The sequence below is a fragment of the Thermobia domestica genome, chromosome 7, assembly GCF_964235325.1.
Source record: "Thermobia domestica chromosome 7, izTheDome1.hap1.1, whole genome shotgun sequence".
In the NCBI taxonomy this organism is placed as follows: domain Eukaryota; kingdom Metazoa; phylum Arthropoda; class Insecta; order Zygentoma; family Lepismatidae; genus Thermobia; species Thermobia domestica.
The window spans coordinates 120,424,709-120,568,887 of record NC_137460.1 but is presented as its reverse complement, the minus strand read 5'-3'; the positions used below and the strand labels follow the sequence as shown (position 1 = coordinate 120,568,887).

Sequence of the window (144,179 nt, the reverse complement as noted above, 5' to 3'; positions counted from 1 at the left end):
AATTACACTTCGACCGCCTTTCTCACTAAGATACCTCCAAATGCCTATTTTACAGACCCCTGGCTGAACTTGTAAGCCGGTTGGGAGAAAGGTAGGAATTGATAATGAACTCTGATTACACAAAGAATCAAACGTAAGTTGATGAACTCTTTATGTTTAAAAAACAAAAGATTTTTCTTGAAAACGATCAATATCAAATGGAAGGTAAATGATTGGTTTGGATTTTGAATCGAAGTTTTAAAGTGAGAACGGGTCACTGTGAAATTGCCTCCTAACATTGTTTCATAAAAAGGTCATTATGTTTTCCGAAAAAAATGATCTTTCTTCAAAACAATTAATAACAAATGAAAAATAAACGATTATTTCCGGATTTGAATCAAAATATGAAAGTGGGTTGCAACGTGAAGTTGGCCCCATCACTGTTTGTAAATATCTTTTAATGCTTTTCGAAATGAACGACCTTTCCTTCAAAAGAATAAATACGAAATGAAAATAAATAACTAGTTTTAGTTTTGAATCAAAATATGAAAGGTGGGGGGGGGGGGTAGGAATGTGAAGTTGAGTTCACAACCTTATCTTGTGAACTTATATGTTTTTCGTAAGAAATTACTCCTTTCCGTTTCAAACAATCAACAAATAACGATTCGCTTGTGTTTGAAATAGAAATCTGGCAAGAGGAAACCAATTTCACACATAAAATTGGATATGCTCTGCAAACCTTGTATTCAATTCAAAAACTTTATCATTACATTCTGAACCGAGTGTAGTAATCTATTATTAGTTCAGGGTCTATAGAGACTTAGGATGGAAATCAATTCTGTTTTTAGAACATTAGATTTACATTAAGAAATTATTTCTCGCTATAAATTACAATTTTTCATGGGGTTCAAACCGGAAGAGATAATGCTACATATTATAGTTTCAATTTAAAGTTAAAGGTAGTGGCATGAGGTGCTGTTTGGGATTGGAGAACAGGTCTTGAATTGCAATACATATTTTGGCATTGTCAAAACATTAGAAACGTCATGTTTATGCCATTTTCTCGAGGTTGTCCTATTTCTTCTCTCACCATCATTTCACGAAACCTTTCGTAATCTTCTATCTCGTTGAGCCTATAGGACATAATCGTAGGATTGAAGGTAAGTTTTTCATTTCATTTTTACGGATGGTAGACCCGTACTTCGGCAGACAGATATCCAATAACATCTGTGTATAATTTTTTCACCTTGTTATTTTGTCACGCACTGTAACAGTGTTCAAAGCTGCTGCGCCTGTTATTTTGTGAAGTAATACTGCCACAAAATGAGAACTGAAATAAATTATGCAGCATTTCGTTTAACATTTCCTCTTTTACAGAGATGCTTAGCTTTTTTAAAGTTCTATTGAAAATGTTAGCAATTGTAGTTGCTTTCAACAAATGATTTGCATCTTTCTAATCACACTTTAAAATCAAATTCAGCTGTTCAATTTAGTTGCTTTTATATGTACGTTGACTCGCTACCCTCTTAATGTCATTTATGTTTCAATTCCTGTTTTCCTAAATAAACTTCTGGCACTAATCAGACCATCTCTTCTATTCGTTTTTACATTTCTATTATTTTTAACTATCTCATACTGATGTTGATAATCTACCTGACGGTCAATCCTTGTGTAATCGAATGTCTCAACCCAGTAAGTCAATAGGGATGGTTTTGGGGCTATTCCAGACACCTAATAATTAAGTACATAAAAATGATAATTGAATTTTGAGACATACCAAACGCCTTTTCAGTAACAAAATAAACATTACTAATATGACAATTAAATCTATTATCACTTGGTGAACGCTACCGTATATTACTGTTTTATTGAATTATAATGTATACTTAGAAATGCCAAATGTAAGGTTTAATTTTCATTTTAAATTCTGTAAGGTAGTGGCTGGGACTGTCATTTGTAATAGCTATACATTATCATAAAATTCAATTAAAGACAACGAAAAAAAATCACTTCATCTATCATGTACTTGCATTCCTGTACAAGACGAAATTTCCGAATTCGTGAACCTGGGACATCTACCACTCACCTGTTTCGTTGCCATATCATTTTCACAGGTTTAGTTAGCAGGATGGAAACATAAGCTTTCCCAATTTTTATTTTTAAAAAATGTGACACACTATCACATATAACATTATACAAAAGGATCAATGAATACCTCTATTTCTTAGCTAATTAAAATTACGTAAACTAGCTCAACTGTATTATATCCTAAATTCCACTATGCCTAATACACTGGCAGGAACGGATCAAACGCTGTCTTCGTTGTTATATTTGTGTGTGCTCAGTTTCATTTCGTGAAGCATTCTTCTAACCACCAACAGCAATTGAATATTAATCGGAACAGTGTTACATCCTTGCAGAGTAACAACATGTCGCTTGGTTATAGTAAGACAGTTAAAGTTTTTTTTTATAATTCCTTTTAGAAAACGCTAGTTTTAGAATAGTTTAAGAGTTAATTAGAGAGACACAAAAGAGATGAAGCGGCTTTATTTGGCTGTTTCATGGAGAGATCGCAGTTGGGTAAGGATATAAATGAATTCCTTTCTTTAAACCCTAATCAGTATCAAAAATCTTTTTTCCTCTACATCTTGTTTTTGTTTCGTGTGTTTCAATGCTGAAATCGAAAGTTGTAGATTATTTAGGTGAAATTATTATTTAGATTCTCTAAATTCACATGAGAAACCAGCTAGCTATTTCTTGCTGTCTTTTACAATATTGATTGTATTGAGTTTAATACAGAAACCGTAAGCGATAGCTTCTTAGCCCTCAAGTTTTAGTCAACTTATAGAGATTGAGATGGAACTACTTTTGGGGCGTTGATTTCTCTCTCGCTTTTTATACATGTGCATGAGGAATAGGTGTGGAAATCGAAAGTGATTTAATGTGCCAGTTCCTAGTTGAATCGTTTATTTCAGAAACCCGTTAAATGCATTTTTTGAAACTTTAGAGAGAGAGAGAGAGAGAGAGAGGGAGGAAAAAAAAACATTCAATTTCTGATAATAACAAATTTGAAGGTTCCACAAAATTTGAAGTATTAGTTAATTTGCTCGCGAATTGCATGTTACCTGTAATTAGATCACAATACTTATTCAGTAATTTATATATTATATATAAATCAGTTAACGGTTTTTTGCAATAACACTAGTTGTGTCGGAACAAAACGTTAAGTTTTGGAAGCGAAATAACAACATTTTCTGTTGTATTCTGTTTTAAAAAAGAAAAATACAACGTTATTAACAATACATACAGTATGTATTTGAGTATCAAATGAAAAGTCGGAACATGATTAGAATAGAAATACCCTTAGTAGCAACGGTAATTAAGTTATCAGTGTCCTACAAAAGACAACAGGATTCCCGTCTAAACTATGTATGTCTGTCTGGCTCCTGGAACTACTCATCTTCATATTCCCTGTCTGCGTTACACATGGCTTCTGTAGTTGGCCAATGAAGGAGGTCGTTGTAGAAATCTTCATAACCTGTAGTGTAGTCACTTAGCTTAACAAGGTCGTCAATTTTTTCTTATTGATATCTGTAGGTACCTTTTCTGAAGGGTAAATTTTTACTGTTGGCAGGTCAGGAACATCCTTGTACTTTTCTTAAAGATGAGCGTGGAGGACATGAACCTATCAATGAACTGCTTAACAGCCACCTTTCCTTTTATTTGTTAGCCATATTGAATTCAAACTGTTTGTACGATCACACTTTGAATGGGACGTTTTTGTTCTTGGGCACAGCACTTCTTAACGTTTCATCAGAGTTCACATTTTTCTTGTAAAACTGAGGTCACCAATTCTTAAAGTTGAAGAATTAGTGGATGGAGAAATGTGCAATTCTACTAGCATTAAGAATCACCTGTGCGTATTGGTCTTCCGTGTATACTTTGTCTACTTTTCGCAAAAAGCGTTTTATTGATCTAATATCTCGATCACAAGGTACAAATGAATGTCCTCTTTCTGGAAAATAGTGTGTGATAGCTTCAGAGACTCCGCTATTACAAAGGTTTATTAAAATTTGGTGGTGGTTCTAATTTGGCTAGATGGGCTGTTACCTTTATAGTTCTTGTATTTTTGCCTCTTGAATCTTGCTTTTCGTATAACATTTCGTTGGTATTTGTCTTTATTGGTGACACTACGTTTTCTTTTTGCTGGAGGTTCATCGTCAGAACTATTACTAGACATTGCAACCAAAGAACAGGAAAAAAATCTGTGCAACGGATATTATATAGCACTACTCTAACCAGTATACAACACTTCTTAATGATGAATGTTGTAAAATGACAACAAACGAAGTACACTGAAACAAAAACGCAACGAATGTAGCTAGCAGTTCAGTGTTGCCAAGAGAGGTGAACATTAGATTTACTGCAGAAACACGTTATGTGGTATAACTTGACGGGTTTCTGCACTAAACGCCATGGTCAGTTTTAATAATAACCCATTTGAGTCATGGCAGGTGACTGGTTTCTGCATGAAAGTGTGTGTTTAGAATATGAGTAACTTATTCTGTACAAAAGTCATTTTGTGAAAAAAATGTCGGTTGACGGGTTTCTGAAATATATAATTCAATTGTTTTACACATTTTTCTCTTTGGAAGATAGCAAGTGAATAGATTAGCTGGATTCGAGTCTTGTTAAAATTCATCATACTAACTTATTTTCAAATTTCTTACACCATATTGGACTATACCCTACATATATCGTTATATATTTTTGCACTCTTTTGGCCATATCTGTGTCACTCAGATTCACTAGAGATTGATAACAATATCTTTAGTATGTTGGCACACAATTACAACATCATAAGGGAAGTGCAAAAATACCATCCTTAGAAGTTCATATCGTTTATTGAAATGTCCAAAAAATAATATCTGCTGTAAGGTCTACCTTCCAACGGCGCCGACTTTCCAAAATTTATGTGGGTTCATATCAATGGAGGGACGTGTTAACTTATATCAGGGATATAGAAGCAAAACCTGCTGAATCCATATTTCAATTTTGTCAGGAGACGACACAAAAGTGACTCCCTTGTGTTTCATAATTGTTGAACAATTTTGTTTTGTTTAGTGGTCATTACATATTAGATATACATATTACATATTAAAATTTCGCTGCTTGCAGCATTCGTAAGTGTTTGGGCAGTAAGAGTTCAAGTCTTCATGGAGCTGAATGGTGAATACTGTATGCCCATCGAGTGGCCTGTGACATCCCACGCTGCTCTTTATGCATGCAACTTGTAACTGTCGCAGGTGTACAAGCGCAGCGTGATGACAAGCTGGATTAACATAGATTAATAGCGACCAGATAAACACCTGGTAGACTTGAATTATAAACTCATGGTTCAAGTGAGAGCTTATCAAGATGGAAAACAAAGCTGTATAAAGCGGGCAGATGATTTGAAAATTTAATTTAGAATAACAATAGAAGTAAATGTTGATTACTTGCTTAAGAGTAATTTATATCAATTACCAACATGCATGATTAGTTGTCTTACTCGTATTCTTATAGATTAATTGTTTTCAAAAAATATTCAAATAGTTTGGAGAAACTATGACTGTGCCTTTCCAAAGCACTTCATGCCGGAACACTTCATGCCTTTTTATGCTTTTCCAAAATGTAAGACACTTCATGTAGTTATTCGCGGGGTTAGGGATGTATAGCCTATGAATAGGCCTATATGTTCCCTATCTAAGAACATGCCAAATAAAAAATTAGAAGTAGTTACCTATCAGCTGTTTGTAGTAGTGTTTTGTTATAGAAACAATATCGTTTGTTGTTATGACTACAGCTGCTTCCACTCCTACGTCTACTACTGCTGCTGCTATTGCTCCCATTTAAAATGTATGATTCTCGTTATTTATTGTTGCCTTCAGAAGTTGATCTTCGTTAATTGCAACATAAGTTCATACTTTCTGTTGCCAGGCACATTGGTACCACCTGCAACTGTTGTGACATTTCCTTTTATTTTGAAGGCTCAGTACAATAATGTAGAAGCTGATTTCCAATAATAATAATAATAATAATAATAATAATAATAATAATAATAATAATAATAATAATAATAATAATAATAATAATAATAATAATCATAATAATAATAATAATAGTTCGAACTTCATCAATAAATATGTAAATAGGGACATATAAAGTCCCGACAAAGACAGGTCGTGTCCGAAATATTTTCTCCAAAATCGGGGTGGATAGCTACCCTAGGCAACATGGACCTTGCGAGTCCGTCGTCTATCATAGGCCTATTAAGCGTTAACCTGTCATCTGTGGGAAGATAAATGGAATTGTTATGTAGGATTATTATTCCTGATACAACTTCTCCTATAGCAGTTTTCTCCTTTTATGAATGCTTAATGTGCTAGGCTACTCGATTACATTATTATTATTATTATTATTATTATTATTATTTAACTGTTACAGTGTTGCCACAGTCCTAGCTCTGTAGTGGGCTGAAAAATAGTACCAAAGTAAAACAAAAAGGGCTGAATTCATTATTTTATACCAGTGTAATACACGACTCTATAATACGAAACTAAAAGAGGTAAAGTTCTAGAACACTCCCCCCTCTTCCAAGATTCCAAATCAAGAATGTGCTCTTTTTAAAACATCCAAATAGTAGGACCCTGAATAACCGTGGAAGGAGATTAAACTTTTGAAATTTTTTACGTCCCATGGTTATGCCGGTTAGGCTAAAGCAGACGGTGATGAGTAATAAATGAAAAATTGTGGATGAAGAAAGTGTGAGGAAACGGAAGAACCCCGAGGAAACCCACGCACACGGTGTTTGTCCACCACAAAGTATACTTGGCGGAGGCTGGGTTCGAACGCGGGACCCCAAGCACCAGAGGTGAACACTCTACCACTGAGCCACCGCAGTCCCTAGATTAAACTTTTCTCGCACGTAGTAAGTATAACAGAGACCGCAAAATTACATGGAAAAACAGTTATCATCTTCGATATATATTGTAAGGAAACCAAACGAGCCTCTATTTCAAAGTGACCAATAAACCAAAATGGTATTATGGCCATATATGACAAAAATATATACACGACGAGGAACAAACGATCATCTTCAAGTTCGTGTATAAAAAGTACGTTAAAATAAAATGTTAAAATATAAATTATTCCACTTTTTCTCGCTTATTTCACGACCGACGAGGATAATAAACTGTAAGAAGAATATAAGGTAAGTAAACTACATTCATAAAAAATATAAAAACGGTCCAGAGCCCTAGAAGCTTCCCTAAAAGATATCACAACACATTATTAATAAATGGGGCTGAATTCGGTAGAATTGTACCAACTTTTTCACAAAAGGGGCTGAAAATGCCAGCGTGGTACCAACGGGCCGATGAATGACAAAAAGGGCTGAATTTGGTACAATTGTACCTAGTGTGGCAACAGTGAACTGTTACCAGGAGCGCCGAGCTTTTAAAAATTTGCGAGGGAGCTTTAATTCACAGTACTCAATCAGGGTTGACAGGCTATGAAATACACCTGAAGCTTAATAAGGAGCCCGAGGTCCGGCCCGAAAACTGTTTTTTTCTTGTTTCTTTGTTGTGTGCGTGTGTGTATATGTGTGATTATAAGAAGCATGACTTAGCTATAGCTGTGTTTGTGAAAAACTTGATAGTGATTCAATTTTGGTGAATTTACAAAAAAAAATCTCTTGTTGGTTTGTTTCTACTGTTGACAAAATTTCGAACACAACTAATTGAAATCATAAAGTACAGTAGTTCCATTCATAAGGCTGTTAGCTATTTCTTCCGGGTTTATTTGTAACAAATTTAAATTGAATTTCATCGTCTCTCAAAAACTATAAGGTAATATTAGCTTGGTGGGAATGAATTGTCCGCTTTGATGTCTAGTGGGAAGCTCAACTCAATAACAAAACAAAGAGATCAACTAAAGTGACGTGTCTAATGTAGCAAACTTTATGCAAGTCCTGCAAACAGACAGCGTATATAGGCAGTTGTTCAGGAAACAGTTCGTTGTGGAGCACGCCCATCTGAAAATACATTGTGTAGAGCAAATAATTGTCAGTGATTTTTTTTAATGGCTTCAGATTTAAATATTTTCCACAGCAAGCTGAAAAATATTAACATTGGATTTTGGCAAAAATTGACAATTGCAAGCAACGTTTCCCATTGGTTTGTCAAATTTCGCTCCGATGACACAGAATTGGAAATGAGTCCTGTTGATATATATATCAACTTCATGTTCGGATAAGGTATTACCTGTCTCAAAAGAAAATTGATTTTTTTTTCTCGGCATGATATCTTCTACCCCTTACAATGACAATAAAGTACCTTTCCACCACCTCATGATTTAATTAAATATTTGAAAATATATGGGAGAAATGTTCATTCTAATATATATCAGTAATAGTTATGAAAAATGTGTACAAATCATGATTTCTCTTACAACACTTCAAATTTGACTTTCAACCATTATTTCATATATGGTTACAGAATTGCTACATCCACATAAAAATGTATGACCAACATTTATAGGAGATAGGGGACAATTTTACTGTAAATAGCATACTAAGATATATTTCTGTAAAGCATCGATACTTATTTTATTTTATTTTATTTCGTCTTTATAATCATATATATTGCAGGAATTGGTGTGTATGAATAAGACTTGTCAAAGCACAAATATACATAACCATACATAGTTGTGGCATATACATACTGATTACATTAAAATACTAGGCTACATCTACGGTTAAAGAAGAAAACACAAAAATAGACATTTTTAATACTATCAGTAATCAAATTCATTTACACATCTAGGTATTCATTCACAGAATAAAAGTAATACTATAATAGATAGGTTTTCAGTAATCTCTTGAATTCTCCTCTTTGTTATGTCATTCGAATATACTGAGGAAGTTTATTATATAATATGGTATTCATAAATGTTGGATTCCTTAAATATAACTTTATGCAGTGCTGTTTGCTGGGAATTTTATCTTTACGCTTCGTATCATATTTATGGGTTGATGGTGTGTTAATTAATTCAATGTTAGTTTTAACAAAGAGGAACATGCGAAATATGTATAGTGAGGGTAAAGGCAATATTTTAAGTTCCTTAAATATTGGCCTACACAAGTCGTTCAGTTTGGCGCCTTATAGTTCTTAAAACCCATTTTTTGAATCACGAACAATATATTACTGTTTCGGGAACTTGCTCAGAATATTATGCCATATGTTCGTAAAAACTAAAAGAATGCGAAATATAAGTTACGGAGCGTATCTAGATTTAAAACATGTTTGATAGATTTTATTGCATAGAGCGTTGGTTCATTGTTTCTAAAAATATCTTTGCTGATAGCTATTTTTTCTTCTTTTCATCTAACATTCAGTATATTTCTATACGAAACTGTTCCTTTTCGAAATATCATTGATAAAGATTAATTTCAAAAGCAAAGTTTGTGAAATACATATATTCTATGTTCATAATTTCTTTTCTTTTCTTCTTCTTCTTTTTCTTCTTCTTCTTCTTTTTGAGTTTGCCACGAAGAAATCTTGCCATAAAAGTTTGTTAGATATGGGAGCGGAAATTCTATGAAAAACTAAATTAGTGACGCGTCCCATCCTATTGAATAAGATAAAACGTAGATTGAACTTTTGTTTTTGTTACCGCCAACATAATAACTACATTTCAATTCCATAAAACTGTCGTGTTCACTATGTGTGCCTCTCAATTAGTTCTTGCAATGTGTGCCTCAAAATATACTGTCATAGTACTGTAGCATGTACGTAACTATAAATTGAAGTTTGAGTTTGTTCTGCCTCATTCTTTTATTGTCCTTAATTTAATTTTTTCCAATTTTTTTAAAAGAATATTTCACAGGTACACTATATATCGTACGAACATATCCGATCGAGATCAAAGTTGTCATGTTGAAATACCTTGACCTGCTATACACGCTTGTAAAATATTATAGAGTACAAACCTTGGGTTTCTTTATACACAATCGAAGTTATAGCTTTAATTCATTAAGCATAACAAAAATGTAATAAGCACTGTATACATTGCATTTTAAGGTCTTAGGAACAACGTAAATTAGCAAACAACCTCTCAAATCAGACTTCTAGGAAGTAAAATTTTGACTACGTATGAAATAAAAATCAACTGAAAGACAATTTCTACGACTATGCGTTATTATTAGTTTCCAAATATGTAAATAACCAGTTAATCTACTGTGAATCCATTTTAATAACTAACGGTTTTTTTTAAAAAATACGAATATCAACTAAAAAATGGAATCTTTCAACGTCTCAGAATTGTGCCTGTTACACTAAGGGAGACGTTGATTAAAGCAAGTAATTAATAATAGAAGAATTGGTGGAATGAAATGTGTGAGGAATCGGTGGTATCCAGAGAAAATCCACGGACACGTACTTGGCTGGGGACCGAACCAGGGACCCCACTTACAAAAGATAAACGCTCTACCACTGGAATGTCAACAAATATGGAATGATGTGTATTTATATGGTAAAATCTGTAGTTCCGGTCTGTAATGCAGTGTTGGGCAAATTTAAATTGAATTAACAATTAACAATTAATCTGTAAATTTAATTGTTAATTGCAATTAACAATTGAAGTAAGTAATGGTTAATTGTTAATTGCAGTTGGCCATTAATAATGGAGAATCAATTGCAATTAATCAATTGATTGAAAGTAATTGCAGTGGAAAGTAATTGCAATTGAATTCAGTAATTCAATTGCAATTGAATTCAGTAATTCAATTGCAATTGAAATTAATTGGCAATTTATTCAATTGCAATTGATATCCACAGCAATTACTTTCAATTGATTGATCAATTGCAATTGATTTTCACTGATTAATTTTCAACACTGTAGTTCAGAGAGGGCGTGGGACAATGAAAACTTTAGCCGCGACCAATTGACTCACCACCCATCGTGACCCACGACCTGCCGTGACCCACTCTGACCCACCACCCACCATGAAGCACTCTCACCCACTGTGACCCACACACCCACCAAAACCTAGTGTCATCAACTCTGACCCATGATTCACGCCCTCTTCTCTGCTGACCAAAGAGTTTAAACTTGTAATAAAACAAGCCTATGAAATTATCACTCACCGGAGTTTGAAATTCTACGATCAATCGCTCAAGCACCGCTCTATTCCAATAATGGCGGATCTGACCGTTCTAATATAAATAAAATATAGAGTTTGTTTGTGTCTGTCTGTCTATCTTTGTGCTGCCTGGGGACCAGACGAGTGGACCGAAACTTTTCAAAATTTGGTCACGGGTAGCTTGGTCTAGGCCCCAGATCAAGACGAAGACTTTTTTTTTCAAATTTCGAACTAAGGAGGTCTCAGGGGGAAGTTTTCCGGGACCGGCCTGGGGATCAGACAAGCTGACCGAGAGTAACCAAATTTTGGTCACGGGTACCTTGGTCCAGGTCCCGCACCAAGGAAAAGCGTTTTTGACAAAATTCAAACCAGGGGGTCTCACGGGGGGGTTTTCTGGGACATATAAAACTAGTAGAAAATGACCGATATTAGTGTCGATTTCATAGTTTTCGCGGTCGCTGAGGTCAATGGTGAAATTCCGATCGTATTAACTTCCAAATTCAGCTTATTCGGCTGCGGGCCGGGGGTCAACGGGGAGGAGAGAGTTATACCGAAACGTAAATTAATCCAAAATGACCGATATTAGTGTCAAATCCATAGTTTTCGCGGTCGCTGAGATCAATGGTGACACTACCATTAGCGATGACTTTCAAATTCATCCACCGTTGTATGCGGGCCTTAGATCACTAGAGGGAGGAATTCCGAGACATGTAAAAATAATCGAAAATGACCGATATTAATGTCAAATCCGTAGTTTTCGGGGTCGCTGAACTCAATGGTGAAACTCTAAGATCGCGTTTACTTTCACATTTAGCTCCCATTAGCTAAGGAACGGAGGCATTATAAAGGGTATCAAGAGACATGTAAAAATAATCCACAATGACCGATATTAGTGTCAAATCGCTGAGATCAATGGTGATACTTTCATTAGCGATGATTTTCAAATTTAGCCACCATTGTATGCGGGCCAGGAGTCACTGGGGGTGGAGAATTGCGAGACATGTAAAAATAATGGAAAATGACCAATATTAGTGTCAAATCCATAGTTTTCGCTGTCGCTGAGATGAATGGTGATACTTTCACAGGCGTTTACTTCCAAATGCAGCCCCCATCGGCTGCGGGCCAAAGGCGTTGTTTTTTGAAAATTGGAACCAGAGGATCATCATTCACACAAAATATATCCAATTTTAGAAATGTTTCTTAATTGTTCTCCCGTTGTTTAGTTTGTTTACATTGATATTTAATCTGGTCCGTGCGAAGAACGGGCATAACAGCTAGTACGAAATGGTAAAGTGTTTTTCATGGACTAAATTACAATGAATTCAATTATATAGATAATTATTATAATTATAATTGATAATTACTTCCTTGTTGAATTATAGATACTTTTCAGTTGAAAAAAGAATAAAATTTTGAAAGTCCCAAATCAACGTAAAGTAGACCAACGTAAAGGAAAAATGTATAAAATTTTCTATATAATTAAGCGTACCGTACAAACTTAAAATTTCCATGTAATTAAGCTAAATTTCCATTTTTGTGTCGTTTTGTACGCCTATTTCCACGTGTTGTGCGTCACCGGAAATGGGTCAATGTTATCCTACAAATATGGCGGAACAAGTTAATGCTGCTCAGTCAGGAATGATTTCGAGGTCGTTTCCTTCACAGCGTCTTGTCGTGTTTTCTACCGTTTTGTAAGCCTATTTCCACGGTTTGTGAATCTATGGTAGTTGGTCAAAATGGGCATTCAATATGGGAAGAAAAATGACCCACTCTCCCACCAGTATCGAATTTCGAGGTCGCTTTATTCGCATTGTTTGATGCATGTTTTGTACCGTTTCTGCGCATATTTTCACGTTTTGTGCGCCACCGAATGTGGGTCAAAGACGACCTACAAATATGGCAGAAAAAGACATATTCATCCCACATTCAAGGACCATTTTGACCCACTTCCACTGATGCACAAAGCGACACAAATCATGTATAAAAAATGTGAAGGAAACGACCTCGACATTTGATGGTGACGGAACAGCATTAAGTTATTCCTCTATACTTGTAGGCCATTTTGACCCATTTTTGTTGTCGCACTAAAGTGGAAATAGGACCACAAAACGGTACAAAACAGGCACTATACGATGCGACAGAAACCACCTCCAAATTCGATAGTGGCGGAACAATGACTCTTTTTCCTCACACCGTGATGCATCATTTTGACGCATTTCTGTTGATGCTTAAAACGTGGAAGTAGACGAACAGAACGGTACAAAATACACACTAAACGATGTGAAGGAATCGTCCTCCAAATTCGTTGGTGGCGGAACAGCATTAACTTGTTTCGTTATATTCATAGGTCCATTTTGACCCACTTCCGGTGATGCACAAAACGTACAAAACAGGCACTAAACTATGCGAAAGAAACGACTTCGAAATTCGATAGTGGCGGAACAGTGAGCCATTTAACTCTCACTTTTAAAGGCCCGTTTAACTCACCTCTGGTGATGCAGAAGACGAGAAATAGATGCAGAAAACTTTTTTTTTTTAAAAAAAGAAACTAAGCGATGCGAAACGAACGATCTAGAAATTCGATAGTGTCGGAACAGTAGGTCATTTTCGTCAAACCATGGAGGCTCATCTTGACACACTTCAGGTGACGCACAAAACGTGGAAATAGGGGCACAAAATGGCACTAAACAGGCACTAGTCAATGCGAAAGGAGGACCTTGAAATTCGGTAGTGGTGGAGCAGTGAGTCATTTAACTCCCACTTTGAAGGCCCGTTTAACTCACTTCCGGTGACGCACAAGACGAGGAAGTAGGCACAGAAAACTCTTTTAAAAATAGTCACTAAACGATGCGAAAGACGACCTAGAAATTCGATAGTGGCGGAACAGTGGTTCAATTTCGTCACACTTTGGAGGCCCATTTTGACACACTTCTAGTGACGCACAAGACGTGGAAAAAAGGGCACGAAACGGCACGAAAATTCACTAGTCGATGCGAAAGGAAGGCCCTCGAAATTCGGTAGTGGCGAAGCAGTGGGTCATTTTCGTCCCACCTTCAAGGCTCATTTTAGCCCTCTTGCAGTGACGCACAAAACGTCGAAATAGGCGCACAAAAGGGTACGCGATGTGAAATTAACGACCTCGAAATTCGATAGTGACGGAACTCTTGGTCATTTTCGTCCCATCTTTGAAGCCCATTTTGACCCACTTCCGTTGACGCACAAAATGTGGGAATAGGCTCACAAAGCACACACAAAAGATGCAAAATAAAGTAGGCCCTACCTCGACATTCGTTTGTGGCGGAACAAGTTAATGACGCCGTCAGGACCAATATAAGTATATACTGTAGTTCTTACCATCAAGGCTGAGAACTGTACGGTCTAGTTTTTTTTAGCCAAAGTAGAAGCCCAACCGGGATAGTGATGTCAACCGGCTCGGCTCGGTTCAACTGACCGAACAGCTTGATCTGGCTTGGTTGGGATGACCCATCGACTGAGCTCAATGGAGCCGATGGCTTGAGCCGGCTCGGTAGGGACGAGTCATCGACTCGGCTCGTTTGGAGCCAATGGCTCGAACCAGCTTCGTTGAAACGAGTCCATAGGCTCGGTTCGAGTCAGCTCAACTAAGCGGATGGCTCGAACCGACTCGGTTGGGGTAAGAACTCAGCTCGGTTCGGTTCGGCTCGTGTGAGCCACCGGCTCGAGCTGGCTCCGTTGGATGAGCTGTTGACTCGGCTCACTTCTCTGTTCGGCTCGATAAGTTAATGAGCTGTGAGAGAGCCGCTTGAGTCGTTAACAACCCTAAACCCGGGTCGAGCAGTTTTGAACATGTTTGGCTGGAGTCCTATAATTTTAACAATGTTTGAAACTCGATCTGAATTGAGTCGAGTTGGGGGAAAGTTTTCGAGCCGAGTTCTTGAGTCGAACTCAAAGATGTCTACTTCGAGTCGAGTTGAGTTTTAAAGAAAACTCGCTCCAACTCGCTCGTGCCCATCCCTATTGTATGCATGACGGGCATTTAGAATTCTTTCGAGGGGAATAGAACCATTAACATAATATATTTAAAAAAATGCTTAGTTTCACGGCTTTCTACCCAGCGGGGCGAAGGGATGGTAGTTATCCAGCATTTCTTATTTGAAATAGAAAATGAAATCTTTTACGTCCCACGGTTATGCCGGTTAGGCTAAAGGAGACGGTGATGGTGAGTAATGAATGAAATGGTGAAATGAAGGAAGTGGGAGGAAACGGGAGAACCCCGAGAAAACCCACGCACACGGTGTTTGTCCACCACAAAGTTCACTTGGCGGGGGCTGGGATCGAACCCGGGACCCCAAGCACGAGAGTTGAACGCTTTACCACTGAGCCACCGCGGCCCCAACCTTATTTGAAATATGTAAAACAGTAACAAGTGGACAACACAATATACACTTATCTTCTTATCTTCAGTTTTAAATGGTGATTTCAATTGCAATTAACAATTACAATTAACAATTACAAGTTTCAATTGTCAATTGCAATTAACAATTAAAAGTTTCAATTGCCTGGTGACCAATTAACAATTAACAATTGACGAAAATTCAATTGCAAATTTTATGATTGAATTAAATTGCAATTGAAATTAATTGTCAATTGCAAATTGAAATCAATTGCAATTGAAATCAATTGCAATTAATTTTCAGAGCAATTACATTCAATTGATTGATCAATTGCAATTGATTTCAATTGATTTTGCCCAACACTGCTGTAATGTAACAGCAAATCTGTTGCTAAACTATTCGGCAATAACAAATAGATATATCTAGTAGACACATTTCAAATTGATTCAAAATATCTTGTGTAAATGCTAGATTGTTATGCTTTAAATATTGAGATTCTTGGCTTTTCTGATATTTGGGAAATTGTCAGAAGCAAATATATATTTACAAACGAGACAGTACACAAACTTTTTAACTGCACAGAAACTGTAAACTGTTTTCTTTCTATCTAACTCAAGACTTAAATAGAAAGAAAATCACATATTGAGAATCGAAGGCGGCTCAAAAGGAATAAAATCCCACAGGGGGGAAAAAAATAGCATGCATAATAATCAGAACAACCGATGAGCTTCGGTTGTATATATAACTAACACATTCCTTAACAATTTACTTCTTTTTTCGTGTTTTTCGTTTTTTTTCTGTTGTTGTTATTGTAGATTGACCTTTTCAAAACTACATCAAATTTCCCTGAATTGGCCAAGATATTTTATTCTGAAAGTAATAGTGTATACTATAGTATAAAACAGGACCAGAATATTTGAAATACGTAGTTAACCGATAGTCAACTATGAACTATGTTCTTATATTTAGTTACTCTTATCCAGCGTTGCTAGGTCATAACATCAAAATATCTATAGATGTACCGTTAAATATCAGTAAAACGCCCTATTTTTGTTTACATACCTGAAGAAATATCTGTAATAATTTGTTGCATTTACATCAGTTGTCTACTAATATTTCTACACAGTAGGCCGATTTAATTATTATGTCCAAATTGATTGATAACGTCCAAATTAAGCAAATGAAAGAATTCGTGCTCTTCGTATTGCTGTGAAAAATCTGTAGATCTCTAGACAGGGGCGGATCCAAGACGGACTTCTGGGGGGGCTAATATTGCTACTTAGAGCTACTTTTAAGAGTTCCAAACTCTGGGATGGGTTTTATTTATATATAAAATACGAAAGTTTCCTGTTCTGGGGGGAGAGGATCGCTCCGATCGCCCCCCCCCCACTGGATCCGCCTCTGTGTCTAGATCTTACAACATTGCTCCTGCCCGTCGGTAAGGTGTTGCCACAATTAGGATTCTAACAAAGTTTAAAAAATAAGTTGAGGAATTAAGATTTAGAAATATGTATGAATTATAGTGCTTGAAACAGAGTTCAATCGAACATAGAAAGTAAATCTCTTAACGTTTGACCCGTAAATATGGTCTCTTAATGTTTCTTCAACTTGGTGGAAGAATAACAGCCTTGGAGCGACATCTAGATTTCTGATGCGTCAGAACATGATTCATCCAGCAACAGCGCAGTAGACCTCAAACGGACGTAGAGCAAGAGGCCAGTCATTAGTATTTCATATAAAAACTATATAAAAGAACGTAAGTATATAGTTTTATGTTTGAGTAAGAATTTAAAAGTGTAAAATTAAATTTATTAAATAAATGAACTAACACATTACAAATATCAGTGCCAGTGTTGTGTATAAAGTAACTATATAGTTGGAACATAATCTCCTTTCGTAAGAAATTGTCTTCTTCTCAGCCCTTAATTTAGAGGTTATAAATTTATAATCGCAGCTTTAAATCCTAATCGACTATTATTGATTTGTTAAATGCCAAAGATTATTTTAGATATTAATTAGTTTCAAAGTGACACCGTACGTTGCATCCAAAATGGCGGCGATATTAGTCCTTATTTCCCGGTTATAGATTGAGATTTTTAAACAATCCAATTGCTGTAAATAAGTAGTTGTGCTGGCACCGAATATGTTTTACTTCATATATATGTTTTAAAACTCACAGAAAAATAATATTAACACTTTTAAACATTAATAAATGGAGACTTGAAAGCTCTGGTATTTATCCGGCCGCCAGTTACTCCTTACTACCCTCCTTCCAAAGGAGTTGTAATATTTTATGATATTATTAAAAATTTGTGTTGCTAGTGGAGAACTATAGCAATGTAGGAGTTGGAAGAATGTTAACAAGCATATTCACATCGTAATTGTGAATTACTGAAATGATCAAAGTGTGGTGGTTTGTATTTGTTCATAATAGAGTTTCGTAGAGGTGCAGCTCTTAGGAGATTCTGCTTATTATCGTCTATTAGTGCGGTACGAGTTGTGAGGACAACATTAATTAGATACCGTCTTTTCTACAGTTGTAGTGTCTAGCATACGCGTGACTTTGGTGAACGATGTCCCGGTAAGAAGTCTCCTTGAAATTTTAAACGATTTATGACGATCCGGATTTTATTTTAAATTATAAGCCCACGTTTCATATAGCTTAGTGCTGAAAAGGAACGTTAAATTCCAACCTATCTACTTTGTTGGATAGAGTAATCAATAACCCTAAAATTATTGACAGACAATAAGTGCGCATTGAAACAATAGTTAATGAGAAATAAAATCATATACTTAATTTTTCCGTTGAAAAATATACTGTAAATGAACTGTTAATTTAAAAAACAATATTTATATTGAAATCTGATCTAAAGATGTTTGCGAGATAAATGAATATTTAATTTTCAAGTACGAAAATGCTACTTTTTTGTGTGTGTCGTAACTGGAGGAAAACTTATTTGAAGGTTCTTTGTAAATGTAATGAATAAAATTTCATTTGCTTTAGCAGGGAAAGGATTGTCATATGTAAGTTTAATTGTAACACGAACGATTGAAAATATGAGACAATAGTAATGTAACATATCACATACGGAATATAAAAACTATTAAATTAAAACTAAGCCAACGATAAAAGCTACAAGCAATGTGTGCATCACTATTAGAGGAGAATGTGTCACTGTTAGGAGTATGTGTGACTGTTAGGAGTATTTTTGTGCATCACTGTTAGAAGTATTTTGTTGCTGTTAGGAGTACGAGTGCCACTGTTGATAGTATGTGTGTTACTGTTAGTGGTATGTGCATCACTCTTGGGAGTATTTGTGTCACTGTATAGGGTATGTGCATCAAAGTTGGAAGTATGTGCGTCACTGTTGGGAGTATTTGTGTCACTGTTCGGAGTATGTGCATCACTGTTGGGAGTATTTATGTCACTGTTGGGAGTATGTGCGTCACTGTTGGGAGTATTTGTGTCACTGTTACGAGCATGTGAGTCACTGTTAGAACTATGTGTGTCACTGTTAGGAGTACGAGTGTCACTGTTGGTAGTATGTGTCACTGTTAGGGGTATGTGTATCACTCTTGGGAGTATGTGCGTCACTATTGGGAGTATTTGTGTCATTGTTGGGAGTACTGTGTTACTGTTAGAGTATGTGTGTTATTGTTAGGGATGTGAAGTTACTGTTAGAGTTCGTGCGTCACTGTTGGGAGTATTGTGTCACTGTTGGGAGTATATGTATCACTATTAGAGATATGTATGCCACTGTTAGAAGTATGCGTGTTATTGTTAGGGGTATGCCTGACACTGGTAGGAATATATGCGTCACTCTTACGAGTACGTGTGTCACTGTTGGGGTATGAGTGTCACTGTTAGGGATATAAGTATCACTGTTAGGAGTATGCACTACATGATAGAAGTATCTGTAACTATTAGAAGTATATATCACTAAATCAAATTAGCAACGAACATACTTTTAGCACCATAAAAACATTTCGTGTTCCGACATTTTCCGAGAACTATGCATTTTGCTCGCTGGACGTGATTTATCAAGTGATATATATATATATATATATATATATATATATATATATATATATATATATATATATATATATATAGTAGTTTTGTGTTGCGATACGCACACCCGCTAAATGTATTCTATGTGACCGTAAACACCTATTAGTGAAATAGCAGCTCCCTACGAGAATGTTAACCCGTGCCGACTTGAGGACAAAATCAAGAAATCACGTTTTCACATTATCATATAATATTTAGAATGTCCAAAAGTTATAACGGAGAGACTGAAAGAGACAGAGAAACGAAACTTTGCACGAACCAACTAGAGAAAGGACTATATCTGCCAATGTATTGACAAACATCACCGGATGAAAAGTGTTGCAAACCCTAGAGTAAGTTATGTTTTTGTAAATCGAATGACATAAATTGGATATCATCACTGGAAGCGACAATGAAAATAAAGACAAAAGGGATGGTAAACGCAGATCAGTGTTGCAAATATTTCAAGAAATAACGTGAAGCATGTGTTAAATGCAAACGCCGTGGCGCACACAGGGAGTGGGGGTACTAACGTTTTGTACACGTTAAATTAAATATTGACAAGAACTGTTTACAGTGACTCCAAGTCTAGAAGGGCCCATTGAACAGTGTGGACATGAACAGAAGAGAAGAGTTGAGTTTGGAAAAGATACAATAACTCGGAAAATATCACTAGTGCAGTATGGTTTAAGACCTATAATGCAAGGCAGTAGAGCATGAGGAGCAGTATCGTGCTTATATGAGATCGATAAGTCACGTGCTGACCGAGATATTCGGTAACTTGTTAAAGCTGAGAAGTAAGGTCTTTCAAAACATGGCAACGCTGCATACACGAACGACGTTTGCATTTAACAGATGTTTCACATTATTTCTCGAAAATTTAGCAACACTGGTCTACGTCTACCATCTCTTTTCTCTTTATTTTCATTGCTGCTTCCAATGATGATATCCAATTTAGGTCATTCGATTTACAAAAGCAACTTACTCTAACGTTGGGAACATTGTTCATCCGGTAATGTTCGTCAAAACACCGGCCGGTGTCCTTTCTCTAGTTGCTTCGTGCAAAGTTTTGCTTCTCTGTCTCATTTGGTTTATCCGTTATCACTTTTGGACACTCTAAATTATATTATAATGTGGAAACGCCATTTAATGACTTTGTCGTCAAATAGGCCCTCGTTAACGTTCTCGTAGGGAGCTGCTATTGCACTAATGGGTGTTTACGGTCACATAGAATACATTTAGCGGGTGTGTGGATCGCAACACGAAATTAATCTAAATAAGGGACACCCCAAATAAGGAAAAGTTGGGTTTATATTTCATTAACCATACTGTCTAAGGTTGTCTTCCTAGTGTTATAATGCAAAATTCTGATTGGTATGTACTTCAGTATCAGCTTCATCTTATTAAACGACATAATATTGTATAGCGTCAACCTTTTCCTTTACTAAAAAAATCGTTTTTCTTTATTTCCTCGGAAACTACACATGAAGGTTTTCACTCAAGCATATCATTTTCTTCATCTCAGTGGTATTTTACAATTTTGCAAGTATTATTATGAGTAGCAAATATATGAGATTTTAAACTAAATTTATAGAACCGGAAAGTTTGAAACAAAGTCAAGATAAGTTATTGGCAGACGAAGGTTTACACTTACATGTATTGCTAAGATTTGAATATTATGTATTGTAACAACATATATTTTATGATTGGTTATTAAAATTTACGAACTTCTCCAATCTTTTAAATAAATTAGTTTTAGAGTTTAAAGTCTACACCAAGAGCATTTAGGCTGTAAGACGTAAGAATACAGCTTAACACGACATCCAAATCATATGAGCTCCTACCTAGCATCGAACCTGTGCTTTCTGCATAGAAAGCGGTTGTGCTAGCCAATTACAACATAGAAGTTATACAAGTCCTTAAAAACAATAATGAAATATCTTAGCTCTACTTTTGCTGAATTGCGCTTGCCCGTGCAATAACTTAGCTCTAGTTACGCTAAAAGCACATACAGAAGTATCAGTATCTTTCCCAATATAACTAGAATGAGAAAGCAGCCAAAACATTGAACCAAAATCGTTGTAAGTAGCTTTAGTTAAGGTTTTTGACATTTATTTAACTTTAATGTGACGACTTTTGATATAATTAAGGAACATTCTAATCTACACCTTTATATAACCTTACATATTAATATTAAAATAAGCATATCAATATCGTGTAATGTGTCGAATAGTGGTACTAGGAGAAATTTGTGAAGCGTTCCAGTAGAGAAAATTAAACACTAATGTCCAAAATAAACATTAACAATGCAGATGGCAAATTCAGTATCAACTTTAAAATTTAGAAATATATATATATATATATATATATATATATATATATATATATATATATATATATATATATATATATATATATGTTCAAATGTTCCTTTTTCCTATACACAAGTACAATGACCATGAAATAACATCGGCATTCTTAAATAAAGACTCATGAGTGATATCAATAAAACCCAAAAGTTTGTCAACGAGGGAAGTACAGTACAATTTAAAATCTCAGTTTAGCAACTGTCTTTTAATGTACGCAAATGTTGAAATTCCTTGTACATGATAGATTGTTGTTTAGTTTTAGCACTTCCGTCTAGTTTGTCTTTTACAGGTTACATCTAGAACACCCACAGCAGTAGTCCAATGTTAGTCGGCCAATATGGTAGGACTCAGGGCCGCACCCACTAGGTGTCCCTCGGGTCCGGACTCCCCCGAAAAACCTTCCTAACTCAACATATATTTGTACACTTTCTAAAAAAAAAACTTGTTTAACAGGGAAATGATTGATGTAACACGAAAATTTGATCCTACACTTCCTCTGTACTCTTACATTCTTAAAATCAATCTTCGGTAGTTCATTATTACTACTATTCTACTCGTTCAATACTACATGGATGTAGTGGTGGCTTGTAGTATTGAATACACCCCCTCTCTTCCAAATTTGGACCCCTTCCAACAAAAATTTGTGTTTACCTGCCTGGTAGGGCCCACCTTAATTTATATCTTTTTTTCATTGCTGCAATATCTTCATAAAAACGCTCACCTTGTTCGTCACTTATTGCACCATAATCCTCAAGAAACAAATCTTGATCTGATGAAGAAAGTGGAGTTTTAGGTCCATATTCCAACCAAATTTTCAGTAGCATGACATTAACTTAGAAGTTCTTTGTAATTTGTTGCTCGACATCTTTCCAAGAACTGTGAGCAAATATTCTTAACCCTTTCCTACGCAGCTTTCTTATCGTCTTCTAGTATGGTATATATATTTCATTGAACTGTATATCTCTGAATAGCTGTCGAATCTGTGGTCGACGAAGATGTCCTCCTTGACTGTGGTATCGCTTAATAGAGATAATTTTTCTCTTAAGTAATTATAGGACTTTTGTTCGTGGTTCTTACTCATAACAAAACATTTCAGAAAAGTCTAACTTAATACATGGAAAGCAAACTTCGTTTAGAGTCTACAAATGGTTCATGTTGCAAGTTTTTCACGTCTGGCTGAGGAGTTTCTCTAGTACACCAGTCTCTTTTGCAGTAATGAGAAACACGATCTCTACTGTTATAATCACAAATAAAGCAACCATATATTGTATAACCTAACTTCATACCTAGCAACAGCGCTATTGCTTTAAGGTTACCACAAATGAGCTACTGAAAGTCATAGCATTTTATGGCTCGCAGAAAACGTCTCAAGTTTTCATAAGGTTCCTTTACAGGAACTGCATAACCAACTGGAATGAAGAGAAGCTCGTTTCCAATTTGGAAAACCACTATAAAACTAGCCTTTGAAGAATCTATGAAGAGCTTCCTCTTCGCAGGATTGTAGTTAATGTTTAGATCCATCATGAGGTCATTCATATATATACATGACACAAGTGAATGTTGCATAGTAAAAAAATCAAATGATTTTATCCCTGATCCGATATACTGAACTGTTTACTATTCCTTCCTGCAGTAAAGTCCATTGTTGTAAACGCGACGCTAAAATATTGTATTTGCTTTTGGAGAGGTTCAAGTTCCAAGTTAGATCGCCTTAACTCATCTTGATTAAGTTTGTACATTCACTTGAATGTACATTTATAGCAAATTCAGGGTCTTTCCAAATACTTGATTCAGAAGACTTAACATCATTATCATTATGATATAAAAAGTATCCTTTTGGTAGGCGAGGGACAAGTAGTCCTTTTCCATGTGGAACAGGGAAAATTACACATGAAATGATGGGATACATGAATCCCCGCTTTTTTCTTCCTAGAATCCCTTCTGAATAGGAGGAACCATACAAAAAGTGTAATTACTGATGTGGTCGTTTGGTTCCGTCCAAATCATGGATACTTCAGACAACATTGAATGTTTCTACCAATTTTTCCAAATCCTTAGATTGCTGTCACAAGTTTTGCAAATAATGTGAGGTGCCCAAACTTTATCTTGATCTGCAATTTTACACCCAAAATAACAATGGTATGCTTTTCTGATTAACGATGTCATACTGTCTTCATGAAGGAAGTCATTTCCACAAACACAGATGAAATTGTCTTCACTGTTTAGATAATGTCGCTTCATTTTTGTCTATTTAAACACTTTTCCAGAAATTGTGACGAACAGCTCACAAAATTTGAATCTAAACATGTGTATTTTTTGTGCAACTTTTCACCCCCCCCCCCACACACACACACAAAGTAGAGACCTCTAACAAGTGTTATTAAGTTCTTGTTTCCCATACTAGGAAAACAAATTGAGAGAAGGAAGGGAATGAAACTGAACGTTGATATAGCTTTCCCAGTATTGCCACGTCAATGTGACATTTTATCCTAATCGTGGTGAATATTTTCACTAATCTGATGTTATTATTTTGTTGTCTGTAAAGTAGTTTAGATTGATCGAGCTCCTGGGCTTTCAGTATTTCATGTCACGAACCCCCCCCCCCCCCCTTCGCATTACGAAATCTTGGCTACACCAGCCATTATATGTTCCAGCAAAATACTTTAGAATGATCGAACCCCTGGTGTGATGATTACAGTATTTCATATCACGGACCCCCCCTTCCCTTTATGAAATCCTGACTACGTGCCTGTATAAATATAACAAATATTTCTTCGCTGTCTACTTTTCTCCACTTCTTACGTATTTCAGATTTCAATTGCTACTCGCTTTGCTTATAAATTTGAAATCAACACAATTTATTTTAAAATATCAGGGGTAGAAATTAACCCGGAATAGACCTAGATGAACCAGTAAATCTGCCGTTGTTTGAAGCTATTCGTACAATGTTGTGGAACCAAGTTTACGAAATGTTTAGTGCAGTGAGTGACCACATGACCATTTGTGGTTTTCGTTCCACTGTTCGACAACCTATCATCTTCTGCAGTGTCATAATCCTTAAAATCTTCATTGTCATTATAACAATTCTTCTTCTTCTTCTTTTTTTGGGACAAAGTATTCACATTATCTTCAAATGAGGTAGCGAAATCACTATCGCTATAATTAGGTTTAACATATAAAGGTAGACTTGTTAAATGGTAAATGTTATTCATACAAGAGATGTGTTTCCGTTCAAACCCAACCATTTAGAAAGGCAACTGAATTCAAAATTTGTAAGAAATACATTAAAACCATTAATCCGAATAGAGGCCTGAGAAATTCCCAGTGTTCAAGTACAGGGGATTTTAAAAAAACTGATTATATATTGATAACAAGTAGATTGGAAATTTTGGCCAGCGAATAATATTTAGTTTCTGAAAAGTAGGAAAGATCACGTAGTGGGGGCCTTCTTCTATTATTCGTTTGAAGGTTAATAAACATCCCGATGACAGAACTTTCTTTGTGTGTCTGCGATGAGCTTTTCTAAGTCAAAAATTTTCTGCAGGAATTCTGCAATTTTTTTCAGAAGAAACACTTGTGATTGTTAAAAATTCGCTTTGCGAGACGTAAAAAACAGTTCAAACTATATTTATGCGAGTCGTCCGTGCATTTAAGACATCTACACACATCAGGCATGGTTTTACACCTTTCTGTTGGCTATATTATTTTTTTCCCTCTAGTAATTTTTCTGCACAGGCGCGACAAATTTTCTGCGATTACATCGCAGATCGCGGCATGCTCTGCTATGGGGATAAACGCTCAACGCAAAGTGATCTATGTTTATCATCATTAACTAATTTTACCAGTTCTTTTTCTTGACTCAACGAGTCACATGCTGTCGTATATAGATATATAATTATGTATACAAATTTAGTGGAATATAACATTTATTTCCACTAACTATCAACTTTGGAACGAACCAACTTACAGACAAGTTTTATTACATATTTCGTCTCTGAAATAATCACTGGGCGTATCTGAGATTTCACTACTTTACACAAGAGTAAAAATAAATATTTTTTGATGCGCCAAATATTCTTTCATCTTAATATTCACTTTCTAATTAACTCGATATCTCAGGAATGAAGCCTTCGTCGCCTATGGTTTCTACAGCGACCGGTCTTCTTGTTCACCTCAAGCATAGGTTGATAGGCAACATGGAAATTTCAAAACTTTTTTCCCCCATGGGAGAGCTGTTTTATACTTCGATAAGGCCGCGACCGGTAGACGTAGTAAAATCATGTAACATACCGTGGTACTTAAATTGCAATTTTTGAGATACATTTATAAGTTTTTCTAACAAAGATTTAGAAAAAAAGTAATTTATACTTAATATTGCAATACCTTGCAAAATAAAGATATATATATTAAAAATTCGAAAGTATTACTCACGTTTAACGAATAGAAAGTCCCAAAATTAGACATATAACAATCTGTAAGATTTTATTAACATGTAACACTTCCGAAGTGTAACACTCTGATTTTGATTTTGAAGGTAGATACTATACATGAAATAAACGAATACGTGTTTTTTTTTTGTTTATTTTCTGCTAAAAATGGTTTTAGGAGACAAACCGTTGGGAAAAACGATTGGAAGGTTCACGGAACCCTCCAAACCTTTGACCATGTAGTATCAAAAGTGCTAAAAACAGTATGTCAGAAATGCCTAAGGGACACGAAGAATTGCAACGAAACCTTGTTAGTGACAATACACAAAAAACAAATAAATACGTGTTTTTTTAGTTTCTGTGGAAAAACGGTTTTAGGGGACAAAAGCCCCCACCCAAAATTTTGAAATTTGACGCTTTAAAGGCAAGAAGAAGTGAACCGAAGTGAATCAAACTGTGCACAGATATTGTAGTTGTAAAACGAGGGAATACGTGATTCGTATTTTCCTGAAAGAAAAAAAACGGTTGGGTGGGACAGGGACCCCTCCAAAGCTTTGATCATGAAATATCAGAAGTGCTAATAACAGTACGTCAGAAGTGTCTAAAGGACATGAAGAATTGCAATGAAACCTTGTGTAGTGACAATACGCAATAATAATAATAATAATAATAATAATAATAATAATAATAATAATAATAATAATAATAATAATAATAATAATAATAATAATAATAATAATAATAATAAAATAAAAAATAAAAAATCCAATACGTGTTTTATTTTCTGCGGAAAAATGGTATTAGGGTTTGAAGAGCCCCCACTCAAAATTCTGACAGTTGATGCCAGAAAGGCAAGAAGAAGTGGACCAAAGTGAATGAAATTATGCACAGATATTGTAGACGTAAAATGAAGGAATATGTGTTTCGTATTTTCCTGAAAAAAAAAAAAAGGTTGAGTGGGGTACGGACCGCTCTCAAATGATGAATGCGAAGGCGTGCTTTACTTCATTTAAAACCAAAATTTGCGTGTCACCTATCCTAATTGAGGAATGTATTTTCTAAAACTTAATAATCACATATTGAGGAAACAACAGTTTCTATCCTTTAATTATTAAAGCAGAAATTTAAACTATGAAAAAACAATACATACTCAAATTAGTGTTGAGTGCATTTTTTATGTTTTTATCTGTTATATTTTAATACAGTAGGTTAGAAACACCTTTACGTAGGTCTATACATTTACTGAGTTTTGAGAAAGAAACTGAATTAATTTAGATTTGTGGTTCGTACATTAGTTCCTACATATTTGAAATGCCTAATGCTTTTGAATAATACTAAACGTGTTCCTTTCAACTCCAAAATTCGGTAAAATTTGATCATTTTCAGGAATTTTCAAGAAAATTGTTTTTGGTAACATATTTCAGAGAATCTAGCAGGGCACAGGGTGCAAGTACGTCCACAAAAGGACTCTAAAATTTAACACATGTCATTCCCGTGAGATATTTTTGAACTATTAAATGCGGTAATAGGTATGATGATTGTTTAAAAATCGAGCCAAAAATGTAGAGCAAAATTGACGAATGAAACCGAACAAAAATACCCTTTGGGATTTTTCTGCTAGCTCCCTAATCACCTTTGATTTACGATTTGTATGTCATTGTCATTAGAGTGAATAGAACTTTCGAATGATTACACACCCATTCCCCATAGAGGTATATGCTTCATTCTCCATAAATTCGGAGAAATCCAGGAAAATTCGGGAAATTTCCGGGAATAATTCGAGAGCATTTTGTAGATCATACTCTCATGTACCTACACGAAAAGAACCCCCGAAAAATTCTATCTATCCTAGATTATACTTTAGCCAAGTTTGATTGAAATACGATTTGTAGTTATCAAGGTATAGAAGAGTTTCAAACCAAGAATAATATTTTTATAGCAGATATGAGATAAAAAAGAGCAAGGAGTAGGGGCAAGAGAGAGAGTAGGACTGGGTATATTTTCATATGTAAATGACAGCTCGTAGCTTGAGATAGGAGGTAAGTTGCATAACACATACTTAATATATAATTAAGAGCATAACAGTTAAATAATAACACCCTATTTCGACTACATGCTATCTGGCTAATTTTAAAAAGTTAAATTGCAATGCACCTGGGTTAAATGAAAACACATTTAACTTCAGTAAATTCTGTGTTAATTATTGCTCTAAATCTGAAACTATACAAAAATTTGAACGTCAGTATTTCAAGATTTATTGATTATATTATATTACAATTTTAAACTTCCAAACTAAGCTATACATACTGGGAAATTTTATAGAACTACTATATCAGTCTGTCTGTCGACGGGTATCACAGCGAAAAATGGTCCGAAATAGCGACAAACAGTTACTTTGGGAATTGAATCCCAATAACATATTATCTCCTTCTTTACTCCTCTATTCAAACCACAATTGTGACCCCATCTAGCGTAGTATCTATCACTTTCGCCTTTGGTGCAAGCGGTTCCGGGTTCGATTTCCGGTAGGAATCGGTCGAAGTAAAATCTTTTCAGGCCAACTGTTCTGAATAAGGTTTTCCTGGAGTTTTCTTATTCATACCAGGTCAAATGCCGAGATGGTAACTCACATAATGCTTCCAGGCCACTTTTCTTTCTTCCTCGTTTCTATTTTTCACCCGAATTTCCTGGCACTGTGATCACCGGGGGACGTCAGTTCTTATATATTATGGGTTAGCATGCCTAGAGAGACCAAAAGCCCAGAAATTTAATTCGTAATCTAATCCCTATTTAAACTACAAGTGGTAGAATTCAACCATTTCCCGTTTCAATGTAGATCACTCTAGAGCAGAAATTGCAATAGATATCGATATCGTTTTATAATATAAATTAATTCAGCATCCCAATAATATATCGTATTTCCAATCTTATCTCTTTATTATAAACGAAAGTGGTGAAAATTTACCGTCACTGTTGGTAACAATATTGATATCCTTATAGCAAAAACAATAAGAAATAGCCAGAAATGACTTCTGTAATGTGGATTCTGCATTCTAAGGATATGCTTCATCTCGAACTTTATTTCTCTATTCAAACCAAAAGTGATGAAAATCTATGATTTTCGATTTGAATACTGGTTGCCATAGTAAAAAAAAAAAAAAAAAAAAAAAAAACCGGATATAAAGCAATAAGCACTTATTTAGTATAGTATTAGTACCGCAAGAATATGTTTTAACTCGGACTTTATTCCCGCATTATAACCCAAATTGGTAGAAATCTTTCACTTCTTGTTACTGTTGCTAACAAGTGTCTTCAGATAAATAAATCTTTGAGTTTTACATCCCACGATTATGCCAAAGGAGACGGTGATGATGAGTAATGAATGAAATGGTGGAATGAAGAAAGTGGGAGGAAACGGGAGAACCCCGAGAAAAGCCACGCACACGGTGTTTGTCCACCACAAAGTTCACTTGGAGGGGGCTGGGATCGAACCCGGGACCCGAAGCAGCAGACTTGAACGCTCTACCACTGAGCCACCGCGGCCCCAAGTGTCTTCAGAAAGTAGCTAAATGACGTAGTATATAAAATGTAATTAAAAGTGGCTAAACTACATAGCTAAAATAAAAAAAAAATCTCAGCAGTAGCGCGGTAACCTAAAATATACTATTTCGTCCTGATATTATCAATTCAAAAATTTCATCATTCATACTTAAAATATTTACAGTGCGTTTAGCTCCTTCATTTAAAGGTACTAAAATCTCTGAAACTATTTTCTTTTTGGTTTCCAGCTCTTACGGTAATTGTTGATTTAGCACAATACTAAAAGTGCACATTTAAGACCAACATACATTCGAAACAAATCATACAAAATTAATAAATGTTTTTGAAATAAATTTTGAAAGAACAATAGTTTCCGAAACCCTGATATTTGCCATGAGTCATAGATTAGAATTATATAAGTAATATATGTACTGTAGTTTGACAATATAGTATCTAAGAAAAATAACAAATTTTCTTTCAACTTATATTTTTTTCTGAATGTAAATATTGATTCCAGAAAAGACCTAACTGTTGGTAAGAACAAACATCTAGAAATTGACAATTTTGGATGTAGAACTGGCCAAAGTTATAAATAATAGCCAAACCATATTTTACCTAGCTAATCAGTAAAATGACTAAATTGGCAACATTGCTTTTGGTTTTAATATTAATTTCCATACATCAGTGATTCCCCCTTTTTGACCTTGTTCTAAAAATATTTCTCTAAAATTATCATCTTCCCAACTGCAACAATTATCTCAAACATATTCATTAGGGTTACAATATAGTCAAAACGTGGACACCATGCCGTCTGGGTTAACTCGTTAACTAAATACGAGCTTTCGATAGAAAGATGGTACGTCACGTATCTTTTTACTTTCATGTTTGCTTGTATTGGAATGTATGAAAAGTAATAAAACAAGAATATACTTACATCTCATAATGTTGACTTTAACTCAGGGATGCAAATAAGCAAGAAAATTTTACTCGCCCAAGATAAAAGCTACTAGCCACATCTCACAATAGAAATCATTTACTTACCTTCTGTATGATATTAAATACTCGCCCTCACCGACGAACCACTCGCCCCTGGCTAGTGAGCGAGTGGTTATTTGCATCCCTGCTTTAACTAGTCACTTGTATCAGTACATCTGGTCTCTTTTAACAACTCTTTTTTTGAATAAAAATAGCCAAACATATCTTTACATGTAAAGTCTTGAAATTGAATTGAAATGAGATTGAATACACTTGAGCTCAGAAAATTTCGGAAAATATATGAGGACGGAAGTTTTTACCCTCAAAATGCACACATGTTCATATAAATACTGATACATGGCAACCTTACACTGTAAAAGATTTCATAGATATTTAAGAGGTAAATGATGACAATCTGTTTGCCATGCCTCCATGTAAATCAATTTACATTTCTGAAGTTGTGAAACGAAATACGAATCATTTTAAAGTATTTTAAAGTATTGTAAAGTATTTTAAAATACATAATGCAATAAAAAATATTTTACTCTGAATCATGTATTTTGTTTTCCAACTTCAAGAGTTTAAATTAATTTACATAGATGCCTGGCAAACAGATTGCCACCGTCTCAGTTCCTAATTTTACTTATATGCATACATGCAAACATAAATGTATGCAGGGCCGGATTTAGGGGGGTGCGCAGGTGCACGTGGACCCCTCTCTTCGTTGTAAATATACACTATCTAAAATGAGAAACTAGCAGTGTAAAAAAAAAAAGTTTCCGAATCTTTCTGCCATCACGTTTCTTTTAGAGCTTAAAAGAAAGCAGAGCTTCGCAAAAACAATAGTTGAAGTTGATTTTCTGAAGGTTGAAGGAAAAGGATTGACTAAGGAAAACAATATAACAGTTGTCAAGTAGAGCAAAAAACGAAAGCCAGAAGGAGAGCATATTTTTGTTCTGCATATCACTTGCGACCCTCTTTAAAATACTTCCCCTTCCCCGCTCTATGTACCAGTGTTGTCAGGGAAAAGAGGATTGTCGCATATCACTTTTAAGAGTTTCAGTGTGATTGGTAGTTATTGGTGCACCGCTCCTCAGAAAAACCTGGATCGACCCTGAATGCATGCATGTAAATTTACAAAATGATCTATTGTCTGAATATATAATTTGTGTTGCTATCGATAGTTGGTATTGTGAAACTCACTACTCTTTCAAAGAAGGTAGTCTTGCAAACGTTGTATTACTTTTTGTTTGTTAAATTATCTCGTTTGACAAAAAAAAAAAAAAAAAAAAAAAAAAAAAAAAATGAATTTCCTTTATAGATCTTTATAGATATAAGGAAAACGCAACAGTTTGCAGAGAGTGCTGGGTGACAAGTTCATTTCTTTCGTCCTTTTTTCCTCTGTAATAAGTTTGTGCTTTTTCAAGAAGTCTCAATGATCCAAAGAGTGTACATTCAACTGGGTAATGCATAGTTTACTTCAAATTCCATTATTTATTGCTTTGCAGATCGGAGTTCGCTATCGCTTCTGTATTTTTATATATTCTTCTGAGTTCATTTTCTGTTTTGACTTCTCCTTATATGACAATGCATAAAATGAAAACGCAATATCAGCTCACTATTTGAAACAAAACCAGTAAGTCAGTTGGAGTAAACAGCATCAATATTTATTATACACTAATTGCCAAAACTTTCAATAGGAACTCCTACCTTCTTCAGAAGCTCTTTCTTAAAACATCTATAATAATTCTTCACTTCAGATAGCGTCCATCGTTGACGTACAGAACTATCTAAATAAATAGGCTTTTTCCATGCATAAAAATATTCATAAATAACTCGAAAGTTTCAGCTACAAAGCCTGCAATTTTCATTTTTTTTCTCTCACTTTTCCTTTCATAAATAAATAAAAACAAAAACTACAATTATGAAAATTCTCTTGATATTACAATCATCCCCTTGTGAACAACAGCTAACGTGATGCATTCAATATATATTTTATTCGTTATTGACTTGTCCAAAGTATCCAGAAACTAATAGTCTATTCTTGAGTTTTCCTTACGATATAATCTTTGGTCATATGGTTCAGTGGTTATTTTACACAAAGTATAATTGGAATTCCTTCCGTACTGCTGCCTATTATTCTCTAAAATAAAGAAAAAATTAAAACTAAGTCGTTTGTGGTAAATGAACATTAAAACAATTAATTATAACTATTTAATTTTTAGGTTAAATATTTAGTGAGTTGTTGCAGGTTTAGTTTTGCATTGAAATTATAAATATGTACACTAAGAATAAGGTTGTGTGAAAATAAGCCTGTATTGACCATTTAACACGTAAAGTTCGTAGTCGATGTCCAAGTCGACACTTAATTACTTTGTCTCATTTCTTGTCAATGTTTCCTTCATCAAGATTCAGACTAGGATGTTTGTTAAAGAAACATTACAATAATAGTAATAAAATGTACCTCTGAATGAACGAATTCGTTCTGTGTAGTACTTTATCATTGATATTGTGTTTGGACGCATGAAGATGTCTTAATGTCCTGAAAGTGTTTCTTTATTTTTCTATGTTTTTTTCAATGATGCAATGCAACAAATTAGATTCTTTACTTTCTAAAATTTTTAGATCAACTCCTGGGTCCCGTGATAGGGGATTCTGTAGTACAAATAGATCATTCAATGTAAAAATCGTCTGACATTTTCGTATCTCACATTGTGTGTCATCCTCTCATCCTCTGCTGCCATAATGTATACCCATTGCACGTTTTACCTCAATATACAAGAGGTCATAATCAAATTGTGATATAAAAAAATACATATCATGACGTGTTTAAATCACATATTTTTAACAAGACATGTTCCCAAGCATGTTAAATGGAGCTGGTGATTTGCCGACCCTTTCTTCCCTACAGATTTATTGTCCGTGATGGTTAAGTTTTCAGTTTCCAAACGCCACCTCCGACCGAAAGAAACAATTCAACTGAAATTATAAAATCAGGAAAAATATTCTTGCATTTCTGAAGAAAATAACATCCAATATTAAAGAAATTTTTATCAAGTTTCCATTATCAAAGACCTGAAAGGTTTATAACATACACAGCAAACAGGTCTTCGTATCTTAAAGCTTCATTTTCAATTCTATTTAGAAACGTTATCTTATTATTAACCCCGTAACTTCTCTAGATAGCTCACTTTGTTTTGGGAGTACTACCCTGAATATAAACAATCCTCCGTTTGTTAATTAAGGTTAGTGTAAGCACATTTATATAGAAAGAATATACCTTTTACAATTTTTGTTTTGCAGCTAAATAGAAGTATTGTGACAAGTTCTTCATACTTTTTCCAGTTTTCCACTTTATGCTCTAAGAAATTCAAATTAATACATGACTAGAGCGAAACTAAAACCAGAATTTTCGGCGTACCGTGCTGATGCGTTAACCATTATGCTACCCAATCCGCTACCTGAACAGCCATTCACTCATTCATTTCTGAAGTCGGTGTTTTTCACTCAAACCACTAGGGATCGAATTAATAGCGCAGTGGTTAACGCAAGGGCACAGTACCCGAAAATCCAGAGTTCGAGATCGGGTACATTTTCAGGCACTCATGCGCTGTTTTACTCTTTGTGTATTACTGAATTTACACATATAGAGAAATTGGTATCTGAAAGTTCGCTGGTTTTATTCGTTAATATTTTAGCTCAATGTTTTCATATCCTATCGGGGAACAGGACAAAATGCTTCTATTTAGGTGCAACCAGGGGTAAAAGTGAGGAGGAACGCAGGTGGACACTAGGGATGCGCACGAGACAAGATTTGTGGCTGTCTTGTCTCGAAAATTTGCTGTAAAAGTGATGTCTCGACTCGCAAAATGTATATTTTTCTATTGGAAGAGCCGTGTCTCGACTCGAATTTTGTCAGGGAAATCCTGTCTCGACTCGTCTCGTGCGCATCCCTAGTGGACACCGTTTCCCCACCTCAAAAAATATATACGGCGGCCCCCCAGTTCCTAAAAAAATACAATGGGCAAAGATAGACAGGGTGACGGCGTGGCGTCATGCCGCTACCTACCGTCCCCCTACCTTTTCAGATCCACTTTTAACCCTGGGTGCAACTGCTGGAAATGTTAATATGTACCGGTATAATATTTTTAGTGTAAAGTGTACTTACACTAAGGATAATCTATAAAACAGAGGGATTATATACTCAGGATAATTCCCCCTCCCAACAATAAGATGAGTTAATTAAAGAAGCTGTCAGGTTAAAAACAAGATACATTAATTAAAAGAATTGAGGATATTCATTAAAGACGAAGCTTTACGTTATAAGCATTAACCGTTTTTAATAACGGAAACTCAGAAAGGTTTTCGAAGCATTGAATGGTGTTTTCCTCACCAATAGAAAAAATAGTTTATACTAATTTTATGAGTAACATGCATTCCGTTCACTCTATTGGTTATTATAAACCGAAATTATTTTATTTCAACTAAAGCTGATTAACCCTCGCTGTACAATTTTCAAACAATTTAATCAATCCGTTGAATTTATATAGCTATTAATAATAAAATTAGTCCTTATGTGAAATGTGATATATTATTATCAATTACCGTATTGTGTCACAATAGTTACGTCACATAACACTTTATATATACAGAATGGACTATTTATCCTGATACACAATTGCATCTTTAAAACTAATAGACAAAAGACACTAAGATTTAAGCCATACAAATATGACAGGGCGATATAGTATGACTTGCTCTGCGATACCACCAAATTAACAGTGTTTCCAATAAAGCATGAACTAAAATTTTTAGATGGCAGTATTTCAGGTTAAAAGACATTTCAAATCTACACATTAAAAGAAAATTTATAATATTATATTTGTCAGTCATTTGGCATAAACTAAGAACAATACAGTATCACAAACATACAAATTTTAATAGCCTTTTGAGCAGTAATAAAGCAAAAGAGACGGATGGGGCAATGTACATCCAAACTAATTTAGTGTCTGGTGAATTCAAACAAATAGGAACAAAATTGCAAGGGAATGAAAATTCAGGTTTCCCGATTATTTGGTGAGCAAGAATTCTCTGACTTTTCCAGGTTACAATTTATAAATTTCTAGGTTTATATGGCTGGTTCCAGTGAATAACCGGCTAAGTCGACTTTGGTTAAAAATTGAGATTTTACAGATATGAGCTTCTTTTAGTGAGTTCTACATTGTGTAGAAGCGGCTAAGACGAATTCATAAAATTGAGGAAGTTATGTCAAAATTAGCCTGGTAACTATTGTAAAATTTACCTTTAAACTGCTCTCCTGTAAAATTTACTTTTCCCGACTTAGCCGGTTATTCACAGGAACCAGCCATATATAATGTTAAAAAACACACTTTTTCCCACCAGAGATTCCTTACCTACTAAGCATGTATATATATATAATGTGTTTGTAGGTAGATTAATTGAGTATCTAAACAGTTGGGTAAAGCAAAAAGAGAAAGGAATTCTGTAAAGCAAAAATTCCTACTTAAAGTAAAAATTCCCTGACTTTTCCACGATTACTTTTTATAAGTAAACTGAATTTTATGAGCTTTCCAGGTTTTGCAGGTCTGTGGGAACCATGAAATAGGTTTGTTTCCAAGAGCCTTTATTTCAAAAATCACTTAGATGGTTTTTAATATATTTAAAGATCATAATGTCGCTTACAGTGACTTGATATCTCAAACCGTTCTGGAAATGTCGCAAACACTGGTAACGTACACAATACTACTGAAAATTGTGTAGTTCTGAGAACTTATTAGACAATTGTTGTTATAATGTTATAGAAGCAAAGTAAATCAAGATTTGCTTTAACACTTTTCTACAAATATACGAAATTAAGCAATATATTAAATTTTATCATTTTTTGTTTCTTCGGAATGGTTTAAGGTAACAAATTGCCGTAAATGGCATTATGATCTTTGTACCTAATGAAAACTCTCTAGGTAGTTGGATGTGATATTTATCTAAACACTTTTTCGACATAATATTCCTTGAAAAAAGTCAAAATTTCCATTTCGTGTAGCTTCGTTTCTACTTGCTCCAAATATGTCATATGATGACCATAGTATTCGAGCTAGCTGTTGGTGTGCATGACACCGTCCTTGTTACTTGGCTTATTCCTGTTGTAGAATCCTCTAAAATTTGGGTGTTTTTCGATGTTTGTGTACTGTAACTTTCTCATTTCGCAACACTGCAAAACAATCCTGATATTTTAAGCTTACATAATGTAACGTAATATATATATATATATGTTGGGTTGGCAACACCTTTAATCTGATTTTGTCGTGAACAAACAGTGTAACTCGATTTTTCTTGGGGTTCTGCCGTTTCCTCTAAATTTCTTTATTGTATCATTTCATTCACATTAATCGTTACCATCTTCCTTAGACTAGGTGCATAAACGTGGGAGTTAAAAAAACAACTTTGTTTCAACGAATATTTTATTTTCTTGTTTTCTGTAATAACTTTGGGTCTAATGGTAGCTTATGTGGTCTATCCCACGTTAAATTCTAGGGGAAGACGTTGTACCTTTGAAACAATGTACCTTTGAACACTTGTGCTTTTCTCGAATTCAGAGCTATCTATGCACAGTAGGGTGGTCCTTATTTCTCAAGTTATGTATATCTGAGACCGCACCCCTTAATTTTTTTTATTTTAATTAGAAAAGTGTTCTCTGTAAATTTGAGTCCGTTATGACAACGATAAATGGTGCCGCAAAGAAATTTTAGTCTCTATAGGAATAAGATTTAGAAAACAGTAGTTTCCTATGTTGCTCAATAGATGGTAATAGATTCACAGATTTAGATCATTCTATTTAATCCCATTTTTTAATTAATTTGGAGCAGATTTATGAACAAAATTAAATTCACAATAATAAATAAATGTCAAACAATTATTTTTTACGACCGTTTACAACTAAATCGTTCTCTTCTTTGTTTTTAATTACAACTGTTATTGTAAATAAAATAATTTTAGACTACTTGTAACATGTATTTGAGTTCCATTTACGTAATACTCTTCCCTAAGAGAGGGCGCAACCCTCTGAAAGGGTGCTAGTCATTATGACTAGCTATGAACGAACGAACGAACGTTCTTTCGTTTTGCATTTACGAGGGCAAGTCAAGAAAGACTTGGACTGATTTTTTCCCGGCAGTTCTGTTAACGCTGGAGCTTCATAGTTTGGCATACAAGTAGGGTGGGTCTTGCTGTGCATATATATAAAATGTTGTTAAGGAATCATTGCATGTTTGGTAACCACGACTTTTTATTGCAGGTGATGTTCTGCGCCACCTCTAGAAGTCGCCTGTAGAAGAAATGGAGTCATTACGAGATGAACAATTTGCAGCTATACGGTTCTGCTATCGCCTGGGGAAAAGTGCAACAGAAACTCTAGGAATGTTGAGAGCAGCCTACAAAGATGACGCTCTGCCAGGAAGTACCTGTTCTGGTGGTTCAAAGAGTTTAAAGAGGGCCGAATGACAATCACGAAAGCTGGTGGACCAGGTGTATCAGCGTCAGCTGTTACTGAGGTGAACATTAACACGGCAGCAGTCATTGTTAGAGAAGATCGCCGCATCAGTATCGACGATCTGGCAGCCGCACTACGCATATCTCATGGCAGTGCCTTCAAAATTTTGCATGACCACCTCCACATGAGCCGAGTGTGTGCGCGATGGATTCCGCGACTCCTGACACCAGAGCAGAAGGCCGTTCGAGTGGAGACTTGCAGGGAGCTGTTGCAAAGGTTTGAGGATGGTGGAGACGCCTACCGCACCGTGCGACTTTTCTCTATTCCCTGCCCTAAAATCCAGACTGCGTGGACGCCGCTTCTCCGATAATTCCGAGGTTCTGAAGGCATCGGAGGCGGTTTTGAAGGACCTCTCAAAGAATGACCTGCGACACGTGTTTGAGGACTGGAAGACTCGAATGAAAAAGTGCATTCAAATGGGCGGGGACTATTTTGAAAAGGATCATGTGCCTGTTGCTGAGTAATAATAAATTGCCTAGAAAAAGAAATCAGTCCAAGTCTTTCTTGACTAGCCCTCGTATGATCTTTTGATATGATTGTTGATTTTAGGGAGTTGAAGTTTCATTGTGCGTCTTGTATCATCACATGTGATTAAATGAACAAAGTGATCATTATGCGTTCGGTTTCTAGTGAAATCAGTTATCGTAGTGGTATTTACCTCGTTGGTAATACGAGTGAACAGACATTGGGTTGTAAGTTACTGTCCTACAGACAAGTACTTGGTGCATTCTTTTATAATATACGAATGTGAAATTACCTTTAGGAGAGAATGCTCGGTTAGCAATTCGTGAAACAGCAATGTTTTGGTCTAAAGCAAGAATACCGATCAAGGATACTCACCACAGCACAAAAAATACAATTCCAATGGAAGGAGTAGATTCTGATGAGATAGTGACAGGATCTTCGAGAAGAAGAGGGAAAGTACGTTTTATTACTCCACGACTCGTTGCGGCTGTTGATCGCTATAAATTGATTGATAGAGCTCCATGCGCATATTAATCGCAACAGCAGAGGCATTGGGATACAACTTCTAATACTTTACGTATCAATGGAGCTTGTATTCTTGTTGAACAAAAATTGAAAAAAAGATCTTTTATATCTTCTGTGTAGGCATCACATTTTTGATTTGATTTTAAAGTGTGTATTTGAAAAATGTGTTTCAGTTTCTTCCGGTCCGGAGGTGCCAATTTTTAAAAGTTTCCAGAAAGAGTGGCCGAGATTTTAACACAACAATTTTGTTACATGAATTTCTAATCGAAGTGTTAATTCAGTTCTTCGCAATATGAAGAGAGATAAGCTAGTTTTTGCTGTTCAAAATTTGGAAATGCAGAGAAGCATTACAGAGAAGATTTACAATGAACTTTTGGAGTTTACAGTAATTTTTCTAGGAAGTACGCTCCTGGAGGTATTTCTTTCCGTTTCCCAGGAGCTGTACATCAGACAAGGTGGATGTGAAAATCCTTATGATGTTTAAAAATATTTCTCTTTAGTAATCAGTTTAAATTAAATGAGCGGGAAGAATAAGGACTGCGTCAAAGCGTGCACTTTTCCTGTTCTCAAAAGCTTGGTTTACTTGGTTTACTTGTCCCAGTGCATCTCGTTCACCACATGAAGATTTACAATTTTTGAAGAGCCTTCAAACGTACAAACTCATAAACTCTGATGTATCGAGAGTGGCTTTATTGAAGTTTTCCTAACATCTTTGGTACCTCTCAGAGGAGTGTGAGCACTTTTATTTTTTGACGAGAATATCAATAATAAACAAAACACAAAATAGCAGAAAAATTTAAAAATAGTGACAGTTCATATGAAACGATGAAGCGATTTGAACTGCACGCTAGTGAAATAGATGATATTGAAGTAAAAGAAATTGCTAATTTTGTGATAAGAAACATGAAGAAGTTCTTCGAAAGGTTTCGGATTTCTACAGGTTTTCTAGACCTTGATCCGGTTTGTTGGTCGACAAATGATGAATTTCTTTTCGGGAAAAAAGTAGTTGATAAGCTGCATGTTACAAATGACGCAGCGGAAAGAGCGTAAAGTTAATGGAAAATCATAATGCAGTTCTAACTAAAAATGAAGAACAGAAAGAATTCCTTTTGTAAGTGGTGAAAGGCTATAGAAACTTATTTCCAGGATGTGGAAAAGCTACCTTGCGTAAAAAGTAAAAGTTATCATTAAGTCGATCTACAATTCAAATATATTTTTTGTCCATTTTTGGAATATCAGCCATTATCATTAATTTTTTTACTTGTATTTATTAGCTGATTGATTTCTAACTCATGTAAATTTTACTAACGAAGCAAGTGGCATGAGAAACAAATGCAAATATCTTTTCCACAGTGGTTCATAACACTGTGCATTACCATAAGTACTATATATACGGACGATAACCATGATGCTTGTAGCTTGTTACCTGATAACCAACCGACTGTATTTGAAACCCAGTCAATTCTGAATTACAGAGGAAAGCTTTATATTGTCCTATTTACATTTGTGATAATTATTATACGTTTATTGACAAATAGTAAACCGAGTGCCATTGAAATTCAAATGGATTTCTTTTTACAGAAATCAACTGCTTTGCGGCACGGGTTAACGTTGACGGACTTTTGTGAAATTTTGTGTATGATGTTTCTATTACCAAAGGAAAAGAAATAGGGGGTGCGGCGGAAGAAATTCGAAAATTTATTTTTCCCCATATACCTAAGGACCAGCCTAATGTACAGTGATTAAAATTGTTTGAAAGAGTAAATGAAAATAAGCACTACAAACGCGTTTTGCTGTTGTTTACTGAGTGTTGTGCCGAGTAATGTTCCTTTTAATTTTTTCACCCCAAAACGACGATTTTTTGTAGTTACCTTTTAAGTTTTGTGCTCTTCGGTATTCGCAACTTGTGATATTTATTTGTCCAAACTTGGGGTAGAATCACTGGTGAATACAGTAATATTTTTAGTTTTAACTTCTGTTCAATATTTAAGCTAGTGGAGAACTTTTTTTCGTAATGGAGGTCCTCTTGTACCTACGAACATTAATTCATCGTGTACCTTTAAACGATAAATAATATTGTTTAAAGCTACACAATGTAAGTAGTTAAAATAATTGACATATTTTAGGTTAGGATATAAAGTTATTAATTATAATTTAAGTAGTTTCTAAATATTCGCTTATTGTATAACATATAAGGTTATGTTAAGAGTTATATATGCTCAACTTTATTGTTCATAAGTTTTTGTTAAAACCTCTCTTCAATTTTTAATTCAATTAATAAAATTTCAATTCTGGAAAACTTTTTATTGCTAAGCCTTTTATTGCAATTTATAACTATTAATATTTGTGGCTTCATTTTATATTATAGCCGCAGAAACGTTGTAATTATCACTTTGTTCAAAGGTACAAGAGGGTCTGTTCAATGGTACATGACCCTAATGTACCTGTGAACAAAACGGAGGTTTTCTTATAGAAGGTTTTCCTATAGAAGCTACTGTAATTATAAAACACGTTTAAAAATCATCCTATCTGATAGCAAAGAGATGGCACTTCAAATATACGACAAAAATTGGGGAAAAAGTGCTGAATATTAGCACCAAAATTTCGAAGGCTCTAAAAGTGTTCACAGGTACAACGCCTTTCCCTAGGCAATATTCCTCAACAACGGGATACTTCAAATATACCTTTTGCACTAACGATGGATTGATGATGATATAATTGTGGCATTTTGTAATTGTGTAATTTTTAGAATGCTACAATGTAAGAAATTTAGATCTTTTAATTAGTAAGTATGTCTCATCCTTGACTTTGAGTAGTTAGAAATAACAAATTAGTTTAGACAATTGAACAGGCAAAATTTCTACCCCTCTCCTTTCTCCCCAACAGATATGTGACTGAGGCGAATTTAAAATTCAAATTCAACAATATCATGCAGAAACTGTTCAACCGAATTCGAGCATTCTTGGTACAGTGAAACCTGTCTATGTTGGCCACCATCGGTTTCATTGAAAAGTGGCCAACTTAGACAGGTGGTCAATTTACAGAAAATAAGTGTGATTGGTGTATTTTTAGAATAGGGTTTCTAGTATTACTTGATTGTATAATTTTAATAAGCAGTGGCACAACAGCTATAATGTATATAGAGTAATCATAACAATACCAGTACTAGAAAATATTACTGTAGTATATTTAATATATGTACCTTTCTCTTCCTAAAAACTAGTCTGGTACACTGAATTATTTACATTGAAAACACAATGACACAAACAACCATAAAATCGAAACATATGTACGCAGCTTATTAAAATTGACATTGTAGCATACTGTTATTCAGATTGAAAACAAGACAAGCAAAATTATAAATTGAATAATTTATATGCAGTTTATATGATTTTTTTTTCAGCAGTGACAAATATTTTCTTTAGGTACCTTTTGAGAAGTAGCAAATCAGTTATTAATAACAAATTTACTGATGTTGGTTCATTCTAGACGTATGTCTTTTATTCTTTTTGGAACATATGCACATTATAATTTTAGAGTTAATCACTACATGTTAATGAGCTTCAAGTGTTTCCCTTGGAGCGAAAGATGTTTTGAGAAAATCTTAAGGGAATTCATATCTCAAAACCTCCGCTACGTTTCGACAAGGTGTCAGGTGCCAATAAATTACAATTAAGATGGTCAGCTAACCTTGAGAATTTTCCGGAATTACTAAAACTCCCCACTGATGAAATGAGCCCAGTGATGTGCCGTAAACTATAATTTTACGTCTACGCGATTGTCTACGGTAATCTATACGTAATCTACATTACACCTTTTCCCGTGTAGACTACGGAGATAACCACTATCAAATGTAAGGAAGAATTTCGTTGCTCGTTTGTTCATATTTCCTCATTCAGTTGTTTTGCTTCGGTGCAGCGAAAGATTAGGGAAACGACTAACATAAAAAGTAGAGGGAATTATCTAATCTGTATGTTTACTCTGCTCTGCACATACCACTTCCTTAGATTTTCTACTTCGAGCACTGCTTTTATAATGAAACTTACAAAACTAATTCTCACCTGTGGGCTTTCAGTCTTGAAGCTGCTGTATTTGCCAATTTATTCTTGCATATTTTACAAAAGCATAATATTTTTCATTTTCCTTCATCAAGACGAAACTAAGTATTCGAAAGTTACTATTCGCTGGTCTAGGCATTTTATTTTTACGTAATTTCGCAAGGTAACGACAAAAGAAAGCTCCTTTATTGTCCACGACGCCATATTAAATTACGTGTTGTTGACATATTCTACATAGTCTACGTTGTTTACATTGTCTACGCATAGTTGACACGTAAACGTAAACTATCGTTTTTTACGCGTAGACGCACATTTCTGAATGAGCCGATATAGCTAATGGTTTTACCAAAACAGACAGGGTAAACAAATACGTACAACAATTTCCTGAATTCCTGTACGTGCTTTTTCCTATTCACATCTTCCTTCACCACCCTTTTGTCAGGGTAGTATTTTGGCCATTGACCTCCAAAAACAAATCGTGGGAATCTATGCTTCTCCGTCTCCAGTAACAAATACAGAACATTTAGCTCTCATATGGGAATATGAAAGAGTTATGAAAAATAACAAAACGTATTTTGCGTGGTCAAGATACGCAGGTAAATTTATCATCATCATAGATAAACGTTGCTTCAATGCAGCCAACTTCCAAGATAGACTTCACAAACTAATTCATCTTATTGCTGTGTTTTGACCTCTATGGAGTGGACAAGAGTTTTTTTTTCCCTTTTGACTTCCGCGTTAATACGAATATATAATCCTATGAAATTTCAAATGACAAGAGTCTACTCTTGTACAGTAAACCTGTCAACTTGGCCACCTCTCTAAGTTGGCCAACTTACGGAGTAATAAGTAACGAATGTCTTATGGGAAAATGCAGGTTCAAGATGAACCAGACCAAGATAAGCAGGTGGCCAACTTAGAGAGGTGGCCAAGTTGACAGGTTTTACTGTACAAGAGTAGACTCTTGTCATTTGAAATTTCATAGGATTAAACATTCGTATTAACGCGGAAGTCAAAAGGAAAAAAAAAACTCTTGTCCACTCCATAGAGGTCAAAACACTACTAACTAATAAGATGAATTAGTTTGTGAATCCAGAACTAAGAGATAGAGTATAGGATTGTTATAGATTCACGAGGGAAAAGAATAAAGAATGTGTTGTATCGTCGCGTAGGTAATTATCATGCTAAAATAAGTACATTTAAATCATAGTGCGAATGGCAGACTCAGATAGATTTTTATTACATATAATGTTTTCATATGACAGAAATGATTTTTAGTATGCATTATTTCAATCGCTCTTAACACACTTTTGAGCACTGAGGCTGTATGAGATGTGAATGTAGGCCTACAGCTTAACGTAGAATCAGAATCATAAGAGCTCTTACTGGGAATCAAACGCGAATCTCCTGCGTTGAAATGAAGAAAGAACGAAATGAAAGTAGTAGTTCTATACTCTATAGTTGTGCCCTTTAGGTTAAAAGCAGACTAATGAAAGTATATGTTTATTATATAATTGTGGAATGAGAATGTTTACGACCAACAAACAAGAATGTACAACAATCTCAGTTTGACATGAACAGAACCTGAAACCCCTTGAGCGCTCTACCACTGAGCCACCGGGCCCCTTCCCTCGTCCAATTAGTGTATACTAACCATGTAGGCACGAGAGAGCTCTGATTTATATTGTTTATAAGATACATATTGCTACGCATGTTAATAGGTAACTAATGCCTTAGAATTGAGTTATTGTATTAGATATGTTTTATAATGTTTCGAGACACGCCTTTTTCTGTAACTTGTCTATTTTTCAATGGGACCAATCATCAATATAAACCCGTTTCACTAAATTGTCCAACGGAAGCAGCTTGATTGTGACGTTTATGAACACAATTTGGTCTTAAACCAAGGAAAGTTTAAGCGTGATTAAGGGTTACAAGGTGTGGATTTTTTCTTTCTTTTAACAAACCAATACACTGATATCCTCATGTATTAAAATTCTAAATACATAACGGTGATTCTCATTTCACCTTAATTTGTAGGTTCAAGTCTCATATAGCCTCGGCGCTGGGAAGCAGTTCTTAATTTCAAAAAATGATAATAATAATAATCAAGTTTAAAATATATAATTTTCATTTCATATATTATCGACGTTTATTCAATGTTTAATTCTCCAGTGTTTCGCAACATTTGAGGCAGATAGTCGAATTCTCTGGTAATGTAAATATGATGGGAAGATTATAATGTACTTAGTTAAAATGGATCAACTCACTTTTTCATGAAAACTCGACAATATGGCAAAATCTCTTTCGATTTGGGGTTTAGCTCTGTTGCTTCTGCAGCATCTAGTGTCAAATATACTAAATCCATGGTAAAAATCTAACAAATAAACCAAATATTGCAAAGATATTAGTATCTTCATAAGTGTTAAAAGTATTTACTGTAGTACATTTGAGCGCTTTTGTCGATTTTCTCGGAAACTATGCACAAGAATTTAACTTAAACATATCATTTATTACACTCCATTTAATTTATTCAGTGATCTATGTTTTACCTTTGAATAATATTTTAGTTAAATAGAAAACAAAGTTTAGAAGTTAATCATAATTTTGGGCTATATCTCATAAGGGGTGCATCCACCAGGGGCCCACAGGGTCCGAACCCCCACCAGAAAAAAATCCTAACTCAACATACATTTGTACACTTTGTCAATAAAATTGTACTTGTTTAACAGGAAAATGATTGATGTAGCATGAGACTTTGGTCTTACACTTCATCTTACTCTTTCTCTTATAGAAAACAATCTAGTTATATCCTGTTTTTAGAAATTATAAGTGCAAGTATTTTCAATTACTTATCGTCTTTTCGGGTGCAGAATAATAACCGTTCAATACTAGATAGACGTAGTAGCGTGTAGTATCGAACGCTTCCCCCCTTCCCCAAAGCTCTTACTCCTCCCAACAAAATATTTCTGGGTGCGCGCCTGTATCTCTTTAATCATATTGTATACTTTCGTCTTGTTAGTGTCGTGGTGAAGAGATTCTGAAGATTGTACTTCAGTGTCAGACTTCCCGTAATACATGGCGTGGTTTTTGTTCAGGGACCATTTTTTAGGTTTAGGAAATAATTTGTTTTCTCTAAATATTCTTTTTGAATACTACGCATGAAATTTTACGCTGATGCATATCATTTTGTTCTAGTCACTCTAATCTATCAATCGATATTGTATAATCGTTGAACTATTTCATTTTCTCGTTAAATGCTCATAATATTGTAGAAGTAGTTTAAATTTACTATTAGTCTGAACAGTGAATTTGTATTTTTTCCCGTTAATTTTATAAATTCTTTAGCCTACCCTAAAATCTCGAACTGCCTCCTTAAAAATTCAAATTGACTGGCCCCCAGTAGGTGTGTGCTCACGCAGGATATCACCGATATATAAGAAAAATGGTAATAGGAGGCAACAATATATGTGGTAAACCTGAAAAATATGCACAAATTCCGAGAGGTGATTCGTGATACCAAATGGAGACAAAAAGTCATCTTACCGAATTCCGCATCGTATGCTGAACAAATTTTTCTATTTCGTTCCAATTGTCAAAATTCGAATTTCGATTCCAAGTTGGCATCCCTGTCACTCGTACACGACGCGGAATTCAACAATATGCAACATGACTTTTTTTTTTTTTTAATGTCACGAATCACCTTCAGGAGTTTGTTCAAATCTTTCAGGTTCACCCTGCGTATTCAGAGTCCCAAGAATATATTTCGTCTCTTCTCTTATTCTCCTACTAAAACTGGAAGCAGATAAAGCTGATACAACTTTCACTTTCAGTATTGACTCCGACACATATAGTAATAATTATATGAGATGTGGGGCTGTTGTGGCTATGTGGTAGCTGGCGAGTGTAGCCGAGCAGTCTGAGGCGTCAGACTGACAATTGCGAGGTGAAGCCCATTGGGGTTTCGAATTCCTCTGAAGAGTATGGTCGGAATTTTAACTGTACTCGATATTTGTGTGTTTGTGTCCTTGTCGTGTTTGGATTACGTAGAAAGCACACAGAGAAAAACCCGTTCTCTGGACAGCGGTATATTGTACAAATATACGGTATCCTCTTGCTTACTATAGAAATCGTACGGAGCATACGTTATCTGTACGCTACATAAGGACTGCCCTTAGATGTTACATCATGAAATTGCAGGATGTCTGACATCTAACAGTTTTCCGTATATCACATGCATATACTTATGTTACCTTCGCCAGCTATATGTTATATACGTCCATTTGTATGCGAGATCCTGACCGCCAACATTGTTTCATACGGGGAGTACGTATGGATGGAACACTTATACAGAAAGTATTATAAAACATGCATTTTCAGTTATACGTCCCTGCTGTAAGATAGGGAATTACGCATGTAACCTATCTTTTTAAGTACGCCACCTACAATTTTTTTCTCAGTGTACGTGAATTGTCCATCGCGGATAATATCCAGGTTGGGGTGAATTAAAAAAAAAAGTAAAAAAGTAGTAGAGCGTTCACATTTGGTGCATGGAGTCCTTGGTCCCAGCTCGCGGCAAGTGAGCTTTGTGGTAGACGTATGCGTGTGTTTTCTTAGGGTTCTCCCCTTTCCTCCCGCTTTCTTCTTTCCATCATTTTCATTCATTTTTCATCATCACCGTCTTCTTTAGCCTAGCCAGCATAACCATGGAAAGTTTTTTTTTTGTAGGAGATATCCAGAAACTGTTTTTGATATTGATTCACGGCCAGAACAGTTGATTCTATCGGTAACCTTTTTCGTCCATTGCGGCTCGAAATTATAGAACGATATCTTCCGACTTCAGTATTGAATTTCCCTGTTGTTTCACAATATGAGACAAAACTCACTTCTTTGTTCTGAATATCAACTTGACGTCCACTAAAACAATCACTTGCCACTTCAGAATCACTGAATATATTGTTCTTGTTATTATTACTGAATATTATGAAATATGTGGGAGTGGCTCAGTGATATAACATTCGGCTCTGGAGCAAAAACGTCGCTATTTCGTTTCCAGTCCATGTGGATTTGTGGTTGACAATTTTCTGAGACTTGGTTTCCTCCCACATTTTCATTCTAATCAATTTCTTTCATAATCATTTACTGTCATTAATCATCTAATCTCCATTACGTGAGAGCATAACATGATGTTTAAAGCTGAAAGATTTCATTTCATTTCATTTCGTATGGAATATGATTGGGGCCTCACTTTTAGCTTCCTACCAAGAGCCCAACAAACTGTTGATTCAGCCCTGCCACCGAATCAAGAAAAAACGAGTTTTTGCAATGGTCACTAATTTAATAATGTAGACCTAAATGTTTTCATGGATTAGATTTTGCTTTATTATTACTTTTTAACTTGGATCGGTCGGATGGTTGAAGAGTTATAAAGTCACAAGTACAGTCACTTTCAAATTTGTATATTAGATGTACTGCAATCTTGTAAAAAGAGATTGTACCAAAATATAAAACAAACTGCAATTTACATAATTATATTTAAATTTAAAATTCTTCAATTACAACATGTTATTCCATATCGAATTATTTGTTACCCAGAAACAAAGCAGGAAACTGAATAATGAAACAGTTATGGGCAGGAATATATTATTTTTCTTCAAAATCTAAGTGTCAATTGCATGTAAAATTATAAGAGAGAACATATACTGTAGATATTTGTAATTAGAATAGAAGATATGCTTTCATGTAGATAGTTACTTACGAAGTGTTAGTAGATAATATAAGTTTAGATTCATTTTTGATGCAATAAATGTTCACTGATGTATGTTGCAAGACAGTGTAGAGTTAAAGCACATAAAATGTATGTATTAGAAAATTTAAAAGAAAAAATAAATAAAAATAAAAGAATAAATAAATGGAACCAATCCGAAACAATTCTCAACACATCCTGCAGGTGAAGGACCATGGAACTGAAGTGCAGAGACAAAAGAATTTTAATAGATCAGAGTTAAAATAGGGGAAGACGCCACTGTTACGAAGTCGTCAACAGGCACACACATACTCACAAAAAGTTTTGTTCGTGGGGTCTGGAAAGGGGGAACCCTCTGTGAGCGTACCCCTGATATAGATAAAAATACAAGTATATTGTTTAAATCGAGATCGAAGTTCGCAATCGAGAAGTTACTAAAAAGAGAATAAAACAAAAGAAAGAAAGAAAAATCTCCAAAAATATTCTTTTAATCCATTAATATTGCTTATCAATAAGTTATTAGAATTTTTTTTTCATAATGTTATGTAGAAGAAGAATTCCATGACAGTTTCCAATACTCCTTGAATTATTCCAAACTTATAATATATATATATATATATATATATATATATATATATATATATATATATATATATATATATATATATATATATATATATATATATATTGGAAACAAAAGCTATATTTTTATAATTGTCATTGTTTGTTCACACCCCGATAAACAACATTCATTGTGAATCATTTATACCGTATTGCTATGCTGATATTGACAACATTCCCTATAAATGAGTAACATATCATGGTATCTATAGAATTGTAATATGAATTAAGACAAAACAATTAACGCAATCTCTATGGAATGTACGGTAAGTCAGATACACTATAAGATTACCGGATATTCGAGCAAAAATATGTTAATGCTATTTAATGAGTCAGAATATTAGGAGAAGCGCAAATAATCCGTTTCTTCTTTATGTGTTATTAAGCCCACGTGTGCACGTGACACTACGGAAGTCATAATAACCAATAGGATGTGAGTTCCTTTGTATTGAAGTCAGCTGGTCAGACTTGGCAACAGCTAATTTTTCTTACGGATATCGTTTTTATTGCTCTTTTACTTGAGACCTTCGACGGTGTCGCTTCGACTTCAACACCGAGAGTTAAAATTTTGTCCAAAAATAAATTATTTCAGCTCATTTTCAGTGGAAAACTATAACACAAGTTAAGGTAATGTATTCAACTTACGAATTTAAGCTATTCTATAGTTTTCTTGTAGAGGAATTGTAATACAATTGATTTATGCAGTAATTAATGGCGACTTACAATTATGTGTTTTGTACGCGCTGAGAATAGTTCATCTGAAAAATATAAAAGAATATAAAGGTATTAACCTCAAAGTCAAGGTATGTTATGAAACTATTACAAAATCTTTTTGGTGGCTTAACACGATAGTTGCAAATTGTCTAAAGTTAGGATTAGCATAGAGCTATATCATTTCCACTTACACAATATTTTCCTTTTACATTTCCTATACAATTTTAATGATATTTTTTCAATTTAATTACAGGTTTCGCTTTGAAGTTAAGAACATCCTCTACTATTGGAATTTTCTTGGACGAGAAGGTAAAGTACTTCTTCCTTATACTTTCTTTACAATATTACAATTCGATTTATTTAAATGGCGGTATTTTCTAAGTAAACAAATAAGAAAGATTTGACATAGCTCAATACTTTATAAATTTATATTGCAACTACGAATGATTCAATATGTACCGTGTTATGCAAAAGTGAACTAAGAGCCAAACTTTGAAAATCCACGTAAACGCGACGATTGGTTCCTGATAAGCATTAGAACGTTTTGCACAATCGAAAAGAGAGGAAAACCAACAAATTTCCAAAAAAAGAAACATAATTTCACTTTTGATTACGGCTACATTAATGCTGGTCTCAAAAGTATGAAAGTGGCGCTTAGTTCGTTTTTGCAGGACACAGTACATATATAATTATACGTACATACATTTTTTAAAGGAGCCGCGGTGACTCAGTGGTAGATCCTTCATCTCTGGTGCATGAAGTTCTTAGTTCGACTCCACCTCGCGCCAAGTGTGCATTGTAATGAACAAACACCTTGTGCGAGGGTTTTCTTGCGGTTCTCCCGTTTGCTCCCACTTTCTTGATTCCACTATTTCATTTATTTCTCATCGTCTCTTTTAGCCTAATCGTCATATGTATGAGACTTAAAACTTAAAGATTTCATTTAATTTTTTTCAACATTTTAAATTCATGATGTTCACATATAGTATTTGGAGCACTGCGAACATCTTTTTAGTAAAGACTCGTAATCACATGCATGGAGTTTTATATATCGAAATTTTGAGTATTCAAATGCAAAAGGATAAATGAAGAATTGCACTGTTATTGATTTTTTATTTCGTCTATAATAAATTGAACGAGAAGGCATATACATTTGGAGCGCATCAGTGGTGTCGATGCAGAGGCGGATCCAGGACCGACTTGTGGGAGGGGGGGCTATGGGTTGTCATATTTCTATTTAGAGCTACTTTTAAGAGCTTCAAACTCTGGGATGGGTTTTATTTATATATATATATATATAAAATAAGAAAGTTTTCTCTTTTTGGTTGGGGACGATCGCCACCCCATTGATCCGTCACTGTGTCGATGTGAGTATTTGATGGCTAACACGGATGAAGAGAGAAGTTTTTGAACGTTCAAATAAGGAATTAAATTAATTGTAGAAAATTCAGAATGCATTATGGAGAAAAAAAGGACGCATGGAGGGAAGGCAACAAAATATTAACTAACACAGCTACAACCGGATGCATTTGCTAATATATTTTGTATTTATTATTTTATAATACTGTAATACTTCTTTTAATGTTGTTTACATTGAAGAGTCAAGATGGTAAAAGCACACAGTCAATTAGTTTATTTGATACACATAACTCTCTTAAATCATTTATAGAGAACAGTAGCACAGTCATGCGGGGTTCTACCGGGTCCGGACTACTCCCAAAACTTCGTTACTCGAAATACATTTGTAAACATTCTTAACAAAACTATAATGTTTAGCTGAAAAATGGTGGATTTAACATAAATATTTTATATTCACTTCATCTGTACTCTTTCCTTTTTCATAAAAAAAATCTAATTCTATATTTTGTTTGAGAATATAGATGACAGTATTTAACAGTTACTTCTCATCCTTTTGAGCACAAAATAACATCGACTTGATGTATGTACTGTCGTTTAGTATCATACTCCACTATATTTGGACCCCTCCCAACAAAAATCTCTGTGCTCGAATGATGCAGAATTGTTTTAGGAATTTTGCGATCCTTCAAAATTAAATTGACTGAATTGTTTCACAGAATGTGTCAATTTTAGTATTCATTTCTTAAAATTGTATTTTCGAAATCTAACGAGCTTATTTTATAAACCACACGCTAATTAGGTTCTGTATTAGGGTGTATCGAAAGCAACTTTTTTTTCTTTCTTTCGAAATGTTAAGGTGGGTTGTGCAGAAAAGTGATAATTTATAACCAAAAAGAAGCTTGATATTTGAGGATTCTTTTGAGGTCGTTTAGGTGGCGCGCATCGACCTTGAAGTTTTGATAGTCATTTGAGTATGCAACACACACAACAATTTCACAAAAAAGTCACTATTTAGTTATTTGCTGTTACATTTCCATTATATTTCTCTTTCTTCATTCATGTCATGAATTTCGGAACTGACACTTGTTAAAGTATGAAGCGAGACTGGAAGTTTGCTTCTAATTATTATTTTTTATTTCAAGATCATGGAATGCGGAGGAGGAAAGGATGTGTCAATTTCTTATGGAGAAAACCGATTTGACTCAGAGTTCAGAATCGATTCTCTTGCTGCAGAATTGAGTTCAGATTCGAATCTGCCACGTCTAGAAATGATTTTGCGATTGCCAAAATTACTATTCACACACAGTTCGGAACCAAAAAATGCGTGCAGTGACAAAAGTAGCCAATTACCTAAAATTTTCAAGTAATTTAGGTTAAGTTAATTGTTATATGTTTACTAACAATATGTTATGCATTAACCTCAAAACAAGTACATATAAACTAAAAGCAAATCGATTATGTAAAATCAGAACATCTGGGCATTCCCAATGCATTGACAATGATCAATAGAAAAGAGGCCATCACAAGAATACGCATCCTTTATCGGCAAGCGATATTGCAATCGATTCAACATGATGAAATAATTTTAAATTGTATGCATGGTCGCATAAGTAATTATGTAGATATAGAAAATAAACTTTCTGATAGAGTTCGTTTATGGAGACCATTACAATTGAAGGGATTGTTCGGTGCTTTTGACTAATGTCTACCTTAAAGGGGATATATTATATTTCTAAGTGAGCAATCATCGAGCGAATATAAAGTGAATGAGCACCAGACCGTTGCTGAATGTAATAACCCTCTATGCGATCGACGTATCTGCTGCTATCTGGACAGCAACGAGACCAGAAAAGTAGTTTGGACCTCCCTTTTCTGCATGTAAAGTCAGTGCTCTATTAACTAAACAACTATTACTTTGTAATACCATATTAAATGCATACTTTAGTACATAATTTGATTTTGCATTGAAACCGAAACCTGGATTTCAATCAGACAGAAAATCAGAGTTTGAGGAACAATGATTAAAAGGTGTTTTGAATTTCCTTTTTGTAATTCTGGAACATCAAGATTAGATTACATAAAAAACATTTGAATATTTTTTATATATTAACATTATAAATATATTATTTCTTTGTCTTTTCTTCTTCTATTAGCAGAATCTTCCTAGTGTATATTTTAAAATACATTATGGCCCAAAATTACAAGTAAATTACAATTGTTACAAGTAAAATATACAACATACTGTTGTATATTATGGCGCTCGACGGACTTTTCTTTTTGTTCAGTTATTCAATAAAAGGAAAAAGAACTCTGGACCGTTAACTTTTACATGCCTTTCAAGTGCCCCTTGTATATACAATATATATTTCATATCATAACTCACATATATTTCATTATTTTTACACAAAAATATTATTAATTATATTTATTCATAATTAACTCCATAAGCGTCGATTACAAGGCACGTTAATAAAAAGAATACGGTCAATACCTGAATTCAAGTCTATTATGGGCCATAAAAAGGTTAATTAATAACAAATTTAAGTCATTAACTTTGGGCATAATAAATAAAGATGTTAATATACATGTATTCTAGGCAAATTGTAATCAGAAAAATTGAACTTTGGAAAACGTATAAATTTGATTTTCATTACTCGTAATTCTTCCATGAAATACGTGACATCAATTTTACATAATTGTCATTACTTTCATACGTTTATATTAAAAATATCTTCTTTTATTCTTTAATATTTATATTAATTGTATAAAATTCGAATAGAACAAGAACACAAAGCCAAGAATTGCTTAAATGCGAATTTCTTATAGAAAGCATAAAGTATTAACTTCAATATGTATACTTGCTTTACAAAAAAGCTTTCACATATACTCTATAACATGTAGCACAAATAATGTAATTAATATTGCGTTCTGCAATCATAGGAAAACACATGAATAATATTCTTTTGATCTCTCCTTTGCGTGGTGAATCTGTTGCTGCACTTCTGTGATATTGTTATCGTACTTATTACTTGCCTTGAAAGTTCATGTACCCACGCTTTGCGAGATACCTACTTCTTTAACACAGTAGTTTTCGGCTTTTCGTTGCTGGGTTTCTTGCTTTCACGTGTCATCATTTAGACATTGTCAACATCTTTTCTCAGTTACAGTAAGGAAGCAGGGTTTCTCAATAGTAAAGCGTTCACCTTTGCTGGTAGAAGCCCCAAGTTCGATCCAAGAGCAATTGCGCTTGTGAAGGATAACATCTGTCTGACGGTTTTTATTGGATACATTCGTTTTCTCCAACATTCTCATTCCAGCAATCTTTTTCGTGATTATTAACTGAATTAGCATATGTCTCATTTAACTCTCAGGACATAAAAGTAAAAGGTTGAGCTAAATAGTTTATTTAATTTTATTTTATTCGCTATCTCTCATTCCTTCCTCTACTTGGAACCATATACAACCTGTCATCTTGTTTTTGTTCGAGATATCGGCGTCTCAAAATTCTAAACTGGACTTACAAAGCACCTAACATGGTGTAGAAAAGAAATCGTTCCTGTGCAAACCAATAGCTTGTAAGGGCACAATGAAAGCAAGTTAAAACAGACGTTTATCTTTGTGTCATCGTGAGTCAGCCGTCTGTGGAGAGTCCTACTGCCTGCTGAGTACACGTTTGTTAAATGTGCCGCGTTTTTATTCCATAAATCATAACATAGACAGGTAAATTTTATATTTTGCTTGAAAATTAGATGCAATTTCTAATTTGATTATCACAACGACGCATTTCGAATACATTCTAATGGCAATAGGATCAAAATAATATTTGCTTTATTTAATGAAAGAGAAGAATTGTTATTGGTTACTATTGACGACCATATCGACTACATTATCGTTGTTTCAGTTGCGATTAATGTAATCTAAAGTAATCTACAATTAATAAATTTATGGACCTTTATTCCGCACTATGGTTCAAGAAATGCTTACGTTAAAACTGTATGTGTATTATTTGGTGACTATTGAAGCGTTAAGCGAAGAAACACTTGCACCAACTCATACAGGATAGTTTGGGTTCGGTTAGGTTAGGGCGGTGAAATTTTGTATAGGTTACATACGTGATTCGTAACCAGATTTTCTAAACGAATAATCTCATACATTTTTTATCTTTTTGGGATAGTGTACTTACTATGTTCATCGATCCTGCTTTAATGATATGTTTTATCATAATTATCGGAATATTATTCATGTAATTTCCGCGGCCAAGAAATGATTTTAGTTAAAAACTTTTGATCAATAAAATCACCCTCTTTACGAGTATACAGATATCTCTTTTATTGTATCTTCATGTTTCCTTTCTGGGTGTGCACAAGCGAAATAGTTTTCATATTTCCGCTATAATGTTTCTTCCTGAGAGCTGATTCATATTCTTTCTCGGTTGCGTTGTATTAACGTTGTCACGTAATTCTGCTATGAAATGGGTGTAATTGTTTACGATGTTATTTCCTGTTTTGCAAATCATCAGACACTCGATGAGGTATGTGTTTACTCCTCGTGTTCAGTAAGCTTAAAGATGGTTTTCACTTCTTAATATCAAATACATCTAGATAGTCAAAGTCGTCCATAGTTAGTGGCAACGCCAGAGGGGTCAATGGGGCGGGTGCCACCTGGAGCCTAACACTTTCCTCCAAATCCTTCCCCGATGTGTTTTATTGTAAGGTTTGGGTACAAAACCTCGCGGCGACAACCTCGCGGACCAAAACCTCGCCTGGCCAAAACCTCGCCTCCCAAAACGTCGCGGGGCCAAAACCTCACCTTGCCAAAACCTCGCGCCCCAAAATCTCGCCTGACCAAAACCTCGTTGTAATGATCTCGCGACACAGAATCTCGCTTGGTCTAAATTAAGCGAGACGTAATGTCGCCTGGGAAGAAATGTCGTCAGGATAGAACCTCCTAACGACGATTTCTTCAATGTAGAATGTTCTATCGCCAGATTTACAAAACTTATTAGATTTTGAAACTTGACATTTTGTATAAATCTTCTTGCTCCACAAGGGCACAAGCTCCAGATAAGACAATATTTTACGAAACCCATGCCGTAAGGAGGAATGGAATGGAAGGCCTTGAATGAATTTTGCCGTTCTCCAGATCTAAAAAAACTACTAAGCATAGAACCTTTACGTTTTGGTACAAATCTTCTCCTTGTAACATAAGAAGGTATGTTGCAAACTGCTCCTCGTAAAGGAGTGTTGAAGTTTGGATAATTCTTGAGCGTTGGCTTGATCTCAGGACCCACGAGGTTTTGGCCACGCGATGTTTTGGGTGGCGAGGTTTTGGCAACGCGAGGTTTTGGCCAGCGAGGTTTTGGGCGGCGAGGTTTTGGCCAGCGAGATTCTGGGCGGCGATGTTTCGGCCACGAGATTTTGTCCGTATCCCTTACTGTAAAGCAAGTAATATAAAAACTTTCGGAACACCGAAATAAGCTGCCCACCAAAAACGTATCTCTTCTTCAACTTGACCACCCAAACATAAAGCTGGCGTTATCACTGTTCATAATGGTTCTAAAAAGACAAATTTGCGCTGTTTTCTTTTAAAAATACAGAAACAGCCTCATAACGTCTTCACTGTCTACGCACATGCCATGTTCGTAAAGTTAGCTTCCAAATTGGTCTCAAGTTTCGAAACTACCGTAGTTAACCTTAATATACCGCACAGTGTGTTATATACTGTTTTTTTTTTTTTGACATAATGAAACAATTGTTAACAGAAGCATTAAAAATATAACAGGAACACATAGCACTAGCAACTGTATTTTAAAAAAAATAAATATACTAATAAAAAGCCAACACACGTTGAGTTTGAAACAGATGAGACTGCTTTTTTAAAAATGTATTTCAATTCCTCTTTAAAGAGATGAGGTGGATAATGGCAAGAGCAGTTGATGATTTAGTATCCCGGCATTCGCCTGGTGGAACTGAGGGCGGACATTGACGCATTTTCTGTTCAGTTCATCTTTTCTGTTTTCATTCTACTTTATTTAACTTCTTCTCCATTTGTTGCAACAGCGAACAAAGGCTCAGTGACATCAATATCTGATTGACAGGCCATACTTCTTCAGAACTGTAGGACCCATTATTTCTGATTCTGAATTCCTGTGAAACGAATGCTTCCACAAGTTCTTTTCTATTCCCATTACCTACTTCTCCATCAAATTTGGTGAAATTATCTCTGAGTGACATCGCGCCCTTTCCTAGTTAGTAGGAAGCTCTGTTCTTACACACTGGAAAGTTTTAGGTTTATAAAAAAATACCGTTTCTCTCAGTTTTCTTGAAATAGCTTCTACGTAATTATCCTGCTCAAGGGAATTTATGATTCATTCATGTCTCACCTTTGGACATTTTTGATTTGTTGTTGTTGTTTCGTTAAGCACTTAAGCCAACTGTACTACTGTAAAATGTCATGTATACCAAGCATCATCCACATTTTGATCCTAGGTCTATTTTGAGCACTGGGAAGTATTTTTTTTTCCGGAAATATGCATTAGGGTGTATCGAGAAAAAAAGCTTAATTCCAAAAATTATGTTACCCTTAGTAACTGTTAGACAAATAAAGTTAATACAATATACAAAAAAATTAAAATCGATACCATAATTTTTTGAAGTGTTGCTATCGGCTTGAAATTCGAGAAAAATTAATAAACTTACAAAAATGTGTTTTTAATGAGGGTAAAGCTTTTTATTTTATAACGTGTTAATCTCAGCTTTAGATGCTCCACAAATAGCTCAAATATAATGTAGAAAAATTTTGAATTGATACCTCAATTTTTAGAAGTGCCATTGGCTTTAAATTCGAAAAGAATATAATATCGTATTTTTTAAAGAAAAAAAGAATGTGAAATACCCAACTGTGTTACCCTTAGCAATAAACCTTTATTTTTCTAGAAAAAATAGAAAGAAAAATAAATATAAAAGGGAAAAATATCCGTAATTTGGGTGGTACTTTAAAATTAAATTTAAATATTTAATTCCATTCAACCACCATTGTTAGACTTCTAAACTCTGCTATGCACCAGTGTGTATACAACGCCTTCGTTAGTTCGTCCATCTGTCGACAGATATCAGAGCAAGAACGGTAAAAGATATCGGGAAGCGGTTTTACGCAGTTGACTCAAAGTTCTAAGAATAGTTTCCACCTCCTCAACAGAAGTGGTTGAAATTAGAAATTTCCGGTTTCAGGTTTATCGCCATAGAATGAAAACAGTAACATATGTTGAAAAGCGATTTCTTGTAAACGATTAAACGTTCTCCTGTTTTATGGAAATTGTTTTTCGAAATTCATATTCTTAAATTAAATTTTCCAAACGACACTCCTAAAATATTTGCCCAGAACCCAAAGGTAGCGAAATCGTCTTGTGTCAGATTCTGTATTCATATTCCGTACGCCAAAGAGCATTTCAAAAATTATTAATAATATAATAATCATTAAAAACTTTTTAAACGAACGAAATCACAAACTCCGTACTTAGAATAGTATATTGTTGAACAGGATCGTATGAAGAACTCACAATCGTCAGTGACTTTCATTTATGAGTTCAAACAGGAACATTCAGCACGCATATCAAAGTGATTCGTTATGTCTCTCTGTCAAAGCAAAACCACCAGTACGGCAGGCCACAGTGTGCACTCCATGAAATGTACAGCAAACTTCCCCACAAGCATCCACCAATGGTCAACCTAAAAGGTGCCCCCATACTGTACGGCAATGAAACGCTCATATATTGCTCGAAGTGGATGTAGACTCCCCATGACTTGAAGTACTCCTTTTCTCATCCACAGTGTTCTCCTGACTTATCTTTAACTGACTACTGCCTCTTGCGGTATCTGCAAGACCTCCTAACAGAAGAAACTTCTTTAATAACCAGGCGGTGCAAAGCGTGGTTGAATACGTCTTTGTTTTGCTGTCCCCCAAAATTGAAAGTGATGTAGAGCATTTGGACATTTTAACCCCACAAAGCGAAAAGCTTACGTTGGTCTAGCGTGTTCGAATTATTAAAGGTGAGTTTGAGCGTTGAATGTATTTTGGGTTATATGTTTTTAAAATAATTTAATTTTTTAAACGTTTACAGATCCTTGAAATATGCGATAGATAACTTCTCATATGTATTTTTGACTTCTATTGTAGAGTCAGAGACCAGATGACAAGACTTTTCTCCATTAGCTGCTGGTTGCAGTAATTGATGTCTTAGCAGAGCAGAGGAGTAGGAAAAAAGGTAAATGATTTAAAACTCGCTATCTTTCTTGTAACCAAAACATTCTTCATGTAAGATACAAGTACTTAGATAGCAAAATCGTGTTCACTTGGCTAGTAAGTAATTATAAATCGAAAACGAAACAGATACATTTTCGTCTTCCATTAATGTTTATGGACAAAGGAGGGAAAGTGAAAATTTAATCTTTCTTTCTTTTAATTTGGTGAGACATATATATATTCTTATTTTTTTTGTTTATTTTCTCTCTCATTTCTTTCATGCATCTTACTCGTCCTGGCAGATTTCTATTTTTCTATTTCAAGAAAAAGACAGATTAACTGAGGAAAACGAATTTGCTCCGCATAACAAAAAGAGGCATGGAGTGTTTTTCTTCTCATTTGTTTCCTATAAGATCTTACTAAGGGGATGAGTCTCAGAGAAGAAGAGGAGGTAAATGAATAACCAAAGAAAATGGAAGACAGAAAGAAATGGAAAAATAAAAATTTATAAGAGGTTTTAAAAAATATTTAAACAGTATATGGAGTATATTAAATACAGAGTTTCACATTTCATTTCTTGTTGTCCTTTTCCACAGTAGTTTAAAACCTTTTCCCAGTATAGCGAGAAGGATTATTTTCCCAATGTTCGAAGTTTTTATTAGAAAGTATAGTTAGTTTCCTTTTGCCCATAAACGTCTTCAAATGGAATGGCAATTGGCCGCCAGGCACTCGCGCTAGCAAAGTATAAAATATGTCTCTATTCTCTTCTTGCTGTTGGCAAAGAGAGTTCCCTTTACTATCAACAAGTGTTTCACGTAACGCGTATGAATGCAATGAAAACCGTGCATTCCAAGCCTCTGATCGAAGTATATACGTAGATCTAATATATTTAGTAAAATACGATACGTATCTCTATTCAAACGTTGTTGACTTTTTTTCCGAAAGCTGGTACGGTATGTGTATTAATTCCGAACATTTGACCAAAACACTTTTGACGCGGGACTCTTTTGATTCGGGTCCTATTGTCGAGGGGCATATTTAACAGTTACCTTTGACGTGGGGTCCTTCTGTCGCTGTCATCTTTTCCGTTTTGGATCGACCCTTTTTGTACTCGCATTTGTGTCCGGACGCTTCTGACGTGATAACATTATAACTAATATTACAATTTATAAACAATGTAATAATAGTGTTACAATGACTTGAAAGTTCTGTAAAGTGACTTTTAAGTAAAAGAAAAAGCTTAGGAATCACAGCGTTATAACGAGGGTCGTGCAAAATTGACAACTCCTCACTATGGAAATATTGTGAGAGACTTCTTAAAACGATAATATTAAGGAACTGAGAGCCAAACCAGTACATTGCCAGCACGTTCACCTGATCTGAACCCAATAGATTTCCTTGTCTAGGAAATAATGAAAGATGCAGTTTATCACTGCAAACATTACACATCTAAAAAAAAATTAAGAGAAATATTATTACTGTTGGGTTTAATAAATTGTTATCCAGCAACACTAGTGATGTAATATGATCTTCTGTGCTTAAAATATATAGCTTGCGTTTGTGAAAATTAACAAAAGATTTGAACACTTTATTTAAGTAACCGAAATTAATGTAATTCGTAATAATTCGTAATAATTTTACTGTTTCGAAATTATTAAATAATTCATTTCAAATGCCTTTTTGTCATGTGACTTTTGGACTACCTTGTACTTGCATACCAATTTTCTAATAACTTTTCTTACTTTCTAGTTACCTTAAATTTTACTTTGCATCTCTTTTTACAGATCCTTGCATCTCTTGTACTTACATTTTCGATGTACTGATATGTACCTAAATACTTTTAAACTTGCTGTTATTGTTTGGCTATTGCAATTCTTTACTTTTCCTTCCTCAACAATATCTCCTTACGGACAGACAACAGCAGATGACGTTATAGAATTATGTCTTTCTATAACAGAATTTAAACTAGGAATGCAATGGATATACCCGATCGCAATGAAATGAGCTGAGCGAGCTTAAACTACGTAATCAGGAAGCGTTTTTCGGTGATTATTCCTCGGTGGTACATCGGATTTTTGATTTCGACCTATGTTGTCACTCAGCACGACATACTCTATCAGCGTGCTAAGTTTGGTTGAGATCGGCCAAACGGTCTAGGAGGAAGCGTTTTTCGGTGATTATTCCTCGATGGTACATCGGATTTTTGATTTCGACCTATGTTGTCACTCAGCACGACATACTCTATCAGCGTGCTAAGTTTGGTTGAGATCGGCCAAACGGTCTAGGAGGAGTTCGCGGACAACCAAACGGCTAACCCGAGTATAAGAGCCTCGCTTCGCTCAGCTCAACAAAAACTCTACAAAATATTACATCTTTATATATACAAATTATACTTATACACATTCTTCTGAACCATCTTATTTTTCGCTTCACTGTTGTAATTTAGCATTTTTTCTTGTTTTATTATTATTATTTTGAACTCTGAAGCTCTTATATAACAATATTTTTAGAGGGAAGATTAATTCGTACGAGGTTTTGACTCAACGAGATTTGGTCCGAGAGGTTTCACACAGGTCAGATATTGGCCACGCAAAATTCTGGCCACGCATAAAGAAGCTATGATTTAAAAAAAAATCACACGCGCTGCAAATTTTAGTACTTAATTTACTATTTATACAGGCAAGTCTACTTTACGAAGTCTACATGGTAGTTTAGGAAACTTCATAATCCAGAGAGAGTCCATATAAAATTGAAAATCAACTTTAAATTCCTTTTCCTTTTGTGCATAAACGAACAGTAACCAGCACGAAAAATAATTTATTTTAATTTTTTGATTTGTTTCTAGTTTTTTTGCATAATTTAAATTTTTATCACATTATTGCGCGCTTTTACGCATATTTTACATATCAAGTAGATAACAATTTTGTACGTGTAACTATGAACTCTGGTCATGCTTAACATGCCTATTTGTTAAATATTTACTAGCTGCATGTGAATAATATATTGTGCAGCGGGGGACACTTCTAAATGGTACACCTTAGCCGTAAATCTCCATATGGCTGTACCATTTAGAAGTGTCCCCCGCTGTACCAAAGTACCTAAGACAGTAATTTCTTATATACCTTTAGGTTAAATGTTTATACTTTACATGTCCAAGATGATAATCGTATTATTATTATTATTATTATTATTATTATTATTATTATTATTATTATTATTATTATTATTATTATTATTATTATTATTATTATTATTATTAGCTTTTGTGTTTTCAGCTGCTGTGTTGTATAGTTTCTCCATATAAATATTTCATTATTGTTAAATTTTACAATTTTGTATTTTAAATATGTAACAATCAGAAAGAAAAAAAAATCCTTTTTAATATTAATAAAAAATATTATTACATGGCGCACTCGCCAATCCAAAAATTATGATCGCCAGTATCTCTCATGTACAAATTATGAAAGGTCCTTCCCCACCCACGGCAGTTTGGTAAAGAAAGAGTTTACATCAGGGCTTCTCTCTCGTTCACGCTTCAGGAGGCAAACCATTTCGACTGAGGGTGAGAAAGGAGTGGCGAATCACAACGTTTTGAAGACTTCACTTCCAATGTCCGTTGTGAAGACTTCACATTCCGTGTTTTCTCTCATTCAATGACAATTATTTTCGTGCAAAACAGAAACTGCGCAGCCCTATGAGTTTAGGCAGAAACTATTCCTACTGAACACTGGTCGCCAGCACTAAATCTCTAGTTGCCAATGGCGACTGGAAATTTTGCGCCCTGATTATTATATAGGCCTAATGACTTTTAATGAATTTTAGGAATTAACTCTGACTTTATGGTTTATTACCTAATTGACATTATAATTTCAATCGCTTAGTGATTCTACTTCACTGTATGGTTTTATAATAACATGATTAAGTTATTTAAATGTCGTATTTTTGTTTTTGAGCTACATTCAAAATTTAAATAACTTTATTATTATTATTATTACTATTACACTATTTAACAAATTTTGTCAGAAAGTGAGTAGATTCTTTAATTTTAAGATTTTTGGGCACGGTATGACACTCATTTGAGTATGATATGACATAATTGGATGTTAAAAGTATACACTTAGCTCTCGTTTTATAAAATTGGCCTTGTATATCCGTTGAACTACAAAAGTATCTAATCCTATACTGTTATAACTCCATTAGGTCCTGTCCAGTATTTTTGCTGGTATTGCAAACGTCTGGACAGGTGCAACCAAATTTACACCTGATATATCAACCAGAAAGAGTACATACAGTAAGCAGACGTGTATAGCGTTGAAAAAATTTCTGCTGTGGATTTGATGCACGAAGAAAATTCTCCGTTTTGAAATTAATTTCTGTTATTAGGAAAGTGTTGTTCAATGAGTGCCATATATCAATGACATTATAATTCAATATGCGTATAATGCAATACTTCACTACATATTGCATATCAGAAGAGAGAAAGCAAATAGTGATTATGATGGAAATTAATTGAAAATAGCAAATTTGGAAGAATTAAAAGAAATGAATTTCTAAATCTTTGCCTCCATTATTGAAGTTACTTTAATACCCCATCAATCTTGTCATTCGAACATTTCTTTTCTTGTCCACACGACATCTTCGAGATCACACTGATTATGGATTGAAGTTTAAATTGACGCACGTTTAAAATTTGTGACATATGGCGATTCGAACGCGGGCCATCTGGGTAGAAAGCCAATGTCGTAACCACCTACCTACGTCGACCAGTTACTTAAGGTTGCACAGAAACTGTTAGCTAGTTGTAAAATGTTCATGTAAGACTAGTCCAGATACTAAAGCATGTATGAAGACACGATCATTAGTTGGGTTACTCATGATTTCTTTGTCCAACTTAGAAACAGGTCAATTAATCGTCTCTCAATTGGAAAAGTGTCTCGAAACGTTCCTCAATATGACAACTGATATAGCCTAGGAAGAGGAAGAGATGCCAAACGTTATTTTATAATTCTTGTAATTATGTCAAGACGTGCAGGAATATTGTCGTAATAATTGTATAAGTTCTGAGATATTTTAAAGTAAAATATGCTCAACAAATGTATTACCTCCGTAACTAATGTTTTAATACGTTAACTTCTTATTAAGGACTTGTAGCGTAGTGATATTGTAGAAAATTACCAAGCAAAAGACACGGATTCAAATCCCGACGTGTCAATTCCTTTTTCTTCATAAAATTGTATTGTTTATGTAATTATTATTGTAAGTCTATTATTTCTTTATTCTTATTCTTATTCTTCTTCTTCTTCTTCTTCTTCTTCTTCTTCTTATTATTATTATTATTATTATTATTATTATTATTATTATTATTATTATTAACGATTACCCCAGATCACCAAAAGTTCATGGATTATGTTTTATATAAGTTATTGTAACGTAAAATAATTGTCACTCGTGCGAAAATTACGTTTATATTACGATCAAAAATTCCATTTATACGCTGTAAACCCAGCAGTGTCTATTGTAAACAAACCCTAGTGTGAAGCAAGAGAGAAGGAACTGTGATGATGGTGTGAATAAGTCGAAGTCGAGATTTCAACGGATTTATACGTTTCTGTATACTGAGAAAGTAATTTTGAATTACCGTTCGTCCCAATCTGACGCGTTCACTCGTCTAAAAATCATATTATTTATAGAATCATCACCAAATTGTTAACTTAAGATTTCCTAGAAGTGTGTCTCGAATCTTCTTTCTACCCTCAAAGATAAAGGCAATTTACTGAAAGGTCAAAATACAGAAAATTGAGTTGTTATTTTTTTTTTAAAAAAAAAGTCTCCAATGCTTTTCTACATCTTTCATGTACGAATATTGCATTGGCAACTTCGTTCTGTGAACAAATCATTTCTATGAGGCTAATCTGAGACTAGTAGTTTATTAATACCATCAGTACTTCTCGGTAGTTTTATTCAAAACTAAATCAGATAATCTTGTTTACTTTTCATAAATATATATTTCATTAATAATCTGAAAATTTGTTCTGAACAAATATACGCGGAGCAGTGGTTTCAATCGGAACTTATGAAAGTATCCCATGAAAATGGACAAATATTTCCTTAAGAATCCTCACATCTGGTATAAGCCATTTCTTATGAAAAATCCACAAGGAGGAATTTAATTTTAAGAGTGGGTTTTCTTCTCACAAAGTTTCCCGAAAATGTCTTATAATTTAGTTTCCTATTTCACAACGAAATGTTTCGTCAGTACTTGATTTAATGTAAGAAAAGAGAGCAGGGAAGTTTATTGTCCTGGTCCGTAATGGCACTTCCTATGAGATTTAAATCCAAATTGAGTCCTCGCAAGTACTCCTGAAAGAGGACAGTGATATGTAAGAATAATTGAGAATGACCGACATTTGTGTCGAACCCATAGTTTCTGTGGTCCCTATGTTGATTGGAGACAGTTTTGGCACCCTTGAATTAGAAAGGTCAGATCCAAGTTGTGGTACGAACCCGTAGAGGGGAGTAAGGGAGAGACATGTAAAAGGATAGAAAATAAGCGATATTAGTGCCTAATTCATATTTTTCGAGACCGCTTAAATAAATAATGACACTCTCTATGGCGTTTCAAGAAAATCATCCATTTGAAATGATTTATGGTAGATAGTATCCACTTCAAGCTGGGTAATTTTATTCAACTCAATTTGATTAAAAGCGTATTCCATTGTGGTAGGATGTTCAATATTTATGTCAAAAGTAAAGTATCTTCTGCATTTTCCCACTTTAAACTTTCACTAAAACAAAGATTCTAAGGAGAAGGATTTAAATATTTTTATTATTTTTTTCTTCCCGTGCGAAAAGGGGCATTTCAGCTAGTAGCTTATATAAAATAAAATCTGTGAACTAATGGGGTTTGGAATGATCGTTAACAACAATAAAGCAATAACTGAATTAAAATAAGATTTACCTAAACAGTAAAAACAGATGAAGACTAATATTTTGCACTACAGAAATCGAACAAGGCTACGCGTCAAGTCCTTGATAGAGAGGTGACAAAATGGAGTAGTATTTGTGCAGGTTATATGTCAGCTGAGCATATTTTACTTTAAAATATTTTGAAACTTTAATAATATTCTTGAACGTCTTGATACAATTAAAGGAATTAAAAGTAACATTTGGCAGCCTCGACTTGAGGGTCGTTTCGAGACATTTTCCTCATGGAGTAATGTATATTTGGCCTGTTTGTGAGTTTATAAATGAAAGAATGAGTAACTTATTAATGATCCTGTCTTCGTAGAGGTTTTAGAAGGCGCCTTTATTATGCCCGAATATGATTGTAAATCCAAATGCAAATTTCTCAACACGTGTAAATAAATTGAAGTGCTTAGAATTGTTGCGAACTGCGACGACGCCGACGAAAGAACGACGAAAACTTGCCAGTTCAAATTATTGCAACATGTTGGGGTTGTTCGTCTAAGTGGAACGTTAAACCAGTCTAAGTGATGCCGTTTAAAGCGCAGGTTGAGCCTATAGAAACTGTGATTAGAGAAAATTACAATTTTATCAACATCATCTATATTTAAAAAAAAAATGGAAAATAGTAAAACGAGATTTTGTATTTTTGCACTTCTACTTATTCAAAATTTTGAATTTGAAACAACACTGTCCATATTAATGAGGACATGTCTCAATTTAAGACCGGACACATTTTTACCTATATAGCTTAATCACTCTCCTTAATAAGAGAGTAACATACTATTAGTATTTTCATGTTATAATATATTATCAAGTCATCCCGGTATATTATAGTTTTTTTTTGTTTAATGCCCTACATTATGTACCAAGGCTAAACGAGATAGTGATGGTGAGATAGACGATAATGCTGGAATGAAAAATGTGGGAGGAAATGGAAGAATCCCAAGAAAATAAACGCACACACTGTTTGTCCACCATTAAGCTCACTTGACACAAGCTGAGATCGAACTAGGTACTCCTATCACCAAAGGCAAACGCTGTTTCATTGAGCCTTATTGAAAATATATTATAGTGTAAGCTAATATATGAAGTGATCAATGGCGTCATTGAGATCCTACAAACGTAATATAAATTCCTTAATCAGCCGCACAATTATTTATTCTGACAGTAGCTAGTATGTCAGAAAATAACATTTGCTTCTTTCTCAGCAATAAGTGGTAAATTACCACTTTCCCAAAAGCTTAGGATATAAATTTTCAGGCATAAAATTTTAATTGCATATTCGAAAGATATGTTGATGTAATTTGCATTTGTAGATTTTCGAAACCCGTGTAAGAAGTTGAGTCCGCAGTTCGCATTCGCAATCGATTTTGAATACAACAGAGGCGCAGCCTTTGTACTTGGACTGGCCTTTAAAACTGCAAAAGGGGCCGTTGCCACAGAAACCACCGTTTCCATAACAACGAATCCTGTCACCGCTCGTCAATCTAAAACTGATTGAAAAAAAAAAAAAAAAAAAAGAATCTGCAACAAATGTGATGCACAGAATAAGTCGTGAGTGGGAACCCTTCACCCCTGGTGGGGATGTTCATGAAGCTATCAGCTTATGCCTAATTACATTGGAATATAATTTCCATTTCTTAATTTCGAACATACTAGGTTCGATTGAAACGAGAAAACTTTTTATCGGACTTCTAAATAAAATAAAATAAAATAAATAAATACATGACCGTGTTTATTACATATAGAATTCCCAGTCACGACCCCCCTTTCAGTTTTATTAAAAAAATTAGAAGAAGAAGATGAAGAAAAGAAAAAGAAGATAGAAGAGGAAAGATGTAAGGTAAAAAGGTGATAAAGAGGAAACTGTTACTGGATATTTTGAGGAATACGGTAAAGGAAAGTGAATAATTATCTAATTGGGATCATTCCCAATAGCTATTGGGTGAATGTCTGGTATTAGGGTGGTCAAAGGTAGACACATGTTAACCCATACATCCCCGATCTAGATCCATTTGACCTCAACTACCGAATTATCCCAATCTAGCTCGGAGATAGATGAGAAAGTTTAATCTTACCGTTTATTCAATATTTCCAGAAGTTCTAGAATAATATTCAATATTTGAAAAATGAACGACGAAGTTGATGGCATGTTAGAAACGACCGCAGAAAGAAAAAAAAAATCAGAGTATCACATATTTGTCGAAGATTTTGACTTTCACAGTTCTCTTATGATGATCATTCGTTCAGGCTACTTCAGTCCTTTTTACTTCCTTCACAGAGCCAACTTAAGTTAGTATTAACATTCAATGAGTTCAATTGATAACTACCAATAATTATAATAAGTCACACATATATGACAAGATAATTGGTGCACTTAATACTAAATCTACATTTCACTCACACACACTTTCATACAGGACAATGTATACTTCGGGTTGTATTTAGTTGAATTAAACTAACCTAACTACATTGCTATAGACATTTATTACATTTCAATAGAAGAAGATTTAGTTCGACATAACAGAAAAAAAAATTAATACATGAAAAGAAATGTTTCATAAACATGCACAGAAATTCGCTACTTTCAACAAGATCAAATAACACATTTCTCTTTTTATATATATATATTAAAAGTTGGATTACATGAAAAAGAATTAGACCAAAGACGAGACAAGAGAAAAAAAAATATAATTGGTTGATCATTCTTAAAAAAAAAACTTTAGTAGCATTTTATTAAGTCTTTGTCTCAAGAGGAGACATATCGACGATTTTATGAGTCTTTGTTCTCACGTCGATAATAGCTTCTTTTTCCAACTCTCTTTACGCACCGTGATTTGTGTCCATGAGAGTATTTACTTGTTTTTGTTTCAACTATAGACAAATAATTGCTTCATATCACATATATGTTTACATTTCTCATTTCGTCACTCGACGCACTTGATCTAAAATTTCAAAGTTTATAAATATTAAGGAAAAATTATCAAATCCAGTCACAGATATTGGGAACATATTTCCATATTCCGGTATTCACATTAAATTATTAAACAGATTTCAGTTCGTTGAATTTAAGATCACTAATTTTTTCCTAGTATAGATCTTGAAGTCAAAAGATTCTAGGTACTGAATAGTTAGGTTTCCGATCGTAGGGGAAGGATTTGTTTCATGGTTTACTGATGGAAAGATTCGTTGGAGGGGCGCACTGTTTCGTAGGTTGCTAATTTCACTCGCAAAGTAAATTTGGGTAAGGATTAGGGTTATTCTTATTTATCTTACGACCCGCTACTTGTTTTATTCACATGCAGTATTTAACATTATATTCCACTTTAATAGTTACAAAAATTAATAACAACTCAACAAAAAGTAATTTATGACAATTTACGCGGTAATACTATATATCACAAATAGTTGGTTAATACCGGGTGTCAAAAATCTATGGCAACCTAACAAGACCAGGGTAAATACCGAGCCCATTACATACATACTCACATATATATATATATATATGTATTCATATTAATCAATACAATAAATTTCACTTTAATATCTATCTTAATATTTCGTCGACGTTTAAATTCTACATAACCGTTCATATTCGACAAGTATTCATATTTTATAAATATTTATATTTATTTGGCTCAAAGACAAAACAAAAACCCTGACTATCAGAATTCACTTTTTTCCTTCATAAGGTTGCAACATTGTATTTTATATGTATAAACCCGATAATCAATAATCATTTTCAAATTACTAAAGATCCGCGTATATAGAAAAAAAATAGTTGGTGTTATTTAATAAGTTGACATAAGAGGTGGAAATGCAACAAATAGAGCAGGCACGTAACTTTTAAAACTATGTAAGTACATATATAGATGTATATACAGGAAAAAAAAATCAATGTTATTCGAAACTAGTGGGCCCAAACTATTAATACATACACACTATATGACCAATCAATAGAAATAAAAACCAGAAATCAGTAATCAATTGATATAAGTTGTATGATCAATGAATAACAAAGGTCTCTAGGAATCTGAAAGCATAGTGTACCTTCTCGTCAGTTTCTCCCGTGGTGGATTGAATATCGCGAAAATGGTCCTGAGATGTGCTGCAATACCTCCACGAATTGCATCCCTCGATGTCTCAGTTAGTACATACGATCGAAATAAGTTATATGAATATTGTACGTTTTCATGAGTTTCAAAAACTGGGGGGGGGGAAGGTTAAAAAATTTGAAAAAAGAAAAAAAAAATCTCGAAGTAACGATGACAGAGAGAGAGATAGAAAAGCAGGAAGACGAAGAATAGGGGCGCCAAAGACTTAAGTGGGAAATAACTAACGCTACAAAGACAGAAGTCGAATTTCACTCTCAACAAATCCTTAGCCAAAATATTCTTAACATGCCAAAAGGGTGGTCTACTCAAATACGTAGACTCAAGGAGCGCCCTGCTGCCAAGGATGCAAGTTCTGTGTCCATCAGATCCCAATCCCACGAGAATTTGCTTGTAAGATTGAAATCCGATCCCCGTATCCGGCCCAAACCAGCAGGATAAAAGGAGAGGGGGAAAGGGACCAGGTAACTGCGTCCCCAATTTTGAAATCTCTAAGTAAAAAAAAATATTCGACCCCTTAGAAAAACTAAGAAGGTTCGAGGACAGTAATGAAACTAGAATAGAAGTATTATCTAAGATATCCCTAACTAATGAGAATTTGCCAAAATAAAATAAAAAAAATTAAATAAACTGAATTTTGGATCGGTGATTTCAATAACCAAAACATCACCGATGGCTACCCTGCGCAGACATGCCACAGTCTGGGACGTCGTTAATTTCCCTCATCTAATTAAACTAAGAGAAGACATGAAAATACTTAAGGGGACTAGGGGTCGACGTCCGGGTACGCTACTGACATAAATATTAATTTAGTAGCAGTTAGTTTAATCGGATAGTCCGAACTGAGTTATATGAACACGGCACAATAAATAAATAAGGTAAGCAACAAAAAAAAAATCTCGGAGAGGCTATGAATGTTAAAGGTACAAATGACCGAAACCTGTACTTTTCGATGATCACAGGATATAGCATTTGGTTTTCTTAATTATCATTTCTGTCATCCTCTAGAAGTAATTCCCACATGATGCTACCCTATCTATTGAAAGGCTTAAGATCTGGGGCTGTTGTTAGGAGGTACATAAATGCAAAGTAACACACAATTCCCAACTATAATTTACTATCCAAGTAGCAAACTCGGTTGGATGAATGCACTGGTGTAGAAGTCAAACGCGAGAGATTTTTTTTTCTTCGTAAACATATTCATATTTTCACTATATAAAATTCACTAGGCCTATCCATTTAAATATAGGGGTCATCATCTCATTCATATTATATATCATATTATTAACATATCATTACATTCATTCATTATCTACTAATTTTCTCACGAAGTAATATTTTATAAACACCCTATTTCGTACATTTTACACGCAGGCCATACACGTATTTACATTACGCAGTAATAAATATATATATATATAACTATCACAATCTATCACGCTCAAACCACCACACGATCACATTCATCGAACCACGTACTCTTTATTTCGAAGCACCCAAATTGTATTTACTTTGCAGGTTTTAAAAAAAATCATACATGTATTTACGGAAAGTTAAATTGTCAACGATTAATCTATTTCTGATTTGTTGATAAAACTGAAGCAACAATGGAATTTTCTACAGCCACGGGAAAAGAGAATTTAATACTACATTTTTAAACAAACAGTAACAGCATATGGGCTTTACTCTATTAAGAAAATAGGTGTTCTTTATTTCAGCGGATATTTCAATTACTACTGGACCTAGCAAGCTGAAATTTTCAGTACAGTAAGATCTCATGCTATTTTATATGAAGGTATACTCATCCAAACCGAAAACCATGTCCACGGGAAGTAATTTGAGAATAAATGTCCAAAATCAAACAATCTAAATCACTAAGTCATGCGATGTCGTACTGTCAACAAACAATTGACTACCGAAAACTGACGCTATGGCGCTGTAGTGGAGGCATAATTTACCGTGTACTGAAATGTATACTTGTACTCATTAATCAGAAATTTAATATTTACTCTGGTTTATTTATGTTAGAAAAATGGTACTAAATTAAAGCATATTTATACACTGTCCTAATCGAAAATTCACACACTCACACAAAACTACTAACTACATACACCACTGTTAGTACTATACATAAAGACAACTAACTAAACTAAACATGCACCATTTAGTTACATGCATGTTGACGAAAATAACCTAACACATTAGATTCAAAATACATTACTCCCTCGTCGATATATACAGTCGGCTCTATTTAATTTAAAGGGGGTCAAAAATGAGAAAGGTAACACTAGGTCTAATTGACCTGACCAATTGTTTACATAATGATTGCCAAAAATTGATGCCCGGGGGGGCACCTTAACGAGGTTTATGGAGGGACCCTTCCCCTGAAAGGGGAAAAGGCCCTAAAACGAACAATAACTAACCCATTCCCCCGCTAGAACTGGTTCAATTTGGAAAAGGGGATAGGAGCCCTTTTAAGCTAACTTAAGCTGCCATTATGATTATTTACTTTACAACTATCAAACCTACTACGTACATGCGATTACTGAATAAATAATAGAAAGTCACTTTTACTTAATACACGAACAACATGCACTAAACAGGTCGTAATTTCCCTAATCCCTAATTGAGTTTGAAATAAAAAAAAGTAAAGTCACTCTTTCACTGTTGTCTATTCTCGATAGGCAGCAAACATGGCTTCCTAGTAAACAGAACTGGATGTTTCACTAACTTATTGTTTCTTTACACAAAAAGTAGATTTTTTCACTGTTTTTGGGGCTCCTACACAGCCTTCAATGTCCAATTATGAAATTAAATCAGATTTTTTACCTGAATTCTATTGAAATCCTAGTCCTTTTACCGTAGATATGTAGGCGAAAATATAAGCTGCGCCTCGTAAGGTGTCTTCGATTGTTCTGATAACATTGCGCCGAAAAAGCCAGAGGTAGGAGAATTCCTCCAATCAGAACGAAAACTTTAGCCGCGGAAATTTACAAAGCAAATAGAAATTTGGCAAATCCAGATATGACCGGATCTGAAAGTGACTATGGACTAGTGAGAGGGGGTGAGGGAAAAGATTTGGTACCTGACTAAATTCTACATTGGTCTGAAATTAAGGAAATTTATATCCAATAACGGAACTATGTTTCGGTATGACGTCAGAATGGTAAACCTTGTAACTATTCAAATTATATATCCGGAAATGGGATTTACACTTAATCAAAATATAAATAAATATATTATACAGTAGGAATATGGTTACTAACGAAACCTTTGGGTTCATTATATTTAATTCGAAGTAAAGAGAGTAAATAAATTGTGTAACTAAACCGAAATTGAATTAAAAAAAAATGACTAGGTACAGGGTGCGTAAAAAAATTGCCATTACTTTCAACTGTAATGGTACATTACAGTTTTCCCCGGCCCATTAACAAAATTTTGTTAGAATAACAAAATTTTGCTAATTGGGAATATTAACTAATGATGCTTGTTAAGTTAACACACTCATTCATCCCATTCAAACATTACCAGTCACTCTAGGACAGTGTATTATATCTACTTGGGGTATTGCGCAAGTAATTCACTATGTTTATCTTCTGTACAATTGAAAATCTTTAAATTTCGAAAATTGTGAGTTCCGATACTTTCACCTTTGAGATTATACAAAACAGCGCAGTTTTTTAATAATTTTTTCAGTAGTGTTCATATAGCAATAGAGCGGACAGAAGTTCTAACTGAGAAATCGACAGAGACAATTCGTAAGGCTTCAGCCGTCGACTAGTATATCTGATGACATTAGGCCGCAGTTTCCCGTCTATCACTGCCATTTAATATTGTTCTAGGCTCACCGTTACCACGCACTTGCGAAGGGACTGAATTCTGGGGTCGATTTACATTATTGTTACTATTATTGTTATTGTTATTACCCTGACTATTACCGTTCTCCCTTCTTCCGTACGTCCTGTTAAAATTCCTCCTGGTGTTATCGCCCCTACCCGTTTTCGATTCCATGTTGGTACGGTCATAGGGACGATAACTCCGGCGATTGTTGAACATGGGCCGATTCCTAAATAGTCGCCGGCCATTATTGTTGTTTTCTGAGCCATACCCACTAGGATAACGAGATCCAGCTTGGGTATAACTCAGGAAATCTGTCTGGCAGCTTGCCGTTACCTTCGTCTTCGTCGGTTTTAGAATTTTTGCCTGTCGGGCGAAGTATCGTTTTGGTGGACCACCAACTTCCTTGCCGCACAAGGCAGCTAAACGTGAGGTGACTTCTCGCACCGTTTGGCATAAGTGGGACGCTATGGCCCGGGACTCATCGGGTGGAAGAGCGTTAACTATAATATCTACAAGTTCAGCCTGAGAGGGATGTTCAGCTATCTGATAATATAGTTCGATAATTTTCCAAGCATAGTCCAAGAGGGACCCATACTTGGAGCGATCATACCGGAGTGATTGTAAGTTTCTCTTTTGGAGCCGTTCGATGTGCTCATTACAATATTCTTCTTTGAAAAGAATCAAAAAATCACTAAACGTCCGGATTTGGTATTTAGCTGAAGCAAACCATGCGCCCGAAGCGGCGATCAAACATTTTTCAACTATCTGTAGGCGTTCCCCATCAGTAAGTTTGTACATGTCTAAATATTGCTGCAATCTCCGCAGGAAAACTCGAGGTAACCCGTTAGTAATGTTCCCATCGAAAGTGGGAAAACGTTCAATATCCCGGAGGGAAACTTTAGAGCTCATACTATACGGGGCAGGAAAAGAATCCAGTGGAATCAACGCGTTATCCTGAGCAGTTGGGGTTGTCACCGGATTTGCCACCGACGGAGTGGTCACTGAACTGAACGCTCCCATATGACCAAGAGAGGTTTTGTAATTAGTGTTGACCATGTAAGGTTCAAACTTAGGACCCACCACGGTAGTAACCGACGGTCCGACACATCTCCTTTCCCCTCCTGGCAGCACGCTGTACGATTGTACCATTCCAAAGGTAGAGTGAGCATTTACGCTAGTGACTGTTGTAGTCACAACACTCGACTGCATCGGTACATCGAAATTACTCAACCATGATTTCGAGGTTGGCTGATGCGGGGGGCAATACATTGCTGTATCCCGTGCATCAGGCAACACTTGACTCTTTCCCGGGAGGACGTTACTTGTTTCTGGGAGAAATTTCCCTGGAGAATCGCCATCAGGAAAAGGATAGGGGATATCAGACTTGACGATTTCCAGTTTAGTAATATTCCCCTTAAGACTGTCTACCTCGGTTTGAATTCGACTAATTCTTTGATCAACCGACTCTAGTTTGGTTTCTATTGATAGGTTAGATATTGCAACATTTAATTTACTTATTTCAGCCTGCTGCTGTTCAACTTTTTGTTCGATGTCACCAAATCTTTTGTTTGTACTCTCAAACCTTACATCTATTTCGTTTAATTTTTTATTTGTTTCGTCTCTGAGCTGCTCGGTAGACTGTTGGGCCCGGTAGCTAACCTGCTCTAGTTCAGTAGACGTTTGCTCCTTCAATTGACTAATCGAAGAAGCAAAGTCTAAACAGATCTGGTCAAATTTATTGTTTAATACCTCGAATCGAGCGTCGGTGTCTCGTTTCGAGGTATCAAACTTCTCATTTATTTCACGTCTCATTTCTGCATTCTCACGCCTCATTTCTGTATTATTTTGTTCCATGTTAGTGAATCTTTCGTTCATCATCTCCATCATCTGGCGAATTAATGCAGACGTGTCAGACCCTCCAGATGACATTCCTTCCTTCGGGTTTGCCGTCTGATCCCGAGAATCACTTTGATTTCCACTCTTTTCCTCATCGTCGAGGTCAGATATCTCCACTGGAGATATTTGGCCTCGGTCCTTTTCACACTCCTCACAATATTTCATTATTTCGCCGGTTTGAACTTTTTCTGCATTTTCAGCAGTATCGTCCAAATTGGAGCAAGCAAAGTGGATCCATTTTAGTCCACAACCGGTACATCTTATAAGTCTCCGCGGGGCGCGAGATCTTTTCTCTTTTTCGTCTAACGTGCATTGAGTGCACGTGACTTCACACTCGTCCTGTGACACAACAACCTTTTTTGTTGCCATAGCTTTGAGACACTTTACACTTTACAAAAGACAAGATATATATATCAAAAATACACATATACTATAAAATACTTATTCGCTATCCAGACAAGTATTATTCATAGATTAAAGGACTCCCATTCTCTTTCCTTCCTTGAAACCTTTCTAGCGTTTAGTTCTATTTTAGAAAAATTTTGACACTCCTTCTCTTTTTCCCCCTTAGAAAAGGAAACAAAAATGACAAAGTAGCCAACGACTCTACTTGTTTCACTTGACTATAAAATTTCTCGTATTAATTTCAATGTTGTAATCAATTCAACATGCCTTTAACCTCACTCTTTGACATTCTTAAAAAAATTTCAAATCTATCGGTCGCCATTTAAACGGAGATCCGTTGCCATGGGAACAAACGTTGCCATGACAAACATTCTTGTCGCGGTTCACCAATTCAAACTGATTGGCATGATAACTGGTATTATTCAATAAGCATTTTCAGATCCGTTACCACAGTAAACATGCGTTACCATGGCAACAGTCTTGTCACGTGTCGCCATTCTAAAACTGCAAAAAGGGGCCGTTGCCACAGAAACCACCGTTTCCATAACAACGAATCCTGTCACCGCTCGTCAATCTAAAACTGATTGAAAAAAAAAGAATCTGCAACAAATGTGATGCACAGAATAAGTCGTGAGTGGGAACCCTTCACCCCTGGTGGGGATGTTCATGAAGCTATCAGCTTATGCCTAATTACATTGGAATATAATTTCCATTTCTTAATTTCGAACATACTAGGTTCGATTGAAACGAGAAAACTTTTTATCGGACTTCTAAATAAAATAAAATAAAATAAATAAATACATGACCGTGTTTATTACATATAGAATTCCCAGTCACGACCCCCCTTTCAGTTTTATTAAAAAAATTAGAAGAAGAAGATGAAGAAAAGAAAAAGAAGATAGAAGAGGAAAGATGTAAGGTAAAAAGGTGATAAAGAGGAAACTGTTACTGGATATTTTGAGGAATACGGTAAAGGAAAGTGAATAATTATCTAATTGGGATCATTCCCAATAGCTATTGGGTGAATGTCTGGTATTAGGGTGGTCAAAGGTAGACACATGTTAACCCATACATCCCCGATCTAGATCCATTTGACCTCAACTACCGAATTATCCCAATCTAGCTCGGAGATAGATGAGAAAGTTTAATCTTACCGTTTATTCAATATTTCCAGAAGTTCTAGAATAATATTCAATATTTGAAAAATGAACGACGAAGTTGATGGCATGTTAGAAACGACCGCAGAAAGAAAAAAAAAATCAGAGTATCACATATTTGTCGAAGATTTTGACTTTCACAGTTCTCTTATGATGATCATTCGTTCAGGCTACTTCAGTCCTTTTTACTTCCTTCACAGAGCCAACTTAAGTTAGTATTAACATTCAATGAGTTCAATTGATAACTACCAATAATTATAATAAGTCACACATATATGACAAGATAATTGGTGCACTTAATACTAAACCTACATTTCACTCACACACACTTTCATACAGGACAATGTATACTTCGGGTTGTATTTAGTTGAATTAAACTAACCTAACTACATTGCTATAGACATTTATTACATTTCAATAGAAGAAGATATAGTTCGACATAACAGAAAAAAAAATTTAATACATGAAAAGAAATGTTTCATAAACATGCACAGAAATTCGCTACTTTCAACAAGATCAAATAACACATTTCTCTTTTTATATATATATTAAAAGTTGGATTACATGAAAAAGAATTAGACCAAAGACGAGACAAGAGAAAAAAAAATATAATTGGTTGATCATTCTTAAAAAAAAAACTTTAGTAGCATTTTATTAAGTCTTTGTCTCAAGAGGAGACATATCGACGATTTTATGAGTCTTTGTTCTCACGTCGATAATAGCTTCTTTTTCCAACTCTCTTTACGCACCGTGATTTGTGTCCATGAGAGTATTTACTTGTTTTTGTTTCAACTATAGACAAATAATTGCTTCATATCACATATATGTTTACATTTCTCATTTCGTCACTCGACGCACTTGATCTAAAATTTCAAAGTTTATAAATATTAAGGAAAAATTATCAAATCCAGTCACAGATATTGGGAACATATTTCCATATTCCGGTATTCACATTAAATTATTAAACAGATTTCAGTTCGTTGAATTTAAGATCACTAATTTTTTCCTAGTATAGATCTTGAAGTCAAAAGATTCTAGGTACTGAATAGTTAGGTTTCCGATCGTAGGGGAAGGATTTGTTTCATGGTTTACTGATGGAAAGATTCGTTGGAGGGGCGCACTGTTTCGTAGGTTGCTAATTTCACTCGCAAAGTAAATTTGGGTAAGGATTAGGGTTATTCTTATTTATCTTACGACCCGCTACTTGTTTTATTCACATGCAGTATTTAACATTATATTCCACTTTAATAGTTACAAAAATTAATAACAACTCAACAAAAAGTAATTTATGACAATTTACGCGGTAATACTATATATCACAAATAGTTGGTTAATACCGGGTGTCAAAAATCTATGGCAACCTAACAAGACCAGGGTAAATACCGAGCCCATTACATACATACTCACATATATATATATATATATGTATTCATATTAATCAATACAATAAATTTCACTTTAATATCTATCTTAATATTTCGTCGACGTTTAAATTCTACATAACCGTTCATATTCGACAAGTATTCATATTTTATAAATATTTATATTTATTTGGCTCAAAGACAAAACAAAAACCCTGACTATCAGAATTCACTTTTTTCCTTCATAAGGTTGCAACATTGTATTTTATATGTATAAACCCGATAATCAATAATCATTTTCAAATTACTAAAGATCCGCGTATATAGAAAAAAAATAGTTGGTGTTATTTAATAAGTTGACATAAGAGGTGGAAATGCAACAAATAGAGCAGGCACGTAACTTTTAAAACTATGTAAGTACATATATAGATGTATATACAGGAAAAAAAAATCAATGTTATTCGAAACTAGTGGGCCCAAACTATTAATACATACACACTATATGACCAATCAATAGAAATAAAAACCAGAAATCAGTAATCAATTGATATAAGTTGTATGATCAATGAATAACAAAGGTCTCTAGGAATCTGAAAGCATAGTGTACCTTCTCGTCAGTTTCTCCCGTGGTGGATTGAATATCGCGAAAATGGTCCTGAGATGTGCTGCAATACCTCCACGAATTGCATCCCTCGATGTCTCAGTTAGTACATACGATCGAAATAAGTTATATGAATATTGTACGTTTTCATGAGTTTCAAAAACTGGGGGGGGGGAAGGTTAAAAAATTTGAAAAAAGAAAAAAAAAATCTCGAAGTAACGATGACAGAGAGAGAGATAGAAAAGCAGGAAGACGAAGAATAGGGGCGCCAAAGACTTAAGTGGGAAATAACTAACGCTACAAAGACAGAAGTCGAATTTCACTCTCAACAAATCCTTAGCCAAAATATTCTTAACATGCCAAAAGGGTGGTCTACTCAAATACGTAGACTCAAGGAGCGCCCTGCTGCCAAGGATGCAAGTTCTGTGTCCATCAGATCCCAATCCCACGAGAATTTGCTTGTAAGATTGAAATCCGATCCCCGTATCCGGCCCAAACCAGCAGGATAAAAGGAGAGGGGGAAAGGGACCAGGTAACTGCGTCCCCAATTTTGAAATCTCTAAGTAAAAAAAAATATTCGACCCCTTAGAAAAACTAAGAAGGTTCGAGGACAGTAATGAAACTAGAATAGAAGTATTATCTAAGATATCCCTAACTAATGAGAATTTGCCAAAATAAAATAAAAAAAATTAAATAAACTGAATTTTGGATCGGTGATTTCAATAACCAAAACATCACCGATGGCTACCCTGCGCAGACATGCCACAGTCTGGGACGTCGTTAATTTCCCTCATCTAATTAAACTAAGAGAAGACATGAAAATACTTAAGGGGACTAGGGGTCGACGTCCGGGTACGCTACTGACATAAATATTAATTTAGTAGCAGTTAGTTTAATCGGATAGTCCGAACTGAGTTATATGAACACGGCACAATAAATAAATAAGGTAAGCAACAAAAAAAAATCTCGGAGAGGCTATGAATGTTAAAGGTACAAATGACCGAAACCTGTACTTTTCGATGATCACAGGATATAGCATTTGGTTTTCTTAATTATCATTTCTGTCATCCTCTAGAAGTAATTCCCACATGATGCTACCCTATCTATTGAAAGGCTTAAGATCTGGGGCTGTTGTTAGGAGGTACATAAATGCAAAGTAACACACAATTCCCAACTATAATTTACTATCCAAGTAGCAAACTCGGTTGGATGAATGCACTGGTGTAGAAGTCAAACGCGAGAGATTTTTTTTTCTTCGTAAACATATTCATATTTTCACTATATAAAATTCACTAGGCCTATCCATTTAAATATAGGGGTCATCATCTCATTCATATTATATATCATATTATTAACATATCATTACATTCATTCATTATCTACTAATTTTCTCACGAAGTAATATTTTATAAACACCCTATTTCGTACATTTTACACGCAGGCCATACACGTATTTACATTACGCAGTAATAAATATATATATATATAACTATCACAATCTATCACGCTCAAACCACCACACGATCACATTCATCGAACCACGTACTCTTTATTTCGAAGCACCCAAATTGTATTTACTTTGCAGGTTTTAAAAAAAATCATACATGTATTTACGGAAAGTTAAATTGTCAACGATTAATCTATTTCTGATTTGTTGATAAAACTGAAGCAACAATGGAATTTTCTACAGCCACGGGAAAAGAGAATTTAATACTACATTTTTAAACAAACAGTAACAGCATATGGGCTTTACTTCTATTAAGAAAATAGGTGTTCTTTATTTCAGCGGATATTTCAATTACTACTGGACCTAGCAAGCTGAAATTTTCAGTACAGTAAGATCTCATGCTATTTTATATGAAGGTATACTCATCCAAACCGAAAACCATGTCCACGGGAAGTAATTTGAGAATAAATGTCCAAAATCAAACAATCTAAATCACTAAGTCATGCGATGTCGTACTGTCAACAAACAATTGACTACCGAAAACTGACGCTATGGCGCTGTAGTGGAGGCATAATTTACCGTGTACTGAAATGTATACTTGTACTCATTAATCAGAAATTTAATATTTACTCTGGTTTATTTATGTTAGAAAAATGGTACTAAATTAAAGCATATTTATACACTGTCCTAATCGAAAATTCACACACTCACACAAAACTACTAACTACATACACCACTGTTAGTACTATACATAAAGACAACTAACTAAACTAAACATGCACCATTTAGTTACATGCATGTTGACGAAAATAACCTAACACATTAGATTCAAAATACATTACTCCCTCGTCGATATATACAGTCGGCTCTATTTAATTTAAAGGGGGTCAAAAATGAGAAAGGTAACACTAGGTCTAATTGACCTGACCAATTGTTTACATAATGATTGTCAAAAATTGATGCCCGGGGGGGCACCTTAACGAGGTTTATGGAGGGACCCTTCCCCTGAAAGGGGAAAAGGCCCTAAAACGAACAATAACTAACCCATTCCCCCGCTAGAACTGGTTCAATTTGGAAAAGGGGATAGGAGCCCTTTTAAGCTAACTTAAGCTGCCATTATGATTATTTACTTTACAACTATCAAACCTACTACGTACATGCGATTACTGAATAAATAATAGAAAGTCACTTTTACTTAATACACGAACAACATGCACTAAACAGGTCGTAATTTCCCTAATCCCTAATTGAGTTTGAAATAAAAAAAAGTAAAGTCACTCTTTCACTGTTGTCTATTCTCGATAGGCAGCAAACATGGCTTCCTAGTAAACAGAACCGGATGTTTCACTAACTTATTGTTTCTTTACACAAAAAGTAGATTTTTTCACTGTTTTTGGGGCTCCTACACAGCCTTCAATGTCCAATTATGAAATTAAATCAGATTTTTTACCTGAATTCTATTGAAATCCTAGTCCTTTTACCGTAGATATGTAGGCGAAAATATAAGCTGCGCCTCGTAAGGTGTCTTCGATTGTTCTGATAACATTGCGCCGAAAAAGCCAGAGGTAGGAGAATTCCTCCAATCAGAACGAAAACTTTAGCCGCGGAAATTTACAAAGCAAATAGAAATTTGGCAAATCCAGATATGACCGGATCTGAAAGTGACTATGGACTAGTGAGAGGGGGTGAGGGAAAAGATTTGGTACCTGACTAAATTCTACATTGGTCTGAAATTAAGGAAATTTATATCCAATAACGGAACTATGTTTCGGTATGACGTCAGAATGGTAAACCTTGTAACTATTCAAATTATATATCCGGAAATGGGATTTACACTTAATCAAAATATAAATAAATATATTATACAGTAGGAATATGGTTACTAACGAAACCTTTGGGTTCATTATATTTAATTCGAAGTAAAGAGAGTAAATAAATTGTGTAACTAAACCGAAATTGAATTAAAAAAAAATGACTAGGTACAGGGTGCGTAAAAAAAATTGCCATTACTTTCAACTGTAATGGTACATTACACCTTACATGAAAAGTTTGCAACTAGCTAACTGTTTTTATCCAAAACCAAGTCAGTGGTCAGTGTGAGTAACTGGTTACTGCGCTGGTTTTTCATCCAGGCAGCCACCTATTTGAACCTCCGCTTTTCTGGAATTTTTAACATCCTTTACTTTCAATTTCAATTTATACTCAGTGTGATATGCAAGATCTTCTCTTGTGGAAAAGGAAAGAGATGTTCAAATGACGAGATGCATATGGTACTGGAATAGATCCATGTATCAAGATAGATTTATCATCATATTTCCTTCAATTGTTCCAGAGTTGATATTTTCAGTTATTTTCAACCATTTACTAACTCATATGTGATTTGAAGTAAGATTTGAAGCTTTCCTGGCGGCGTATATGATAAAGTTCTTCTCGGGCAATCAGCCAGGTGAAAACTGGTGGATAGACCAACGTTTCGAGAGCTGTCATCGTTCTCATCATCAGGGCAATTATGTAGAGATCAGCGGATATAAGTAATATATACTCTGGACTGGCGAAAATGCTGGTTCCTGATTGGCTGATTCAATATGAAAGCTGGAGCTGTGATTGGCTGGCTATGTTCCGTAGTCCGTGGTACTGATTGGCTGAGGGTTATCTGGATGTTTGTGTGTCGTTGTCTGTGCTGAGGGCTTTCCTGAGGGGCGTCCTTTTTTCAAAATTTTCTGTTTCTGTTTCTGTTGTCTTTGCTGTGGTACTTATGACCGGGTTCCACAAGGGGCTGAGTTGAAATCCAGCGTCTCTATTAACGTTGTTCGGTTCATGAACTATGGCAAGAGATTCGGCTACTATCCTGGTCCAGTAATTGGTGCTCTTGGTAATGTTGGATGTGTCCTTAAATAAAACTTTATGGCCTTCTGTTAAACTGTGTTCAGCTAAACCTGATTTTTCTGGATGGAATAATCTAATGTAATTTTCATGTTCTCTGCAACGTTGTTCAATGGTGCGTCCTGTTTGTCCTATATAAGCCTTTCCGCATTCACAGGGTATACGGTACACGCCTGGTGTCTTTAGACCCAAGTCATCTTTGATCTGGCGAAGTAAGTTTCTGATTTTTGGTGGCGGCTTGTGTATGGTCTTAATGTTGTGTTTTTTCAGAATCCGGGAGATCTTTCAAGAAAGTTGTCCAGTGTATGGTAAAACTGCTATACTCAATGGTTCTTCAGTTTCTTCTTTGGATTTCCTCTGTTCAGAAAAGGTCCTTGTCAGAGCCAATCTGATATCATGCTTCTTGTAATTATTCTGGAGTAGCGTCTTCTTGAGATGATTCAGTTCCCGAGGGAGGGATTCTTCGTCTGAGATATCTTTCGCTCTATGTGCTAGTGTGCTGATGACGGTGTTTCGCTGTGACTTATGATGAAAACTGTTGCTATTGATATAGAGGTCCGTGTGAGTAGGTTTCCTGTAGACGCCATGGCCGAGACTACCATCGGGCTTCCGGCGGATGAGAATGTCCAGGAATGGCAAGCATTCGTCCTTTTCAATCTCCATTGTGAACTTGATGTTACTATGTTGTTTCTTAAGAAATTCTAGGAACAAATGCAGCGTCTTCTCCCCGTGAGGCCAGATGACAAACGTATCATCTACGAATCTATAAAAACATGACGGCTTGAAAGGTGTCAGTTCTAATGTCTTTCGCTCAAAATCTTCCATAAAGAAATTCGCAACTGCTGGTGAAAGTGGTGATCCCATGGCCACTCCATCCGTCTGTTCATAGTACTGTCCATCATATAGAAAGTATGTTGAAGTTAGGGTGATTCTGAATAATTCCACAATTTCCGGTGTGAAGTGTTCCCTAAGTAGGAGTAACGTATCTTGAACTGGAACCTTGGTGAACAATGAAACCACATCGACCACTACAAGGAAACAAAGTAAGAAATTTTCACGACTGCAGAGACCGGTACAGGATACATAAGAGCGAAATCCAGACAGAGTCATCATCAATCTTACAGACAATCAACTAGATGAAACCACTTCTTCACTGCTACAAAAAGGTCTGAACTTCGCTCCAGCGCCTAAGTTCATTCCGTCTACAGAAATAATCTCCAGCATTGAACAAGCTATACACTCCCTTCCAACAGCAGAAGCAGACGAAATTCGCCATGAAATAAGTTTGGCCCTGAAAAGGGCCAGAATACCAAAACCTTATATTTCCAAAGAAGAAAGAACAGCTCTCAAAAATCTTCGCCAAGACACCAACATTACCAGCAGAAAAAGGCAATGCAACTGTATTTATGCCTACAGAAGTCTACAAGAACAAGATGTTGGAGCTACTCAATGACACGGCCTACAGACGCCTTAAGAGGGATCCTACACCTGCAGTCGAACGGAAAGTACCTGCTCTTTTGAGGAAAGCCCGTTTACCAGATAAAACTTGCAAGAAAATCACGCCTCACGCTAGTCAGCCACCCCGACTTTATGGCCTGCCAAAAATACATAAGCCTAACATCCTTATGAGACCCATCGTCAGTGCCATTGAGGGTCCAACCTACCGCCTAGCCAGGTATTTCACCTCTCTGCTTCAGCCATTAGTAGGACAGTGTCAGCATCATGTGAAAAATTCATCCGACTTCGTGAATATACTAAAAACAATACGCACAGCTCCAGGAGACCTTCTAGTCAGCTTCGATGTGGTTTCATTTTTCACCAAGGTTCCAGTTCCAGTACTTTACTCCTACTTAGGGAACACTTCACACCGGAAATTGTGGAATTATTCAGAATCACCCTAACTTCAACATACTTTCTATATGATGGACAATACTATGAACAGACGGATGGAGTCGCCATGGGATCACCACTATCACCAGCAGTTGCGAATTTCTTTATGGAAGGTTTTGAGCGAAAAGCATTAGAACTGACACCTTTCAAGCCGTCATGTTTTTATAGATTCGTAGATGATACGTTTGTCATCTGCCTCACGGGGAGAAGACGCTGCATTTGTTCCTAGAATTTCTTAAGAAACAACATAGTAACATCAAGTTCACAATGGAGATTGAAAAGGACGAATGCTTGCCATTCCTGGACATTCTCATCCGCCGGAAGCCCGATGGTAGTCTCGGCCATAGCGTCTACATGAAACCTACTTACACTGACCTCTATCTCAATGGCAACAGTTTTCATCATAAGTCACAGCGAAACACCGTCATCAGCACACTAGCACATAGAGCGAAAGACATCTCAGACGAAGAATCCCTCCCTCGGAAACTGGATCATCTCAAGAAGACGCTACTCCAGAATAATTACAAGAAGCATGATATCAGTTTGGCCCTGAAAAGAACCTTTTCTGAACAGAGGAAATCCAAAGAAGAAACTGAAGAACCATTGAGTATAGCAGTTTTACCATACACTGGACAACTTTCTTGAAAGATCTCCCGGATTCTGAAAAAACACAACATTAATACCATACACAAGCCGCCACCAAAAATCAGAAACTTACTTCGCCCGATCAAAGATGACTTGGGCTTAAAGACACCTGGCGTGTACCGTATACCCTGTGAATGCGGAAAGGCTTATATAGGACACACAGGACTCACCATTGAACAACGTTGCAGAGAACATGAAAATTACATTAGATTATTCCATCCAGAAAAATCAGGTTTAGCTGAACACAGTTTAACAGAAGGTCACAAAGTTTTATTTAAGGACACATCCAACATTACCAAGAGCACCAATTACTGGACCAGGATAGTAGCCGAATCTCTTGCCATAGTTCATGAACCGAACAACGTTAATAGAGACGCTGGATTTCAACTCAGCCCCTTGTGGAACCCGGTCATCAGTACCACAGCAAAGACAACAGAAACAGAAACAAAATTTTGAAAAAAGGACGCCCCTAAGGAAAGCCCGCGTCCTGACAGAGAGTAAGGCATCAACCATCTGTCTACATGCCTCTCCTCACATGCAATTAGTACACTAAAGTATCTGTTGGATGGAGTGTGTGCCGCGGTTTCTATCTTTTACGAGACATTTACACGCGAATGTGTGGATAGAAGAAAAAAGGGTAAAGAAGAAGATAGGAAAGCGCGGAAAGAAAAGTTATTTGTGTTTGATAGAGGGACAAAAACCTGGAAACCAGGAAAAAAAACCTTGTCGGTCATGCTGCATGCATAAGTATTTACATGGCAAAACCACTTAGGAAGGGTGGCAAAAATCCATGTAAACATGTCTGTAGTATTGACAATTATCTGTTAAGTTAAATCCTATCTTGATGTTAATTTTACTCAAATCTGTGTTGTCTGTAGTGGGATATGCTTGTTAGTGGGGTCTGTGTTATTTTTTGAACATGCAATGGCCTTCTTCTTCATCCAATGTCGGTGCTGTGGTCGTCATCTGTCTGCAGTGGTCGCGGCTGGTCATCAGCCTACATCCTGTGCTTGCGTGATTTTCGTGCTGCTTTCCCTGCGTTGTTTTTTAGTGACTGCCTGTGGCCTTGTGATGTACAGCTGCCCGTTTGTCTTTGGGATAATGTTGATCGTGGTTTGAAAAATCTTTCTGGTTGTGGTTGCAATTGTTTCAGTTACTATATGCCTTCTTTCTGATGGGGTGGTAGAAGTCAATATCGATGCTACCCAAGTTATGATCTTACTTGTTGCCTTTGCTATTGCGTCTTCTATGTCTTCCATTGTGGGTGAATTTGTGTCATTTCGCTCTATTTCTTTGTTGTGTTCTTGCTTCCTGTTTTCAGCCTGGCTCTGGAAAGGTTTGTCTTTTGTGTAGTCCTCTTCTGTGATTACAGTTAGTTTCCTCATTTGGGTTTGGTTTTTTGGACGTAGAGGTCAGTCGCTACCCCCAGTCCTGTGTCCAGTCTTTTTACAGGTTGCGCAGAACTTCTTGTTTAGTGGAAGGTCGCATGGGTTGTCGTGCGAGTTGCCACATCTATTGCATACTCTATTGTTATGACATTGGTGCTTGAGGTGTCCATAACTATAGCAGTTCCAACAGGGCATGGGGCGCGGTTGGTTCCTAGATTGTTCAACTTTGTATGTTTTGTTTCATGTCTTCAGTCCGTGTGTGATTAACTTGTTGATGTCTTCTAGCTTAGTGGAGAATAGCCTTACTAGTGGAGTTGGTCCATTAGCTGTTTTTGGTCTCGTTAATGAGGTGAAGAAAACGCCTTGTTTGCGTAGTTCTTCTTCGAGTGACTTTACTTCTTTGTTAGTTGGAAATCCTTTAATCACACACGTGAACATGAGATGCTTTTTCGTCTTCTTTATGTTCTTGGGTCCTTGGCTCTGTGGAAACTTCTTTGATTGTGTGCTGGCTTCTGATTGATTGTGTTTGTGAATAATGCTGGAATTTGATTGGTTGTTCTGGTGCAAGGTGCCTGGTTTACTGCTGCTCCCAGATTGGTCGTTCTGTCGTAGGTTGCTTGGTGCGCTGGTGTCTTCTGATTGGCTGCTCTGCTTCTGGAGGTTTGGATCACTGCTGCCTCTGATTGGCTGTGCTTGGCTTGATTGCTGGGTTCTGATTGGTTGGCAGCTGTACGTCTTCGCTGGACCTGATAAGAGCCGGGTGCCTGATTTACAGCATGTTTTGACTTGGTTTCCACCTCTGTGTTGGTTTTTCACCTGTATGTGAATGGTTTCTCCCCTTGTGGTCTCGGCTCTCTCCTGTGTGGGTATTGCATTTTCCACTGTTGTTGGTTGCTCTTCTACAGCTTTCTTGTTTTTGCCTCTTCTTCGGACTACTTGAAATTCTCCGTCTTCTGGGTTTGGTTTTTCTGACGCCATCTCGTTTGGAGCACTGTTGTTGCTGTCTCTGGTTGCTTCCTTTGGTGGTGCTTCTGGAACCTCTGCATTGTCATGGACCTTATTTGGCCAATTGAACGAAGTATCTAGCACAACGTGCCTACCAAAGTCTCTGGTTGGAATGTCTCCAGAAATAATTTCCGTGCGGCCATGTTTCTGAAGAACACTTTGATTTGCGTTCCATCATCTACCACTAAGAAGTCGTTTTCGTCCATTTCTTCAGCGATGATGGCTCTGATGTCCTCATCAGTGTGTCGCTGAGAAACACCCGTCATGAATACCGGTGAGGTATGTAAGAATGCCTCAAAGTCCATCCCCTGGTAACGTTCTAAAAGCTTCTCTGCTCTGCTTTTTTTGTTACCTTCTTTGGAATCAGGGTGTCTTCTGGATTTGGCTACTCCATCCCTGGCGTTCCAGAGTACTGGATCATCTTCTGTTGGCGTTCTTCTGACTGGCGGCTTCTTGGGAGGGCGGGGCATGGCTCTGATAAGGGCCGTACTCGTTTTAGCTCTAAAGGTTTTTTTTCTCTAGCTTGTGTACCGTGCCTCTCTATGCTAACGCAGAGAGATAATATTGCGTTCCCGTCAGCCGACTGTCGCCAAAGGCTGTACAACCTATATGGCCAGCGCGAAGCTTGACGCACAATAGGGGGTCAAGCCGACGGAAAGCAATGCTTATTTCTCCAGGAAGCGGTGTGAGTAAGTGTGTTGTTTCAGTTTTTTAACTTTATTAAACACACAACTCTTCTCTAAAAGTTTTCTCTTTAAACAAACAGCAATTCCTTGCTGGTGACCACACCTTCGTTAACACCGCAAGGTTTCCCGGTGTGTCACGACGTCTTCAGCTGCAAAACTTGGCATCTTCAATTCTTGAAAGCAGAATTCTTCTCTGTTTGTCGTCCCTCCGATCAGCTCCCAGATGAGATCTAGATGTTGATGGAAAAATTGCCACATTACATTAGATTATTCCATCCAGAAAAATCAGGTTTAGCTGAACACAGTTTAACAGAAGGCCGTAAAGTTTTATTTAAGGACACATCCATCATTACCAAGAGCACCAATTACTGGACCAGGATAGTAGCCGAATCTCTTGCCACAGTTCATGAACCGAACAACGTTAATAGAGACGCTGGATTTCAACTCAGCTCCCTGTGGAACCCGGTCATCAGTACCACAGCAAAGACAACGACACACAAACATCCAGATAACCCTCAGCGAATCAGTACCACGGACTACGGGACATAGCCAGCCAATCACAGCTCCAGCTTTCATATTGAATCAGCCAATCAGGAACCAGCATTTTCAGCCAATCAGGAACCAGCATTTTCGCCAGTCCAGAGTATATATTACTTATATCCGCTGATCTCTACATAATTACCCTGATGATGAGAACGATGACAGCTCTCGAAAGCAACATTAAATTAATATTTACAATTGGTTCATGTTGCACGTTTTTCATGCCTTGCTGAAGAGTATCTCAAGTACTCAAGTCATTTTTGCAGTAGTGAGACGGACGATCTCCACAGTCCTATTCACAAATAAAACAACATTGTTTTGAACAATGTAACTACATACCTAGCAAAATTGCTATTGTTTTAAAGAATTACAAATGAACCACTGAAACTAATAATACATAATGGCTCGCAGTAAATGTTTCAAAGTTTCCATAAGATTCCTTAATATGAACTACATGGCCAACCGAAATGGAAGGATGTCCGTTTCCAACATGTAAAATCACCAATTTTGAATTTGCCTTTGAAAAATATATGAAGAACCTCCACTCCGTAAGATTATAATAAATTTTGAGATTTACGGTGAGACCATTTATGTGTACACTTGCCAAAATGTACTGTATATTGCATAGTAAAAGCAAGAATTTGAGGAATGATCCAAAAAATGGATCAAAAGATTGCGATCTTGGCCACTTATTAGTTTTTGGATCAGGGACCACAAAGTATTTTAACGGCTCCTAAATTTAGGTTTTCATATTTTCTACGGAATAAGCACATCATGGCGAGTTAAGTGATAGTTTGGGTTTGGCTACACTATATGTAGTTCTCCAGATATAAGGCGTACAAGAAATTTTTTGATTGAAATATATGGTTCTTTTGATCCAGAAAAAATAAATATAAAAACGTCTCGCTTCAAATCATGGGCATTGCAAAAGACGTTCTCTTCCCATTTATCAAATTTCTTTGGTTGCTGGTACAAGTGTTGCAAACAATATGGGGTGGCCAACTTTCACTTGATCTTCAATTATATACCTAAAATAACAATGATAGGCTTTTCTAATTAATGCTGATTAAGAAACTGTTACTTCTACACACAAATAGCAGAAATTGTCTGTATTGAATACATAATGTCGCGCCAGTTTTTCTATTTAAACATTGCTTTGAGTAATTCTTAAAACTGCTTACAAACACGCAGCAAACATGTGTATTTTTTTGTGGAGCACTTCACAAAAAATAATTCTAGTAAATCTAATGAAATTGGTGATTCACACAATGGCAAATATATCTAAGATAGATGATGGAAAGAAATTGAGCATTGATGTAGGTCTTCCAGTATTGTCACGTGAGTGTGACATTCTACCCAAAGGTGGCAAATATGTACGTTACTATAACATTATGAGACACGAATGTAAAACAAAAACGAGAGCTAATTTTAGATTTTCGTTTTCATATTCGTTTTTGGCAGCACAAAATCAGCACGAATTAGATTATGTTGTTTAATTTATATTTCTCTTGTTTAACAGCGTTATTTTTGATTATTAACATTTACTGACATTTTTATTTCTTTTTTCTTTTTAGGAAATAAGCGACAGAAGAAAGCCAAAACATAGCTGTATTATTTATAGCTACATCATGGCGCAACTTCCTGACCTCGCAATTGAGAAGATTTTCTCCTATCTGAAGTACGAAGACCTGGTAAGCGCACGTAACGTTTGCCAACGTTGGCAAAATATTGCAGACCAACCAAAGCTCTGGAGAAATACCACCTTCACTTGTGATAACACCATCACGAAGGACAGGGCAATTGAAATATTAAATCAGACGCCTTTCGTCGAAGAAGTAATAATCGATCACGAGGAAGGAGATATTATATTACATTTTGTTGCCAACAATTGTACAAATCTTCGAACATTAGTAGTGAAGCAAGTCCTTTGCATTCCACTGAATCTGATAGAACATTTAGCTGAGAATTGTAAAAACATTGAAATACTCGAGTTTCCTGACTCAATTTTTACTAGTCCTTATTATACAACTTTTGATTACGGAGCAGTTGGACCCTCCGATCCAGCTGATATAATATCCAAGTTTACAAACTTACGTAAACTAGATATCTCTCAAATGGCAGATTACGAGAGTTCAATTTCAATTAAGAAAATCATAGACGGATGTCCACGCCTTGAAGAGTTGTTAATAGGAACTATGCATTCCACTTCAGATAATGATTTGATGCATCTGATTGAGAAAAGAAAAGAATCGTTATTGAGCTTGTCCATTTGTGGGTATAATTTGAGTGATTCGTCTCTAATACATTTGTCAGAGTTAACAAAATTACAGCACTTCCAACTTCGCTTCTGTGCTATGTTATCAACTGTAACTCTAGAGAGTATTACACAAATGCATTTACATTCATTGGCACTAACAGAATCTATTGTTGTGAACGTCCATGAAATGATGGACTTTTTCAGTCAGCCCACTATAGCTAATTTGAGATCCTTAGACCTTTCATGGTGCTATGGCGTAAATGATGAAATTACCCGTTCGATTTCTCTGCATTGCCACCAATTGGAAAGACTGAACATTTCTTATTGTGACATTACTCAATATGGTGTAACATATCTCGTAAAAGGGTGCTGTTCAAATTTGAAATATCTAAATATTGCTGGGATTAACTTGAAATCGGGGTATTGCTTGAAACTTATACCGTCCTATTTGAAACGTCTTGAACTTCTGGAATTAGAGAAGAGCGATGAACTTAGGTGTATCTTGTATGAGATTAAATTGTTTTTACCTAGACTAAAGACGAAGCTTAATACAACACCATTTTGGTTCAAACTACCAGGCGGATATAATTTATTTATTGTCAATGGACTCTGACGGAAGTATTAGACGAAGCTCACAAATGTAAAACTGAAACTATGTTGCTACGATTCCGTTGAACTCATAGGCACTTTTAATATAGCAAATGTTAAAGAGAAACAAATCAAATGAATTGCAAGTTCTGAAGAGTTACGAAATTCTACGTTGACACATGTTCTTTTACAATCTTTTTATGTTTGGACTTCTTTATATTTAGTATGGTATTTTTGTTATGTAGGCCCTATATATTCTCTAGATCAGATGTGAGGGAGAAGGATGAAATCTAGCCGAAATGCTTTTATTTGTGTGTAAATCACTTTGATCTCATCCATATTGATTACGAAACTAGAATGCAGTGTTTAACTCCGCGACTTTGCACCGCACTAGTTACAGAAATAAATTGTAAATTATACACTACTTATTTATGCATATAAAGACTCTACAATTTATTAGCTGAAAAGAGTATGTCCTATTTCTTTTTTTCTCATGTGGTTGAAAATGTATCTTGCTATATTGCATGTTACCTTTCGTTTTAGAATAGTAGTTGAAAAAATTAAGAATTTTTATTGTACATTTCGCTTTTGAATAAATAAACCTCACAAAGCTGTATTAAAATAAAGTAACTAGCTGTTCATTGAAATAAAGTAACAAACAGTAAATTGCATTTAAATACAAAAAAGTTAACCATTCTATTCACACCTACTAAACAAGAATAAAGTAACGATACTATTGAAGGATTAAGAAAGGTCGTACTTTGAAATTGCCACAAGGTGGCTCTAGTACCTCAGTGTGGTCTTCGTTCTTCACGCTTGCATACTGGAAGGTAAGTATGAGCAAATTTAAGACTGTTCAATTTTCACATAATCATGTTCTTTGAAGTATTCTTTCAGTCGTAGCTGAATAACCTGTTTTCTTCAAAATTTTGATTCTTGAAGATTATTTAATTTAATTTAACATCAGCTTTAGAACGAAATACTTTGGATAGATTAATAATTACCTGTACCTTGGGCAGAAAGTGCTCATACATAAGCAATATACTTAATAGAATGTTAATTTAATAATAACAAAAGAAGAATGCTTTTAATATCTGTAAAAGATATAGACAGTGTTATGTAGTTAGTTGCTATGTAATTGTTTATGGATACCTAATCATCTTGTATGTGTGCATGACAGTTTGAACGAAAATACATTAAAAAGTGTATCAACTAATAAACCATTTGATACCGTTCATCGACTTTATAATTCTTATAGAAAAGGTGAGAATAATAGTATATATAATTATTAAAGATATTTTTACATGCAAACAAATACTACCACTCAAGATTTAAATATATCATCGATCGAACCAGGTTGACGACTACCCTTGGTGAGTCGTTATAAAAATTTTGGTTTACCTCACCCGGGACTTTTCATAAATTCATATCCCGAAGCAAAGTAAGGGTGAATTTACTTTTGTAATAAAGTTAATGAGTACACATTTGACCATACTGAGAAGTGGTAGAATAATTATAAGAAAAATGAACGATGAAGCAATGGAGAATGAATCCAATAATAGTGACAACGGTGAACATAGTGTAGCACCAGGAATGACATCAGAAGACCGAATCTTGCTAGCCTTACAGCGGCAATTGATTCAGATGTCTACCGAGTTAAAGCAGACGATAGAGCATAAGTCTGAAGAATCCAACAAGCAATACGAGGAATTGAAGCAGACGATAGAGCATAAGTCTGAAGAATCCAACAAGCAATACGAGGAATTGAAGCAGACGATAGAGCATAAGTCTGAAGAATCCAACAAGCAATACGAGGAATTGAAGCAGACGATAGGACAGAAGATAGAACAGAAGTCCGAAGAATCCAACAAGCAATATGAAGAATTAAGTAGACGAATGGAACAGAAGTCAGATGAAACGAAACAGTCAATTGTCCAGGCGATGAATGACATCACCTCGCAGTTCGAGGAAAAGTTAAAAAGAATATCTGAGGATTGTCAGGATAATCGCAACCACCTGAGCCAAGAAATCAGTGATGTAAAAAAGGATTTAGAAGTAATAGAATCTTCTGTTCAACAGCAAAAGATTCAGGTCATCAATAATTCTAACAACATACGTGCAAATACGCAATTGATAGCTACTCTACAGGAAGAAATTAGGACGCTAAAGATTAAGGACAATGCATACCACAATAATATGGGTAGTGATCGCTTGGAGTTTCCCCACTCACCAGAGATGACCTCGCCTTCACCTGTGTCTGATGAGGATATTGTTTTGGAAGAAATTCATCCGAAGAGTACAGATGGGCGGAAAAGGGATGGTGCAACGACACATCACGTCATGGATAGGAATTGTCACCCAATAGGTACACGGAATGATAAAAGGAAGGTAAAGTTAAGCGTTAAGATGAGTGAAATACGGGCTATGAGTAAATTCAGTGGTAAATGTAATGAGAACGCTACTTCTTTCCTGGAAAAAATTCAGGACGAATGCAATATAATGTGTATAGATAGATCACAATATATGAAATTAATCCCTCATGTATTACTCCCACCTTGTTCTTTATGGTTTAAAGCAGTACGTGATCACATCAATACATATGAGGAATTCAAGGCAGCACTGATCGCAAATTATGAAAATGACTTTTTGCTTGCAAATAGAGATGCCACCATTAGAAATCAACATTTCAATCCTCGATTGCACAAATCTGTTGTTGAGTTTGTTGTAAATACATACAACGAATTAAAAGTCGTTAATCCATTGCAATCGGAATCTAGAATAATAGCATCGATTCGAAATTTGCTCCCATTTAAGTTACAACAGATCTTGTTTTCTACACAGTGTATGAGTTTCAATCATTTATTAATGCTTGTCCAATGCTATGAAAATCAATACCATGCTATGAATCAACAAGCAGGAGTAGGTAAAAGTAAGAATAATTCAGATCATTTTGTACCTGTTCGGAATCTAAATATCCGTAGTGTGAACGATTCGGAACATAACCTAAGCCGAGTAAATTCTAGCAATCAAAACGAGCAAAATAGGCAAAGTTATGTAGGGAATCCGCCTAACCTAATTACTCGTGGTAATCCTGATGTCAGATCACCCAACAGAAGTAGACTTAAAAACAATCGAAATATAGGGCGAAATTACAGGAATACAACAAGCTACATGGATAGACGTAATTGGAGGTCAAGAGATGGCACTTCGTATCAAAATCAGCATCACGATGCAATACATGTACAACATATTGTGGAACCTAATCATGATTGTGCAGTACAATGTACTTTATTAGAATCATATGCAAGTACGAATGTAAGCTGATTACCGTTAATGAAATTAGGTTAAACCCATATCAGTTATAGATTCTTGTGAACTTTTATTTTTAAGTTTATGTGTTAATATCAATAATGAAAACAATTCTTATAACTTCGCTATACAGGCAATATGAGGAATTATAATTCGATTCCTAATTGATTAAAAGCAAAGATTATTTATATTAGATTGACTTGTGTTGAAAACTTAATTGCCAAAGATTATGTTAAGTATAAGATTCATTCTATTAAGTTAATTATTCAACGACTGTCTTGAATGAGATTCTTCTATATTTTGATGCCTTATTGATCCAATGTTTATTTAAAATATCACCTAATATAATTATTATATAATGCGCCCTGGATAATGGTAACTCATGTTTTAAAAAATGTAATTGCTTCTTAAGATTTTGACTTCGCACCCTTCAAGGATTATATAAATAGACGACGACATTTTAATAATAAAATATAATAATAATGTAATAAATGATAATGAAATAAATATAATTAATGTAATAAAAAAATAAGTATTAATGAAATGAAAGATTTGTTATAAATGTATCTGTATATATGAAATGAAGATACATATGAGGTGCGATCAAAATGTAAAGGACATATGTAATGTAAGATCATTATTGTAAACGGACCAGTGGTTCTTGAAGATAAAAGCCAAGCTCGCTTATGACTTTTATATTCAGTCCAATTGTCGGGCGACATTTTATAGAACGAAATACTTTGGATAGATTAATAATTACCTGTACCTTTGGCAGAAAGTGCTCATACATAAGCAATATACTTAATAGAATGTTAATTTAATAATAACAAAAGAAGAATGCTTTTAATATCTGTAAAAGATATAGACAGTGTTATGTAGTTAGTTGCTATGTAATTGTTTATGGATACCTAATCATCTTGTATGTGTGCATGACAGTTTGAACGAAAATACATTAAAAAGTGTATCAACTAATAAACCATTTGATACCGTTCATCGACTTTATAATTCTTATAGAAAAGGTGAGAATAATAGTATATATAATTATTAAAGATATTTTTACATGCAAACAAATACTACCACTCAAGATTTAAATATATCATCGATCGAACCAGGTTGACGACTACCCTTGGTGAGTCGTTATAGCTTCCAATACATTTTTGTGTTTAACGTTCTGGAAATCTTATACCCATCAGCAGGTTTTATCCAAATATAAGAATACAACTTTTGTAAATCAAAATAGATGATCAGAACTTTTTTCTTTAATATTCGAATGAGTGTAGTTAACGTCATAGATTCTGTATTCTTACTACAACTGTATCGGGTAGATTCGGATATTGTATTGAGTGAATTTTGTTATTTTATATTCCAATGTTAGATATCCATTTTATGAACATGTTCAAGTTAACGCTAACGAAAAATCTATGCTTGCCTCAATTTGCTGACCCTTTTTCAAGCAATGTAGTTGTAAAGTCGTAAAATAAGTGATATTTTGAAAGTATTCAATTATCATATCTTGTTTTCCAGGAATATCATTATCTTTGATCTCTTTATTTTATGTACAGAACTCAATGCAAAATACTGATGTTCAGTACGAAACTGTATTAGTTACTTTAATAATCTTTCGTAACTTTAAAATAGAGAGATTTGTTGCTAATTTGAATAAATGATTATAGGATATTGCTTATTATTCGTTATAATTAGATGTGCATAGTTCCATTGAATGGTTCTAGTGTCCTCTAGATGCATCTTGATTATTATTGAAACAAGTTACATAGAATTGAAGGAAGGTTACACAATAATAATTATAGGAATTATAACTGATAACAAATAAGCCTGTCATGGAGGAAGACCTCCATGCATTGAACTTCTTATGTGTCGCCTCTTTAGCACAATTAATGAAAGTACTTACAGAATAAATTGATTGCATAGGCTGAGGTCCATCCTGACCAGGTTCCAATTCTAGTGGTCGACTAACTATGCTGTTCTGACTGACGGACCGACTGACAAAATCACTAACCGATTGACTGCCAAAATGACTGACCAAATAACTCATCCTTTGTTTACTATTTGTTTAGTTTAAATACTCCTGGTTTTGGCTTTTCACCTGTATAAGTTCCTTGTTTTGTTCTTGTATTTTATCATTTTTACTTTAATTTTTAGATTTCACTTTCTTGAAAGTGAATTTGTTTATGAAACCTCAGCCTTTTCCTTTTTATTTTTCATTTCAAAAGTTTTTAATATACATCAATGTGTTGAAAGTTACATTACAATAATAAAAATATGAAGAATTTATATATGGATTTATTATTTAATAATAAGAAAAGTATTTCGGTTATTTAGGAAATGAAAAATCTTTCTTATAGAATTTTTTAATCAAAAAAAAGAAGAAGAAGAAGAAGAAGACAAAGACGACGAAATAGTTCTTTGATAGCTTAAGTTGTTAATTTGTAAACTTTATAGGGACATTCCTAAATTTTAAATATTTTTCATTTAAAATATCAACTACTAATCAAGCGAACATATAGAAATTTTTATTGGGAGGGGTCTAATACCACAAGAGACTACGTTTATGCAGATTGGATCGATATTATTCTGCATCCGTAAATACGATAAGTAATGCTTAAGTACTCCCACTTATGTTCTCAGAAGAATTAACTAGATGGTTTTTATATGAAAAGAAGGAGTTCAGATTAAGTGTGTTGCTAATCTCAATTCATCAAAATTATATAATTAATTAAAATTGAGCAGAAAGAGTGAAAATTCATCTTTCACCCCCTTCTCTCGAATCTGACCATGGCGATCAATCCATTTTCCCATGTAAGTAATAATTAAATGTCATTTAAAACAAAAATTGTGCTCCTACTTTCAATTAATCACAATGAGTTAATTAAAAGACTGAAAGGGAGTGTGAACATTTCTCCACGCTTTTTCACATGAAAATATGGAATCTAATTATGGCGATGGTTCCCCGTCATGATAATTTGTGTAATCGGAAAATAAAGTTTGGTGTTATATTCTAATAATCGTAAGTAATTAATTAAAATAGACCGAGAACAAGTAAAAATCCGACCTACACCCTTTCACATATCAACATCTCTAATGCCCATGTGTCGATGAATTCTCCACTTCATGTAATAATTTAGGCAATCGAAAACAAAATTTGTGGTGCTACTCTCAATTAAAATAAGAGAGGGAGAAAGAAAAAGTGGAAACAAATCGTTCACTTTTTTTTCATATGAAAACCTTATTTCCAACTATGCCGATGGATTCCGATCTGCATATAATAATTTGTTCCGTCAAAAAAAAGTTGTGCATCCACCCTCAATTAATCATAATTAAGTAACTAATGTAAGATAGAAGAGAGAAAGAGGGAGAGAGAGAGAGAGAGAGAGAGAAAATCCAAGATCCACTCTTTCTCACATGAAAATATCGAATCCAAACATGAAAATGGATTTTTGAGTTGCGATTTGCCAATACATACGCAGAGCGTATTCCATAAAATACGCTGCATGTTCTGAGGACTCAATGAAGATTATTCAGAGCGAGCTGAAGTTGGGAGTTCTTGAATGTTTGATGGCATATATGTAGGTCACACCGAGAGTAGTATCATATCGATCATACCGAGCACTTTAATCAATACTCCCTATCATTAGATTATATCATTAGCGAAGCTATGGTTCCCTTACTGAACAGTAGCCTTATTTTCTATCATTAAATTACATTGTAGCCTATTGAAACAAAACCCATTTATTTAAGAGTAGCTTATGTAAATTAGAGCACATTTATTTATGGTCCATGTCATTTAAGAGTAGCTGCAGGACGTGAGCATTTATACGTAGCAATATTCTTAAAGTATAGCTCCACAATTTATGACTATCTGCAGTGAGTTAGAGTATTGATGAATAATCCTTGTCATTACGTTATAGCTCCAGTGATGTAGAACTCATTTACGAATAGCTCCATCATTTAAGATTACTTGCAGCGAATTAGCATGCACTTTAGAATACCCTATTTAATTTGACTATAATTCCAGTAAATTAGAGCACGTTTATAAATAGCCCTATCATTAGTGTGTATTAAAAGTGAACTAGAGCACAATTATAAATAGCCTTTTTCATTTAAGAGTAACCCCAGTAAATTAGAGTGCATTTACTGAATTGAATTGGATTGAATTGAATTGAATTTCTCTTTATTTCAGCGGGCAAGGTTCAGCCGGAGGCTGCTCTGCCACCTAACCCTTGTCATTACAAAGAAAAAAAAACAAATATACAAATAATATACAAGATACAAATAACAACATAACATGATACATTCAATAAGACTAAGGATAAACAAAACAGTAAATGTAAAAAAAAAAAGCTATACTCATACTGCTAGTCCAATTTCAGTCCAATTTCATACGGTAGTAAATACTTCATGTGTGCCAATGCTTTGTCTCTGATCTCTAAATAATAATGTTTGGAGTGATGATTTAAATGAATTGTACGGTTTGCCAGTGATTGACTTTGGTAGAGAGTTCCAGATTCTTGCTGCCGAAATTGAAAATGCCTTCTCTGTTATTTTTAAAGAATGCCGGGGCATATTCAGTTTATTACTTCCTCGGGTATTGTAACGGTGAATTTCTGATCTACATGTTAATTTATGATGCAAGTAAGGTGTTTTTTATGTGAATTTATTTTGTATAGTAAACAACAGTATCGGACATATCGTCTTCGGGACATGGTTAGGATATTGTTTTCATTAAGTACCGGCAGAATATGCTGAGACCTTCTGTAATTGAGAGAAAAGGGTATAGAGTAGTTCTGTATTTTCTGTATTGCCCTAGTATTTTGAGTGGAGAGACCATATATTGAATAGCAGTAATAGAACAGAGGCCAAATGAGAGTGTTAACAGATATAGTCTTGTTTCTTGTGGCAAATAGCCTTTTAATTTATAAAGCTGTAAGATGCGCTAAGTTTTAATAGACTGTTCAGAATGTTAATGTGCTTATTCCAGCTAAACCAATGGTCTATTATTAAGCCTAGATCTTGTACAAAGGGAGAAAAATGGAATATTGAAATTCACTACAGTTACTTTTAGGTCATCAGGGTTGACTTTGCTCAACTGCTGTGATGTTCCCAATACAGTGAAATCACATTTTAATGGATTAAGTAAAAGACCATTCTTTATCCATATCCGGTCAGTTGAGAGTAATCACTGTTGCCCTATTATTACAATGTATCCGCAGAGAAACAGAGCATAATTATCAATAGCCCCTGTCATTTGAAACAAGGTTCCAGTGAATTAAAGCACTTTATAAATATCCCTGTCATTAGGATGTAGTTTCAGTGAAGTAGAACATATTTATGAATAGCTCTGTGATTTAAGAGTATTTTCAGTAAGTTAGCTCACATTTTAGAGTAGCTTCCATCATTAGAGTGTAGACCCAGTGAAGTAGAACATTTATGAATAACTCTTGTCATTTAAGTGTAGCCCAGTAGAATCAGAACATATGTATGAATAGTCTTTACTTCGCCCCAGTAAAGTATGTAGAAGCAATTAATGAACAGCATCTGACATTTATGTCCACAGTGAATTAGAATATATTAATGAATATCCGCTAGTAAAGCGAGAAATTTGGGAGATTGGAATTTCATACACTCTTTCCCTTCCATTTTAATTACTATTAATTGTGAATGAACAAAAATCCCAAGTGACACATGCCCCAAAGGAAAATGGATAAATTCCTTAACTATCATTTGACACAAATCCCTCAACAGACAAAACCCTCGATGGACAAATGTCCCAAACGTGAAAATGGAGAAATTTCTCGATCGTATAATAGATAGCAGGAAAAAGAAGAAATATTTATAAAGCTGAAGCAATAAAATAATTAATGAAAAAAGATGAAGCAATAACTCAGTTAAGAGGAGATTTGGATGACGTAAGGAACGTGTTGTTTTAAGATAAACGGTTACATATTGTATGAAAAAGAAGAAAGATCGTGTATTTAGAGAAGACTTGAGAAAATGCAGGAGTAAGGTATAAAATGTATTAAGTGTGTAGGTTTTAATGAAATCGCAACTATCCTAGAAAAATACATATTTGTTGTTGTTATTTTAGAAAGTTTAGTGTTCCTTTCCTTATAGGAGACGTGAACCTACAGTTTAAGATGTATCTCAGCAACAGTAATATGTGAGTAGTAACTTTATATCTATACCACCAGGAATCGACGCTCCTCTAGGAAAAATATGCATCCTTTTATGTTATTTCAATGTGACCAACCGACAAGAGTATTTATTCTGTCAACACGATAGCTGAATAATATGCTCTGAGATTATTGTTGCTACGAACTAGCTAGTATCTCCGAGTCATACAGTAGGTAATATTCTGCTCCCCCTTCTACCCTTCAACCATCTATGCAAGAATGAAGAGACATAAAAGGCGGAAGGTCTAACTTCCACAAAATGTAATAAGGTTTGTCAAAAACGTCTTTTCTATGTTGATGCACCTCGTCATCTCCGGCACCAAACTGAATCAACATATATCTTATCATACTGGTGACACAAACAGCCATTGTCAAAAATCTGAGCACACTATTGATTTTTCGGATTGTTTTCAGTAAAAGACACTGTATCCATATAAAAGCACGCCTATTGGAATAGCTTTTTTTTAAAAAAATAAACAAAAAAAACGTTGTTCATATAAGGATACGAAAATTCCTGGTTTTGTTAACATCTAGACAAAGGGTCTTCCCTAGTAAAATAGTGAAATCGACCTTTGATCCAAGGTTGGTCGTTATTGACCCAAAATGATATTTTTGACCTAAAACTATCTAAAAAATCGTCCCCTTTCCCCCACCTCTTACGGAATTATCGTATTATATATTCTCAAAATTTAATGTTTTTTTTTTTTAATTCTGGTAAAGGTTGTCCAAATAATTTAACACTAGAAGCAGCAAGCGGTTTTACAGACCGCTTCCGTATATATATATATATATATATTCCGTTCTCGGTCACTTTTATCGCTTACTCGCTCATACTCGATTACTTTTATTTATTTGCTATTCAACATATTTACGATGACTTTGAATAAAAAATATGTGGGGGGGGGGGGAGTTACAGCATGATATACCTAGAAGCTCCAAGCCGTTTCTTAGACCGCATAATGTTAAGTAATGGGAAAATGAATTAGTTTACTGTTGGTTATAGAGTTAATTTGAGGATGACGGAAAAGAAAATTGTTATAAAGCATTAGACACATTTTACAAGGAGGACATTAGATGGTAGCAGTATCAATTATATAATTTAATTTTAATTTATTTTTTATATATTTATTACAATGGATCTTGGAAATGAAATGAAATGAAATCTTTGAGTTTTACGTCCTACGGTTATGCCGGTTAGGCTAAAGGAGACGGTGATGATGAGTAATGAATGAAATGGTGGAATGAAGAAAGTGGGAGGAAACGGGAGTACCCCGAGGAAACTCAAAGTTCGCTTGGTGGCGACTGGAATCGAATCCGGGACCTCAAACACCAGAGGTGAACGCTCTACCAATGAGCCACCGCGGTCCCTTACAATGAATCTTGGAAAACGCACCGTAGCTTTAGCTTGGTTCCTCACAATTTGAATTGTTTGTGTTTGGAAGTGGTATTGAAATAAAGCCCTTAGAAATTCTTCGCATAATTCAGAACCTAGAAGAACAGGAATCTGAATCTGGAGATGAGTAACAATTATCAGGTGAAAACAGTGGACATTCTGATCAAGACATATTTTTAGATGAAGATGGTTACAACAGTCAAAGTTCGGAAGATGATATGCCTTATAATACTATATCTCCCTTCCCTATAAACAATTTCGTAGCCGTAGATGGGACAAAATAGACAAAACTGAGTAATGCTCTGGACATTAATGGCCTTATCAAAAAGCAAAATATCATAATCGAAAATCCCAGTTATTTGTTGTGCGTCGTTCGACATGTACCGTACGTAATCTATATATATAAAAGAGAACGTACAAATCCTTTGTTAGCTCATCACGTTAATACGGCTGAACCAATTTCTTTCATTTTTGGGGGGTTATTAAGATTTGGACCCTAGATGGTTTTTATCATATCACTTTAATTTTCAATTAGCAGTGTCTTGAGATAATTGACCATTCAAGTGTCCATAACGTACAAATCCTTTGTTAGTTCATCATAGCTAAAAATAAACGTATTTATATGCAACCCACATGACCGTGTCACTCGGCGGGTTAACATAAATGACAGGCGATATAATGTTAACATTTACTCCAATCTTCTATGGTTTTTATCATATCACTTGAAAGCGAAAAAGTAAAAATTATCTAAGTAACAAAGTTTATTGCGTTCCAGGGTGACCGCAGCGAAGCGGGGTGAACGCTGCTAGTGATTACTTAAGTGCATTTCTTCTCTTTGTAGATGAGATAATTCTGCGACACATACAAAAGTATACTATAACGAAAGCTAACAAACAACTGGGTGGTAATGAATAAACTTTGACTGTTGAAGAACTTGTAGCATTTTTGACAGCATTACTAAAATAATATAATAAAACGAAACATGGCGTTGATGCTGCTGAGCAATACATAAAAAATACAGTGTAAGATCACAAATAGGAGAGGGTCTGTTCATGGCATGCACAATGTTATTGATACAGCATGTCTCAACTCTTTGGTGGTGTATATAGAAGTAAGTAGCAGTAAAATAAGCAGACGTCAATTCTTTATAAGCTTGGCTGAAGAAGTGAGAAAATCCTTTTGTAGTGAAAATGACTAACCTAAACAAAGAGACAATATCAGGTGTGATTGTGCAACCAGAATAAAACGACTAATACTATAAAATGTAAATAAAAAAGACTTTGCGGAAAGTACAGAGGAAAAGTAGTGAAACAAATTATCTGAAAGAAATATAATGCAGTCTAACTTTTGATATCGAATTTTGTGTATCAATGTCAATTTGTGCATCAAATTGTTATAAAAGTATATTCTATTTTATATGGAAATCAACAATATATATATATATATATATATATATATATATATATATATATATATATATATATATATATATGGACCAGTAACGAACAAAACACACTAACTCAATATTTTTATATATTCAGTTTCTATACTTATAATGTGGAATATAAATTTTTAGTTATGGTAATATAATAAAAGTATTGCAAAGAGTCATTATCAAAATCGTGCACTACTGCATTGAGTATTTTTCAAACTTTATTAAAATATCATAACTTATAAAACGAAATGTTACGCTTCGCATTACTGATAACTGAAAATTTTAATGAGCGGTTCAAAAAACCGCTTTGTGTTTCTCGGAGGTAAAATTTCTGGTGCTTGTAGTACTTAAAGCTTCAAGTTTTAAGATACTATGTAGGTGTAAATATGAACATTTTTAAAAATCAATGCGTATTTTCTCGGAGTGTTGCGTGTTGAAAATTTCAAAAAAATATCCTAGAAAAGTTTTTGGGGAAGTACAAAACATATATATATATATATAGCGAGAAACAAGAGAAAATGATATTTGGAGTATAGCTCTATTAATGTGTTTGTATTTTACATATATATGTTTGAAAAAACCTTATTTGCTATACATATACATCTTATTTTAACATACAAGGCACTAAGGTACACAAATATTCTCTGATAATGAGAACAAATATAAAAAGAAACGCAATACAATTTGCCATAATTCATTCAATCTTTGTCGCTGCCTTCGTTGGTTGGAAAATTTTCAACTGTAGAGACAGTTTTAAACAAATTAGTGACGAAAGAGAAAGGAAAATCGTGAACTCTGGGAAAGAAGAATTCGAAGTTTTGACCTTGAAAATCCTAAAATGGTCACAAAAACTGTAAAAAAAAAAAAAAACAAGCAAATGTTCTTTCAATTTTATTTTATTTTATTTTATTTTATTTTATTTTATTTTATTTTATTTTATTTTATTTTATTTTGAAAATGTTGCCATAACTTTCAGACACTGGAAAAATAATATATGTTGTACCTAAGGATATTACAATTTTTAAACAAAAAATGAGTGATGTGCCCCTCTAAACAAAAACTATTTTCTACGATTTTTTGAAATTTTCAGCACATAAAAAACGAAGAAAATACGCGTGGCTTCTTTGAAAAAATGTTCACATTTAAACCTACATATTATCTACAATCTGCAAAACTTTCAAATTATTTGGACAACCCCCACCAGAATTAAAAAAAATATTAAATTTTGAGCATATATGGTACGATAATTCGGTAAGGGGTGGGGTAGGGGTCGAACAATAATTTTGAGGTAGTTTCAGGCAGTAGCGTAGCCAGGATGTGTGTTTGGGGGGTGGGCAAGTGTAGTTACAGGTACACATAGAAAAATTACAAACAAAAAAATATATAAACATAAAAATATATAAACATAAAAATATAAAAAAATACAAACATCAAAGTACCAAAGTACATTGTCGGACCTCTTTGGGGGGGCGGCCCCTCTGCCCCCTCCTTCCCTACGCCACTGGTTTCAGGTCAAAAGTAACATTTTGGATAAATAACTACCAAATTGGATCAAGAGCCGATTTCACTAACTTACTAGGGAAGATCCACTATTCATTAAACTTTCTTGCCAATAAACAGATAACTAATGAACAGAGGGGTAAAAGTGCGGGAGAACACGGGGTGACGTCTTCACCCCACCTCGAAAAAATATGTACGGCGTCCCCCCAGTTCCGTGGCGGCGTCCCCCCAGGGACGGCGTGGCGTCATGCCGCTATCTACAGTCTCCCCACCTTTTCATATCCACTTTTACCCCTGAATGAACAGAGATTTCACGTCACACTTTGTTTGATGATTCATCATTTCAACGACAACTAGTGGTGTGTGTATGAACCTTTGTCAGTAATTATCTCTTTACTTCAACGAACAGATGTGTATGTGCTATCCAATAGTGTTGTTATATGGGAAAAATTTAATGCAAATCTGCGACATGTAATCTGTTTTCATCTGCCTGAATCAGTTGAATAGTGTGAAGAACATGCAAATACGTACTATAAAATGCTGAACAGTAACTGTTAACTAAGAGTCGAAATACGTGTTCAAGTGGTCATTTTAAGAGTAGAGAGTCATTCTCTACGAAAAATCGCTAAGTGATCAGGCATTGCGTTGGCTCTTAAAAGATATTCACAATGTGGTTTAATATTATATGGCAACACACTGATTGTTAAAAAATAACTTATTTTATGAACAAGTTCACTGGAAAGACAAGGAAACGGAATAGACCTTAACCACTCCAATAAAACCATATAAGAACCATTTTAAATGTGTATCATCAAGTAGGACGGTAGCTCAGCGACTTCGAATGTACGGTCTTCCGGATGGATTGTGGTTTTAAAAAGAAAAAAAACTCCTTCAAGCAGAAAATATTACAAAAAGATACTCTTGGACAACAAAATAAATTAAATGAAAATGAAATGAAATCGTAAAGTTTTACGTCCCACGGTTATGGTGGTTAGGCTAAAGGAGACGGTGATGATGAGAAATGAATGAAATGGGAGGAATTAAGAAAGTAGGAGGAAACGGGACAACCCCGAGAAAACTCACGCACACGGTGTTTGTCCACCACAAAGCTCACTTGGCGAGAGCTTGGATTGAACCAAGGACCCCGTGCACCAGAGGAAGTGCTCTACCACTGAGCCACCGAAGTCTAAAAAGTCTGAAACGATGAACAATGAAAGAGGACAGTCTGGATCGACAAACCTGAATTCAAACTTTTCGCCTTCCAATACTAGAAGATTGTGCGTCGTCTTTTCTGTAATTAAAATCTATAATAGTTCATTAAATTCTATAATTAAAATTTTACAATTTAAAATTTAAAGACATTTCTTGCATTGAAGATTAGCATGTTTATGTTCTCTTTAAAAGTTTATTGTAATTAAATGATTTGAGCTCAAATTTCTCAGAAACGTAACTGTGAAATATAATAATGGAAAACACCTCACAGTAGTGTTTGTTACACAAGATTAATTGGACGCGTTTCTCGGCAGTATACTTTAGGTGAAAGGCTCTCGATTTTTTCCACTATTTTACCACTAAAAGTCGTATATTCTATCCAGCACCAGTTCACATACCAACAACTGTTGAAATATGTATGTTTATTAAAGATGAAATTTTCCTAAACAAAGATGCAAATGAAATAATCAATTTCTGAAAATTCACATTTTCAAACAGTGGCGTATTTTATGAGCAACCAAGGCACTAAGACAGCAGTTGACTCTTAGAATACGCACTAAGGCAGCCATTAATTCTTAGAACGCAATTACTCTCGCTTTCGTAAATACTGATGACTTGACAATTCCTGGGAAACCGCTGTCGTCTACCAGCAGAGAGAAACGTGTAACTGCTTGCGCGCCCACGTAGGTTCCTAGGTAACAGTATACTAGCGAGGCACGGGATGGCAACCAAGGAGGTTATCTCTCTGTGAATCTTTTATTGTAGCCAGAGAAAGTAAATTGAAGTTAAAAATAATGACATACCAGTCACTTTGTGTCTATCTGAGAATTACGAAATGACAAATAACATCAGTAACAGAGGGGACTCCTGAGGGAAGTGACATTGGTAAAATTTAACATTTTACGAATAATAATAATAATAATAATATACAAGGTCACTGGTAGCCCGTGCCTTCAAACCAGTATACGCCACTGTTTTCAAAACAGCATAATTGAAGTTTTATTTACAAAGAAATAACCTTAAAATATCACGCCCAGTGAGACAAAATACGTATATACGTAACTTTGTTGTCATATGAATGAAGTGTACGGAAAATAAACAATACTATCAAATGTAACGGGAGATGAACTCAGGACCCGCTAGGAAATCTTTATTCGTATTGGGAATTCAATCATGCATCAACGGAAAGCCAAAGAGCCTTCAAAGAGTTCACTGCCTGATATTGTTAAAACCGATCTTCTGTTCTACATAGCAAGCTAACTTCACTTTGAAAGATTAATCACCCATTGCTTTGCTGTTAATGAGGAGGTCTTTGTACTTGTAAGAAATTTGTAATAAACAGTGGTAGCAACCTTTAGTACATTTACCCCTTGCTATATCACAGTCTCACACCCGACACTTTAAGTTTGCTTTGTTTAGATCAATTCTTTCTCAATTGGTTCGACCTTATTGAGCCCTAATAGTCAGGCTACATTGTCCATTTCTTTGATTTACCCACTACACGATGTTCCAACAAGGAAGTAATGGACGTAGAAGTAAGAACTTTAACTCAGATGAGTCTCCTTTTGGTATGTTTATCTGTCAACATTAGCAAGCTCAGGAGGAAGTTTAAGAACTTTGTGTTGCGTTGACGACATGTGGAAATACGGACTTGTGCGTAATCGACCACGCTTAGGAAATCAAGTGGTGTCACTACAACCTCCTCATCCTGATATTAGAGGGACAGTAGGGTCGAAAGCAATTGAGAGAGAACGATCTTGATCATTCGTCTTTTCGACCTTGGTTACGACGCTGAAGACGTCCTAGTCATCCTGCCTTCGGTTAGCCATTGAATGCCCTGGTCGTTTGTCTGACAAGTCATTTTCATGATGGATATCATCGGCACGTCTCGACCTGCAAATTACTGGAACTTTGGGGCCAGCGTCGAATAAGTTACGAACTTCACCTACAGGTAAGAGGGAGGAGAATGTATCTACATCGAATTAATGTGAAACTGTTCATAATTAGTTACTTTTCCTTTTGCACTAGCATCTAATCCATTAACGCCCTTATTGCTACCATTTACTATCATCAGAAATATATGTTTTATTTCAAAAAGATTTATCATTTTTATGCCGCACCTCTTGGGTGCTTCGCGTTGCAAGCATGTGCGCTTGCATCTTTTTCGAGACGGCACACACATATTTACAGAAACTTAATTTACTCACTCTGTTTTTTCCTCAAATTGCTTAAATCAGTGATTCCCGAAGTGTTGGCGCCACCCCTCATGAGGGAGAGTCGTGAAGAGTGAGGAAGGGGTAGAAAGCTACTAACATAAATTACATTCAAAGCAACCTACTGACTAAATTCGTAATTACTAGTATTAAGAATGTTGTAACAAGTTTGCGTTAAATTACGGAAATATCAAAGAAACGGAAAATAGCTATTGACTTAGAACTGTAATTTCATAAGAAAATAAACTGGTTAAAAAAATACTTCAGTACGATGGTATGCAGAAGACTTGTTGGAAATACATACAAATTAGTGAGAATTATTATTATTATTATTATTATTATTATTATTATTATTATACTTTCAAATTATGCTATGCCTAAGTGTCTGAAATCTTGTGGAATAGTTAGTTTCCGCCCATTCTTTGGCGAATCAATATTAAACACGTTGTATATTTTATCATACAAGTTTTTGATTATTTCATCGAAATTTTTGGCATGAATCTACTATAATAATAATAATAATAATAATAATAATAATAATAATAATAATAATAATAATAATAATAATAATAATAATAATAATATGTTATTTGTGATACTAGGAACAACCAAGTAGAACAGTGGGTCAGATTGAAAATTGTATACAACCACACAAAAACTATTAACTTCTTTTCTTACAACTTTGAGCCAGGCAGATAAAGAATTTGAGGTTCATTACAATTATAATTATACTAACATTATATTGTTAAAGTACATGAAGATACAACCTACACATGCATACTCAAACTTAAGTTCCTTAGTTGCTATATAGATTCTGTATGTGTCTTTAGCGTGAGTGACTCAAGTTGGATTCCTGGTGGGAGTTCATGTGGTTCGGATTCCATGTTAAGCTCCAGGTCCACCTCTCACACAACCTTTCTGCTCAAAGGTACGCTAAACTCTCATAACAAAATCGAAGTTTGGTCAAACTTAAACCTGGTATACAACGAAGTATACATCTCCATATTCTAAAAAATCTTTGTATTCGGATAAAAGAAAACATGCAAAAACTAATAAGACAGTGAAACCAGCCCTTGATCCAAATTGGGTCTCGCTATTGACCCAAAAGGGTATCCTTGACCTAAAACTACCTCAAAAAAATGTTGACCCCTACCCCTCCCCTTACCGAATTATCTATCATACATGCTCAAAATTGAATATTTTTTTAATTTTGGTAGGGGTGGTCGAAAAATTTTGAAAGTTTCACAGATTGTAGATACTATCTAGATGTAAATATGCATTTTTCAAAACCATCGATGCGTATTTTCTTTATTTTTTTGCTTGTCGAAAATTTCAAAAACTTGTAGAAACATTTTTTTTGGGGGGACACGTCGCTGATTTTTTGGTAAAAAAATTGTAATACCCTTAGGTACAACATATATTTTTTTCGGGGCTTGAAAGTGGTGGCAACATTGTCAAATAGAAATAAAACTGAAAACAAACATTTTTTTCGCACAGCTTTCCATCATTTAACGGCCCTCAAGGTGAGGGCCCCTTCAAACAATCCTTTGCCAAAGTTCATAATTTTCATATCTGTTAAGTCCCTTCCGCTTCTGTCGTTCTTCTGCTATTTCAATTGTGTTTATTTCGGAATAAAACACCAAATATATCTCCGTAACAGTGCTTCCATTTTAACCGACTCTTGCACAACAAAGTTCCACAGCTCGCGGTAGAGAGCGCTACCGGTAGAGAGCGCCACTGTGTGCGGCCAGTGAAGCAAGCACTGATATAGATACGAAGAGCCGACGGGAGGTGCGTGTAACTTTGTTGTTCAAGAGTCTGTTGAAGTGGAAGCACTGTTGCGGATATATATTTTGTGCTTTAATTCCAAAACGGACACAATCGAAGCAGCAGAAGAACGCCAGAAGCGGGAGGGACTCAAGAGAAATGAAAATTGTGTGAACTCTGGAAAAAGGATTGTTCGAAGGGGACCCTCACCTTGAGGACCCTAAAATGGTGGAAAAACTGTGCGAAAAACACGTTTGTTTTCAGTTTTATTTCTTTTTGACATTGTTACCATCACTTTCAGCCCACGAAAAAAATATTTCTTGTACCTAAGGGTATAACAAATTTTTTAACCAAAAAATCAGCGACGTGTCTCCTCAAAATTTTTCTACAATTTTTTGGGTTTCAACGCGCAAAAAAAAAAAAAAAAAAAAAGAAAAGAAAAAAAGAAAAAGAAAATACACATCGATGGTTTTGAAGAAAATTGCACATTTACGTCTAGATAGTATCCACAATCTGTGAAACTCAAAATTATTGGACCACCCCCACTAAAATTTAAAAATATTCCATTTTGAGCATGTATGATACGATAATTCGGTAAGTGGAATGGGTAGGGGGTCAATTTTGTTTGAGGTAGTTTTAGGTTAAGAGTAATCTTTTGGGTCAATAGCGACCCATTTCGGATCAAGGGCCGATTTCACTATCTTACTAGGAAAGACCCTTTCGTGTAATTTCCATCATTTCGGATCAAGGGCCGATTTCACTATCTTACTAGGAAAGACCCTTTCGTGTAATTTCCATAGACTGTGAAACATTACACATTTGCCGAAAATATATTTTTCGTCGATGATAATAGTGTAAGAAAGTTTCTAATTTAACCGAGCGCCATTTTGGTAAACACAGGCAAGAAGAAAGTGGAATAGGAATGTAGGAAAAACCCGTACAAACCCACGGTCATAATGTTGTCTAACACAAATATATGGACTAGGATCAAACCAAGAACTAGTAGCATCAGAAATGAGTGTTCTCTCACTGTACTATCTTGCTCCGATAATAATAATCTTAAGTGCTCTACCATCATAGTAGATCACTTGCTTAAAGTAGAAAAGCTTGCATAAGTTGCGGTACAGAGGTAATCTGTGTCTTAACTTTCGAGTTATCTTCTTTAATTCCAGCCTATAATTTTAGTCACGTTTCTCAAACTACTTTTTTTTTTCTTTTTAACTTCTAACAGTCTCGAAGAGACTTATGTTTTCTTTTCTTCTCTTGAAATTAGGTAAAAAAAAATCTGTTTCTTTTTCCACTTCTATTCCCAACACTTTCCTCATTAGTTTCCTGTCTCTAGAAGCTAATTTTCTCAATTTTCCTCTGTTAACAACATTTGGAAATCTTCAGTTTTTTTTCTTTTTCTCGTTGCTTACTTCGTAAAATTGACTCCTATGCTTAACACAACTCGATACTTCACATGTTCTAAATTTAATTATGATATCAAAGACTAAAGTTAACTAATTAATATTCTAGCTTACTCTTTGTCAAAATCTATTTGCAATGCTTCATTAATTCATCATGAAAGTCATGAACACTATTCTATACATCACTTTATGGTTCCGTTTTATATACCCGCATTCATTTGTAACCAAAATTATTCCACAGAAGTCTTGTTTTACAACATATCATGGTAATGTAAAGTGAAGCGTTTCCGTAACGCTGCGTTTCCCAACGTTTTTCAACATGCGGCACACTACGGGTGTAACTTGAATTCTCGCGGCACACCCATAGATATTATTATTTGTAAATATAAAATACCGTGGTATTTTTTTTTTACTGTGATTACTGATCATCTTCTCACAGAGAAGAAAGCTCGATCACTGGCGTTTCCTCGTGGTAAATCATGTTTATTTTTCATTCTAATTCAAAAATAGAAAACAATTCCAAAAAAATATTAGACTCAGTGTTTTAAAACTAAGCTTTCTTTTTCGAAAACAGTATCCAACCTTTCACTAAGAAGAAAGATCAGTAAATAACGAACGAACAAACAAATATCTTTTAGTTTTAAAACACAAATGTAGGTAATTTGTATGCACGCTTGCTTTGTCGAAAGGATTGAATGATATTTTAAATTTCAAGTTACGAAATAGTCTGCAGCAATAAAGAAGCAATAATAGTCATAACAATGATAAAAATACTTTTTTCAACATTAAAAATGTACAGAAAAGTAACACGGTATGAAACTTAAAGTAGTAGATTCATAGTAGAGGTTCATAGTAGAAATACAAACATACATTTTTCCTTGCAATTTGATTCCTATAGAACTAATAATTTGTTTCGATTTTCTCGCGGCACACCAGCGGCCTATTCACGGTACACCGGTTGGGAAACGGTGCCGTAACGAATGTGTGGCTGTTGAAAGTTGAAAAATACTGTATCTGTTTGGAAAGAGCTTGTGTTGTATGTACTTACAAAGGACAGGGAGTTGGAAGTCAAGAATCGTCTAGTGGTAGCTCTTTAGGCGAACACTTCAACTGGTTTGGTACATAAATACCACATAAATAAAAATTGCTTCCAGGAAATTAAGAATGTCAATTTAATGGAAATGTACGACGTACTTTTTAACGCTAGGTAACTGTCTGTTTGTTTCTATTTTCTAGGAAACCATGTCAGTGAATTTGGCCAGACATATTCAATGTTTCCTATTGACAGATATATGCATTATCATTGGACAATATTTAAGTTGAGCAGAATCTAAAATTTAATAACTAGTGATACTATTAGCTTATATCTTATTAATCATACTACATGAGTTTCTGTCCTCTTTGATACGATATAATAAATAACTTAATGAAAGTTCATTTCGATATGAGATCACCTCAATAAATGGAATGGCTCTCGCGTAACATCATATTTCTTAAGGTTTAAAAAGGAATTCATTTTTGGACTTTTTTTTTTGAAAAAAAAAATATGCATGAGCTACAGTATTATATTCGCTTTATGCTACTTTATTCAGTAGCTCAATAATTTATGTTAGTTGGTGTATGTCTCGGGTTTGGATCTTTCTTTTTCGTTAAACGCTAATAATGATGTAAACTTCCCTGTAACTCATGCACCAAGATATATTGCTCTTCCATTGTTCTTTACATTACGTAAATTATTGTTCAATAGATAAGAAATCACGAAATAACTTATACACATGCTTTATTATTGGCATAGAAAATAGTCTTTAAAATAGTAGTTATCAATAAATTAATTAATTACGAGTTACAGAGAGAGGCTAAAGGGAGAAAGAATTAAAGTTTCCCTTAGCAATTGGAAGATCCATAGTTGGGAATTCGAGCTAAACTTTCCTGACTGACTAGGAATGAGTCCAAAGTTGAACCTTCAATCTGGAAATGACATATATATTTCCTGATGTAACGATCCCGTTACGATGTGAGTGGACAGAGGGGAAAAATAAGAAGAAAAAATGATTGAAAAACATCTTGTTAATGACAACCAAGCATTTCTCATGAAAGAGAATGCTTAAAATCATGTATTTTTTCATTTTGGTTTCTTAAAAAAAAAAAAAAAAAAAGGTAAGAGAGTGAAAAGAATGAAAGAATTTGTGAGCTGCCAGCTGTTTGTCAGTTGTGTTGTATTTAAGGAGAGAGAGAGGGGAGGTACTTCATACTGCCTCAAGGCCGCGGTTGCTACGCGTGTATCCCGTGACGCGATTGTAGCGCCAGGAACCATGGTGGGTTCGTTCGACCGTAGGGACGGCGAACTTGCTATGTTGTGTTGAAGACGTGCAGATGTCTTGGTATTGGTGTCTAGGGCATGCAGGTGCCTTGGTTTTCGTTGTTCAGAGGGGAAGTTAACGTCTGTTCTGTTAACGTTCATTATGGTAGAAGCGGACTTCTGTTAATAGGACACTTAATACATCGTTTGATTCTAACTAAAGTCTTTATTGGATTACATCATGGTGTTTAAAGTTCGGGAATGAGAATAGTGAATTGTTGCTGTGTAACGAATATATTAAGATTTCTAAAAAGAAGTGCAGTGAAAGAAGTGAATGAAGAGAATTACTTGTGAATGTAGTTTAAAGCTGCTTGTGCCCAAATGTTTTTTCAGACGAGTGGAGTTTCGATTCTTTCCGCTCTTTTCATTTAATTTAGTCATTTTTGTTCCTCGCTTTTGTCGTGTTCAGGGCGAGTGTAAAGAAAAGAGAGAAGTGTATTTGACTAAGTCTGATCAATCCTGCAAGTACCTTGTCCGGGGAATTTGCTCGTTGAAATTGTTTTTCTGTTCTCAATTTTGTGGAATGAGAACGTAGGTGACTTGCGCGTGATTAGGCTGAAAGATCTTGCTATAGTTTCCCTAAGCATTCCAAAGGGTCATTTATTTGAATCCAACTCGCTTAATGCTAGTTCTCAATGAGATACAGTGGATTCAATTTGAATGGTGAAATGGGGATGTGGAAGGCGTAAGTGCGCATGGTAGTTAAACCTTTATTTTTCTTAATAAGGTTAATTGCCACCATCCCAGGAAAGTATCATTGCTTTGTTAAAACTTGGCGTTTCTATGAGTGGTGGAATGCGAATGTGGGAGTCACGAGTCTATGACTTGGCCAAATGATCAGTAAGAGGATTATTAATTGTGGAGATATCCTTATTGGGCCCAATTAAATATTCTTTGGAATATTATGTATTTGACGCTCAATTGTAGTTTCTTACAAGGGAGTGTTACAAAGTGCGACAACTTGAATGTCGATTGAAAACCTGTGTTTTCAACGAAATTGACTAAGGAAAGTCTGAATCTTAATATTTCTTGTCCTTTATACACAACAACAACAAATTATTCTCGATTCCTTGTTGTAACCTGAAAGACGACATGCAGACCCAGGTCAAATGTAAAAAGGAGGTAATTATTAGTCCGAAGGAACTGAGAGGTGAGTGTTAAACCATTTATTATTTATTTGGCTTGTCCGTGGTGTGTGTTTTATGTTGTGTGGGTTGTTAATTCGCATCCATTGTTGTTCATTGAGGTTCAATACGTCACCCATACGTTTCAGTTACCGAGATTTGATAATTCAGCATTTATCATTTTTTGGCTGAGAGCCGATATTATTTTTCATATTTATGGTAGTATTATTATTGCTCTAGTATATTTCGGCTCTTGAATTATTAATTATAGTATAATTAAGTTTTGATTAATTCACTGTTTAGACAGAATTAATTGGAAGATAATTGGATGAGATAAGACGTTATCGGGTTTGATGTTGAAGTTAACTAATGATAACCCTTGCTTTAGACTTAAATGCATAAGAAGTATTATTCTTGAATTTGCATTCAGTATTCATCCCTCCCAAAGTTTTGACTCTTTCGAAGTTCTTTATGAATTGAATGATATTATATTACTGAGGCAATGTAAATCTTCACCTCTCTCCTTAATTAAAAATTGAATTTAATGAATATATTGATTTTTGAACATTATTATAATATTCAGAATTAACTAGTTGACTTGCTATTGACTTGTATTGAAATTGAACGCAGTTGATTAGAAGCTGATAAATAGAATCTGTGATACAGTACTTCGACAGCGAATTTATTATTGTTTTGGATATCTGAGCGATCAGATATCACCTGTATTTATTTTGTTAATAAATTATTGTTAAGTTGAATTGAGTTTTTGGTTATTTATTAGATATAAGTGCTGGATATTTGTGGTTTTTCTGGTGTGATGTTGAATGCTGAATTATCCATTATTGCCTGTTTCTGCTTTGGATACCATGGAAGGACATCAGCTCGTGTAGTTCCCTCTGTAGTTGGTTGGGGGTGCTGCTGATTGGCCAACATATCGTGCGACCTTTTGCTAATCCACGTGTGTTTGACACTCGACCAGTTTTCCCGGCTTCGACGGCGGATGGGAGCGCTACAAAATTTGCAACATAGCAAGTTCCATTCCATTTTTTTTTGAATGGTTATTAGTTCCGTCATTTTTTTTATGGTTAAAGATTATCAGTTTCTTTCCATTTTTATTGTGTATGATTAAATTATTGGTTCCGCTTTTTGTATGGTTAGGAATTTTCTTGAAATCAGTTCCGAAGGGGTTCCTCTCTTTACCGATATTTGTAAAAGGTTATTGCTTCCGAATTTTAGTAAGAAGTATTAAATTAGTTCAGAATTGGATGAATGATTCCGGAAAAAGAAAAATATATATAGGATTGTTATTATAATATTGTTAATTTCAAATTACTATTAAATTGAACGGTCGTGCTGATTGATGTTTTACAATTATTACAAATTGTCTAGTATTTTTGTGAGGCTGCCATCGATTGGAAAAAAAAATTAATAACTAAATAAAACATAAATATATAATTTGATTGAATTAATGTTAAAGGTTGTTTGCTCTATTGGATCCATTCCGGTTCTCCTGGTTTGTCAGTAGTGTCCGTAGTTAGTTTAATATTAAGTTTATTTATAATATCTTGTATTATTTCTTGTATTATTATCTTACTGTTTGTGAATTTTTGAATACCTAGTTACAATGAATAATCGGTCTGAATATGTTAGCATTGATATGCCTGAAGGATACTCGGAATTAGTCACACGTGACAGAACGGGTTATTGTGAAGCGGATACGCATTCGGAATTTGGAAATATAAGTATGTCTCTTACTCCGACTATGCAAGGAAGTCTATATGCCAGGCGAGTTTCTTTAGGAAACAATAGTAATTTTGGGAGAGAGAATGAGAGTTTAAATTCTATCAGTTATGGTTTCAGTAGGCTAGCTAATGCTGGTAGTTCTAGATAACCACAGAGGGATATGAGACAGGTTACCTTTGAAGCTTCGATGAATCAACCCATGCAAATGGGTTTGGGTAATAGAATTACTTCGAGTGAGAACGCTGTTGGTATTAATCAAGGTAGCGGTTCAAATAGATATCTGAATCTTAGGAATTATTATCGAAGAGTGTCTCAAATTCGGAATTCGACTCCTAAAGCTCCTGTGAGTTCTCCTATTTTTCAGCCTATTGGTAAGTCTAAAGAGACACATAACCTAGAACCTGGTGCTTCTAGTGGTAGTAACAGACCTGATCTGAATGATGTCGAACATAATCTGATGATTAAGTATGCATTTAAACGAAATAGTGAATCTCTTGAATTGCGATTCAAGAATTTAGTAGTTACTGATGGGAGCAATAGTAATTTGGTTTTTCAATTGTTATTTAAGATCGAAGATACTCTCTTGGAGACTAGTTATTCCCTTGGTATGATATTAACTGTGATAGTTGCCAAATGTACAGGGGCCTTGTTAAGGGAAATACTATTTGCTATTAATAACAACATAGGTTGGCAGAATTTAAGAGAGAAATTATTAAATAATTTTGTTACTCCTATTAGTCGTCATGCATTTGTTTCAGAATTTATTTATAGAAGGCAAAAATTGTCTGAACAAATAAACGATTATGTGAGATCAGTTATAGTCGCAATGAATGTCTTAGGTTTTTCAGGTCCAGAGTCGGAATTAATAAATATTATAATTTGTGGTATAAACCCCAATCAAAGGTTTCGAATGCTTAGTAACTATATTCCAGCAACTCGTTTAGAGCTCTTAGATATAGCTGATAGACACGTGTTGAATTTCCGAGAACAATTTGATTATAATATGGAGATGGGTACTAATAAAAGAAAAGTTAATACGTTTGTATCCAGTTATCAATCTAAAGGTACATATCAGAATAAATTAATGGAAAATGAATCTTTGTTAGAAAATAAAAGTAGATCCACCCTTAATGAAAATAGATTGGGTAGAATAAATGGAAACTCAGGGAATTTTCGGAATTCCAAGGGTCATTATTATAAATCTGAGCCTAGACGAGACGAGAGACTAGGTCAAACCCAAGTTCCTTCAGAGATGATTAATACAGTTGCTTCATTTATTGTGGGGAAAGTTCAAAATCAAGTAACGGACATATGCATAGATGGTGGTTCGAGTTTCAATATAGTTCGGATAGACTTGGTTCGCGCCTGCGGTTTGGAGAAGAAGATAGTGATTACGCAAGAGAAGCATGTAAATGCTCCTTCGGGTTTGCATTTTACTACGAACCAAGAAATAAATTTGACTTTGAATCTTTCGGGTCACTTCGAAAGAGTGGGGTTCAAGGTTGTTAACCAATTACCATGCAAATGTTTACTCGGAACTCCGTTTTTGCGTACTACATGCTCCGTTATAGATTATTCGAAGAATATTTTAGTGCTCCGCAATGGGAAACGACGTATATCATTGAACTTTAAGAAGACGGTTCGTCAACCCGAATTTCATCCCAAAGGATTTAAATCAGTATCTCGAGATGGCCAGTCGAGCTCGAACGATACTAAGGAACATCATAGAAGAAATCAAATTGAAACCAATGATAGTATGGTTTCGATTTTCATTTACGAAGATATCTTCAACTATGGATTACATGATGAAGGTATCCAATGTAATCTGGATTCCTCAGAGACTGAATCGAGACTGTTGGAGATTCGAATGCCAGATGACATCCAGTTGGGACAGATTAGAGCCATGATTGACTCCGAGGTGGACTTAGGGAGTCCTATAGAAGATACGTTGGCTTGTATGGCGGATGCTTGTCGCATGGAATCGTTGACCAGTGGATCAGGTGGAGTGAATGATGTTTCCGAATTCCAGTTTTCACCCTTAGAAAATTTAACTACAAGAACTTTTGAAAATCCTAGTACTACATCAAGGAGTTCGTTGGAGCGAATTGATGTTAGTGGAATGACGTGTAGGAGGAGACCAGTGAGTGCTAATGTTCAGTACTACAGACCAGTGGTTAGTCGTGCTACCTTTCCAGCAGGAGAAGTTGGAAGTTCAGTTGGTGTTGAGGTTACTTCCAGATCTCGTCATCGTGGTGCTGAAAGTTTGGGTTCAGTTAATTCTGATTGGAACTTTGAGAATAGTACTCCTTCGAATAGGATGCAAGTTGGTGTGCATGAGGATTCCAACATGGGACATCAGAATGGTTGGGTCTCTGGATTTTCGGATGGACGTGGTGGTGCAAGTGAAATGTCCTTACAAGGATCTTCATCTGCAGAAATAGTTACGCCTGTGAATTCTACTGGGAGACTTAGTGATATTGAAGTTTCGCATACCGATAATGGAGTTGGTGCAAGTGGAATTTCCAATAGTCATCGAACCTTTGCTGATAGTGAATCATCGAATTGGGTTTTGAATACCGAAACTCAGGATGATGTTCGTGGAACTTTAGAATCTGCGTCTGGGTGTAATCCTACATCAGATGGTGTTCAACCTTTGGATAATGTGAATATTGTTCACAATTTAGATTCAATGACAGGAAACGTTTCAAGAACTGGACAATCCGAGAATTACAGTAAGAAAAGACGTGAACGTCGTAGAAGAAGGAAGGAAAGAAAGAAGAAAGAAGTTACTGAATCTTCTAAAGTAGAAGATGGGTTCGAAGGACCTTGTGGTGTTGGTGATCCAGATAAGGGTGATAAGGTGGATGATGCTAATCATAAGAGTGTTTCACCAGGGCAGTGTAGCAGTGGATCAGAAGCGTCAGACGTGGATTTTGAACAGTCTGAGAACTTTCATAAACTTATACAACGTAATAAGAAGTTCCAGCCTATTGACCATTGCTTGGGATCATCAAATGGGGCTCAGAATAACACACAGGTGTTTAACCATTTAAACACACAGGTGAAAGATCACGGCATGGGTCAGGATTCTTGGAAGTACGAAACCCCTGAGATTTCTGAATTTATCAGCTCAATGAAACTTAAGTATACAGATGTTATTTTAAAAAGGGTTGGATGTATTAAAAATTACGTCAGTACGTGCGACATACGTCAAAAAGTGAAGGAATCCAATCAAAAGAAGATGGGACAATTAGCTTCAAACTTTAGCCGACGGATTAACGCACACTGGATGTATGACATCGTTGGAGCATTACCTAATTCCAGCGGTTACAAGTATATTCTCATCTTGGTGGACAGTGCAAGCAGATTTGTAGTGCTTGAACGTCTTCGTAGTTTGAGTTCTAATGTGGTGGCCAACAAACTGATGGAAATTTTTAGTAGATTAGGCTTTCCGGAGGCCCTGTCTACTGATAATGCCTCTATTTTTGTGTCGGACTATTTTAAGAAGTTCTTGTTTGGTCTAGGCATTAAACACATTAGGCTTAGTCCGTACCATCCTGGTGGTAATGCAGCGGAACGATTTATCAAGACGATGAAAGCTTCTCTCAGGGCTTATATTTCTACCAAACAACATCTGTGGTCATCCCTTATCCCAGAGCTGCAATTTACATTAAACATAAGCGAACATTCGGGATTGAAGATGTCACCGATCGAGGTCTTTTATGGACGTCCTTATAATACACCGCTCGAGAATCGATGGTGCATCAACGATACCGATTTCGGAGGTAAATCTTCAGCAGAGCTGTGGAAGAAGGCGATAAGTAACATGGAGAAAAGCTGGGCATCCAGAAGAAAGTTAATGCTGCAAAGGAGAAATCCCGTTAATCTAGACATTGGGCAAAAGGTACTTTTGAAGGCGCATGTAAAATCGTCAATTAAAGACAAGATAGCTAAGTCTCTGAGTGACAAATGGTATGGACCATTTGTCATCAGAAAGTTTCTCACTCCGAATACAGTTTTAGTGTCGGATGAAAACGATAATGAAGATTCATATAGACGTTCGCACGTTTCTGAGACCAAGGTCTATAGATCCAGACGTAATGAATAATGGTAATTGGGACCGTTTGTCAAAGATATAGGATTTTGTAAGTATGTATTTGAATATGAGGCTATAGTTGTTATTTGTTATTGTGTCAAAAGTTTTATTTCATTGTTATTTCATCATGGCCATGATGAACAAAAAAGGAAAAAATTTCGTGTATATAGAATAATATGATTTATGGTATATCATGATAAAAAAAAAGAATTTTTCGTGTTTGTAGAATAATGAGATTTACTGTATATTATGATGAATTATCGTGATGAACGAACAGATATTCATATATGAATTATTAAACTTATTGTATATAATAGTAATTTATTATTAGAGTAATTGTATATATAATATTGCAGATAATTTATGGTTTTATATAGTATTTATTTATATGTAATTTATGTTTGTACTTATGATGTTTGTATATTTCGTAGCCTCGCTGTTCAGTTATGACGAAAAATTCCTGGAAGAAGAATTTTTCTTTTCCATCGGTGGCCAGCCTGTAACGATCCCGTTACGATGTGAGTGGACAGAGGGGAAAAATAAGAAGAAAAAATGATTGAAAAACATCTTGTTAATGACAACCAAGCATTTCTCATGAAAGAGAATGCTTAAAATCATGTATTTTTTCATTTTGGTTTCTTTAAAAAAAAAAGGTAAGAGAGTGAAAAGAATGAAAGAATTTGTGAGCTGCCAGCTGTTTGTCAGTTGTGTTGTATTTAAGGAGAGAGAGAGGGGAGGTACTTCATACTGCCTCAAGGCCGCGGTTGCTACGCGTGTATCCCGTGACGCGATTGTAGCGCCAGGAACCATGGTGGGTTCGTTCGACCGTAGGGACGGCGAACTTGCTATGTTGTGTTGAAGACGTGCAGATGTCTTGGTATTGGTGTCTAGGGCATGCAGGTGCCTTGGTTTTCGTTGTTCAGAGGGGAAGTTAACGTCTGTTCTGTTAACGTTCATTATGGTAGAAGCGGACTTCTGTTAATAGGACACTTAATACATCGTTTGATTCTAACTAAAGTCTTTATTGGATTACATCATGGTGTTTAAAGTTCGGGAATGAGAATAGTGAATTGTTGCTGTGTAACGAATATATTAAGATTTCTAAAAAGAAGTGCAGTGAAAGAAGTGAATGAAGAGAATTACTTGTGAATGTAGTTTAAAGCTGCTTGTGCCCAAATGTTTTTTCAGACGAGTGGAGTTTCGATTCTTTCCGCTCTTTTCATTTAATTTAGTCATTTTTGTTCCTCGCTTTTGTCGTGTTCAGGGCGAGTGTAAAGAAAAGAGAGAAGTGTATTTGACTAAGTCTGATCAATCCTGCAAGTACCTTGTCCGGGGAATTTGCTCGTTGAAATTGTTTTTCTGTTCTCAATTTTGTGGAATGAGAACGTAGGTGACTTGCGCGTGATTAGGCTGAAAGATCTTGCTATAGTTTCCCTAAGCATTCCAAAGGGTCATTTATTTGAATCCAACTCGCTTAATGCTAGTTCTCAATGAGATACAGTGGATTCAATTTGAATGGTGAAATGGGGATGTGGAAGGCGTAAGTGCGCATGGTAGTTAAACCTTTATTTTTCTTAATAAGGTTAATTGCCACCATCCCAGGAAAGTATCATTGCTTTGTTAAAACTTGGCGTTTCTATGAGTGGTGGAATGCGAATGTGGGAGTCACGAGCCTATGACTTGGCCAAATGATCAGTAAGAGGATTATTAATTGTGGAGATATCCTTATTGGGCCCAATTAAATATTCTTTGGAATATTATGTATTTGACGCTCAATTGTAGTTTCTTACAAGGGAGTGTTACAAAGTGCGACAACTTGAATGTCGATTGAAAACCTGTGTTTTCAACGAAATTGACTAAGGAAAGTCTGAATCTTAATATTTCTTGTCCTTTATACACAACAACAACAAATTATTCTCGATTCCTTGTTGTAACCTGAAAGACGACATGCAGACCCAGGTCAAATGTAAAAAGGAGGTAATTATTAGTCCGAAGGAACTGAGAGGTGAGTGTTAAACCATTTATTATTTATTTGGCTTGTCCGTGGTGTGTGTTTTATGTTGTGTGGGTTGTTAATTCGCATCCATTGTTGTTCATTGAGGTTCAATACGTCACCCATACGTTTCAGTTACCGAGATTTGATAATTCAGCATTTATCATTTTTTGGCTGAGAGCCGATATTATTTTTCATATTTATGGTAGTATTATTATTGCTCTAGTATATTTCGGCTCTTGAATTATTAATTATAGTATAATTAAGTTTTGATTAATTCACTGTTTAGACAGAATTAATTGGAAGATAATTGGATGAGATAAGACGTTATCGGGTTTGATGTTGAAGTTAACTAATGATAACCCTTGCTTTAGACTTAAATGCATAAGAAGTATTATTCTTGAATTTGCATTCAGTATTCATCCCTCCCAAAGTTTTGACTCTTTCGAAGTTCTTTATGAATTGAATGATATTATATTACTGAGGCAATGTAAATCTTCACCTCTCTCCTTAATTAAAAATTGAATTTAATGAATATATTGATTTTTGAACATTATTATAATATTCAGAATTAACTAGTTGACTTGCTATTGACTTGTATTGAAATTGAACGCAGTTGATTAGAAGCTGATAAATAGAATCTGTGATACAGTACTTCGACAGCGAATTTATTATTGTTTTGGATATCTGAGCGATCAGATATCACCTGTATTTATTTTGTTAATAAATTATTGTTAAGTTGAATTGAGTTTTTGGTTATTTATTAGATATAAGTGCTGGATATTTGTGGTTTTTCTGGTGTGATGTTGAATGCTGAATTATCCATTATTGCCTGTTTCTGCTTTGGATACCATGGAAGGACATCAGCTCGTGTAGTTCCCTCTGTAGTTGGTTGGGGGTGCTGCTGATTGGCCAACATATCGTGCGACCTTTTGCTAATCCACGTGTGTTTGACACTCGACCAGTTTTCCCGGCTTCGACGGCGGATGGGAGCGCTACACTGACAACTAGCTCAAATTAGCACCGCGACTAGTTTTCCCTAATTGGTAACTCAAAATCTAGTGAACGTTTTTGTACCATGTGACATATCAAACAATTCGCCTAGATGAGCAGTTGACGAGTATAGAATGAACGTACTGGTCTGACAATGTATATAGATGAAATCATGGAAAACATAGAAATTGAAATACATACAGTGAATGTGTCTCATCTAGGTATAACAATGAGTCACGTTAGTTGCAATCCCAAATTACTTACTCTTAACTAGATGTTATGGATATACTTTTCTCAACTTTATAGGTCCATTAATATAGGATATTTATAGTGAAATAATCACGTCTTTTGTTTCTTCATTAATATAGGATATAATTGAGTAGTATATATTATATTCTTAATCTGTTAGTCATGCAGATTAAGGTCAAGTTGTTCTATATATTTCCAACCCTGAAGGGATGGGGTCACTTTCGGACAAGGAATTTGAAGTTGTTTTGGAACTTACTCGACAAACTCTTACAGGAGATATTATATCCCCAGGTTCAGGGTTGAACTTTGAATTCATTTCTATTGAGAGTTTCCTAAGTGGTTCTTAACTTCACTAGGAGTAAGTTGGGCAGTAATTTTAATTTAGAATAATAATGAGTACTACATCCACAATAAGCAACATGATTAACACCATTTTTCTCTTTACATAAATCAAGGGCTGTGATCGGAATTGCTATGTGAAGATAGATGTATGAGGGTCATTGTTAAGCACCATTCACAATCTAAGCTGAGAAGACACGTAATATCTCGGATCTGGTCTCAGCAGTGGCGGCTTTTGAAGGAAGTCACATTGGTAGAAATTATTTTTTTTTTAAATCTACAACATAAGGAAAGAAGATTTACCTAACTAGTGCACTTCTTCTTGAAGTTAGTAGTGATACAATTTGCATTTCTATCGATGTGATTTACCTCCAAAACCGCCACTGTTTTTTTTTTTTTTTACAAATTAATATTCGTTTATATTTATAATCTTCGCCAAAATATTCGATAACAGCAACACATTTTAATTAATAACAAGCAAGGTTTTCGAACTAAGTTGTATGTAGTAAATGGAACACAAAGTTGGAATTTATATCGCGAATTTGACAAGTGCTTAGATATAGAGAGCTCCTGATATGTCTGTTAGAGACAAGGCGACGCAATGCGCTGACCACATGTTCGTCGTTAGGATGAACGTAGTTCAGCTGGTCGCTAACAGATGACGCTGAACTGGCTCAGGCCCACATTCTAACAGTTGTATTCCTGCTGGTGATCCATTATATACGCTTTTCTGTTGTTTGACAATGGGAACTGCTTCTTAGTTGACTGTAATGTTCGCAGAATCGTCTTCGGCAGTTTTTGCTCTGTTAAAGGTCAATGTGTGTGTTGTCCTGCTTGTCGTCATGTGTGCAAGGCAGCCATATCTTCAAAGAGTTAACTTCCAAATCACGTGTGAAAGGCTGCTTTAGATGTTTAGCGATGATATGAAGATGCTCCTACTGAGACAGAATATTTAGTTTATGCGGAATCATGTGTGTAGGTGGTACACTCATGTCCAAAATTATTGTCGCATGTCTATTAATATGTTGTTCTAGGAATATAATTTGATAACAAATTCGCCCGGTATTTCTTATAATGTTAGTATGTGTATAATCGCTAAAGACATGTATGTCGCAAATTTCATGTCAAAAACAACAGTAAACAAGAACAATAAAACAAAAACAAAATTTTCTTCTCCATTTAGCAACATTTTGTTTTACTCATACTAATTTTTGTATTTATAATTCTTTTGCTATGAAATTTACCATAAATATACATTTCCCGATTATACACATAGAATCAGTATTAAAAGTACCCTGCAACAACATTATCAAATTATATTCTTACAAGAGGACAGTTATAAATATGCGACAATCATTTTGGACATGAGTGTACCTATGGTGGAAAGACTACAAGTTGATTGCATGCGCATATGGCCTTGAGTGCCATCGTGGCTGTGGCGTCATATTAGTGGCAAGGGACAATGGGAAAAGGAGCGGCTGGAAATGTCTAATGGAAATACTTTTGTGTTCGGTTAAGTGATGTTGAGAATGCTTTCAGTTAAATGATATCGAGAATTAACTAACTAACGAATGGAAGGTTCGTAATAATGATTAACGGTTACAAAGATATATAACTATGTATTGGACCAAGAGAATAAAGTATCAATCTCCCATGTCATGGGCGACATTGTCGGGCATTTTTACACTCAGGTTTTGAAATTTTTGTTCATTTTATTCAACTTTGGATAATTATGTATACATATTTAGAGGCCTCCTCCAGAATTACAAAATTAAGGATGACGCACACCTCTGGTGAAGGGGTTCGCCTCCCGGTCAAGTGAGTTTGTGGTGGACAACATTGTGTCCTTGAGTTTCTCGTGGTACTCCCTCATTCTCATTCCACCAAATTCTCCCGTAATAGTTCACTTGCATTTATCGCTTCCCCTTTAGTCCATGGGACATAATCATGGGGCACTTAACTAATAATTTCATTTTTTTGTACAATCAAATACGATGCAACAAATATCTACCATTCTAGTGTCTCTAACAGTACTAACTGCGCTTATCACTGTTTGCCGAATTTATTGTAAATATTTTGTCAAGTGCTGTGTAATCACTCTGCCTGCTCGCTACCAACTCCTTTCCGGCCCTACGAAGATTAATTAACTACAAAACGAAATAAGCGCTGATGTTCTTGCAATATTTCGTTTGATGTGCTTTACTTATACATATTTTATTTTTACATATTTTAGAACACGATAAAAATCTATATTTATAACGTTCTACTTCATGTTTACTACTTCATGTTCTACTCATGTTCTACTACAAATGTTTAACAATACAATTTGCCGTGGCGTGTATTTTGACATTATTATTCAAAGAACTGTCAATTTTACCAAACCTCCTGTATAAATACAAATTCTATAAATAAACCAAAAACGATTTCAAATAAGATGAATTTTTATAAAACAAAAATAAAGACGATGTTTAAAATATTCTCAAACGTGCGCCCCTGCTCAATAAATTTTTTAACCTCCCTTGAGATTCTGATAAAACTTATATGGGAACAATCTCCTAAAACAAAAGAAAACAAAAGAAAGAAAAGAAATAAAGAAAGGAACCATCCAAACATAACGAAATGATATTTATGTGCACTTCTGTTTACGAAAACTATGAATTTGCCCCTGAGATATTCTCAAAATTTATCTCTGTCATTTGTAAATGATTGTCTTTCAAGAAAAATAATAATAACCCTGATAGTAAATCAAAACCGATCAATGTGTTACGAGTATATACTTGAGCATACATAAATATATAAGCATGAAGTGCATTAACGACACACTGTATTTTAGACTATTCAGGCCTATACATACTCGAATGTATTACTTCATATGTTAAAAAGAAAAAAAAGAAAGAAAGAAAATGCAGAAAAATTTAGTAAGCAATATTGGCTTGTTAAAGCTTCAAAGTTGTTTAATATGAACTGATATTGCTGTTTCTCTTACTATTGTAAATATCTTCCTTTGAATTTACTTAGCTTAAATATTGATTACACTACGTTTATACAATTACTGTTTGTACTTAAATTTTCACTCCGTTGAAGATCACTACAAATACAAGCGAAGTTTGCGTGTGAGACACCAGCGAACAAGCGCTTGTTTAAAAGACCATCTGCCACTTGGATGACACAGTGTGCCAAAGCATAGCCAATAGGTAGGAATTGGTTAAGAGAGTATTTCAGTCAATCTCACCTTACAAGTGACTGCAATTGTCTGAGTGTCAAGGTTTGGTTTCTCCGTGGAGTCATTCGAAAACAGGAAAAACTAATATTGAGTACCTTAATATTCCATCAGAAGAAAACCTTGCTACATGAACCTGAACTCCAGTCATGGCCTACTTTCGATGCTAGAATTTTCTTCAGCAGAACAGGTATATTAGTTGTTTATTATATTCATGGTCTTTGTTCCAAACTATAGCACATAACCTTTAGAAAAGATAATATTTACTGATCATTTTTATCTATATTTAACAATATACTGAGAGATTTAAATCACACTAAGCAAAGAAAAAAAACTGTGGTGCTTAAGTACAGACAACGGGAATGAAATTTACTGAACTCCAGCAGTAGAATTTCACTTTTATGAACACAGATAAACAATGTTTCAGTTACTATGTATAAAATATCCCATTATGTCACTACTTGTATAAATATACATGGGTTGTTATAGGCACTAGCTTTTCAATACGGCCCTGAAGAACAGAATTTTTTTTATCGATTCTTCTAAACTAACTCTCAAAATACTATTATTATAAAATGGCAACACTAAAATATCAAATAACCAGGAGCATATTTCGTGAACAGGAAGGAAGCATACGAGAATATTTATGTCATTATGTATTAATCAGTATCACAAGTATTGCTCGCAAATTTCTGGAGATTTGCTAAACATTACTATATTAGGATTACTTGGATTATTTAGAAAGTATGGTTGTTTTCTTCTTCTAAACTAACTCTCAAAATACTATTATTATAAAATGGCAACACTAAAATATCAAATAACCAGGAGCATATTTCGTGAACAGGAAGGAAGCATACGAGAATATTTATGTCATTATGTATTAATCAGTATCACAAGTATTGCTCGCAAATTTCTGGAGATTTGCTAATCATTACTATATTAGGATTACTTGGATTATTTAGAAAGTATGGTTGTTTTCTTTGCTTCTGCGACAGCAAGGTAACAGCCTCAGGACACTATAAAAATTATTTTTTGAAAGAAATCTACACAGCAGAAGATCTCAGTGTTTAGTATGTTCCTTTAGTAAATTCACACTAATGCTTACTAATTCCTTAATGCATAGTAATTAGACCTAATGGATAGACATATGCAATTAGACTTAATGAAAATTTTCGTTAGAGCAAGGGATAGCTAGGCATAAAATTCCGTTTGAACATTCTGACCAAGATTTTTTCTAGAGTACAACAATTATGAGCAACAAGCGAAAATAAGAATTTCAGGATAGTTTTTAGAAAATGTAGCATACATATCAAGAGAAAATGTGTCAAAAGTAGATGGGCAAATTTAAAGTATACGGTCCTTATCTCTTCATAGAGAACACTGTCACTGGTATCGTGCATCTTGATAAGTTCGAATTTTTAATTATCTTTTTCAGATAAGACGAATAACAACAAGACATGACCTATTACTACCAGCAAGACAGCACATTGCCTCATTTCCTCAAGGAAGTTCGAGATTTCCTTGATATTCGCTTCCCAAGTCGGTGGATTGACTATGCAGGTTCAATTGCATGGCAACCTCGCTCCCCAGGCATATGCATTTCTTTCCGTGGAGTTTTGTTAAAGATCGAGTGTATGTTCCACCCTTACTAGACAATCTTGCAGACCTGAGAAATCGTATCTACGCTGCCGTTGCAGAAGTTATGCCCAATAAGCTGGAACGGGTGTGGAAAGAAATTGAGTTTCGGTGGTATGTTTGCTGCATCCAGCGGCAGTCATATTAAACCAAAATGAGACTTTGATGTTAAACGTGAGATGTATTTTGCTAGAAATTGATACCGCTCTCGTTTGAGTAAGTACTCTAAAAAATGTCTATGCGCTTTCAAAGTTGTAAAATTTCTTTTTGACTCACCCTGTACAAATATTAAACTATTCTTCACTTCCATCGATCAATATTGAGAAATTCGTTAAAAAGGCTTCTTCTGAATTTCCGTTACATTTTACAAAATATTTTTAACGTGAAAGAAACACAATTGAATGCTTTTTGTCTGGTTACACACAGAATAAATTGCAAACGTTTACAATTAACACTGGAAATTTATGCTTTCAATCATTTCAAACGTTTTAGATGTTGTAAATAGTTGTAAATTTCCATAACTGTTCTCCTAGTGGATTTGTATACAAGCAAAGGTAGTTTTGTCAAGTTTAACAAGAAGTCCAAAATTAACCTCTTCAAAACAGCTCTTATTTGCAAAGAAATACATAATGATTGCTTTTGGCTGTTGCAATGATTTGTCCAAGCAGCTTATAAATATTCAGCATAACATAACAACAAAAGTTGGCTCTCTTATATGTAAAAAGGAGAAAAAGAAAAGAAAACAAGAAATGCTTGTAATGTAAGTGTAGGGGGCGTCGAAATCTCTAACTACGGCTCTGGATAGGAATGGAGAAAGAAGCCTTTAGAAGAAAGAAAATACAATTTTGTGGGGCCTTAAATAAAGAGTTGAAAAAAAAAAACTTATAAAATGCTTCGTGTGGAGTATTGTGCTGTATGAGTCAGAAACATTGACACTACGCAAAAATGATGAAAATAACTGGAAGCTTTCGAAATGTGAGTGTGCAGAAGAATGAAAAGAATTTGCTAGGTCGAGCGAAAAACGATTGAGATTGTGTTAGAAATGGTGGGGGAGAAAGAACAATTTTAGATATTATTAAAAAGAAGAAGAGAAACTAGTTGGACATTGGGTGAGAAGGAACTGTATCATGAGGGACACCAAGAGGGTATGGTGATAGGAAAGAGAGGGAGGGAACGAAAGAGGCTACAATTAACGGACGATATCAAAATAGAAAAATCGTACCTAAGGACGAAGAGGTTAATGAAAGACAGTGGAGCATGGCAGCTTCTTCTTAGTTGCAGTAAGTGACCTGCCAATAATTGTAGAATACCTGATGATTATGATACCTAGGTATAGAAACAAGCATAAGTAACTGTTAAAAAATGGAGATATTTATTGAGTTGTATACAAGCCAAAGACTAATTTTGCGAAAGCATAACGCATTTATTATATTCTGTGTTATGTGCAAAATGAATGTATTTTCTTATCAGATGAATGTATTTTCCATAGTTAAATACGTTAAATGGAGACTTAATTAATATTGTGTATCAACAATATCAATTTACTTGTAGTTCCCACCAGAATCAAACTTGTTTCTATTACATTAAGAAAAAACATTACGGGTTATATTAGGAATATGTTACTGTTTTATTCGTGTTCAGCGGAACCGATTTACTAACAAAGAGCTATTTTCCTTAATGCTGGGGCCGCGGTGGCTCAGTGGTAGAGCGTTCACCTCTGGTGCTTGGGGTCCCGGGTTCGATCCCAGCCCCCGCCAAGTGAACTTTGTGGTGGACAAACACAGTGTGCGTGGGTTTTCTCGGGGTTCTCCCACTTTCTTCATTCCACCATTTCATTCATTACTCATCATTACCGTCTCCTTTAGCCTAACCGGCATAACCGTGTGACGTAAAACTCAAAGATTCCATTTAATTTTTTTCCCTTAATGCTGCAGTCAAAAGGTTTCTATTTGTTGAGTCGTGAAATTAATGCTCTTACGAAAGTAACAGATTCAAAATAAACGTCTTCAACTCCCGTAAAGATTTGTTTAAATATATTTTTGATATTTTGCTAAGACAATGAGAGAAGTTTAGATCCTGCCATTCTCATCTAATAAAGTTTTAAGCTAAATTATGTAATTAAACTAAAGAAAAAGACAAACAAACAGAGTGTATGTTTCGCGATGTTAAATATTCTAGTGCATCTAAAATGTCAGAGCACACAAAAGCAGCTAATTTTGTCTTTCTATTTCTCAGTTGGTTTCAGTCGTTTTAGGGTATCTAAGCAACCATTGTTTTAGAATGGAGAAACGAGAAATTAACAGTTTCGCAATGATACTTTTGCAATTATACAAGCTTGTTGACATTTGAGAATTTCAACCCAAACTACGATCTTCAAATATCATCCCGTGTTGTTTTCATTGTTTGTATTTTTCCTAATTTATTCTTTTGACCATGAAAGATATGCTGATATTTCCTGTAACTTCAGTTGATAACAACTTAGACATTTCAGCTGAGTAGCTTGACTGTTTAAGTACGTAACTTGTTTGCATTGTTTGTAAGTTGTTCAGAAGGTTCTCTCTATGCTCATGAAAGATGGATGTACAACTTTGTAACTGTTTCTTATAGATAATCTGAGAAGCAGTTAAGATTTTTTTTAACATTTGCAAAATAACTTTAAACGCGGGTTTACCCAATTACATCTCACAAATATTAGAAGTTCTTTTACAAGTCGAAATTAAATTTTATTCACCAGAGTTATTCCATCTTTCCATATCTGCGAATGATCGAAAGGTCGAATAATAATTATACGAGGTACACATTAAAAGTACAAGCTATTTCGTTCTAATTTCCAAAAATAAGATAATACTGGGAAATAATCTGTTTATTTCTCAACAAACTTTTGTTCTTTATTAATACACAGGTGACATCGCTCCATCTATTTTGTGTAGCATGTGGCATAGTTTGTCATTCGTTGATACTGCTCGTTTTCTGAGTGTGATATTTAACCGTAGATTAACATGAGCACCCCACATTCGTTCCCTTAAATAATATTGTCTCCGGACTCTGAATCTCTTTCGTGTCCTGACCTGCCACACATTGAATGCTGGGGATCCTACTGTTCTGCTCCGCTTATAACGCAGTCTAAGCGCTCCGCTTATTTCCATACCTTGATACGCTTTCATTGGCAAACAGACTGGAACCAAGAAAATGAAAATTAACTTCACGCAGTTAAGCCACGCCTGGAAGAATGGCACATATCCGTTGAGCTCTTGTAGACGACATGAAGTGCTCCTACCACGTTTACGTATCGGACACTCTTATCTGACGCATAGCTATTCGTTGCGTGCATTGAATTGCCGTATTGTGCGGAATGTATTGCCCCACTGAGTATTCAGCACATTCTTGTCGAATTTCCTGAATACTCAGAACTCAGAGAACGTCAGGAACTGTCACTTGTAACGCCCCTATATAAATCTTACTAGAATTGTAAACACTAGTATGCTTTACAAGATACAACTTGTAACAAAATTGTAGTTAGCAACACTGTAAAAACATCATGCTCGCGGTAGCGCACAGGAAATTCTGAAAACCCAATAAAAACATGGCTGTACGTAAAAGCTTAGTGGTAATGGCTCGTCAATTTATTTCCGTAAATCTTAGGTTGTAGCGCTCATCTAAATCTGTCTAATAAATTTAAGACTCTTTACGCTATATAGAACACTTCTCAACATTTAGTCATTGTGTCCATTGTGAATCAAAGTGGTATCAAATGGTAAAGGGGGCATATCTTTTTCTTTTTACTCCACCATATGATTTCGCATTGTGTAATATTGGTTGCATCACTGTATTGTAATTCTACAGAAACTCATCTACACATTAAGTGTACTATTCGTGCTGTGAACTATTCGTTATGTCATTTGAAGTGCACAAATTTCAGTTTCAGCAAAATTTAAGTTTCATCATGTGTGAGTAAGCTCCACTCAGCGGCCCTCAATCCATCAACGCTATCCACCAAGGAACACAATGGCTAAGTTATTCATCTTGCCTTCACCATCAGCCACCACTAATTTTAGCCTCAGTAATAAAACTACAGTGATTATTTTGCTATCTCAACAGGGACGAGCTGATCATAGGAAGCACACTTTTAGTGAGCATTCAATGGAGCATATTATACAATCTGTCAGCTTGCATGTAATTTCTTCGTATAACAATTCAAGTATGAACTTGCATCTTAACAGCCTGGTCTCATGCAGCCGCATGGACAATATAAACTTTCCACTGCATTTACGTGAGGTAGAAACTAAGATAAAGTAAGGTAGTGCATGTTTAAAAAACTGTATTGCGCCCTAAATGTATATACCTCTATAACTTTAAACTCGTTTGGTATCCATATGCATATATTCTCAGTTATCTCTTCAATAATTTTGTTAAAGCAACCAAGATCAATTTTCGTTCTAACAATCTAATTATTGGATTTTCCTGTATGTGTCAAGTGTGGATATTACACTACGAAAACCCAATGTGCAGTAACCATTTTATCTGCATCATATAGTACTGTCCAAAATGTGAATGTGTCACCGGCTTCTCTCTGCCCAGAGAAATTTCTTCACCGTGAGGGTATTTTCATCCAAGCATATACCAGCTATTTATAGTCAAGAGAATCAGTAGCTTGGCAGTAATTCTTTCACCAGTTCAAGTTTATTACAGCAAAATACGTGAGTAAAGCCTCAGTTTGTGAGTTTTGTGCAATATTATGTTTTCCAAAAGTTTCATTCGACCGAGTTGTAAGTGTATTTGTGAAATAAAAAGTAAAGCATGTTTACTTAGTGTCTGCAAGTAAGGGTAAGTAACCTAAAAATCGCACAAGCCGCCTTTGCTCTGCTTCGTACAGAATTTATAGTAGAATCACCAATATTTCCAGTGATTTATTTTCTTGTTTGTGTATAATTTGCACCCGTTTGTAGATATGCACGTACGCTATTGAAATATTGCCATTGCAAATAATTGTAGTTAACTGACATGCGATCTCATCACTTTACCAGTATTTTATGAGTAAAATAATGCACAGAGTTATTAATGGTCTTTTGATATATCACTCTCTAGCTACGAGTGTATTTCATCCATTTAAAGTTTGCTTGTCCACCTAGCATAGGTTGGTTCATATCTTTGTCCTCTTATGTCCTGTTAGCTATTTTACAGCTAATCTTATTCACTGCTAAAGTCATTTTTCTCCCTCTCCAATTCTTTTTATTTAATCTCTGCCATAGGTGTGCCAGCCACGTTCTTGGCTAGTAACGTCTTAAAGAACAAAGTGTTAATTATATGGGTTTATCGCACGTAAGTCGCAATGTTAATTACAGCCATTTCAGGCATTTGTCCATTTTCTGTCCGTGTTATTAAATTTCATATCTAATACGAGTTCTAGTAATAAGCATGATGTTTCTTTCAATGGTGAAAGTTAATTTGTCCTTTTTGTATCAAAACAGAGTCAAGCATCACATCTAATAATAATAATAATAATCAATTTAATAATATGTCCACCCGACTAATCGTGGTTTCAAACTAAAAGAGTACTCAAGCTAGCTTGTTTAAATGTGTATTAAAAATCATGGTAAGTTGTTCAATATAATTAGGTGTTTTTTTAATTTCATTTGTGTGCCATTTGTACATTTAATTACCTAAGAAGTATCTTTAATATTCTCGCTATACCTTATAAATATGTTTTAGTGCATAAACGCACAAGATAAATAGCCATAGGGGCTTTACTTTATTTTTATTTCAATTTTGAATGCGAGTAAATAGCATTACCTCACTTCTGTGCAAGCAATAGTCATTAAATATTTTATATGTAAAAGTATATAGTTAAATAAATATTAGAACTCTTGTAATCCCATTCTTTATCTCTAAAGAAGCCAAACCTCATAAGTGTATTTTTAATAATTAAATTTTAGTTTGCTCTCAGGTAAAAAAAAGGGCTGCTTTCTGTGCACTCGTAGAGTGTATAGGCAGCAGTCTCGCCTAAGTTAAATTCGTTCATCGTTGCATTTTGTTTAATTTATTCTCAAGTTTTTCTTTTGTAGCAGGTTTACCCTGTTCTCTCTTTCATGTCCTGTATTCTTAGTAGTTCACAGGTGGCAACCCCTTTTATATAACTATTAACTCGGTGCTCCGGCACTGGGCGTTAAACTTGGCTGTGGCTTTCCAGGGATTAGGGCCCTCTGGGGCGCTACACTTGATCGTGCATCGGACAGTGATATTGCTGTTAAGCGTGTCCTCTGTTTTGGTCACGCTTCTATCTTTGCTCACATTCTTTTAGTTTTTTTAGCCTCTTCCTCCTGTGTTTATCGTTGCTGGATTTTTATGTTCTGAATTTTTATTGTTTTTTCACTATTTATTGTTATATATTTTCTCTATTGTGATTGTTATCAGTATTTATTGTTATTATTATATATTTGTTATTCTTATATATTTATTGTTTATCTCTTCTTTTAGTTTTTTCACATCTCTTTTTCAGCAGTATTTTGATATGTTGATTTCTTTTACCTTTATTTTCAACACATGTGCCTATATCGTGATTTGGACAAATAGCCTCGTTGCTGACGTCTCCGTTAAATGCCAATCAAGTAATCGTTAATTGCACTGTTTTTAAACATCGTGGGTATCGTAGGTGCAAGGGGGAGCTAACACTCTTACCATATATACGTGGCTATGTTCATTGAGATAGAAAGACGGAACATTGGCCACTTGCAAGGTTTTGCACAGCTGAAGACAAACAAAAGCGGGACTAATTACTAAACCATGCGTAGTTTTTGAAACCTAGCATGAAACATATCAAAACATATCATTTAAATTTTTCCGGGCTATGACCATCGTCACGTATGTGCTTTCTTCGCGTTTTATCATGTTCTTACTTTTTTCTCCATGTAATATCAGTCATGATATTTTTAAGTACAATAGTTTATTCATATACAGAATTACTTTGTGGCCTATGCAGCAATGTTTAGTACTTTGCCCTCTTGAGATATTACGCCCCAAACATGTCATCAAAATCACAAACTTCAACTTTGAGATCCCCATAAATCTATGGTGCCAGTAGTATCATAGGTGCGGATATTGCTGCAGAGTCTTTACATGCAATAATATTCAGCACAAAACTTATGAACCCCCCACTTTATGCCATTCCAAATTACAGTCCCTTTAAAAATGCACTTTTCTTTACTTTTTCTAGTGATTTTATATATTGGTTTGCAGCCCTGCATATTTATTTACAAGCAAGAGTATATATTCTCTTTGTACCTCAGTCTCTCCTCTAAACACTCGTTTTTGTTTGGTGATCGTCCGATACGTACGTTCTCAGCAACTGTAGTTTTGGTAAACGCTTGCAAATGCAAAAAATGGCACTCCACCGACAACAAAGATGGCCACCATTCAGAAACACTTGTACAGAAGAGAATGTGAATGATGTTATAGACCTTCTCATGCACATGGTTCATCACACTCCAATTTCTATAATTTTCGTAGATGGTCGAGCAGTCATTTTCGCCGTCTTTGGACCACTTGAGATTGATTGACCCAAATTTATTAAGATTAAAGCTCTGCAATCTTCTCTTGTATATTCTCATATACAGAAAACATACAAAAAATAAGCATGCGTGGAAGGAAAGGAGAACTGAGAAATAAAGATTGGAATACAAAAAAAAAAAAAAAAAAAAAAAAAAAAAAAAAAAACAAGAATTATAATCTAACTTAACGTTTACTATAGGTAGAATCATTGCGCGTGTGTGTATTACGACGAACGTACTTTCGACGGTAATTAACAGTCATATTTTCTGGTTAGAACCTACTCTCTCACGAAGTATTGGATACTCTCAGGAAGTAAGAGTATTAGAACCTACTCTCTCTATACGCTGCGAAAATTCTTGCAATAAAATTCTCATTCAATAAATAATTGCAATCTTCCAGCAATTTGTTCTCACTGCAAAGGACCTCCTATAGTGAAGCACTGCACAGTTCTGAATCAACCTTCTGTTTGCAATACTTGTAATGGCAATCATTCTACTTATTCCTACAAGTGTAAAAGGAAGCCTAAACTTCTACCTGAACACCCGAGACTGTTGTTCCAATACGTCTTCACACATCTTCTACATTTACGAATGTCTCAACAGGAACCCAAGCCTCACTTCTACCTCCTCCAACTGTAGAAAACATCCTACAATTTATTATAGTCCTAGTCCTATCCTAGTCCTACAAAACGTGTTTATGTTTGACACTATTCCTATGCACGCTTCAAAAGCTGCATTTGACATTTTTCATCTTCATATGGCAGCCACCATTTCATGTCTTTACTGTAATTTTCATTTTCACTCTGAATCTAATAATCATGGACAGAATGGACAGTAACAGAAATAGGAAACCCATCAAACTGCTCTTTGCTAATATTAGTTTGCTTCAAATCAATACACTGTTAAAAATACTTTCTTAAATATGAGACACCATTTCTTCTCTATGCACGGAGAATTTATTTACTTAGAAACAAGAGTTTGAAACTCTCATTAATGATAAAGGAAGGAAAGTAGATGAGGTTGTATAAAGCGAAACGAGAAAATATACTGTTACTTTCCTTATGAATGGGAATTGCTAAATTTCATTTCTAAGAAAATATTGTTTCGGTGCATAGATGAGAAACGGTTTCTCAATTGTAAGAAATTATTTTTAACAGTATAGTTCTAGTTGAAACCATTGAATCAAATGCAATCTATTTCATGCAATGATGCAACGAAACTTTCTTAGAAACCGTTCTTATCTCTCACATTACCATCTGCTTCGTTCTTATCTCCCTTACAATATTGCTCGTGTTAGAGCTGCTACTGCCATTAACAACTCATTACCTCGTCGTCCTATAATACCACCATATGCTGATCAATACTTACCTAGTTTACCTCCTAATGCTTTCACAGTTGTTCACGGATATTACGAACTTTTAAACAATTATAGGAGAACCAAAATTCACAACTTTCTATTGCTTTATCGACAATTCCAGCGAATGGTCTAACATTATATCATCGCTCGGAAATGATTTGATTGGCGTACTTCTTGAACCCAATTACGCAATGAAATCAACACAACAAAACTCTGATATTTATTCAAACGCCTTACTCATCAGAAACATGGATCACAATACTCTATTCATACTGCTGGCACTGTCTCTACTATCAATGCTGAGAAAGCAACAGCTTTCGCAAATCATTTTGATGATGTTTTCATCCCTCATTCAGCTGCGGTCTTTTACACATCCGTTTCATAGCCACATTATCAGGCTACGATACTACCCGACTGTTGTTTATACTTGCATAGAACATAACCTTGATGTTACTGAACTACTCACAGCTCCAATTACCAGTGATGATGTTGTCGATACTCTCCGAAATCGCGGTAATAGTTCCTTGAGCAGATACTATAATTTATAACCAAATTAGACGTTCACCATCTGCATTTCATACTGTCCTAGCTCTGCTGATAGACTATCTCGGCCTTATTTTCAAGTTGCTACTCATTCTAACGTTAACACATGTACGACTTATAGCTAATTTTCTTAATCACTATTCAGCCTTCATCCAAATTATTCAGGCTCAACCCCACACTATTTACTTCGAGCAGGGATGCCGGGCTCTGTTTTGTCATCCCTACTTTACATCTTATATGTTGCTGATATGCCACAACCTTCACCACCAGCATTTTTTTCTGTAATTTGCTGGCGACCCTGCGTATATCGTATTATGTTACTCAGTGGATCGTATTAATAATAACTGCAACATGCAATCAATAAACTTATAAGTTGGTGTCTCAAATGGAAACTGAAATTAAATGCAACAAAAACTCATATGATGTTATTTGGACTCAAACACAAGAAATATTGTCCAACTAGAAATCCTGAGCGTGTACATATCACACTCTTAGGCTGCCCATTAGTCTAACAATATATATATAGTATCTTGGTGTCACCTTTGACAAACATCTCACTTGGAAAGCTCATCTCTTCAACTTCGAAGTCAATATTCGCCGTCCAATTAATCTTTTGCGTTGCTTACGAGGAATAAACTGGGGCCTCAATTCGAGACTGATAGTTTATACTTACAAGGTCTTTGTTCGCCCGGCTCTAACTCATGGAAATATCGCCTAGTTGTCAGCTCCATCAAAGTTTTATCACAGATTATATCCTGGAACATTATGCTTTTCCGCATTGCATAATGTCTACCACATATCACTCCAACACAAGAAGTCTATCGCCACACCGACATGCCGATACTTCTCCCATATCTCTACCGCCTTCGCTCTTGTTATATTCACCAAAGACGCTCATCCAACTCTCTATGAACTTCTCGATTCGACTCCAGCCTTAAAACGTTGCACTTATTCGCCACTCGACCACCTTCTTGCAATTCATGAACGTGGAGAAGCCACAGATTTGCATAATCATCATCGTCGCATTTATAATCGTAATCCATACATCTATACCGCATGATCTCATTAATGCTTCCTTCGGTTTTACTAACAGGACCCTACTGTCTATATTCGCTCTGAGTAGCTCCAGAGCAGAAGACAACACTCTTGTTTAAATTAACGCAGCTCTTTGTGCTTTGTATATTTCACTTCACTTCATCATTTACATCATATGCTCTCTCAGGTTAAAAAATAATATATACATATATCCATAAATAAATAAATCCTGCTACCCATCCCAATGACTACCAATAAACCAATAGTCATGGCCCTAAAGAAGACGATACCTTCTACGGCCCACTCATCTTTGGATGGGAATGAAATTGCACATTAAAGGAAGTGGGAAAAACTCACTACCTGCACCAACTCCAGCACAAGAAGTCTACTGCCGTACAACTATCCCTTCTCTTTTACAGCATATCTACCATCTTCGCTGTTGCTACTTAGAACATTGAATCACTCCATCCTTCATGAACTATTAGACTCCACCTGTGCCACGTTATGCATATTTACCAGTCGATCATCTTGCACTCCATGAACGTGATCAGGCTATTCCTGTCTATAACCCACATAGTAGTATTTACAATCACCATCCACACATCTATAGCATATACATTCATTCTTGCACTTCTCCGTTCTCACTAACTGATCTCCCATTGTCTCAACCCGCTCTGAGTAATCCCAAGAGTAGATTATCACCCTCGTTTCAGATAGCATCATGTGTCCTTATGTTATGTGAACAACACTACATACCTCCCATCACTTCATATCTCATCGCATTCTTATTTATTAATGTCAATAAAACAATAAATATATATTTCTTGATACCCGCTCCTAATAACTCTTTACTTCACTTCTAATAACTTTTTACTAACATTTTACTATTGATGTCACTGACCCAAAAGGCGTTAGCTCCTGTGGTATGCCCATCTATTAATGGAAATAAAACTGCAGTTTAAAGAGTGAGAAATTTGAGTATTTTTATATATATCACCTTTCTTTACCTTTGCAGTGGTACTCTCCAAAATGCTGAAACACAGGTTCCCTTATGTTTAGTGAAGAATTAACATACCATGTATTTATCGCTCTAAGGCCAGGGAGTCTTGAAGTATACTATTCTTGGGGGAAATTTTAAATAAATCTTTACCTCCATAAAATGAGTATTCCCAAGAATCATTCCGTATCTCTTACTTTCGTGATAAAATAATTTTCTTCTAATTTCACGTTAGTACATATACGTAGTTGTGTAGCCCGAGTGATGATGAATTACCCACTTCTACTCATTTATATAAGAGTATAGATTACTAAGTGGGCTGGGGACCTTCACCCCACCTAAGGAAACTTAAAATAACTTGGGATTCCTAAAGTTAGTGCGGCCTGCACGGTTTGATGGGTTGATTACTCCTTTTCTAGAATTTTACACAACTCTTCAAAATTTAAGAGATAATTCATATTTCAGAAACGCGATTTTTATCTCCGTAAATTTATTTTAATTACTCAAACATTACACACAACGCCTTATTCGAATGATACTGTCGTTATATCATATCAAAGGTAGAAATCCCTAGTTAATTTAGGTTACAGATCATCTCTAATGGGTAGAAATCAAATATTTAGCTCTATTTCAGTTAAGATTTTTAAGTTTCCTTATAATGTTTCAA

The 144,179-nt window shown here is 35.2% G+C and overlaps 1 protein-coding gene across 1 annotated transcript; it reads left to right on the top strand.

Annotated features, from left to right (window-relative positions):
* The first annotated feature begins 50,395 nt into the window (after positions 1 to 50,395).
* LOC145688931 (uncharacterized) lies at positions 50,396 to 94,487 on the top strand. Its single transcript, XM_081763097.1, has 4 exons — positions 50,396 to 50,505; positions 50,846 to 50,901; positions 60,127 to 60,214; positions 92,589 to 94,487. Exon 4 carries the CDS (start codon positions 92,643 to 92,645, stop codon positions 93,882 to 93,884), a length of 1,242 nt encoding a protein of 413 aa, XP_081619223.1. The 5' UTR covers positions 50,396 to 50,505; positions 50,846 to 50,901; positions 60,127 to 60,214; positions 92,589 to 92,642; the 3' UTR covers positions 93,885 to 94,487.
* Positions 94,488 to 144,179: the final 49,692 nt, after the last annotated feature.

What these genes read in the sequence shown, in the direction of transcription:
- LOC145688931 (XM_081763097.1), top strand. Translation starts at nt 92,643, where the DNA reads ATGGCGCAACTTCCTGACCTCGCAATTGAGAAGATTTTCTCCTATCTG.